This window comes from Elephas maximus, chromosome 17, assembly GCF_024166365.1.
Source record: "Elephas maximus indicus isolate mEleMax1 chromosome 17, mEleMax1 primary haplotype, whole genome shotgun sequence".
In the NCBI taxonomy this organism is placed as follows: domain Eukaryota; kingdom Metazoa; phylum Chordata; class Mammalia; order Proboscidea; family Elephantidae; genus Elephas; species Elephas maximus.
In genome coordinates, this window is record NC_064835.1 from 88,247,122 (window position 1) to 88,355,729 (window position 108,608).

Consider the following 108,608-nt stretch of genomic DNA (forward strand, 5'->3'; position numbering starts at 1 on the left):
CTCAGAAAGATCCCCGAAGGGTGGCTGACCTAGGCTTTCTCACTTGCCCAGCTGGGTTGACAGTAGCTCCTTGGGAGTTGGCCAGGCCCCAGTGTTGGCTAGAGAGCCCCAATATGTACCCCAGGCCTCCTCCTGCCAGAAAGCCACCTTGGGAGAGGTGGGAAACCAGCAGTTCCAATGAGGGGCGCCATGGTGTACAGCCAGTGTCCAGGAGAGAGAGGAGACTTGCTTTTCAGCTTAGACTCCTGGGCCCACCTCTAGGGGTTGCCCTGAGCCACCAGTAGACCCTTGGGGGAAACTCAGAAGGCATTTAGCAGACCTTCTCTGTCCGTCCTTGACTTGGCCACAAGCAGTTGGGCAAATGGTGCAAGAAGGAGGGTCTGTTAAGATCTAAGGCCTGAAAGATGGACACTTTGCATAGAATATGCCAGACAGGTACAAGAGTCTTACCTTTTTCTTTTTTAGTTTAAGACCCAGAAATCCTCATTTTCTACCAGTTGCACTTGTATTCAATCGTATGAATCAGAAGCAAGTAATCAGTCAGGAAACTGTATCCCCTGACCATCTTCCACCCGTGAAAACGGCCAGTGCTGGGAATGAACAGACTACAGCAGGAAATGAATGGAGGTAGAAAAGAAGAGGAAGGGGGGACCTGGGGCCTTATCTTTGAGGGCCGCTTGGGAGGGAAGGGCTTGTGAAGTCTGTTAGCGGGAGGTTTCTCCTTTCCGCCTCCATCCCCAGCTTTGGGGAATTAAAACACCACAGAGGTACAGAAGAAAATTGTCCCTGCCCGCGTGAAACCAAACCACCTTTTGAAACTTCCCACTGAGTCCACCCCGTAGATGGAGCCAGGGAGCTCAAGTCCTTGCCTAGAAAACCTCACACCTTAGAGGCTGGGAGGGGAGGGTGAGGAGGACGGTGGTGTGGACCCTCAAAGGTGAGGAAAAACAGGAAATGGATTGTCTGGGGCCTAGAAGTCATCAGAAAGTACTGTAACTTAGAGGGAAGGCCAGAGTTAGGAGTCCAAAGACCTGACTTAACAATCTGACCTTGTTTATAACCTGTGCAACTTTGGGCAAGTTACTTAACCTTTCTAAGACTCATTTTACCTATAACGGGGAAGAAACAATTCTAGTTATTAAAGGGCTGACACGAGGGTGGAGTAAGGAAATGCTGGTGGAGGCAGGCTGCAAAGTCTAAACCAAACACCAAACCCAAACTCACTGCTGTTGAGTCGATTCCGACTCATAGTGACCCTACAGGATGGAGTAGAACTGCCCCACAGAGTTTCCAAGGAGCACCTGACGGATTCAAACTGCCCAACTCTTGGTTAGCAGCTTAACACTTAACCACTATGCCACCAGGGTTTCCAGCAAGCGCAGGACAAGTGAGGAGTATTTGCATATCAGTTTACCTCTCCATGTAAACAGACACAAGGTCTTATCAGGACCCCTCACATCTACTCCCTCCCGGCAAGCTAAAGCTAAGAGCCTCCTCTGTCCATCCCATCCTAAATGTTAACTAGCTTTCCCTCCATCTCCAGCGTGTCCAAGGCCACAGCTTTTTTGTGTGTGTGGAAAGGGGCTGGGCAATGTGGCTTCGGCCAGCTCAGGAGAAGGGGCCTTTATATGCACCAGCAAAGGCCAGATTGTTGCTGAAACCAAACTGGGCTTCTTTTCCCAGTCATCTCCACTACTCTTCTGGTCTCGGGTTTTCTGATGCCAAGTTTTAACCCAGAACAAAAGCTGCTGTCGAAGCTGATTAATAATCCACATCTGCTGACGGAGCCCAAAATGTTCCTCCCCTCGAGGACTGCACTCTTAAAGTCACCACCGAAGCCTTCCAGGCTTCAGGCCCCTTCCTCTCCCTTTTGCCCCTAGCCAGGAGGTGGCATCTGTCTCCAGGTGCCTATGGGGTGGCCTCCCTGGGGCTTCTCCTTCCACCTGTCCAGCTCGGAGGACCAGTTGGCAGGGAAGACACCCCAGCACCACCCAGGGGGCCGGAGCTACTCGTTACTTCTAGGAGCGCTGTGGGAGGAGGCTGGCCGTTCCGCAGACAGGGCTCTTCTCCAGCGTGGCTCCCCTCAGCCCCTTTCATCTGAACGTTAGGGCTTATGCCACTTGTTAATCAGCTTTTCCAGTGGCACCAGGAGTCATTTCCTGGGGGTAGGCTTTGGACAACAGGGGAGACAAGGTTTGCCTTCACCGGGAGCTCAGTGGTTTGCCTGGAGCGTGAGAATCAAGGGGCAGACCGCCTCCGGAGATTGGGGTCTTCCTGGCTGGTGCAGCCAGTTCCCTTCTGAGGGGAGGGACCAGTAGGGGCTGGGGCAAAGAAAACGAGGAAGAATTTTGGGCCCAAAGACAGACCGCTCAGGTCTGCCCAGAGGGGCTTCGGTTTCCGCTGCACTACCCCCCCACCCCGGATACTCGCCCCGCGGTCGTTCGCCTGCGTTCGTCCCTCTAATCGGAGACTGGGGAGTCCTTCAGTCCCATCCCGACCCCAGCCGCCCGGCCCGCGGAAGGCCTAGGGGGGTCACTTCGGCTACAGCGGGTGAGTCCGATTCCCCGCCCGCCCCCCGGCGCTGTGGCGCAGACCGCGGCTCGGAGGTGCCGGGCTGCTGGGCACCGGGCGGGCGGCTGTGCGAGCCCCCGGGCGGGGAAGGCGGCGGCCCCGCGGGTCGCGGCGGGTCGCAGCCCCTCCTGGGCGGGCCCTCTGCTGGACCCCCCCCCCCGCCTGACGTCAGGGCCGGGGGCGGAGAGCCGCGGCCGCGCTGGAGAAAGCGCCGGCGCCCGCCGCGGTGGCGCGGGGAGCCCGAGCCCGGGGCGCAGACCGAGCCGGGGCCGAGGCGGGGGCGGCGGACGGGAGCGCGGCGGAGGCGGAGGGCGGCGCAAAGGTAGGGCGGACCGCGGCCGCCGACGCGAGGGCGGCGCCCGGAGAGTCGAGCCGCACCGAGGTGAGTGGGGCCGGGGCTGCGCGGGGCCGGGGGCGAGGGGCGCCGCTTTGTCCCCAGCTGGGCAGGGGCCGCCGCCCGCGTGAGTGGCAGGGCCGGGGGCGCCGGGAGGGGCGGCGGCGGGGGCGGCTGGCGGCCTGCGAGCCTTGGTGCGCTCCCCGCCGGCTGTCCCGGGGGTCGGGAGGGGCGGGGAGCTGGTGGGGAGGGGTGGGGGTCCCTCGTGCTGCCCGGCCCGTGGCCAGGTCCTCGCCAGCCCCCGAACTGCCCCCGGCTCCTCCACCCCCGACGGAAAGTTTGGGGCGGGCTTGGCTTGGGGCCGATGTTGTGGATCAGATTTCCCTACGCGGCCCCCTGTCCGCCTCCCGTTGCGCCGGCAGGCGGGTTGTCCCGGAAAGCCGGGCCCCCGACCCGAGCCGGGCGCCCTGTCCCTGGCCGGAGCGCTCGCCTGCGGCCGCGGCTCGCTGTCGGCGGCTCTGGGTGGGCAGGGCCGGGGGACACAGAGCCTGGGCCCCGCGCCCCGTCCTGCACCCCCCAGCGGCCGCCCCTTTTCCCCGCCCCGGGAAGAGCGAGGGTGGGGGCCCTGCTGCGCCCGCGGACCCTCGGAGCGCGCCTCGGGGTCTGGCCCGGCCTGGGGGGAGGGACAGGGGGGAGCGGGGGTGTGGGGACGGTGGGGGTGAATGCGGCCGGCCCCTCGCCCTTCCCGCGCTGGGGTTCCGGGCCGGCAGGGGGCGTCCGCAGCCCGGGCCCCGCCACGCTCCGGCGCCGCCGCTTTGTTTGCATTCAAATCCCCGGAGCTGGGGGAGGGGAGACCCGGCGGGACAAGGGGGCCGGGTCTTGGCGGGGACCCTTTGTTTTGGGGTGCACAGGTCGCCAGCGCCTTTATCTCTGGGCCCGGCACGGGCGGGCTGCAGCAGCGGCAATCCATTCAGACCCCCTGGCGGCGTCAGGGTCCCCGGGGCGCAGTCCCCGAGTTGGGAAGGGTCGTCAGATTCGGGGGCGCGCAGGCGCTGGCCCTGCGCGGCGCGCCCCCCGTGGTCCCAGAGGAGCCCCCTCCGGCCCCACCCCCACCCCGCCCCACCCCCACCCCGGCCTGGAAGCACAGCCGGGAGGAAGATCCCTGATTAGAGCAGAGCCGGCTGTGTTCCCCAGCCGCCCCCTGCCCGGGGGCTGAGTGTCTCCTAGGAGGCTGTTCGAGGAACAGGATGAGGCCCTGGTCATTTCCACGCCCATCCTACCCGCTTCCTGCCTCCCTCCTTGGGCAACAAAGGGGCCTGGGGAAGCTGGGCCCCTCAGCTCCCGGCCCCATCCAGCCCTGCTGATGTGGAACGGGGTTTTGGGCTCTGCCCCAGCCGGCTATTGTCTGTCCTGGGGGAGGGGAGAGACTGGGGCCGGTACTTCCACAACCTGCTACACCAAGTCCCCCGACGGGGTCCTTCCCAACCAGCCGCCCCCGCCACATGCCCCTCACGCACTAAGGGTTTGCATCCCGGAATTAGGTCTTGGCGCAGGCTGGAGCCCCGATGGAGGCAGGTCCCGCTTCCTGGGGTTATTTTAAGAAACCTTCAAACCGTTTAGGTGTGGGGGAAGAGGTCCCCCTTTTCATTTTTTTAAACAACTTCCTGTCGAGTGGAGGCGGGGAGAGGGCTTCGTGTAGTCTGGGAGATGGAAGTGCCTACTCCGAGGGCACTCGGATCCTCCCCCTCCCCTCAGGGAGAGCCCAGTCTTTTCGGGCAAGGGGTTTTAGCGCCCCCTCCTCCAAGGAGAGGGGTGAGGGGGACCCCCAGGGGCCTCTTGAGAAAGCTGATCAGGTGTTCTGTCAATGCCTGCTGGCGTGGGCTTGTGTGGGACCCCTTCCAGACTGTTTTCTCTGGCTGTGGTTCTGACCCTTTCTTTTCCCCAGCAGGGCAGCTGACCTGGAGCTTAGAGCTGGGGCATGTGCCATGGCCCCACTCTGGGCCTTCTGGCTGCTGGCAGCGGGGCTGTGGGGCCTTGGCATTGGGGCTGAGGTGTGGTGGAACCTTGTGCCCCGGAAGACGGTATCCACTGGGGGTGAGTGCCTGACTTCGTGAAGGGGAAGACTGTGGGGAATGGGAAGGCAGGAAGGATGGCTGGGGGAACAGGGGTGTTGCCGGGAAGCACAGGGGCTGCTGAGGAATTGCCCCAGAATGGGCAGGCTTTATTCTGCAGGAAAACTCAAGGCCCACCGCTCTGGTGGGGCAGCTTTCTAAGAAACGTGACTGTGGCCCCAGAGACTCAGAACTGGTAGTACAGGTCACGACCTGCAGCTTGTCTCCTTCCAACACTTGGGATAGCTCTGGGAAGCCTCTTTTCAACTCCCCATCCCCAGTTCTGACTGCTCCTTTCATGCAAGATATGCACCATTCTGTATCGTTCTCCTATGTCTTTTTGAACTGTCGGTAGTACTGGGAGCCCAGAGAGAGAAACCAGAACCAGGCCAGGAGTAAAGGATGAGGTGTTACCCCCCCAAAATTGTTCTAGCTCCAACCCTGTGCCCCCAGGAGCCACCTTGTGAACCCTAACAGTTGCCTATTCTGCTCTTGTACCCTCTGGTGGTGCTGGGTGTGTGTGTGTCTGTCTCTGTGCTTGCGTGGGAGGAGCAGAGCAGGCCTGCAGCCTTCTTTGTGCACACACCTGTGCAAAGAGGTGATGTCAGGTGTTTATATCATCTCTGCACCCTGGGGACCCTGGGTGAGCTCACCTCCCACAGGCTCAGTCAGGTGCTAATGAAGCCCTCCCTCACTGACCTGGGTCTGGGCTCATCATTGGCTCCAAAGACTAAGGCTGGTTTGGGGGGACCCTGAGGACAGGTCGGAACTGTTTCAGGGGCTGACGTAGAAATCATGTGACTCTGTAGTACGCTGCATGCTGGATGGCAGCATGGCTTCCCGCCTCTGTGGCTTCCATACCATCCCTGGTCCCTGAGCCTCTGGCTCCCCTGCCCTTCGTGGCCTGGCTTCCCAGCCCCAGCTGTGCCTGCGTCTCTGGGCTGCCTGGACAGCCTGATTTGGGTCCTGTAGTGAAGGGTGTCTAGAGTCAAGGAGGGCTGACAACTGTTCTTTACTTCCTGCCCTGTGTGACCTGGGCCCAGGGCCTAGCTGGACCCTGCCATGTGGGCAGCGGTGTGCGGAAGGAAACAGCCACTGAGGAAGTTGGGAGGGGAAGTGTCCCACTCTGGGGCGGGAGGTGCGGCTGACCCTGAGAGTGAGAGCCATCGGTCTTATGGCTTCCTCTGGCCGGAAGCTGCGGCTGAGATATCCTTCCTTCCTTCCTCCTTGGGAGCCCAGATTTGCCCCTTCCCAGGCTGGGAAAGGCCAAGGAGGCTCGGGTGGAGCTGTCAGCCCAAAGGCAACTCAGAAAATGTCTTTATTGCCAGTCAGTAAAGAAAATGCCTTTATTGCCAGTCAGTAAAGCAGGGACTTGGCTGGCATCTGTTACTGGGGTGCTGGCTGAGATACGGGAGGCTGAGGTCATTGTACCTAGGAGGCCATTCATTGTAAAAGGGAAGGCTGGCCCCTTTGGCCCTGCTCAACCCTGCCTCGTTCCTGCAGAGCTGGCAACAGTGGCACGACGGTTCTCCCAAACGGGCATCCAGGACTTCCTGACGCTGACCCTGACCGAGCGGACGGGGCTCCTGTACGTGGGGGCCCGGGAGGCCCTGTTTGCCTTCAATGTGGAGGCTCTGGAGCTGCAAGGAGTGGTGAGAGGTGGGAGAGTGGGAGGAACACAGTGGGATGAGAGAAGGCAGGGCCCAGAGGGGCTTTGCCTGGTCAGGTTGTCCCTCAGCCCAGCCATCCATTTCCTACCCCACCTTCTCCCACACTGAAATCTTGCTCACCCTCCAAGGCCAGCTCTCTGCTCCAAGGCCAGCGTGTTGCTTCCCCCTACCCCGCCTCCTTTTGTAGCAGTTACTGGATTCTACTGTCATCGAGTGGTGGGGCTTCTGTCCTCTGCTAAAGTCAACCCCCAGAGAATGGGGCTGTGTCTTCTCACTTGGTATCCCCCAGATTGCTGCCTCAGGCCGTGCGGTGGCACACGCTCAGTAGGCGCCTGTGATGTTGCTGACATGTCCTCTTTCTGTCCCCAGATCTCGTGGGAGGCCCCAGCTGAGAAGAAGGCTGAGTGTACCCAGAAAGGGAAGAGTAACCAGGTGGGTGCTGCGGGGGCAGGGCCCCTAGTGCTTCCCACTGGCGTGTCTTATGTCCCACACACTCTCCCCAGCGCTTCGGGGGCCCCTGTCTCCCCTTGTTCCAAGACTGGTCTTGGTCCAATTCTTGGCTGTTTTGTCCCATGTCTCGGGCCCCTCCTACTCTCGCCAACTGGACGCCTTTCTCCACCCAGACGGAGTGTTTCAACTTCATCCGCTTCCTGCAGCCCTACAATGCCTCCCACCTGTATGTCTGTGGTACCTACGCCTTCCAGCCCAAGTGCACCTACATCGTGAGTGCAGCTCCTCCTCTTGGCCCCTCTCAGTTCATCTCTGGGCCCCAGGCCATGATCTCCTGGGCCCCTTGAGGTCTTCCCCTTCTGTGTCTCAATCTCACTGTCTCTCTCTCTCTCTGCCTCTAGGACACACTTACCTTCTCTCTGGAGCGCAGAGAGTTGGAGGATGGAAAGGGAAAGTGTCCCTATGACCCAACTAAGGGCCACACTGGCCTCCTTGTCGGTGAGTGGCTGTCCCCGCTATAGGCTGGGGGCATCCCCCAGGGACGTGGTTGCACTCTAGGGCTGTGTGGGCCTGAACATGTCCTGAGTTCACTTCCAGTCTGGCTGATCTCTGTCTCCTGTAGATGGCGAGCTGTATTCGGCCACGTTCAACAACTTCTTGGGCACGGAGCCTGTTATCCTGCGTAACATGGGGCCCCACTACTCCATGAAGACAGAATATCTGGCTTTTTGGCTCAACGGTGAGCCCTGATTAGCTGGCGTGGGGACTGGGAAAGCCTTCGTATGTAGGAGAGACTGAGAGAGTCCCCAATACGCCGTCACTGACCCTCCTCCTCCTCCCACAGAGCCTCACTTTGTAGGTTCTGCCTACGTACCCGAGAGTGTGGGGAGCTTCACAGGTGATGATGACAAGATCTACTTCTTCTTCAGTGAGCGGGCGGTGGAGTACGACTGCTATGCTGAGCAGGTGGTGGCTCGGGTAGCCCGGGTCTGCAAGGTACAGAACCCTCCCCGTCGATGGGCCTTGGGAGCCCCACTGGCTTGGCCAGGCTGACTGCTAACGTCTCCTTGCCATCTGCCAGGGAGACCTGGGGGGCGCACGGACCCTGCAGAGGAAGTGGACCACGTTCCTGAAGGCGCGGCTTGTGTGCTCTGCTCCCGACTGGCAGCTGCACTTCAACCAGCTGCAGGCGCTGCACACCCTGCAGGGCACCTCTTGGCACAACACCACCTTCTTTGGGGTGTTTCGGGCACGATGGTGAGTTGGCCGGGAATCTTTGGGGATGGGTAGGAGAAGGTTAGCCTGTGTGAGGACCTGGGCCCAGCCTCTTAGTCAGTTATCCAGAGACCAAGAAGGATGCTGGACACCTGACCCCTTTTCATGGTTCACTGGGAGGTGGATGGTGCCCTGCCCTGGGTGGCACTTTATAGCCTAAAAGGCCTGGCAATCTACTTCTAAAAAATCAGCCATTGAAAACCCTATTTAGCACAATTCTGCTCAGATGCACATGGGGTCGCCATGAGCAGGAGTCGACTAGGCAGTAACTGGAAACGTGCTCACGCCCGCCGTTGTCCCACCTGGCTCCTGCCTCACTGCCCCTTCCCTGTGCTGTGGGGCGTGGGACAAGGTGGGCATTAGGCCTGAGCCTTGGGGTATCTCTCCCTGCCACAGGGGCGATGTGGACCTGTCGGCCATCTGCGAGTACCAACTGGAAGAGATCCAGCGGGTATTTGAGGGCCCCTACAAGGAATACCGCGAGCAAGCCCAGAAGTGGGGCCGCTACACCGATCCAGTCCCCAGTCCTCGACCTGGCTCGGTGAGTCCTCAAGGGCAGGGGTGTGGCTGCCCACTCTCAGCCCCAGTGCCAGCCCCGCCCAGGCTGACTGGCCTTCCTGCCCACGCCCCATACCCTCCAGTGTATCAACAACTGGCACCGCCATCATGGCTATACCAGCTCTCTCGAGCTGCCCGACAACACACTCAATTTCATCAAGAAGCACCCGCTGATGGAGGAGCAGGTGGGCCCTCGGTGGCGTCACCCCCTGCTCGTGAAGAAGGACACCAACTTCACCCACTTGGTGGCTGACCGGGTTGCAGGGCTTGACGGAATCACCTATATAGTGCTGTTCATTGGTACAGGTATGGCACGTGGATGCAGGCATGGCCAGCAGAGGCTGCATGAAGGCTGTGGCTGGGGCAGGGAGAGCTGGAGGTACTCAGGCCCTTGTGCCCTCTCCCTTACATCTTTTGCCCTCACCCTCAGGAGACGGTTGGCTGCTCAAGGCCGTGAGCCGGGGGCCCTGGATCTACCTGATTGAGGAGCTGCAGGTGTTTGATCAGGAGCCGGTGGACAGCCTGGTCCTGTCCCAGAGCAAGGTAGGAAGTCAGGCTCCCACCCACCATCTTCCCAGGGTTCCTTCCTGTCTCACCCTGTCTGCCCTGTCTGCCTTTCCCCAACCTGGTTTGTGTGATTGGCCAGGACGAGGCTCGGGAAGCATTGTGCACACACATCCATGAGTGTGGGGTAAGTTCCTGGAAATAAGAACGCTAAGGACTCTGCCCTCTACTGGCTTATTATGTATAGCCTTGTTCCTAGGGGGATGTATGTGTTCCTCGACCTGAGTGCCAGCAGCTCCTCTGACGTTCCTGTCAAAGCCCCCATCGAAGCCTCAATTTTGCACTGGTGGCTCTGGCTGCAGCCTCTTCCCCCAGCTGGTCGTTCATTGCAGCCGATCCCCGGCCTCAAGCTGCCGTGATGTCTATGGGACCCTCCTGCACTCGCTCAGAGTTCTGCCAGTCCCGAGTACCTGCTGGTCCTGCCCTTCTCTTTCCGTGACCATTTCCCTGAAGTGCTTGTGATAGATAGTCTTTGCTGGCAGGTTTGCAGCACCCGTTCAACTATCACTTGCTCGCCATTGATCAACTAACTGTTGTGACTCAGAATTGTCCCCCAGAACATGAAATAATGGCAGAAAGACGGATTGAATAAACACACAGATAGGCAAGCACCATTCAAACAGGAAAACCACTTATGCTGTGCTGGTGCTGTTGTGTGGGGTGAGGGCATTGAGAAAAACAGATTTCCTGCATTGTGATGCTGTAATGGGTTGTGTGTGTGTGAGTGCGATTAGACTGCTCAGCCTCATAGGTGTGTTACGCGTTTCTAATAAGGTCATGTTGATAAGGTGCTTAGGATTGTGCCTGGCTTGTGGTAAGCCCTGGGTCTTAGAATCCTGGCCTGTCATCGGGACCTTGGCACTGCCTGTCTTCCTCTTCCTTTGCCACCTTTTTGCCTTGTGCTCCCTGTGAGCGTCTGAGCCCCCGTGCTGTCCTGTTCCGGCTGCCTCTTGGGGTAGACAGGCTGCCCCATCCTCCCACACCCGATTCTCCTGCAGAAGCTGCTCTTTGCGGGTTCCCGCTCACAGCTTGTCCAGCTGCCCCTGGCCGACTGTATCAAGTACCGCTCCTGTGCAGACTGCGTCCTGGCTCGGGACCCCTACTGCGCCTGGAACGTCAACACCAGCCGCTGCGTAGCCCCAGGGGGCCACTCTGGGTGAGTCGGGCTGTACGGTGCCGATGTGAGGGAGGAGGGCAAGGTGGTTGGAGCCGGGATCCTGACCGATCCCGCTCCTCCTGCCAGATCCCTGCTGATCCAGCATGTGACAATCTCAGACACCTCAGCCATCTGTAACCTGCGTGGCACCAAGAAAGGTGAGCTGACTGTTTGTCCCCTTCCGAGGGAGTGGCCCTGGGGTCAGAGCTGGAGTCCCCACAGCTCCGCTTGGCCCTGGGCTTCCTGTGCTGACTGTGCCACCTCTCTGTCTCTGCCCTGCAGTGAGGCTCACTCCCAAAAATATCACGGTGGTGGCGGGCACGGACCTGGTACTGCCTTGCCGCCTTTCCTCCAACCTGGCCCATGCCCGCTGGACCTTTGGTGGCCGGGACCTGCCCGCGGAACAGCCTGGCTCCTTCCTCTATGATGCCCGACTCCAGGCCCTGGTGGTGATGGCCGCCCAGCCCCGCCACGCTGGGGCCTACCACTGCTTTTCCGAGGAGCAGGGGGCACGGCTGGCTGCCGAAGGCTACCTTGTGGCTGTGGTGGCCGGCCCATCAGTGACCCTGGAGGCCCGGGCTCCCCTGGAAAACCTGGGGCTGGTGTGGCTGGCCGTGGTGGCTCTGGGGGCTGTGTGCCTGGTGCTGCTGCTGCTCGTCTTGTCACTGCGCCGGCGGCTGCGTGAGGAGCTGGAGAAAGGTGCCAAGGCGGCCGAGAGGACCCTGGTGTACCCTCTGGAGCTGCCCAAGGAGCCCACCAGTCCCCCGTTCCGGCCCGGCCCTGAGACAGACGAGAAACTTTGGGATCCTGTTGGCTACTACTACTCAGATGGCTCCCTGAAGATTGTGCCTGGTCATGCCCGGTGCCAGCCCGGTGGCGGGCCCCCTTCTCCACCACCTGGCATCCCGGGCCAACCCCTGCCGTCTCCAACACGGCTTCACCTGGGGGGCGGGCGGAACTCAAATGCCAACGGTTATGTGCGCCTACAGCTAGGAGGGGAGGCCCGGGGTGGGCTCGGGCACCCGCTGCCGGAGCTCGCTGATGAACTGAGGCGGAAGCTGCAGCAGCGCCAGCCGCTGCCCGACTCCAACCCCGAGGAGTCGTCGGTATGAGGCGAACCCCCCCACCGTGTTGGGGGCTTGTGGGAGGGGCAGCTCCTACTTTTGCACAGGCACCAGCTACCTCAGGGACACGGCAGGGCACCCACGCTGCCTGGGACATGGGACAGACCCTGCCCAGCACCCGCCCAGCCATGAGGTCCTGCTCTGCTCAGCATGGGCACTGCCACTTGGCGTGGCTCACCAGGTCACCAGACTCAGAGGGGGCATCTCCCTCCTCTCTGTGAATCGTGGACACATGGGACCCCAGCAGCCAAAACTTTTCAAGGCAGAAGTTGGAGATGTGGGTGTGTTTGTACGTATGTATGTGCGTGTATGTGGGTGTTTGCACGTGTGTGTGACACGGCCTTGCCGTTTCTGTCGAGTCTTCCCTTGGCCTGGGGGCCTCCTGGTGAGTCTTTTGGAGCTATGAAGGGGAAGGGGCTGGACCACTTTGCCTCTTCTACCCCCACCTGTCCTGAGCGGGGCAGGGATGTACATAAGGGGGTGGGGTGGGCAGGGTGTCGTGCCCCTTTGGGGGAGTTCAGGGCTCAGGGGTGGGCCTAGTCCTTCTCTGAGGGATGTGAATGTTTGTGGGGGGGAGGGAGGTGGAGCCTCCTGTGTGTTTGGGGGGAAGGGTGGGAGGGGCCCCCTGGGGTTCAGTGGTATTTTATACTTGTCCTCCCTTAAGGGGCTGGGAGAGGTTGTGGGGGGAGGGAGGGGAGGGCCAGTGTGCTGTGGGTCTGAGGTATCGGCTCCCAGTCCTAGCAGGAGGGCTCCTGACAGTGTAACTTATTGTGTCCCCGCGTATTTATTTGTTGTAAATATTGAGTATTTTTATATTGACAAATAAAATGGAGAAAACGTTACTGTGATGGGGCTGAGTGAAGCACTTCATCTAAACCCTCCTGGGCGCCAAGAGGGAAGTCTCCCTGTGGGGGAAGCGAGGCTGGACTGCCTGCCCTAATGGACCCAGGGCAGCAGCTGGACTGTGGTCCCTGCCTGCTTGTGCTACTCTCGAGGGGGGAACAGCCAAGGCCCAGTTTTTTCCCACAGTGGTGGCTATGGGGCTGGGATCCAGACCTCCCCCACAGCCTCTTGGGAGCCAGCCTTGGCTTCTGGCCAGGGGGAGAAGTCAGGGCATTGGGAGTCAAGGCGGGGAGGAGGAGGAGCTGCCTTCCCAGAAGTCTGAGGGGGCCAGAGGAGGGGAACTTCCTAGAAGCAGTTTAAGGATGGTGGATTGAGGCGCCCTACTACCTTCAAGCAAAGCAAACCCACAACTGTGGGGTCAATTCCAATAGCAGAACTGCCCCACAGGGTTTCCAATGCTGTAAATCTTTTTTTAAATAACATTTTATTGTGTTTTAGGGAAAAGTTTACGCAGCAAATTAGGTTCCCAGTTAGCAATTTTTATAAAAATTTTTTCATGACTTTAGTTACGTTTTTCACAATGTGTCAGCATTCTCATTTCCATTCTGTTTGTTCTGTTTCCATTAATCTAGCTTCCCTGCCCCTCATTACATTTTCATCTTTGCTTTAGGGTAAATACCGAGAGCTTGGTCTCCTGTAGTTCATAAATTTAAGGCAGCACAGTACTCACGGCGATACTATCAGCCAATCTATTTGGATGAAAGGTGACCTCCAGGTGTGGCTTCAGTTCCAAGTTCAAAGGGTATCTTAGTGTGATAGTCTCTGTTGGTTGAAGGCTGTAGCCTTTACAGACACAGTGCCACGTTGTTCTGCAGAGCGGGTGGTGGGGTCAAACTGCCGACCTTTCATTTAGCAGCTGGGCGCTTTAACCATACCAGGGCTCCTAGCTCAGGCTCCTGGCTCCTAGCTGCCTCCTCCAGGAATGCTAAAGTCTTTAATGCCCCAGCTTCATGGGAATGTGGAATCTACCCTTATTGCCAACCGGTGAGAGCCCTGGTGGCTTAGTGGTTAAGAGCTGCAGCTGATAACCACAACTTCAGCAGTTCAAATTCAGCAGCCACTTTTTGGAAACCCGAGGGGGCAGTTCTACCCTGTCCTATAGGTAGGGTCAGTCTAATTCCAAATTCACTGGACGGAAATGGTTTTTTGTTTTGTTTTTTGGCCACCCAGTGTGCATCAAGCCGCTTTCCTAGTGAGGGGAAGTGGTATGGGGCCAGATGTTTGAAAGAAAAACAACCCAGTCTGGATTCTGTAACCTCTCCACCATTTCTGATGAGCAGGACACTTCAGATGGAGCACAGAGGTCTGGGGATCCTGCGGGGGAGGGTCTTGAAAGCTGCCCTGTCTCCTCAAGCAGAAGGATAAGGCTGGGGTAGTGCTGACTTGTCGACTCGATGGCACTGGGCTGGGGGTAGTGCTGACTTGGTCGACTCGATGGCACTGGGCTGGGGGTAGTGCTGACTTGGTCGACTCGATGGCACTGGGCTGGGGTAGTGCTGACTTGTTGACTCAATGGCACTGGCCTGGGATAGTGATGACTTGGTCGACTCGATGGCACTGGGCTGGGGTAGTGCTGACTTGTCGACTCAATGGCCCTGGGCTGGGGTAGTGCTGACTTGGTCGACTCGATGGCACTGGCCTGGGGGTAGCGCTGACTCGGTCGACTCGATGGCACTGGGCTGGGGGTAGCGCTGACTCGGTCGACTCGATGGCACTGGGCTGGGGGTAGCGCTGACTCGGTCGACTCGATGGCACTGGGCTGGGGGTAGCGCTGACTTGCTCGACTCGATGGCACTGGGCTGAGGGTAGCGCTGACTCGGTCGACTCGATGGCACTGGGCTGGGGTAGTGCTGACTTGAGTCGGCCGCGCGGGGTGCGTGGTCAGTAGCCGGCAGCCCAGAGGGTGTTTTGATAAATGGAGATGTTTATTCCATAAGCTCTGCGCCTCCTGTGGCAGGGGGCCTGGCCCTGTGCCTGGCCTCTGCTTACGTGCGGCTCTAGTGACAGGACAAGGTGTGGCCGGCTGAGGCCGAGACGTGGGCGGTCACGCAGCTCCAGCCGCGACCCCCGGGGCAGGGGAGCCCGGTGGGATGGGGGCGTAACACGGTAACGGGAGAGGGCGGGGAGCCTCCGGGGATTCAGTCCCGGCGAACGTGGAATAAACGTTTCCGGCCGCTCCCCACACCCCACTGGGCCGGCGGCCGGCCCCGAACCTCCCACCCCCCCAGAGTGTCCGGACGAGGGCGAGCCCCGGACTAGCGCCCCGCCGCCTCTCTCGCTGGTCCTCTGCTGTCCCCCGGTGGCGGCTCAGGGCGCGGCCCAGGCGAGGCAAGTCCCGCCCCGCCGCCTCCATTGGTCCTGGCGCTAAGGTCTAGACCCCTGATTGGTTGGTTCCAGTGGTTGCCTGGGGCGCGGGTTCCGCTCGGCAAATCCCGCCTCGCCACCTCCATTGGTTCTCGCACTAAGGCCTGGATCTCTGATTGGTTGGCCCATGTGGCTGCCTCAGGGGCTCGAACCCAGCGCGACAAGTCCCGCCCTACTGCCTCGATTGGTTCTCGCGCTAAGGCTTAGACTAGTGACTGGTTGGCTTCAGTGGCGGCTGGGGTGTCGGCCCCACGCCGCAACGTCTGCCCAGCCGCCTCGATTGGGTCTTGTGCTAAGGCCTAGACCTCTGATTGGTTGGCTTCAGTAGGTGGTGGGACTAAAAGCGCAGCTGCCCTCGCCGAGTGGTCAGATGCAGGTCTGCGGAGCAGGTAACGGCCGGCCGGGTCCCTGAGGCTGAGCTCCCTGCTGACCGTCGGCCCCGGTCCCTGAGGCTGAGCTCCCTGCTGACCGTCGGCCCCGGTCCCTGAGGCTGAGCTCCCTGCTGACCGTCGGCCCCGGTCCCTGAGGCTGAGCTCCCTACTGACCGTCGGCCCCGGGGATGGCGGCTCCTGGGCCCTGCGCCGATGGCCCTTGCTGCTCCCACCACAGCGCGGTGCCCACCGTGCAGCAGACGCTGGAGGAGATGGACTTCGAGAGAGGTGAGCGGGAGGGCCGCCGGCCGCCGGCCTTTGGGGGCCACATTGGCGCCGCTCAGTGGAGGTGGGAGTCGGCCGTGAACGGGGGTCAGCGGGGAGCAGGGCGAGGGGCTAGCTCGTTGAAACCAGTGGCGATGGAGTCCGTTCAGACCCATGCGACCCCATGGGTGTCAGAGCAGAACTGCGCGCCACAGGGTTCTCAATGGCTGGTTTGTTGGACGTAGATCGCCAGGCCTTTCTTCCGAGGTGCCTCTGGATGGGCTGGAGCCATAAACCACTTGGTTAGCAGTGAGTGCGTTAACGGTTTGCACCACCCGGGGACTCTGGTGGGCTGGTAGGTCCCTGGTTATTGAGAGCCTGCACTGCAAGGGCTTAGCTGTCAGAGACATCATCTAGAATGCAGGTGGGAAGATGGAAGCGTTGGTTTGAGTAACTTTCCCAAGTAATGGCACTGGGCCTGACTCCGAATCCGGTGTGCATCAGGCACACTCAAGCCTGCTCAGGTGTTTGAGGAGCGATGGAGCAAGACCTGCGACTGGGAGGTTGCAGCCGCCTTGAGGGAATGGAGCTTCTGACCTTGAGGGCTGTGAGTGGAGGGAACTAGCACGTGCTGAGCCTCAGTGTCCATACCTTTTAGACGTGGCACAGGGCTCCTACAGAGAGCCCTTGAGACAGGTGATGTTATCCCGACCTACCGGGCCCAGAGAGGGAGGTATTTTGCCCCAGATTATGAGTGCTGAGATTATGCTGCCCATAAGGAACAGAGAGGAGCCCTGGAGGCACAGTGGTTAAGAGCACGGCTGCTAACCACAAGGTTGGTGGTTCGAATCCACCAGCCACTCCTTGGAAACCTTATGGGGCACTTCTCTGTCCTATAGGGTCGCTATGAGTTGGAATCAACTGGACCGCAAGTTTGGCTTGTTTGTGTTTTTTAAGAGAAATTTTTGCTTGTCTCAACTGGAAGGGTGCTGCTAACATCTAAACTAAAACCCACTGCCGTCCAGTCGACTCTGACTCATAGTGACCCAGTAAGACAGAGTAGAACGGCCCTGTAGGGTTTCCAAGGCTGTAATCTTTCTGGAAGCAGACTGCCACATCTTTCTCTCACAGAGTAGCTGGTGGGTTCCAACTGCTGACCTTTCAGTTACAGCAACTGAGCACTTAACCATTGCGCCACCAGGGCTCTTTAGGTAGAAACTAGGGATGCTGCAAATATTCTACAATGAACAGGACAGCCTCCCCAGTCCCCCCAACAAAGGACTATACAGCCCAAAATGTCAGTAGTGCTACCATAGAGGAAAAAAACCCTGCCCTATCCAAAGTAGGACCCCTTCCCCTCCAGGTTACTCAGATTTATCACCTTGCTTTCATCAAAGCAGTTTTTACAATCGGACATTATTTTGTTTAATGGTACTCATTATTGTGTATTTTCCAGACATGAGAAAGATTCTTGTCTATTTTGTTGTGGATTTCTTTTTTTTTTTTTGGTTTGTTTCAAGTCATAGTTTCTTGTATCCTGTCATTTCTCTCTGGGTTCATTTTCCTTCTTCCTGAAGTACATCCTTTAATACTTTTTTCAGTGAGGAAGGCTTTTTCCCCCCTCACCCTGAGTGATACAATACTACACTGGTATAAATTACCAGGTTGACAATTATTCTTCCATCTCAGTCCTTTAAAAATATTCCTTAACCTTCTGGTATCTGCAACTGCTGCCAAGAAGTTTGCTGGTAGTGTTATTTTTGGTCTTAACCAAAAAAGAAAGCCAAACCCGTTGCAGTGGAGTCGATTCTGCCTCATGATGGACAGCAGCCCTGTGAGCTGTTGGTCTTAGATGGGTGATAATCTTCCAGGTAACCTTTAAACTTCGTTCTTGATATTCAGCTGGAGTTGCTTTTATTAACCTCACCTGGGATTTAATGTGGTTTCTCATGAGCACTCGTGGTCATCATTAATTCTGGATAATTGTCAGATGTTATCTCTTCAGATGTTCCCTTTCCTCCGGTTTCTCCAATTTCTGTTCTTTCTTTCTTCAGAACTCCTGTTAGATGTAGACATCTGCCTTCCAGGTTTCCTTACCTCTTGAATGTCTCTCTCTTCACCATTTTGTGCTGCCTTCTGGGTGATTCCAAATTGTTATTCTCTCATCAACTGTGTCTGCAGTACTGTTCAACATATCTATTATTTCTGTTGTTTTATTTCAATGATAGCCAAAAAAAATACTACTTCTTAATCTACTGCCTTTATTTCTGGTCTGCCTGTTGTTTTTTTCTAGTCTTCTAATGTTCTGTTGATTTGTGGATTCTATTCCTTCATCTTTTTGAACATACTAAGCATTGTTGTGTTAAAGTCTTTTCCAGAATGTGCTATTATGGCTAATTTTTGAGACATGTATTTTCCATTTGTCATATTTACTGTCTCTTATGCCAGTAGATGACTTTTTTTTTTTTTACAAAAATGCTGCATTTTTTTTTAATCTGATTTATAAATGTATTCAAGTGAAAAGAAAACAGGACTAAATTTTTATGTGAGGAATGTCCCTGAAAATCAGTGACAGGTGAGTCCTGAGGACGTTGTGTTTAACCACCAAAGCTGGCCTTCCCTAAAAAACTCTCCCCACCCACCGTGCAAACTTCCTACATTCCTTCTGCAACATTAATTGAGCATCTACCCTCTGAGCAAGCATTGTGCTAGGAGTTTCGTTCCCACACTGAAGGAGCTCATTACTCAGTGAGAGAGAACTACATTTGAACAAATATCTATAACTCATTGTGATAAATGATTGCGACACAAACAATGTGCTGTAGGAGCACTGAGAAGGATCACTCCCTGGTACGGTCAGGAGAGGCTTGATGGAGAAGGGACAACTCAACCTGGTCTTGAGAGTTGAAAAAATGCTGCATTTTTATTTTACAAAATTTTAAAAACCAGTGTCTTAGTTATCTAGTGCTGCTGTAACAGAAATACCATAAATGCGTGGCTTTAACACAGAGAAATTTATTTTCTCACAGTTTAGGAGGCTGGAAGTCGGAATTCAGGGTCCCAGCTCTAGGGGAAGGCTTTCTCTCTCTGCCAGCTCTGGGGGAAGGTCCTTGTCTCTTTGAGCTTCCGCTCCTGGGCGATTTTCATGTGGCTTGGCATCTCTCTTCCCCCATCTCTGCTTCTCACTTGCTTGTTTAATCTCTTTTATATCTGAAAAAAGATTGACTGAAGACACACCGTATACTTACCCTGTCGCATTAACATAGCAAAGACAGCCCATTCCCAAATGGGATTATAACCACAGGCGTAGAGGTTAGGATTTACAACACATATTTTGGGGGGACACAATTCAATCCATAACAACTGGCTTAAAGAAAATAATTAAAAATTATCCTTAACTACATTGAGGTAATCATTGCTAATATTTTGGGGCACATTCTTCCAATTTTTTTTTATCTTTTAAAAATTTTTTTAGACTTTCTGTTAGCCCAAAACAGGAACCATTCCCAAAGCCAACTCTTCGGACAGAGATTGGACTGGACTATGAGATAGAAAATGATATTGTTGAGGAGTGAACTTCTTGGATCAAGCAGACACATGAGACTATGTGGGCAGCTCCTGTCTGGAGGAGAGATGAGGGGTCAGAGGGGGTCAGAAGCTGGCAGAATGGACACGAAAATAGAGAGTGGAGAGAAGGAGTGTGCTGTCACATTACGGGGAAAGCAACTAGGAGTATATAGCAAGGTGTATATAAATTTTTGTATGAGAGACTGACTTGATTTGTGAACTTTCACTTAAAGCACAATAAAAACTAAAAATGTTTTAAAAGGATTTTATTGTGTTTTAGGTGAAAGCTTACATAGCAAATTAGGTTTCCCTTTAACAATTTTTGGGCCCTGTTGGCGCAGTGGTTAAGAGCTCAGCTGCTAACCAAAAGGCTGGCAGTTCAAATCCACCATCCGCTTCTTGGAAACCCTGTGGTGCAGTTCTGCCCCGTCCTGTGGGTTTCTGTGAGTTGGAATCGACTCAACAGCAGCCAGTTTTGGGATTTTGTATTCTGGCACGGCCTTATTAACATAATATAAGGAAACCTTTATTTCCAAACAGGGTCACGTTCACAGGTACAGGGGTTAGGCTTTCAGTACATGTTTTGGGGAAACCCAATTCAGTCCATAATATTACCCATGATTGTGTTCTATCTGAGGCTGTCCTCGCTCGCCTATCTCATGTTGTCCTGCTTGGTCAGGACGGAGCTGAGTTTAAAGAGCTGGGAAAGACAGATGACTTTGGTACTTTAAACGCCACCGTGGAGTTTCAGAGCACTCTGTGTAAAGAGCCCTGGTGGCTCCATGGTTGAAGTGCTCAGTTGCTAACTGAAAGGTTCATGCTTCAAACCCACTAGCTACTCCTTGGAAACCCTGTGGGGCAGTTTTACTCAGTCACTATGAGTCAGAATCTGCTCAGTGGCAACGGGTTTGGTTTTGGTTTGGTTTAACAGTTTTTGTAGAGATTGTTCAGTGGCGCTGGTCACAGTTTTTGCAATGTTTCACCATTCTCATTTCCAGTCTCTTTGTTCTGTTTCCATTTACCTAGCTCCCCTTCCCCTCCTTGCCCTCGCAACTCTGCTCTTGGGTAGCTGTTGACCGTTTTGTCTCAGAGTTAATTGTTTAAGGGAACACATTACTCACGGTTGATATTGTTTATTTTTTGAGTCAGTCTATTATTTGGCTGAAAGGTGACCTGCAGAAATAGTAGCTTCAATTTCAAGTTCAAAGGTTATCTGAGGGCGATAGTCTCGGGGGTTCCTCAGTAGCCTCTATCGGTCCCGTATGTCTGGCTTTTTTTAGGAGTTTGAATTTTGCTCTACATTTTTTTTTCTCCATTTTATCCAGGACCTTGGATTGTGTCCCTGGTCAGAGCGGTCGATAGAGTAGATTACGTCCTGTTTTGCAGTTGTGGGTCTTTGAGTTCACCAGAGGGGTGCTCTTAGTCGTGCATTCTCACACGTGCCTTGGTTGTGTGGCTTGAGGAGAGGTGGCATCCCTATAGAACATTTTTTAAGGTTGCCTCTGCTTTCAGGGCTCATTCTTCTGAATCAGTTTTCATGACAGATTCTCAGCTTGGCATTTTTGTTCCCCAAAGCTAGCACAAATGTGGGCCCCACACCTGGAAGTTGTGTAGGTCAGGTATCTAATACCTTAGGTTTCTTCTGCTACTGTTTTCCCACAGCTATTGAATGGTGTTTTTTCTCTTTTCCTTTCGGTTTCTGTTCCAACGTCACCTTATCAGATGCTATCCCTGACCACTCTTTATGTTCCTTCCCTACTACTTTTCCTCATAACACTTGATGTTGTTGTTAGGTGCCTTCGAGCCGGTTCCTACTCATAGCAACCCTATGGACAACAGGATGAAACACTGCCCGGTCCTGCGCCATCCTCACAATCGTTGTCATGCTTGAGCTCATTGTTGCAGCCACTGTGTCCATCCATCTTGTTGAGGGTCTTCCTCTTTTTCGTTGACGCTCTACTTTACCAAGCATCGTGTCCTTCCCCAGGGACTGATCCCTCCTGATAACATGTCCACAGTACCTGAGAGGAAGTCTCACCATCCTTGCTTCTAAGGAGCGTTCTGGCTGTACTTCTTTCAAGACAGATTTGTTCATTCTTTTGGCAGTCCATGGTGTATTCAGTGTTCTTCACCAAGGCCATAATTCAAAGGTGTCAATTCTTCTGTCTTCCTTATTCATTGCCCAGCTTTCGCATGCTTATGAGGCAATTGAAAATGCCATGGCTTAGGTCAGGCGCTCCTTAGTCCTGAAAGTGACATCTTTGCTTTTAACATATTAAAGAGGTCTTTGGCAGCAGAGCTGCCCAATGCAATGAGCCGTTTGATTTGACTGCTGTTTCCATGGGTGTTGATTGTGGATCCAAGTAAAATGAAATCCTTGACAACTTCAGTATGTTCTCTGTTTATTATGATGTTGCTTATTGGTCGTAACACTTAGATATTTATTTGTTTATTGTCTGTCTCCATCTCCCTTGATTAGAATGGAAGCTCCATGAGGATAGGGATTCTTTTTTTTTTTTTTTTGATAATATTGTGTTTTTGGTGAAGGTTTACACAGCAGCTTGGGTTCCCATCCAACAACTTCTAGACAAGTTATTTCAGTGGCATTGGTCACATTCCTCACAGTGTGTGAATGTCCTCATTATTTCCATTCTGGTTGTTCTATTTCCATTAGTCTAGTTTCCCTGCCCCCTTACATTCTTATCATTGTTTTAAATGTTGACTGTTTGGTCTCATATAGGTGATATTTTGAAGGCAGGGATATATTTATTCTGTCCTGATTCCAAATGCCTAGACCAGTGCCAGATACAAAGCAAGTATTTAGTAAATATTGACAGAATGAGTGACTTCTCCCTGGGAATGGCAGCTTGCTTCCTGAAGCTATGAAGGGCAGGTAAGTGAAGATCGTCCAGTCCCCAGTCACCCATGATGTAACACTTCCTGCCCCCTAGTTTTGTGTAAAGAGCCTTGCTCTAGTTCCCCGCCATGCTCATGGCCTGCAGCCTGCACTCCAGATCGTGCTGGGGCATTTGAACCAAAGCCCCCGAGATATGAGTCAAGTTCCAAGTATCCCCTGGATTCTGCAGCTTTGGTGCCTGCTTACCGCTTTAGCTCTGGTTTCCACTTGTTTCCTGCCACCTGGCAATGTCCTGTTCTTGTTTTCAAATTTGACTGTACAATGAAATATTTTTTCTTATGGTGGTAAAAATATATGAAATAAAGCATTTGCCATTTCAGCATTCTTCACACCAACGTTCAGTGAGAGTGAATACGTGCCTCCTGTTGTGCAGCCAACACCACTGTCCACGTCCAAGTTTTCCATCACCCTAAACAAGAGCTCAGCCCCCTCTAAGCCATGGCTCCCCCCGACCCACCATCACCCTGAACAAGAGCTCAGCCCCCTTTAAGCCATGGCTCCCCCCGACCCACCATCACCCTGAACAAGAGCTCAGCCCCCTCTAAGCCATGGCTCCCTTCTATCACCCTAAACAAGAGCTCAGCATCCTCTAAGCCATGGCTCCCCTTCCCTCCATCACCCTAAACAGAGCTCAGCCCCCTCTAAGCCATGGCTCCCTTCTATCACCCTAAACAAGAGCTCAGCATCCTCTAAGCCATGGCTCCCCTCCATCACCCTAAACAGAGCTCAGCTCCCTCTAAGCCATGGCTCCCCTCCATCACCCTAAACAGAGCTCAGACCCCTCTAAGCCATGGCTCCCTTCCATCACCCTAAACAAGAGCTCAGCACCCTCTAAGCCATGGCTCCCCTCCATCACCCTGAATAGAGCTCAGCCCCCTCTAAGCCATGGCTCCCCTCCCCACCATCACCCTTACCTGAAGCTCAGTGCCCTCTAACTGGTGGCGCCCCTTTCTCCCACCACCTCTAGTAACCACTAATAGACTTTGGTCTCTGTAAGCTTAAGACATTTTATCTGAGTTTAAAACGACTTTATCTAGCCTTCCGTTTGATGTGGGAAGGAGGGACTTCTCTATCCAGTCTACTGTCTGGGGCGCTCAGGATAGCCCTAGGCACAGAGGAGGTGCTCAGTTAACATTTGAGTGAACAAATTACTTATTTTCCATGAGAACACTGAGGGGAAAGCCCCCAGTCATTCAGCATGTTCTGTTCTCTGGTTGTCTTCCGCAGGAATCTGGTCAGCGGCGCTGAACGGAGACCTTGGACAGGTGAAGTCCTTCATCCAGAAGGCGGTGGACCCTAGTCAGCCGGACGCGGCCGGCTACACTGCCCTGGTGAGCTGGGGGGACACAGGTCAGGGAAGAAGCTTCCGCTCGGGTGAGCTGGGGGGACACAGGTCAGGGGAGAAGCTTCGGCTCGGGTGAGCTGGGGGGACACAGGTCAGGGGAGAAGCTTCCGCTCGGGTGAGCTGGGGGGACACAGGTCAGGGGAGAAGCTTCCGCTCGGGGGATGGTTGTTCTCCCCCTGTCGCTCCGCTCCCAGCAGGGGTCAGTTTAACTGTCATGTCAACCTGGGTATTTCAATTAGCGCAGGTGCCTTACATCAGTTACTTCATTTCATTTTCCTAACATCCTGTGAAGTGGAATTAAGTATTAGGCACGCTCTCCAGCTGAGGACGTGGGTGCCGGAAATTAAGAAGCTTCCCCGGTCACTCAGCTGATGGGTGGCAAGGAGGTGGTTTCGGCGTCCCACCCCAGAGTCCGCACCCTCACCTTGCCCCACCCTGCCCCTGCCTGAGCTCTGCTCCTGACCTCGGTTTCTTCTCTGCAGCACTACGCCAGCCGCAATGGGCACTACGCTGTGTGCCAGTTCCTGCTGGAAAGTGGAGCCAAGTGTGACGCCCAAACCCATGGAGGCGCCACCGCTCTGCACCGGGCCAGCTACTGCGGACACACAGAAATCGCGCGACTTCTGCTTTCGTATGGGTCCGACCCCCAGCTGACAGATGACGATGGCATGACCAGTCTACATAAGGTCTGTCCTTTCCCCCCTTAAAAGCTTGTTGTTTCTAATTATAAAAGCTATAACATGTTTATTAGAGAAAACAGGAAAAAAAATCCTTTGTGATTTCAGTGCCCCCCTTTCCCAGGTTAAGGGTTAATGTATCACTCCCCAGTCTTTTCCTCGGCAGGTGATTAAAGAGTGAAGAGTTACTTTATCTCACTTTCACCGAATGATACGTTAGTAACGCCTTTCCGCATCTCTAGTTTTCTTAAACTTGGCCTGCACACCCTGTCCCCGGTGCATTTCCCGTACGGTAGTCAGAGTGGTTATTCAATTCAGCTTCTATTTGTTTAATAGAAATGCCTAACATGGTCAAGAGTCGAGGATTACAGGGAGGCACATCGTGGACATGCGTTTGCCTTCCACCCCGACCCCCAGTCCTCCAGGCCGTCCACTCCAGGCGGTCACCGTTGCCGATTTCTTAAGCGTCTTTGAGGGTGTTCTGTGCGTGTAGTTGATGTACCTGCGTCGGTCTACTCCTCTCCTGCTCCCACCTTGTTTTTCCCTAGAGTGCTGGCTCTGACAAGCAGTTCTCCTCATTCCATACCCTTCCTTAGAATCGTTCAGTGGCTTTCTTTTACCAAGCCCTGAGGCTGGTTTACAAGGCAGTCTGGGGTTAGCGCCTGCCTACCTACCTCTGCAGTTTTATCCTGAACACCTGTCCTTGTCCCTCACGCTGCGGCCCTGTGAGTTTTTTCAGTTCCTTGAACCTACTACTCTGTCACCCCAAAACCCCAAAAAGCCAAACTCAATAGTTGATCCCGACTCACAGTGACCCTATAGGACAGAGTAGAACTGCCCCATAGGGTCCAAGGCTGTAAATCTTTATGAAAGCAGATTGCCACATCTTTTCTCCTTCAGAATGGCTGGTGGGTTCGAACCACCGACCTTTCAGTTAGCAGCCAAGGGCTTTAACCACTGCATCACCAGGGCTCCTTCCACAGTTATCCCAGGGCTGTATATAACAAGCTCTTCCCTCTGTCTGAATGCCTCTTGCCTCCCGTTTTCCACTTGACTCGTGTCTGCCCTTCCTTCTGGATCTCAGCTTACACATCATACCCTGAGAGACCCTTCCCTGGCCCCCACTCGTGGTTAGCTCACACAGTCCTAGCCCAAAGCACCCTGTCCTTGACTTTTCCTAACTCTTATCCCCCTTGAAATTCTCTGTTCAGTGTCTGTCTTTCTCACTAGAGACAGCTGGGTTTTTTTTTTTTGTTTGTTTACTGTTGTATTCTCAGCACTTAATACAGGGGCTTGCTGGAAATTTACAGAACTGGATGTTGTTATTTTTTCAAGATCCTTGTCAGTTGGATTATGGTCTAAACTGGTGTTGCTCAGACTCTTTACTGTCACAGCTCACATGAGGGCTGTTTATAGACGGGATGCTGCCACGGGTGGACCTGGTTCACAGACGGGACGCTGCCCTGGGCGGACCTGGCTGGGGTTCCCCACAGTTCGCAGCATCCTAGTTGAACCTCTGTCCCTTTTTCTCTCACGCAGCGGTGCCTTAGAATGCAGATGTGTGAGCGATATGAATTGTTCTTCTTTTTTTAATCATCTGTTTGCAAATGTTGGTACTTTTTTTTTTAATAGTTTTGTTATTCTTGAGAATATGCACAGCAGAACCTATACCAGTTCAACAGTTCCTACACGTACAATTCAGTGACATTGATTACAGTCTTCAAGTTGTGCGACCATTCCCACCCTTCTTTTCTGAGTTGTTCCACCCCCATCGACATAAACTCACTGCCCCGTAAAGTTCCTGTCTACACTTTTGAGCTACTGTGGTCAGTTTCACCCCACATAGATAGATCTTAAAAGAGCATAACGCTCAAGGCAGACACTCTTTACTAGTAAAGCTAAACTATTGTTTGGTTTTAAGAAGAATTTGGGGGATATTTTTAGTTTAAGGTTTAAAGATTATCTCAGGGCAATAGTTTCAGGGGTTCGTCCAGTCTGCATGGCTCCAGAAAATCTGGATTACGTGAAAATTTGAAATTCTGTTCTGCATTTCCTCCCTTTTGATCAGGATTCTTCTATATGCTCTTGATCAAAACGTTCAGTAGCGGTACCCAGTCTGTATTTGTCTCTAGCGTGCAAGCCTGGCTGAGGCAAGGATAGCCACTGGGCAAAGGACACAAGAAGGAAGACTCAAGCTAACTGCCTGAATGGCACTGGGGTACCCCTCCAATCTGTATGCAAAATGTTGGAATTTGGTAGGAATTGGGTTTGGGGAGGGGAAATACACAACCAGTGTCTCCGTTTCCACCAGGCCTCTTCTTTAGGAGTGAGAAGGAGGTCCCTCTGGTGGTATGGCTTTTGATTCAGGCCTCTCTCTCCATAGGCTGCTGAAAAGGGTCACATGGACATTTGCTCCCTCCTACTGCAACACAGCCCAGCCCTGAAGGCTGTCCGAGACCAGAAGGCACGGCTAGCATGTGACCTGCTTCCCTGCAACAGTGACCCTCAGGACCTGCTTGCCAGCTAAATGCCATCTCATGCCTCAGGCTGCCCTTCAGGAGTACAGACTGAGTCTCCGAGTCTCCGAGCTCTTACCTTGGTCAGCATCTACGCTGCAGGCGGGGAACTGCAGGAAGACCCAGGAAAAGCCCCACGTCTGGCCACTGTGGAAGCAAGGGAGTACGTTTGGTGGGGGCTGCAATTGACTAAGCCTGGACAGATGGTCATATTCTAAGTTAGTTCACGTGGAAACGTCTATCCTTTTGGAAAAAAATATAGTTATATTCTTACCTCATCTCATGAAAGTAAATCTCTAGTAGGTTAAAGACCTAAGTATTTAAAAAAAAAAAAAGTATGTTAGTATTAGAAGAAAATAGGGAATATGAGAGAAAGTGAAGCCACTTTCTAGGTGTTTGACCTTGGTAGTGTTTGACCTTGGTAGAATCACTTTATCCCTCTCACCCTCAGGTCCTCATCTCTAAAAGGAAAATGATAACCGTGGGGCCTGCGTCAAAGTGATTGTAGGGATTACGTGAGTGAATATATGGAAAGCACTGAAGAGAGTGCCTGGCATGTTGCAGGCAGGGTCTAAGAGCACTTGAGTCCCCAAAACTTGATCAACAATTGCTTTTATGTCATAATTTCATTAATTTTAACAATCTGATGGGTAAAAAGCTACTATTGTTTTATTTTTCATTTTCTAATTACTAGCCAGGTCAAATACCTGTGTCTTCTGTGAACATCCTGTCCATGTCCTTTTATTGATGCATAGGAGTTGTTTATATGTTATGGATATTGGTTGTTTTATATGTGTATATGTATATATATAATTTTTTCTTCTCTCAGGCTGTCACTTGTCTTAACTTTGTGGAAGTTGACATAGCCACCGTAGAAGGCAGTCTCGCAATATCTATTAAAATTTAAGTGAGCATAACCAATAATTTGATGTGTTTGTAGCTAACCCAGGGAAATATTCCCGCATGCATAAAAAGATGTGCATTGCAGAATGGGGTATAACGTGAAAAAATTGGAGCTAACCTAACTGCTCACCGAGAGGGGGAATCATTCAGTTGTGTCACATACATCATTTGGAGAGGTGTGCAACAAATGAAAAGAACCAGGTAAAGTTGTGTGGGCTAATATGGAAAGAGCGCCAAGTTGTGTTTGCAGTATGATGCCTGTTTTAGTTACCTAGTACTGCTATCACAGAAATACCACAAGTGGATGACTTTAACAAACAGAAATGTATTTTCTCGCAGTTTAGGGGGCTGGAAGTCTGAATTCAGAGCACCATCTGTAGGGGAAGGTATTCTCTCTCTGTTGGCTCTGGAGGAAGGTTCTTGTCTCTTCACCTTCTTCGTTCCTTGGGGATCTCCCTGTGTCTTGGCATCTGTCTTACTCATCTTTGCTTCTTAGCTTGCGTTTAATCTCTTTTATTTCTAGAAGAGATTGACTCAAGATACACTCTACACTGATCCTGTCTCACTAACACAACAAAGACAACCCATTCTCCAATGGGATTTTAACCACGGGCACAGAGGTTAGGATTTATAACATGTATTTTGGGGGGACACAGTTTAATCCATAACATTACACCTTTTGGCCCCCAGTAATTTATATCCTTGCCACATGCAGAACACATTCACCCCATCCCATCATCCCGAAAATCTTAAATCAACTCCAAGTCCAAAGCCTCATCTTCTGAATCATCGGAATCAAATATGGGTGAGACTTTAGGTGTGTTACATCCTGGGGCAGAATCCCTCTTCATCTGTGAACCTGTGAAATCTAGACTACAAGTTACCTGTTTCCAAGATACAATGGTGGAACAGGCACAAGGTAGATATTTCCATCACAAATGGGAGAAATTGGAGGGAAAGAAGGGATAACGGGCATCAAGCAAGTCCAAAACCCAGCTGAACAAATTACATTAGCTCTCAAAGCCTGAAAATCCTCTTTTCTCTGAGATCACCTGGGCAATGGCCCCACCCTCCAGACTCCCTTGGCTTTGGGCAGCCCCATTCTCCTAGTCCATCTGAGTGCCAACCCCACCCCCTCAGCCCCAGCAGGCCTTGTTCTGCCCTTTGGGCATAGCAGCCCCAGCTTTGAGTAGCGACCCCATCCGCTTGGTGTACCTTAATGGTAGCCCCATACTCTGGAACAATTGGTGAAGATCTGACTCTTTGAAACCTAGGAGGCTGTGGCCCCACCCTTTGAGATCCAGGCCCCACCCTTTGAAACTGAGAAGGCCCTGCTTCCCATGCTCCTTTCAACAGTTCTGCTGATTTCCAAACTGCTCCAGGGATGGTCCTTTTCTTTTCTTGGAGGATAACAGATGTAGTTTCTTTGGCTTGTTTCCTGCCTGTAGAATTCCAAGAGGCAGACAGTTCCCTTTTGTCTTGTCTCTGACCCCTTCAGACTAAGCTGGTGGATTTTCTGCTGTGGTAGTTGGTAAGATCCATCAATCATAGACTTAATCTCTTTAATAAAAGATTGTGTAGCCATGCATTTTGATGTCTATAATTTTACCAACAAGCTCTTGAAGGCAACCCAGGATTTTACTATTAGGCACCTTAAAACCCTTCCAGCTTCTACCCATTATCCAGTTCCAAAACTGCTTCCACGTTTTAAGTGTCTGTTAGAGCAGCACCCCACTCTTCCCCGTACTAAATTCTGTCTTAGTTATATAGTGCTGCTATAACAGAAATACCATAAGTGGATGGCTTTAACAAACAAGCTTATTCTCTCACAGTCTAGTAGGCTGAAAGTCCAAATTCAGGGCATCAGCTCCAGGGGAAGGCTTTCTCTGTCGGCTCTGGAGGAAGGTCTTTGTCATCAATCTTCACCTGGACTAGGAGCTTCTCCATGCAGGAACCCCAGGTCCGAAGGACACCTTCTGTTCCCTGCTCCTTGTGCTGCTTTCTTGGTAGTATGAGGTCCCCATGTCTCTCTGCTCCCTTCTCTTTTTTATATCTGAAGAGAGATACGGCCCAAGACACAATCCAGTCTTGTAGATTGAGTCCTGCCTCATTAACATAACTGCCACCCATCCCACCTCATTAACATCATAGAGGTAGGATTTACAACATATAGGAAAATCACATCAGATAACAAAATGGTGGACAGTCACACAACACTGGGAATCATAGCCTAGCCAAACTGATACACATATTTGAGGGGAGCACCAGCCCTAGGCAAAGGCTTTCTTTCTCTGTCGGCTCTGGAGGAAGGTCCTTGTCTCTTCAGCTTCTGTTTCCTGGTTCCTTGGAGATCTCCATGTGTCTTGGCATCTGTCTTGGCATCTGTCTTACCCATTTCTGCTTCTTAGCTTGCATTTAATCTCTTTTATATTTCAAAAGAGATGGACTCAAGATATACCCACACTAATCCCATCTCACTAGCATAACAGACAACCCATTCCCAAATGGGATTATGACCACAGGCATAGAGGTTAGGGTTTACAAATGTTTTGGGGACATGCAGTTCAGTCTGTAACAATGCCTCTTCAAACATGTCCATAGAGACATGTACGTAAATACACAAAATATAGAGGAAAAAAGCCTGGATGATACTCGTCAAACTGGTGCCAAGGTTTCTTCTGGGCCACTGTGATGAGGGTGGTTAGTCAAAGGGGTTGGTCACTGTGATGAGGGTGGTTAGTCAAAGGGGTCGGTCCCTGTGGTGAGGGTGGTTAGTCAAAGGGGTCGGTCACTGTGATGAGGGTGGTTAGTCAAAGGGGTCTTGTGGCTTATCCGCAATGTTTGGATTTTTCACAAGGAGTACTTTTTTTTTTTTTTCACTGAGAGTTAATACCAAGTAGTTTCATGTAGGAGAAACTAGTTTTCTGCTGAGAATTTCAGATGAAGCTTGTTGATGCAAAATGCCTTTTCCTCAAATGCCGAAGGAGAGGAATTTATAGTCGGGTGGACAGTGGCATCCAGAGCCGAAGCCTTCGTTTTTCTTGTCTGTTTGCCCTTACTTTAGTCTAGACAGCACTGCCCCTCCTCAAAACCAGTGAAGCATAAGAGCTGAGTTTTTGTTTTGTTTTTTTAAAGCTATGGGTTTCCCCAAGTTCCCTCAAAGCTTGGAAGTACTGATGGAGGAGTCGGGGCCTGTCAGTGGGCCCTCAGCAGCCCTTTGGAGCCTCTGGCTTCGTGATCTTAGTTCTTCTTCCCCTTGCTTCGGCCATCTAGGCTCATGTTGCTCTGATTCTGGAATCTTATTTACAGGGTATCCGATTTCCTTTCAAAGGTCAAGACAGAATTCAAGGCACAACTGGGTGTTGGTTGCTGAGACAGATTGAATTGCAGGTTAGGTACTGGGACCTGGAGCAGATCCTCCCTCACTTTGTCTGTGGAAGGCCACGCTCCATGCCAGGGAGAGTGTCTTAGGGGACTTGGGTGTCGGGGCATGGGAGATTTCTCAAGAAGTGCCAATAACAGGCTAGATTTGGCTTCTCATGGCAGCATAGCTTGACCCTCAGAGTGTCTGGAAAGAGAAACAGGAACTGTGAAGGAGAAGTAGGAGACCCCTAGGGAAGAAAATCGCCAAGCAGTAGAGAAGGACCTTGAAACTGGCTACTCAGGCAATCATGTGAAGCCTGATTTCCTCATGCAGTTGCTACGAGGGCTCCTGAGGCAGGAGGCAACCTCTTTGGCTTGTCCCCTGAGATCCTCCTTTGGATTCTGGCTCCTTTTGCCAGGCCAGTCAGGTAGGTCTGTCAGGTTTCTCAGGCCGCCAGGCCTGAAATGACATGGCAGCTCAGGCCTGAGTTTCTTCAGTAGGGAGCCCTGGTTCAAATCCACCAGCCACTCCTAGGAAACCCTGTGGGGGAGTTCTACCCTGTCCTAAAAACCTGTTGCCATCGAGTCAATTCTGACCCATAGCGACCCTATAGGACAGAGTAGAACTGCCCCATAGAGTTTCCAGGGAACACCTGGTGGATTCCAACTGCCAGCCTTTTGGTTAGCAGCCGTAACTCTTTACCACTCTGCTACCAGGGTTTCCTGCTCTGTCCTAGAGGGGTTGCTATGAGTTGAAATCGACCTGATGGCAACGAGTTTGGTTTAAGGTCTAAGCTTAGGAAGGCAGGAAATATTTTTCCCTGAATCTGAGCTAGTGGCCCAGACACCTGAGAACATGTGTTTTTGTTGTTGTTGTTGAATTACTCCTCAGGAGATGTGGGGGTGTGGTAGAGGTTCGGGACAGTGGGTGTCTGAGCATGCAGCTGACTCAGCTCAAAACAGCTCCTTCCCTGCTCTCGGCGGCTGCGTTCCCACACTGGTATTTTGGTTCCTGTTACAGAACCACAGAGTCATCTGGCCCAGGTGCAAGCTCCCGTCCTTCCTTGCCCCCTGCCCCCAGGAGGCAGCTCTCCTATAAAGGGGCCGAGCAGCTCAGCTACTCTCACTGGGTGTGGAGAGCAGGGGGGGACCATGGACTTCATCAGTATTCAGCAACTGGTAAGGAAGTGGGGCAGAGGGCGGGAGGCTGGGGAAACAGTCTCGGCACAGTGGTAAGGTCTGGCTAGCCAGAGGAGGGCAGCCAGTTCTTCCTGAGGTCTGAGGATCCAGTTCTCATCTGTCTGCCCAAGTCTCGGGTGAGGGGGTGGTTAGGGGCAAGAGATCAACGTTGAATGGGAAAGCAGTTGGGTGATGGTAGGTAAGAAAGCCCTTGCGTTTAGTGAGTTCTGTCCTTGACTGTGAGGTTGAAAGAGGAACCGGGAAGAGCAGGCTACCTTGGAAGACACCAGCGTAGCTGAGGTGTTCGTTCATTTAGTTCAACCGCTGTATAGTCGTTGCTCTGGAAATGGCCCAGAAGGTCTGGCCTCTCGGCAGGGGACAGGGACCAGGGTGCCTTGTGAGCCTGCTTTGGGACATCCATGTTTTGGCGAGATGGGACATGGCGGGTAGTGAGGCCCAGGGTGTCACATCACCGAGCAGCCCCACCAGGGCCTGTTGCACCAGTGGCAGCATTAGGCGGCCAGTGCTTGGTTTAGAAGGGACAACATTCTAGCTGGCTGGAAAGCCATAGGCTCTGTTATCCTAGCGGTCACACATTTTCTCTTCCCCCAACCTGCTTAGTCCTCAGTGCTCCCTGCTCCTGAGGTCCTGGGGGTAGGAACTGAGGGAAGAAAAGAATGAATGTTTGCTATGGTAGGCTCTAAAAAAAAAAAAAAAATTTTTTTTTTTTTTGTAAGTCCCAGTAACCCATTTGATCTTTCCAGCCCCAGGAGGTAAGTGCTATTTTTACCCCATTCTATTGATGGAGAAACATAGCTTCACGAATAGCCAAGATTTGAACCCAGGAGTTCAGCTTTTCACCCGAGGGTGTTGCCTCTGTCCCTGGGAGCTTGGTGTCAGGTGGCAGTATGACGTGACCTGGTAGGGATCTAAGGACAACCACCCAGGAGGGAAGCTAAGAGTCCATCTGCCCTTGGGTAACCTGAGCATCGCTGTATAAATAGCTGTGGTGTCTCTGCCCTCCAGCCTGCATTCCTCCTGGCAGGAGCAGGGTGGGTGGCTGTCATTCCCCTCCTGCGCCGCAGGCAACAAACACCACAGTTGGTGAGAGGGGAGGTCCCTGAGGGAGCCAGCAATAAGCACGGGTATCAGGGAGCCTGCCAACACACTGGGCTCCACAAAGCTTTGAGAAGGGTGAGTCCAGCTCTCAAATCCAGAACAGTGACCTCTGAGCATCAGCTGGTCAGCAAGCTCCCTGGCAGGTACAGCTGTGTGTCCCAGGGGCCCCTCAGTTCTGACCCTCTGTCCTTGTTGTGCCTACAGGTAAGTGGGGAAAGAGTGGAAAGGAAAGTGCTGGGATTTGGACACGGAGTTCCTGACCCTGGAGGCTGGCCTGGTGCCTGGAGGCTGGGATCCCAAGAGGCCCGGGAGAGGCAGAAATTGGAAGAAGAAGAAAAGAAGAAAGTGAGATGCTGGGGGCGGGGGGCTAGTCCCTGTGTGGACCCTGGAGTGTGTGGGCCAGGCTCTGATCACCTGAGCCGCTGGAGCCTCCTGTGGGCAGGGCAGATGAGGATAAGACTGACGGGCAAGGCTCCCATGACCATCCTGGTCTCCAGTCAAGCAGGCCCACCCCAACCATAACTTTTTCTGCCCCTCTTCCTGTTCCAGCTTGAAAGATTTAACAGCTCCAGACTTAATCTGGAGAACCTGACCAACTTAGAAAACTTGGTTCAAAGACGAAGAAAACGACTAAAACGCAGAGTCCCCCCCAGGAAACCTGAGCCCCTGGTTAAGGTGAGAACTCAGGATGGCAGGGGTGTGTGCGTGCCCAGGACTGAGGAGCAAGGGAGAGCTGTGCTTCCCAAGGGGTAACTTGCAGGGCAGCATGGGGCGTGGCACGGGCACACTGCGGACTCCAAGCTGCTCCCAAAGCTGGCTGTTCCCCCTTGGGCCCAAGTGTCTTGAGAAAGTGCATTCCAGAGCCCTCCTACTCAGTCAGAACCTCCTGGGGGTTAGTTAAGAAAAAACACGGGTATTTTAACAAGCCAGCAGTGAAGCACGGAGCTGGAATGGTGAATCGGTGACATCACAGGTGCCTACAGTTTGGGGGAGTGATTTGTTCTTGTCCTTCAACTTACTCAGCCGCAGCCCCAGCCCCAGCTGGAGCCTGTGGACCTGGAGACGTTCCTGAAGGCAGCTGCTGAGAACCAGGAGGCCCTGATTGACAAGTACCTGCTAGATGGAGGAGACCCCAGCGCCCACGACAAGGTGAGGAACATGTGGGGTGAGTCGGGCTCCTGTGCGGCTGCAGGAGTGCTGTCCTGGTGCGCTGTAGTCCTGGTCCTGGCAACTGCAGGCCTTTCCCGTTTTACAGGGCAGCCTCCTGAGCTGGGCAGGAAAGGCCTGGAGCAGGATCTGGGGGAAGATGCACTCCCTCTGCCTGATCAGCCCTTTCTCCACCCCCAGCTTCACCGCACGGCCTTGCACTGGGCCTGCCTGAAGGGTCACAGCCAGCTTGTGAACAAGCTGCTGGAGGCAGGTGCCAGCGTGGACGCTCGGGACTTGGTGAGAACTTGGGAAGGCCCGTTTCCATAGCCAACCCACTGCTCAGCACCCCAGCAAATCTGAGTGCTTTGTTGCTCTTGTTCTGCAGCTGGACAGGACACCTGTGTTCTGGGCCTGCCGGGGAGGACACCTGGACATCCTCAAACAGCTGCTTAACCAGGGAGCCCAGGTCAATGCCCAGGACAAGGTGAGGGGCATGCTGCTTTGGGTGGTCTGTTAGGAGAGGCGGGGCAGGGGACATCACACAGGAGCTGATGCTGTTCCTGGAGGAGAAAGCCCAGCCTTTTTTAGGGTTGGGATGAGACCTCACGCTGACCCCCTCACTCGTCCTCAGGTTTGGAGCACCCCTGTACACGTGGCCGTCCGGACAGGGCACAGTGACTGTCTGGAGCACCTCATCGCATGTGGCGCCCACATTGACGCCCAGGATAAGGTAGGCACTTGGTCTTTCAGGGCAAGGCCGCTCCACTAGGGGACTGTGACGGAGGGAGCAAGCCAGGGCATTTTTCCTCTCTGTGTGATGCTACCTGTTGATCTGGCCTTCCCCTCTGTGATCCTCACGAGTGATGGCTGACAGGTATGGGGAGGATGAAGTGGGCTGGAGGATGACTTCCTTGGTGCTGAAGGGGCCTTCTCTACAGGAAGGAGACACAGCTCTTCATGAGGCCGTGCGGCACGGCCGCTACAAAGCCATGAAGATACTGCTGCTGTACGGAGCCAAGCTGGGCATGCAGAACGCAGTGAGTACGAGTGGGGCAGAGGCCCTTGCGTTCTGCATAAAGGAGGTCGGGGGGCGCTCCCACCAGCCAGGAAAGGACTGACCCAGCACCCTTGTTCCCAGGCATCAGTGACCCCAGTGCAGCTGGCACGAGACTGGCAGCGGGGCATTCAGGAGGCACTGCAGGCCCATGTGGGGCACCCTCGAACACGGTGCTGATGAATTCAGCAGACCACGGGGTCGCCCACCGCCACCATTCCATCCCCACGCCACTCAGGCATCTGCACACTTGTGGTTCTTGCCCATCCGTCCTGGTTCCCCTCAGGTCGATGAGGTGGCCATCAGACCTAAGGAACAGCCCAACCTGCAGGGTGATAAAGCAGGTCTCTCTGGCTTCACGTGTAAGGGATGACTGCTCCCTGCTAGGGCTGGAGCTAGGAATGGGTGGCGTGGAGGACCACGGGTGAGCAGGAGACAAAGCGGGTCCAGATGAACAGTGGAACAGAGTATGAGCTAGAGATGGAGCAAAAGACGTGGAGTCCTAAGCCTGGAGTTACTCAGAGCTGGGTGTCAGACTTCCCCAGTGTCGGTTAATCCTCAGTCCGGGAGGCTCATGAGGCCCCCGCCCTCCCCAAAGGGCCCATCTCCTGCCGACGAGGACGTACAAGAGGAACTGAAGGCAGCCTGGGCATTTCTGCAGCTGGCCAGTGCCCTTAGGCAAGGGGCTTTTCCGGAAAACTCCATTGCTGTCAGCAGCAACCCTGATAGCAAGAGAGCAGCTCTAGACAGCTCTGGTCTGAGGACTCTGGGGTTGGGTTCTGGCGGTCTGGAAGGGGTCATTGAACAGGTTTGAGGCCCCACAGCAACAAAAGTCCAACCTGGTTGCTCCGATGCCCTAAGACCAGTGATCTGAAGCAAATTTTTAGGGAAACCTTGTGCTAAACTGGAGCCTACTATACCTAAAGGCTGGGTCGGGCCTGCCTCACTGGCTGGTGGCTGTTCTCCTACGGGTGAAGAGGCTGTGTGTTGGGGGTTGCTTGTGGCCCACTCAGTTCTTGGGGCGGTGGCCCGTAATCCTAGTCAGCCTGAGGCTCTTCTACCTGGTACAGGAGTTCTAGCTTTTGCCTGGACCTTGCGGCTGCATCCCACTCTGCTTTATCCCCCTCAGGCCAGGACACTGAGGAACTCTGACCTTGGCCCCACAAGGTAGAGGAGGAGGCAGGGAGCACGCCTACTCCTCTCTCATCTGGTAGCTGGTGTAGATTTAGGACCCACCTCACACCTCTAAAGCTCCTTCCTCTCACTGTTCGGTTTCCAGTTTCACTGTGTAGACCTGGTGCTGATCTCAGCACTACTGGCTGGGCTGGGTCCTTCGATGCCAGAAATCGAACCTTAAAGAGCTCCACCCCAGACAGAGGACCACAGGCTACGGGGAGAGCTGAAAGACGGAAGGTTTAGCCTCCCTTGCATAGTACTGGGTTATACAGTACCTGGGTTCGTTCATTTTGCAGCAGTTTTTAGTCCACTGGTGGCCTTCCAGGGCCAAGAACAAGGCTGTTCTCTATATGCGAGAAAAATGACAGTGTTCCATGTCATGGGCCACAAACTTCTCACACCAACACAATTATGCCCGTACCAATGGGCCCAGTGCTCCCCCAGGATGCTGGTGCCATGGGAGAAACAGGTATTCAAGACCACGGAGAAGGTAACTCCCCATCCAGAAAATGGGGACGTATAAGTAACAGACACACCAAAAAAACAAAAAAAACCCCTTTTTTGTATGTATCAATACTTTTTGTTCATTAAAATGGGTTGACTATCCCTCACTGCCTAGTTGTCTGCGGTGGCTGAGAGGAGCCAGCGACTTAAGCACCGGGGCAGGCTGGGAGGGCCCAGGGCCCCGTCTTCTCCACGGCAATGCCCAAGCTTGTTCACCACGCGAGCCTGACCGCAAGGTAGGCTACAAAGTCAGAGCTGGAACGCTGCGGGTGCCTAGAGCTTGGCTCTTTCACATCTGTTAGCAGCTTTGTTCACTGGTGGACAGTGGTTCTCAGCCATAGCTGTCTGTCAGAATTACCAAGGATTCCTTACCATAAAGTTTCAAAAATCCTGATGTCCAGACTGACTAAATCAGAATGCCTGGTGGATGGATCCGGGAATCAGTATTATCATGAAAGTGACATGCTTGTCTATGCAGAAAAACCCAACAAATCTACCAAAGGAAAAAAAAAACCTAGAATAAATGAGTTCAGTAAAGGTTCAAGATATAAGATAAACAAAAAAATCTACTGTAATTCTATATAGTAGCAATGAACACGTGGAGTCGAAATTAAAAATACTATTTACAATTGCTCCCAAAAAAGTGAAACACTTAGGTGTAAATCTAACAAAGTACGTAAGGACTTGTATGCTTAAAGCTGCAAAACACTGATAAATCAAAGATCTGAATAAATGGAGAGAGATACCGTGTTCTCAGTCAGCTCTCCCCAGACTGATACACAGGTTGACCAAAGTTCCTATCAAAATCCCAGCAAGATTTTTTTTGTAGATATAGACAAGTTGGAGCTAGGATTAAGTGGGAGGAATCAGTTTACCTTACTTCGAGACTTCTTCCGTAGCCATGGTAATCAAGCCTGTGGTACTGCCAGGCAGGTACATGGATCAGTGGCACAGAACAGACAACCTGGAAACAGGCCCCACAAACATGCCCAACTGACTGTGACAATGGTGCAGGAGCAACTCAGTGGAGGAAGGACAGCCGTTTCAACAAATGGTGCTGGAGCAAGTGGACAGGCATGGGCAAGCATGTCTCACACCCAATACAAAAATTCTCAAAATGGATCATGGACTAAAATATAAAAGTATGAATCTTTTAGGAAAAAACATAGGAGTAAATCTTTGGGGATCCTGGACTAGGCCAAGAGTACTTAGACATGACACCAAAAAAAAAAAATAAATAAATAAAAATACTGCATAAAAAGACAAACTTGATAAATTGAGCTTCATCAAAATTAACAGTTTTGCTCTGTGGGAGACTCTGTGAAGAGGCAAAGAGAAGCTACACATTGGGAGACAATATTTGCAAGCCAGAAATCTGACAAAAGACTACTACCCAGAATATATAAAGAACTCTTAAGACTCAACAGTAAAAAAAAAAAAAAAAAACGAATTTAATTGAAAATGGGCAAAAGACATGAGCAGACATTTCAGCGGAGGATATAGACATGGCAGATAAGCACATGAAAAGATACTATCACGGGCCATTATGGAAAGGGAAATTAAACCACAATGATGTGAGCCCCGCTACCTCACATCAAAAACAAAAATTAGCTCAAAATGGATTAATGACCTAAATATAAGAGCTAAAACCCTAAGAATAGTAGAAGGAAACATAGGGGTAAATCTTCAGGACCTTGCACTTGGCAGTGGATTCTTATAAAAGCAAAATGACCAACAAAAGAAGATAAATGGGATTTCATCAAAATTTAAAAACTTTTGTGCCATCAAAGGACAGTATTAAGAAAGTGAAAAGACAACCTACAGAACGGGGGAAACTGTTTCAAGATCAGATATCAGACAAGGGCAAAATAGCCAGAACATATGAAGAACTCCTATAATTCAACAGCAGAGACAACTCGATAGAAACACGGGTAAAGAACCTGAATAGACATTTTCTCCAAAGAATACAAATGGCCAATGAGCACATGAAAAGATGCTCAACATCATTAGTTTCAAAACCACACTGAGATACTATTCTCACTCACTAGCATGACTATTATTTAAAAACAAAAACTGGAAAATAACAAGTGTTGGTGAAAAACCGGAACCCTCATCCATTGCTGGTGGGAATATAAAATGGTACAGCACCTTGGAAAAATTATATACTCCTAGGTATATACCCTAAATATTTGAAAGCAGGGACTCAGATACTTACACACCTGTGGTCACTGCAGCATTATTCACAAGAGCCAAAAGGTGGAAACAACCCAAGTGCTCATCAGCAGATAAAAAGATCAAACGTGGTCTATACATACAGTGCAGTATTATTCCACACAAAACAATTAAGTCCTAACATCTCCTATGACACAGGTGACCCCTGAAAACATGCCAAGTGAAATAAGCCAGACACAAAGGGACACTGTATGAGCCCATCACACATCAGCTGGACAGATATCCATTCACAGGAAATATCTAGAACAGACAAACGGAAGGAGACAGATAGCTGATGAGTGGTTACCGTGGGCCAGGGGAGGGCGGAATGGAGTTACCGCTCAACGGTACAGCTTCTGTTTAAGGTGATTTAAAGGTTCCGGAAACTGTGGTGATGGTGGCACAACGTTGTGAGTGTGAGACTAGATGAAACAGCAAATTTTGTGTCTGCTTTAACACAAAAAATTAAAGTACAAAGCGGTCACCACTAAATGAGAAAAAAAAACTGGTACATATCACTACACACCCATCAAAATGGCTAAATAAAAGGCAGTGACACCACCAAACACGGGGACGAACGTGGAGAAACTGCGTCAGCCTTCCGTGCTGGTGGAGACGTAAAAGGGTACTGCCACTCTGGAAACGTTTGGCAGTTTCCTCAAAATGATCTAAACATGTTTAACTACCACGTGACCGAGCAGCTGCACTCCTGGGCACCTATCCCGGGGAAATGAAAACTAACGTTCACATGAAAACCTGTACATGAATGTTCACAGCAGGTTTATTTGGATAGCCTACAACAACCCAGCTGTCCTTCAGCAGGTGAACGGTTAAACTATGGTACATCCACACCATGGACAACTACTCAGCGATAAAAAGGAACAAGCTGTTGACACACAGAACCCAGATGAAATCTCCAGAAAATTATGTGAGTGAAAAATGCCAATCCCAGTTACATATTGTATGACACCCTTGAGATGACAGAATTGTAGACGGAAAACAGACCAGTGGTTGCTAGGGGTTAGGGATGGTGGGGGAGCGAGGGGTGTGGCTACAAAGAGCAGCCTGAGTCAGAGTCTGTGGGGTGGAATAGTTCTCCATCTTGATGGCTAACCCACCACAAGTAGACAGGTGGTCACCACAGACCAGGGGAGGGCAGAGTGGAGTTACTGTGGTGGCCACACAAACCTACAAGGCGACAAACTGGCTCAGAACTACACACCCAAGGGGCCGGCATCGCCCTGATTATGTAAGATGTACCCACTGAGGGTAACTGAGAGACACGTGGGGCCTCTGTAACTCCCTGTGAATGTAGTTATTTTAAAACAATAACTTTAAATGCAACTTGGTATCCTGGATCGGATCCTGCAACAGAAAAAGGGCATTATTGGGAAAAACTGGTGAAATCCAAACAAAGTCTATAGTTTAATAGTATCGTATCAGCATTACTTTTTAGTCTTGATAAATTCACTGTGGTTATGGAAGATGTTAACATGAGGGAAAGCTGAGTGAAGGGTCTATGGGAACTCTTCTGTAAATCTAAAATTATTCCCCCCAAAAATCCTGATGTCCAGACAGATGAAATCAAGAGTCCCCAGTGGCAGGACCCAGCATCAGTATTTTAACTGGCCAAGTGACTCCAACATGCAGACGAGCTGAGAACACTACTGAGAAGTGAGTTTGAAGGACCTGTTCCCCCAGGGTTCGCTCTTATAGAGTACTCCGTAACAACAAGGAGTAAGCAAACACCACCACCGTTCTCTTTGGACCCAGATTCCTTTGAGAGAGGTTCCAGAAATCCTCTTCCCTCCCTTCCCGACCTATGACCGTACGCCCCTGTGATGCTCCAGTTTACACAGCTGAAGGACTGTGGAAGGTAATAATAGGTAAACGAGAAAAAGACAAATGCCTTCTTGTTCCCACTTCTCTAAAACCCCACAGCTAGGAACAGGGCCAAAAAAAAAAAAAAAAAGCAAAGAACTTGAAATGTTTCAGAGATGTTACGAACACTTTGATTGCTTTTTTTGAGAAAGGTCATGGGGGTCTGCCTGGTTCACAAACACCCTTCCCTCCCTTGCTGCTCTCTGGCGTCTCAGCCGCCCAGCACCTCCTCACATGGAGGCCGGCCTCTGAGGAAGGTGTAGGACACAGCAGCCAACCCTGGTGATGACCATCACCTGGGACCAGACAACGAAGGAAGGATTAGACACAACGTAAGATCCCTTCCTCCCGTGTGCGACCTCTTCTTGAAACACATTAACTGCCAACACAGCCGAGACGCAGGCCCGCAGCAGGCCGCGCCGGGCAGGCCCCTCAGTTCCCAGTGTGAGGAGCCTGCTCTTCAGCGGCTCCAGGAAGGGTCAGAAAAGGCAACCCCCAGAGGAGGGAGCCAGGGCTGCGGGGCAGACTTGTGGGCAGTCGTGCTTCCAGGTTTGGCACATGGACAGGCTGGGGAACGTGCTTTGAAACACGGCATTGTGGACAAGGCCGTGGATTTGAACCCCCAGCCAAAACTGGTGCTCTCGGTTTGCTCCAAAAGCGCTGCCAGCAGCAGAAGGTTGGCAAATTAAAAGCAAAGCGAGGACAGGTCCCGACCACGTAAGGCAGCAGTCACGCACTCGCATGTGGCTTGGCCCCAAGAGGTATAAAAACACTGCACTGTCACAGCCTGGGGCGGCGGGGGCGGAGGGAGAAGACTGGGCCTCGGGGGCTGGAGATGAATTCCTTTAATTCCTTCCAGAAGTGGCCTGGAGGGAGCTGTGCCCTTGTGGTCCCCACCTCCTTGGCGGAGAGCAGGGCCTGCTGAAGGCCCCTGGGACAGATGCTCGATTCTGAGGGCGCCCAGGACTGTCTACAAGGGCCATCTAAAACGTGGCCTGAGGGGACGGGGACAGTATGGCAGGGACTATTCCTTGGCTCCCGCCAGTTCCCCACTTGCTCGTCCATCCCCAGATCGGGGGCTGCTTGGCAAGAAATTAAACTCCTGGGTTCCGCCCAGGGCTTTCCTCTGCTGGGAGGCCTGGTCTGCTGTGGTGGGACCCTAGAGGAGAAAGGGAAGAAAGTTAACATCAAAGCTAGTAAAGACAGACTATCTCGTCAAAGACAAAAGCTAAAACGCCCTTTAGGACAGGAAGGGGCAACAGGTATGCAGAAGAGCCTCAGGACACCTCAGGAGACAGCAAGGCAGAGCTGGGATTAGCTAGGAAAATGGTCGGCCTCACAAGGCCGTCACTGAAGCAGAGGGAGCAGGGGCTGTGGGTTTCAGTGCCGGGTAGGAGGACCTGCCCTGGACAATACAATGCCCTTTGTTGAAGGCCGAGCAAGTATTTTCATAGTCCTCCAATCTTCAGAAAAACAGTGAAGAATGGTAAGGGACAGGGAGCTCCCGTCACCCCTCACGGAGAAACGTCTCCCAGGCTGGGTAGGGGGAGCCATTTCCTGTCCTCCTCCCAGCATCTAAAGCAAACCAGGGAGACAGGAAAAGGGAAGATAATTACCTTGGGTGTTTTCTTAAAACAAAAAATGCTCAATAGTCCACAGTCATTTATCAACTGCAGTTTCCAAATGTGCCAAAGAGAGAAAGGTCTACTGGGAAGGCTAAAGAGAGCAGAGAGAAAAAGAGAGAAAGGAGACCAGCTGTCGGGCTCGATGCAGACTGAGCTCCAGGCAGCACCAGGAACAAGCTCACGGGCAGGAGAGCCAGCTGCAGGCCCTCAGCTCCTTGCTACCCAGAGCAGAGGGAAACCCAGGACAGAGTTGTCCTGGGCCCACTTTCCCCTGGAGATACACAGCAACGTGGAAGAGTCGTTCAGAACGTGCAGTGGCTTTCCACAAGGCTCCATGCTGAAGCCGGGATCAGAAAACTCTTTCTGTAAAGGGCTAATATTTTTAGGCTTTGCAGGCCATGGTCTCTGTCACAATGCCTCAACTCCACTGTTGTAGCTCAACAGCACCCACATACAATACACGAACAATAAAACTTTATTTACAAAAATGGCAGCTGGCCGGATTTGGCCTTTGGGCCATAGTTTGCTGACCCCTGCTGTAGGTAATTAAAAACCTGTTTTCCAGGCATCTTATAGACAGATACTTGGATTAGAAACAGGAGCCAACGGGGGAATAAAGGCACTTCTCTGATGAGGGACCTTGTGCAAAGGCGCCCAGGACTGGCTCTGACCTGTGCTGTGTAAGCAGTGCCTCCAGGGGACCTCCAAGTGTGCAATGACACCAGCTCTTCTGGACAGAGGAATGCCAAGCCCACAGGGGTGACCCCACAGAGCTGAGGTGAGGGGCAGAAAGTCAGCAGTGAGGCTCACTGGGGGCAAATGTCAGGTAAACACGTAAGGGAAGTAACCAACACTACAAAAGAGTGGATAATCTGTTACACAGAGCCGCCATCAATCCTTCTCTAGTAGGACGGCCCTGGGAGCCCTAGTGGTGCAGTAGTTAAGAGCTCAGGTGTTAACCAAAAGGTTGGCAGTTCTAATCCACCAACTGCTCCTTGGAAACCCTATGGGAAGGGCTGTGATCCACGCCCAGATTCAGGAGGGAACAGCACAAAGCACCTGGAGCTGGAGCACCCGGGGGCCCAGGGTGGGGCTCTCTGTCCCTCTACCTGCATGTCAAACCACAAACCAGGAAGTACTTTTCTTTATAAAAGCAACCAGAGCTGTTCTGGTGAAGTGCCGCAGCCCAGGGGTCAAGGGCATGCACAGGCTCCGAGTCAGAACACCTGGATCCCAATCTGGCACATTCCAGCCGTGACCTCGCTCTGCCTCAGAGTCGTCGTCGGTAAAGTGGGGACAACTACCACCTCTTGGAACTCTGGGGAGGTTAAACACATCAGCACGTGTAAAGCTTCAAGCACAGCGCCTGGCTGAGCTGAGTAAGGCCTCGGCCTCCTCGCCGGGGATGGGCAGTACTGAGTCACGCCAGGCTCTGCGCCTTCCACGTCTCTCCAGGAGCCCACAGCTCTTTCAGGGGGCCCTGAGGATCTCTGACCCACACCTTGGAGCTCAATCAGAATTTTAAAAAGCGGATTACAAGAAAAAGAGGATTTCCAGGCTTCTTACTGCTTCTTTCCAAGGTCTGTCTCACAGAGCTCCTCTGCATTTTCCCTGCCTCACGCTGTAGAGGGGAGGTCTGCCGTATCGCCCCCCTACCCCACTTCCATCTCACACTGCAGGCCTGCTTCGTCCACCACCGTCCTGCTCACAGTGTAAATGTTCCCGGGACCTGACCAAACCACTCAGCAGGTGCCTCTCTAGTTTCTGGAGTGGTTTCCACCAAGCCACCACCTTCTGAGCCAGGCCCATCTGTGACCAAACCCTAATCCTAAATGCCCAATCTGAACTTGATCTTATTCCCATTTAGCAATTAATCCCTAAGTCAAACCATTCTAACAGGCCCTTGAACGCAAGTGTCGACTTAATATAGCCCACCTGACAGCGCCATCTTGGCCTACAGCTTGGTGTCACCATGAGCAATTCAAGCAGCAAAGAGGGAGGAGGAGAAAAGAGCGCAGGGCAGGCAAGGACAGAGCTCATGTGCGTGCGAGCAGGAAGGACTGGCTGAGAGTGCAGGCCCCACAGATGGGGCACCCAGCGTTACCTGCTGCCGGGGCCGTCCTGTCACTAAGGAGCCTGGTCTGGCTGCCTGGGACAACCTGGAGGTCCTCATTCTCAGGGGACTGAGGCATATTCTGGGCTCGGGTAGCCAGGAGTGCATTGAGGTACTGCAGTCGCGTCACCTGGAGGGGAGAGGGCATCACCTGGGCAGGTGCAGTGTACAGCGAGAGGGAGAAGGCAAGAGGTCACACTGTTCCCTCCTGCCCATTGAACCAGATTAGAGAGTCACAATGTGGTAAAGAGAAAAAAGAAAGAGCTTTACGTAGTTAAGGACAGAGAAGAGCAAGTGGGCCAAGTGATTTTAAGACCTCCAATGGCAACCTGGTGGAGAGGCCTGGAACCAGGACCAGATCACCAGCGGTCACATGGGCCTCAGGGGAACCATAGCCATCCTTCAGAACAAGTGAAGGGCCTTGCTCCGGGGAAGTCACGGAAGAATCAATGTGGTTTACTCTGAATCCAGCTGGTCTAGCCCCTCGGGGACGTGAAGCTGGTAAAAAGCCACGAGCTGCCCAGGCGGTCACCTTAATGAACTGCAGGTCAGAGAGGGCCCTCACGGTGTAGTCCGGACAATATGTGGATGAGCGGGTGCCGTCTGCTGGCTCGGGCTGCGGGTCACGGCGGGACAGCTGGAGCGAGGACACTGGGGACTGGTGAACTATTAAGAGGAACAGTCAGGGGTGGCAGGAGCCAGTGCTGAAGCTGAGCAGCCTCCACACTGTGGGGAGTACTGCAGAGCCTCTAAGATCCACCCCACAAACCACCTGAGAGGGGTATGGCTAAGAACACTGAAGGACAGTGAGCACACCTCCTCCAGGGAACGGCTGTGCAGGGATGGCATAAGCAATGGGGTGAGCCCCGAGGAAACGCCGCCCCCTCCCTCCACACGGCCCGCAGATGACGCGCAGCACAGGGCTACTGGCCGCAGACTGGGAGGAAAGGAGTGGGCTCCAGTGAAAGGGGAGGCTAGAATCCTGGCATAGAGGCCCACAGCAACATCTGGAGTGGGGTGCCCTCAAGCGCAGCCCAGTGCCCCTGACCCAGCTGTCAGCTCCAAGGGGCACTGCTCACCTGAGGATGGGGCTGTCAAGGCAGACACTCCGTAATAGGTGAAGGCCCCGTTCTCGAACTTCAGGCCCTCCTTCCCGATCTCTACCTCAACCCTGCCCTGGGAGGAAGGGAAGAAGGGACAGGGGGCAGGAGAGATGGAAGGAGGGAGAGAGAAACAGGTGTGGCTAGGTTATCTTTCCTGTCAGAAGAGAGCACAAGGAGAAACCATCAACCCAATTACTGAGTGGGGAGAGGACCTGGCTGTCCCTGTTCCCTGTCTCTTCTCACAGACCCTTCCTGTTTTATGGGGAAGGGGGGAGTCCAGTCTAGCATCCCAGTTACCTGAAGGATGAGAATGAAGTAGTCAACCGGCTGGCTGCGCTGGTACAGGTAGTGGTCTGCAGCCAGGCGGTCGCTGGCATCAAACCGCACTTCCTGGTTGACACTGGGGTGCTTCAGCAGGTGCAGCAGGACCTTCTCAGAGATCCGCAGGGGGCTGAATACATCCACCTCTGCCCCGCAGCGGGAAGAGGGAACGGTGTCCACAAGGACCAGCACAGCTTGTGTAACCACACCCGACTCCCGCTCCCCAGCTGCACTCTCCCCGGCTGGGCCGCCAGGTGACACGCCTCCACAGCACCAGGCAGGGCACTCAGACATGCCCGGCTGAAGGCTCGCTGGCATCTGCTCGCCAGCCTAGCTAGCCCTCAGCCCGTGGGTGGACTCGAGCTCAGGCGTTCTCCTGGGGATGCTATGCTCATTAAGAATGGGGGCAGGTCTCCTGACCCACCTGACAGTGAGCAGAGAACGGGGGCGAAGACCACCTTTCACCCTCACCTCGGGAAAGGAAGCGCTGGGTGGCCAAGAGCAGCTGAGGTGAGATTTTCACTTTATATTCATCGTCAGACACCTTGAACAGGGAGAATTCCTCTTTTCGCCTGATGGGGGCACTCAGGGAGGCAGGCTTCCTCCTCACCTTGGTGTCCCCTGAGGTGGTAAGAAAAAGGTGTGCTCAGGCACCAGCAACCTGTCCAGTCAGCATGATCAAACCTAGGAGCCATGTAGCCTGGCTCCTTCCTCCCAAGGCCTGAGGTGCTCGGGGGGGCAGGGAGGAGACAGCATCCGTGTCCCGGGGGACAGCCTGGCTGCCATCCCCACCACGTGGCAATCCTGGCACCCGGGATGGAGGGAGCAGCAGGAATGCTCCTTGTCTTGGAGGTGGCTGAAAATGCTGTTGGTGGAACAGCAAAGCTGTTTATGTAAAACGTTCTCAGCAATTAAGAGACCTTCTTCTGGAAAGCGTGCATTTGAAAATTAACAATAACTCAGTGACCTTGTACCTAGGACAGTCCGAGGGGCCAGCTGAAGTTGCTCTGTCTGGGGAAAGATGCTGGGGTCAAAGCAACACACTCGAAGGCACGTAAGGGTGAGCGGTCAGGTCCCCAGTGCTGCCCGAGGACCAGCCGTCAAGCACGGGTTCTATGTCTGCCCTGTGGATCTCCGCCATCACCTGAGGCAGAAGTCCCAGGATCACCTACTTTGGGGATACCCCATTGGTAGTGAAGAATGGGGCTTCTTTGAGGAGACACATCCATAAAGCACAAGGCACGACAGAAAAGAGAAAGGGCTCTCCTCGGTGACAGAGGAAACAGTACAGCTGCTGACAGAGCCCCAAGCAAGAACTGGGGCGGCCGAGCCACCGATGGGACAGGTGACCACAGCTCTGCATCCTGATGCAAGCAGCAGCCTTCTGGAGAGGGGCAGTACTGGGCTGTGCAGACAGGAAGAATGAGCCTGGCTGGGCACAGTTTGGGCGGGAGATCTAGGAGGGCACCCGGCCCATTCTCCAGCAAACGTGACCCACGCCAAGAGACGTGGAGGCTCCGTCCTCTCCCAACAGGCCTGAGAGACCATCTGGAACAGAAGACTGCCGGGAGTCCCAACTTACGGTAGTCTTCAGACTCGTCCAGGATCTCAGACTTGATGATCTCCTCTATGACGTCCTCCAGGGTGACCAGGCCCAGGACCTCGTAGAAGGGGTCGCCCTCACCCTCGTTGTTCACCTTCTGCACGATGGCCAGGTGGGATTTCCCTGTGGCAAGGGGACATCCATGTGAATGACTGTGGTCACAAGGGTCTCTGCACGGACCTGTTCTGGACACATAAGAACAGAGCCGGCAGGAAGGCACATGGCAGATGCCTTTGGGAGGGAAAACCACAAGCTCCACCTTCTCCCTTGACTCCCCAGCTCTCCCCTAGCACCCGCCCACCCAGAGGGCAGAAGCTAACATCTGTGTTCCTTCCATGTGACGAACAAAGGCACCGACTCCAGGAACGGATTCCCCTGGAGGGTCTAGCTCGGAGAACCTAAGGAGAGATGTCAAATAGGGCCAACCAGCTGACTGTGTGGGAGGTTCTCCTAAAGCTGCCCTTTCTTTCCAGAAGCAGAAGCCAACGAGAGTCACACTGAGGAATGAATTGCTGTTGCTGCCAGCTACCAGCAAGTCGGTGCCTGACTAATGGTAACCCCACGCACAATCCCACTGTGATCCACAAGGTTTCCTTGGCTGATTTGCAAAAGTAGACTGCCAGACAGTTCTTCCTACACTCAGTCTGGAAGCTCCACTGAAACCTGCTCAGCATCACAGCAACTCACGAGCCTCCACCGACGGGCAGGTGGTAGCTGTGCATGAGACGCACGGGCCAGGGATCGAACCCAGTCTCCGCCGGAAGGCTCTGAGAATTCACCGCTGAAGGGTGAAGGTAACTGGTAACCCCACTCAGAGCCCAGACTGCGTGGGGAGCAAGAGCGGACCGAACTTTTCACCTTCCTCTTCTGCCTTTTTCTTATGTTAGCTTCCTATTTGTTCTACTTTGTTCACCTGTTTGTTTAATGAAGAAACGTAAGTTTGAAAAAGCCCAAGACTCAGAGCACCAGTAAACGCTGGGGAAATGTCAGAAATTTACCATTTCAGTAAGTGCTTTTCATAATAAAACCTTGTAACTGTCCAAAAGAAACAGAATACAAGCCACATACAGAATTCAAAATTTTTCAGTAGCTCCATTAAAAAAAATTTTTTTAAGATTCAAAATATATTTCAACTAATTCAATACACCCAAAATATTATCATTTCAATATGTAATGAATATAAAAATATGAGTAGATACATTACTTTTTTAAAAATACTAAGTCTTTACAATCCGATACAATCTCAACTAGGACTAGTAACATTTCAAGAACTTAATGCCACACAGGAAACCCTGGTGGCGTAGTGGTTAAGCGCTATGGCTGCTAACCAAGAGGTCAGCAGTTTGAATCCGCCAGGCGCTCCTTGGAAACTCTATGGGGCAGTTCTACCCTGTCCTATAGGGTCTCTATGAGTCGGAATCAACTCGACGGCAGTGGGTTTGGTTTTTGGTTTAATGCCACACACAGCTAGCTGCTACAGCTGTCACATTGAGTACCAGGTTCTGGGATAAGGGAACTGAGAGCAGACTCATCTCAACTATCCCCTGCTTTTCTTACTACTGGATAAAGCCTGGGGTAAAAGCTGGCATGTGTCTGTACTGTGGGATCCAAGACTGGTTCCATTCTGCTCTGAAGCATCCCATAGTAAAGGGTACCTGCTACAAGGATCCTTTGGTAAAGCAAAAACTCAAGTTCGCTTCTTGCTTGGTGTGAATGAGACTTCATACACTGTTATGGATTCAACTGCGTTCCCCAAAAACATGTCCTATAAACCCTGTCCCTGTATCAGTGCGGAGCCGTGGTGGTGCAGCGGTTGGCAGTTCAAATCCACCAGCTGCTCCCTGGAAACCTTGTGGGGCAGTTCTACTCTGTCCTACAGGGTCGCTATGAGTAGGAATCAACTCCACCAGGTTTGGGTTTTTTGGTTGTATCAGTGGCTATAATCCCATTCGGGTATGGGTTTCCTTTGTTATGTTAACAAGGCAGTTTTAGAGTAGGATCTTAAGGTGATCTCTTTTGATTGAGCAAGCAACAAGCACAAACGGGGAAGAGCGATGCCATGCCAAGGAACAAAAGCTTCCCCCAGTGGACACAAAGAGGCCGACACAAAGAGGAAGCCTTCCCCTAGAGCCAGCGTCCTGAATTCAGACTTCTAGCCCCCTAAACTGTGAGAAAATAAGTTTCTGTTTGTGCAGGTCCCCCACCTGTGGTATTTCTGTGACAGGAGCACTAGAGAACTAAAACGTACTTTGGGTTTAATTACAACACAGGAGTCAAGTACAGAAACAGACTGTTGGGCAGGGGTCTCTCCAGCAAGCTCCACCTCACCCTTTCAACCCCGAGCCTTTCTTGAGGTAGAGCTGGGCATTGTGCCAAGTCAACCCTTGTGCCAGAGATGAGATGCACAGAACAAAAATGTGGGTTAGTCAAGGAATACCTGTTACTGTTATTATCTGACCAGTGACCTGATGGCCAGGAAAGGAGTGAGGCTGTAAAAAAGAAAAAAGGAGATAACATTTACTGCACTTCAACAAATCTGTGATGCCATCAAGGAGCTCTGCTGGTGCAGCGGCTAAAGCACTTGGCTGCTAACTGAAAGGTCAGTGGTTCAAACCCACCAGCCCCTCCTTGGGAGAAAGATGTGGTGGTCTGCTTCCATAGAGATTTACAGCCTTGGAAACCCTATGGGGCAATTCTTCGGTCCCACAGTGTTACTATTAAGTCAGAATCACTCGATGGCAACGCTTAGACGCCATGAATTGTGGGAGGAGCCTGACATCAGAGGTGTTAAAATGCGCATCTCCGAAGGGACTGAACGTGGAGTGCGAAGGGACGGAATGCAGGAGGCAGTGCTCGCTGGCAGGCACCCAGTGCTTTACTCATTCATTCACCCTGTGAATCCTCACAACTCTCTGAGGCACCTAACAGCACTTCCTGTTTCACAGGTGATGCCCAGAGAGGTTAAGTAACCTGCCCCAGTGCAGAGGAACCCAAGCAGTTGGCTCCTGAGCGCCTCATCCTAACCGCCACGCTCAACCGACTCTCTCTGAAAACAACAACGGATGGAGTCCTGGAAGATCCTTCCCCTCTGGGGACCTCTCTGAAGTACAGGGCCCCGTCCAAGGAAAATAAAGCTCCGTTCTTCAGGATGCCTGAGATCCCCGGACAACAAGGACAAGTGGAAACGGCCACTTTCCCACTTCCCAGGAGGAAAAGGCCTGGGTCCCTGGAGGACTGTACGCCCGCTCCTGCTGAGCCAGAGACCCTGGCTGAGGAGCACAGCACCCTCAGGCACATTCCACCCCAGTGTCTGTTGGTTTGTTTCACGCCGGCCAGCAGGTGCCATCTCCACAAGGGCCACAGCGACCAGCAGGTGCCATCTCCACAAGGGCCACGGCGGCCAGCAGGTGCCATCTCCACAAGGGCCACGGCGGCCAGCAGGTGCCATCTCCACAAGGGCCACGGCGGCCAGCAGGTGCCATCTCCACAAGGGCCACGGCGGCCAGCAGGTGCCATCTCCACAAGGGCCACGGCGGCCAGCAGGTGCCATCTCCACAAGGGCCACGGCGGCCAGCAGGTGCCATCTCCACAAGGGCCACGGCGGCCCTGCCACATGACACAAACCTCTCAGGCCAGATTAGCAAAGCCAAGGGCTCGAACCATAGCCATACTCAACAGCCTCTGAGGATCGGTAAAGCCAAGCCCGGTTCTCCATGGCCGTCTCAGGGCAAAGAGCACCCACCTCAGTCCCTTTCTCTTAGGAAACCAGTCCCTGTGGCCTGTAACCAACAGGAAGGAATGGACTTCTCTCCCACGATCTCAGACTTTATACAACAGGCAGAATGTTACTGCGATCTACCGTGCTGGGATGATCTGATAACGGACGGAAGCCGCCTCCTAAACCGGTTCTTGTGTGCCACCGAGTCGATTCCAACTCATAGTGACCCCTACAGGACAGAACAGGACTGTCCCGTAGGGTTTCCCAAGCTGTAATCCTTAGAGAGGAACACTGGTAGCGCAGTGGTTAAGAGCTCAGCTGCTAACCAAAAGGTAAGCAGTTTGAATCCACCAGCTGCTCCTTGGAAACCCTACGGGGCAGTTCTACTCTTGTCTTATAGGGTCACTATGAGTTGGAATCGATTCGATGGCAACGGGCTTAATTTTTAGGGAAGCAGATCACCCGCCAGGTCTTTTCTCCCTCAGAGCTGCCGGTAGGTTTGAGCCGCTGACTGGTTGGTTAGCAGCCGGGTGCTTAACCATTGCGCCATCAGGGCTCCTTCCTAAACCAGTGGTCATGTGATACATTCTCAAGACAGGATGTGTGAGTGGCCAGAAGGCAATCCTGAGAAAGCAGGCGGGGTAAACAGAAAAGGCAGCTGGAGGAAGTGACCTTTACCCCTCATCTGACAGGGTGAAACGCCCTGAAACACGGAGGCCCCTGACTATAGCCAACACTGAACGCGCTTCATGGAGCCACAGGCGAGATGCGGGCGGCATGGCTTGCCAACATCACCCCAAAAGCTTCGGAAAGGCTCTACAGCGTGCTCAGTCGGCACGCCCATGCGTCCTCATGAATTCTCTGGATGCTGGCAGACCTTCTGTAATGCCTAATTTCTAGGACAGTCTTCACAATGCGCCTGGAATTTAACCTCCTTCCCCTTCCCGTTTTTGTTTAACGCAAACGTCTGAATATATCCTACGAGAAAAAACCCAAAACCAAACCAAACCCACTCCCGTCGAGTCGATTCCGACTCATAGCGACCCTACAGGACAGAGTAGAACTGCCCCATAGAGTTTCCAAGGAGTGCCTGGCAGATTCGAACTGCCGACCTCTTGGTTAGCAGCCGTAGCACTTAACCACTACACCACCAGGGTTTCCCCTACGAGAACGCTCCACACAACAGTCCCAACAGGGCTCTCTGCAGCATCCTGGCAATCCTCTGGCTTCTTACAGTGACCCAGATCTTGGCTGGTTAAAAGCAAGGGCTCTGAAAAGGCCACCCGCTCTAATCTCCCCTTTGGCTGAATGTCCTTGAATAGTCCCATCTGGGGTTGACAAAGAAAGCAAGGACTAATGGTTTAAAAAAAAAACAAAAAAACCAAACCCATTACCATCAGGTCGATTCCCACTCACAGCAACCCTATAGGACAGAGTATAACTGCCCCACAGGATTTCCAAGGCTGTAATCCTTACGGACAGGGTAGAACTGCCCCCACAGAGTTTCCAAGGAGCCTACAGGGTCGCTATGAGTCGGAATCGACTCGACGGCACTGGGTTTTTAATCTTTACAGAAGCAGACGGCCACATCTTTCTCCGGCAGAGTGGCTGGTGGGTTCAAACCTCCGACCTTCCGATTAGCAGCTGAGCACCTTAACCCCTGTGCCACCAGAGCTTTCTAAGGTATCTTCAAAAAACATCAAACTTGTTGCCGTCGATTCCAACTCATAGCGACCCTATAGGACAGAGTAGAACTGCCCCGTAGTGTTTCCGGGTGGTGGATTTCAACTGCTGACTTTTTGGTAAGGAACAGAGCTCTTGGCCTCTGCATCACCAGGGCTCCTTAAAGAAAATACATGCTATTTAAGACAGCTCCAAAGTTCTCGCTCTTCCTGGCGAGACATGCACAATAATCGCTGTCATCTGAAGTCCACACACTGACTGAGGGGTGCCTCCTGGGGCACCGCAGACTACAAAGTCCCGGAACAGACCGTGCTCCCAAGGAATAAAAGGAACAGGACCAGGAACGGCAGCTGCCAAGGCTGCCAGGAACACCAGCTCCAGGAGCTGCAGCGGGCCACCACCCCCTCACACACTTGGCAGAGCAATGCAAAGGGGACTGATTTTTAACACCTCACACACCCTGAGGGCTACAATATGCCCTCTGTCCGTAAGCAGAGGAATGAAGAAGGAAGTTAAGAAGAACCTTAACAAGGAAAAGTAAAGACATCTGCCACACACTACAGTGAACACAGGAAGCAGAGAAAGTTCCAGGAGGTCACAGAAAGGCATGGGCCACTTTCCCCTGCCCTCACTCACCACAGGAGGAAATGGAGGGTGGATAAAGAGCTCCCCCTCAATCTCCAGGTTCCTTAACCTCACCTGCGGGCTTCCAGCAGGAGGCTTTTAGCGTGGTGTTAGCAGGCAGCTTCTGGAACAGTCTGATTAAAGCAGAAGGGCACTATGCCCCAAATCCTCTAGCATTAGGTTGCAGGAAGCCTGCGTGGCCGAATAGGTTCTCCAGAGCCGCTCCTGGACCACCCAGCCCAGCAAAGGATCTACCGTGGCCTTCTCTCTCCATTGCCTTCTTCATGCCAACATTAAAACCCGCTCCACTCGACCATCTTACAACCAAACACATACCACCTCCTTCCCTGACTACCTGTCCTCTCAGTCATGCTCTCCAGGCTACTCCCCTAAAATGGAGGCAGTCTGGTGACCTGTCTGGAAGAAACGGCCTTTTAACTTCCAGGTCCTTCTCCTTGTTCATGAGTTAACACAAAACCCACTGCGTCGAGTTGATTCCGACCCTATAGGGCAGAGTACAGCTGCCCCAAAGGGTTTTCAAGGCTGTAATCTTTACTGAAGCAGACTGCCACATTTTTCTCCCGCAGAGAGGCTGGTAGGTTTGAACCACCAACCTTTCGGTTAGCAGCTGGGTGCTTTAACCACTGTGCCACCAGGGCTCCCGTTCATGAGTTAGCAAACACCAAATACACCACTAACAGGTGCTCAGAGCATGCGTGCCAGCCACTGGGCTAAGAATTTTACTTTTTTTTTTTTTCTTCCAGTTGCATTCTTTTCCCAGCTCTTATCATTAGCAAAAGAGCCCTGGTGTCACACTGGTTGAGTGCTCAGCCGCTAACCAAAAGGCTGGCAGTTCGAACCCACCAGCCGCTCTGTGGGAGAAAGATGTGATAGTATGTTTCCGTTAGGACCACAGCCTTGGAAATCCTATGGGGCAGTTCTACTCTGTCCTCCCGGGTCGCTATGAGTCAGAATCGACTCGACAGCAGTGGGTTTGGTTTTGGTTTGGGTACCGTTAACAGATGAGGCCCTGGACCATGAGCAGCCTTCCCAGGGTCTCAAGCTGGGAGGCAGCAGGGGCAGGACGGAGCCCACCCAACTCTGACTCCAGGCCCAGCTCTGGTGGCCACCACGCCACAGGAACCACCGGTGCCTGGGGGACCATGGTGGCCCAGACAGGTTACTCACCACCAAGAGGCCCTTACTCCGGGCTCCCCTGCCCCACAGAAGTGCTGCATGGCCACTTCCTGGGGAAACAGCCAGGAGCATCTGAGGGGTTCTCTTCAGCAGACCAATCAGAGCTGCCCACCTGTCTCCACGGCAGTAATAACAGTAACTGCCCAACTACTCGACACCCAGCTCTTCCAAGGATTAAAAGCGACGACGGAGCCTCCATTAGTGCCGCGTACAGCGGCGTTCAATGCAGCGGCAACGTCATCACTGCAAAGACTTGCTTTCCTGACCTGGCCGTCAAGGTGCTCAGAGAACAGCTCCCCTGCCAGCCTGGGGCAAGACTTCACAGCTGCCAGAAACATCACAGGGCTCAGCGGGCTCCTCCGCCTGACATTAAGTAGCCTTCAGGGCCAAGCCCAACTAGAGTCTTGGGGTGCCCCCACCACCATCCTGCGGGAGCTGAGGCGTGAGAAGCACGTCTGGTGGCCAAGGAGAGTGCCAAGCTCTGGGGAGCACCCCAAGCCCAACACTGGGAGGACAACAGAGGAGCCCACACACTCACACCAGAGGGGCTTACAGCTTTGACCTTCAACCTTAAGAGGTGCTCAGATAAATCAGAGTGAAAAGAAAGAGACGAGGATGTGGAATTAAAGGAGAACTTGAGAGACTTTACTCCAAGTCAGAAAAAACCGTTGCCATGAGTTGATTCTGACTCATAGCAACCCTATTGGACAGAGTAGAACTGTCCCATAGGGCTTCCAAGGGGTGCCTGGTGGATTTGAACTGCCAACCTTTTGGTTAACAGCTGAGTTTTTAACCACTGGGCAACCAGGGCTCCCAGAATTACAAAAGGGGAGGTTAGAAAACGGGGGGGGGGGGGTGTAGATGGGGAGAGAAAATTAAATCATCACCCGTTTAGTTGCTTTTGGTGAAATCAAAAGAAAAACTTCTTTCACACTTGTAAGAAAGTATTTATAGGTTATTCCCTTTTCTGGAATCTGGGAGGCAGGAGCCAATCAACGACCTAACAATGTCCTGGAAACACCACAGGTCACGCTAACTTGATATTACCTGAGTGCAGATAACGGCATCTAGGTCTCTGGAAACTATGTTCTTTAAGTTTCTATTCAAGGGTTTGGACCTGCCACAAAGTCCAAAGCTCAGAGAAAAGGCCTGGGACGGGGAAGGAGCTGGAGACTTACACCAAGGGGACATACCCCCGCCCCAAAGGTCGTTCATCACCTTCTTTAAAAGGGCCCTCGGAGGTCTCACTGCCCTCCGCAGGAGTGGGACCCTTTCCTGGAGGGTTCCATAAAGCTCCTGCACCTCTTCCAGGGGAAGGCACTCGCGTCCCCTCGCGATTCTCCAGCAGTTACCTCGCTTGAACTCCTCCAGGACGGCGTCCAGCTTGGTGTCGTTGAACACGAAGTGGAGTGGGTGGTTGTAGAACCGGGTGATGGTGCTGAGCGGCGTGCAGTCTTCGGGGTCCACGAAGGCCAAGTCCTTGAGGTAGAGCATGTCCACGATGTTGGAGCGCTCCTCCTCGTACACCGGGATGCGCGTGTGGCCGCTCTGCATGATGCTGGCCAGGACTCCGAAGTCCAGCACGGCGCTGGCGTCCAGCATGAAGCAGTCCTCGAGCGGCGTGAGCACGTCCTCCACCGTCCGGCAGCGCAGCACGCCCTTGCTGAGGTCGCTGTAGGGGTCGCCGCCGCCGCGCGCCAGCTCCAGGACGCGCTCGCGCAGCCGCCCGGGCCGCGCCGCCAGCTCCAGCAGCTGGCCCACCGGCAGCGCCACCGGCAGCGTGAGCAGCACCGCCAGGCGGCTGAGGCCCAGCGCGCGCGGCGCCAGCGCCAGCGCCCAGCGCCCGCTCACGGCGGCCGGCACCACCTCGCCCACCAGGAACACGAGCCCCGCGCTCCCCAGCACGGCGGGCACCGCGCGCTGGCCGGCCGCGCGGTACAGCAGCACCGCCAGCGCCGCCTGCGCCAGGCTGGCCAGCAGCAGCAGCGCGCCCAGGACGCAGCCGGCCCAGCGCCGCGCGGGCTCCAGCCGCCGCGCCGCCGCGCGCTCCGCCTCCGAGCCGCTCTCGCGCAGCACCTGCACCTCGGCCGGCGCCAGCGCCAGCGCGCTCAGCTGCAGGCCCCGCGCCAGCGCCGCCAGCGCCAGCAGCGCGGCCGCCCCCAGCCCCAGCGCCCAGGGCGGCACCGCCTCCTCGGCCGCCGCGCCGCCCGGCTCCACGCGCACGGCCAGCAGCGACGAGTGCGGGCGCACGGACTCGGCGCGCAGGCGCAGCAGCGCGCGCCACTCGCCCGCCCGGACGCCGCGCTCGGACGCCGCGCCCGGCCGGCCGCAGCCGGCCGCCTCGGGGGCCACCCAGGACCAGGAGCCGTTGGCGAAGCCCGGGCCGAAGAGGCGCAGGCGGAAGGTGGCCTCGGGCGCGGCCCCCGCCGCCCCCGCTCGCGTCCGCCCCGCGCCCTCGGCCGCGTCCTCCTCCAGGCAGAAGCGCAGCACCTGCGGGCCCGGCGTGGCCTCCCCGGCGGCGCTGCCCAGGCAGAGCGCGGCCAAGAGCCAGCCGAGCCCACCCGCCGCCGCCGCCGCCGCCGCCATCGCCCGCCGCCCGCTCTCGCGCAGCCTATCCCGCTCGCCCCGCGCCGCCGCCGCCCGGGCCAATCGCCGCCTGCCGCCGCGCCGCCTCCACCAATGGGCGGCGAGCGGGGGCGGGCCCCGGTCGGACTAGGCTGCGCCGGCGAGTAAACAAGGTGCGGGCGCCGGGCCTGGGCGGCGGGGTTGCGGGCAGGGCCGCGCGGGACGTGGGCAGCGGGCAGGGCCGCGCGAGGCGGGGGCAGCGGGCAGGGCCGCGCGGGGCTCGGAACGTGGGCAGCGGGCAGGGCCGCGCGAGGCGGGGACAGCGGGCAGGGCCGCGCGGGACGTGGGGAGCGGGCAGGGCCGCGCGAGGCGGGGGCAGCGGGCAGGGCCGCGCGGGGCGTCGAACGTCCGCGTCCTCGGGGCCGCCTGGTGGGGGCGCTGCGTCCCCGCCGGCCGTCGCCGTGGCCGTCTCCCGGAGGCTCGCGCTCTGGGCAGCCCCGGCTCGGGCCTCGCGGGGCGGCGCGGGCGGCCTCTGGGTCGGACCCCACATGAAGCTGCGGGCAGAGACTTAAACACCGGGGACGTGCAGGTCTCCTGGGAAGCAGCCACCAACCCGGAGTTACTCAACCCACTGAGCGACTCGGGGATCCTGTAGGGCAGAGTGGGACCGCCCCACGGGGTTCCCAAGGAGCGGCTGGTGGATTCCAACTACCGACTTGGGGTTAGCAGCCGAGCTCTTCACCACAGCGCCCCCGGTAGTGACTGGGCAAGGGGACGTTCAGGTTCTGGGCGTGTTTGTCCGCTGCCGCGACTCTGCTGTAGGTCTGGGGAGGTCAGACCTAGTCCCTGCCTTCAGGGAGCTTGTGTTAGTTTGCAGACACAAGTCACTGGATCCTCACAGCTGCTTCATACTGCTAACATTTTACAGGAGAAAAGCGAAGCTCACAAAGACTCGGCGTGGATGTGGGGTCTGCTAACTCCACTTCTAGCAACTCGTCCTTGGGAAATGATTCCTCGCGACCAAGATCTATTCAAGAGGGCCCTCACTGTGGTCACTTCGTGACAGTATGGTCCACTGACAGTGTAGAGCGTTCCTTACTCGTTATAAATGGTCTGTACACGACTGGGAGGAAATAGAACTGCCAACAAGGCTTCTCTCCAAGGGTCCACAATAAAGGACTTTTGTGTTTTTCTTGATACTTTTATGCACTTTTGTGTTTCCTAGTGTAAGTAGCCTTTGAGAAGATTACATGTCATTTACCAGGACATACATGTTGTTTAAAATGATCTTTCAAAAGCATCCTATAGAAACGCATTTGCAGTATCATAAAAATAACAGGATATTTTAAAAGCACTGTGGCCACAATCATGTAAAAGGTGTTTTTGTAGAAGGTAATGTGCCAAAACAAAAAAGTCCTCGGGTGGTACAAACGGTAAAGTGCTTGACTACTAGCCAGAGACTGGAGAATTGAAGCCTTTGAATTGTGGCGTTGGTGAAGAATATTGAATATACCATGGACTGCCAGAAGAACGAACAGATCTGTCTTGGAAGAAGTACGGCCAGAAGGCTCCTTAGAAGCAAGGATGGTCACACTTTGTCTCCCTGGTAAAGGACATCACGCTTGGTAAAGTTGAGGATCAGCAAAAAAGAGGAAGGCCCTCAATGAGACGGATTGACACAGTGGCTGCAACAACAGGCCGAAGCATAACAATGATCGTGAGGGCAACAGTGGGCTCGGATATAGCGGCAATTATGAGGATGAGGATGGCGCAGGACCAGGCAGTGTTTCAGTCTGTGGTACACAGGGTCGCTATGAGTCAGGATCGACTTGATGGCACCTAACAACAACGAGCCAAAAGGTTAGTGGTTTGAACCTACCCAGAGATGCCTCAGAAGACAGGTCTGGCAGTCTCCTTCTGAGAGGCCACGGCCTTGAAAACCCTCTGGCGCAGTCCTACTCCGCTGCGCGGAGTTGCCATGAGTAAGGACCAACTCCATGGCAACCAACGATAACGTGCAAAAATAGGCCTGTGGTGTAACTTTGACTGACCACAGGAAAAAAATATTTTGTGAAAAGCTTTTTAAAAGCTGGTAGTAATGTCTCTTCTGCATCGTGGGCTCAGAGCCAGGACCAGGCCAGCCGCATCTCCGCATTCTTCAGCTAGTCTTCTCCAGAGGGCGATAAGCCGCGCTGAGCAGTTTGCTTCACTCCTGCAGGTGACAGGAGAAGCCCCTGCCGGCAGAAGTAATGATGACACTGCTGACGTTTCCCACTGGATTGTCACCGTTCCTTTTAAGGGGGGGGGAGTCCATTATAATGGATTCAACCCCTTCAGCTCATACTTTCCAATCTCCAAGTCAAGATAAAATGACACAAAAGTGGAACCTCAAATGAGTCACATGATTGAAAAGTCATTAATGAAGGAACAGTTCTAGAGGGCAGACAGAGAAAACTCTCTGAATTTGGAGAGGGGGCTCTGACCTTTGACAAGTTACTGTTTCCTTGGCCTCAGGGTCCCTTGAAAAACAGCCTGTTTTGGGGGAAAACCTTTGACCAGAACAACGGGATCAAACTTGGAAAACACAAACAGCCATTTACGCTGTCACTATGCAAAGACAAAGAATCTAGTACAGTGCAAGCAATGCTGTTCGCAGGGTGGTTTTCTGTTTATAATAGAGGCCTCAGTACTTCACCAGCCTCTCCCTTGGCTCTGTGCCATTCGCCCCACGCCTGGTTAGTCACAGTGGAGACATTTGCGACTTGACCTCCAGTGCCCTCATTGGCCCTTCCTGGGCCATTTTTCTTACTGGCCGTTTGGATCAGGACATTTCCAAGTTTTACCTAAATATTTATTCTTGAGTTTTAAACCCATACCTATTATGTGCGACTTCACTGGCTAACTCTTGCTCTTCTCAAGTCTTAGCTCAAATCCACTTCCTTCAGATGGTCTTTCTTCATCTTGACTAGGTTGGGTCGAAGTTATGGGTGCTATGTGCTCCCCATCCCTAGTACTTACCTTAAGACCTATTGATTGATTCATTCCTAAGTGACTGCACTGTATCAGGTACTGTTCTAAAGGTGGGAATATAAAGTCCCTGCCCTTGTGGAACTCAGATTCTAGTGTGCGGGCAGCAGAAAATACACAAATCTGTCCTTTAATATCTAGTAATAAGTGCTATGGAAAAAAGCAAGGCAAGCTACGGAGACAGATTGGGGCGATGCTGGTTTAGGCAGGGTAATCTGGGAGGCCCTCTAAAAGGAGGTGATATCTGAACAAAGGTTTAAGGGAAGTAAGGAGATGAGCCTCACAAAGACCTGGGGGAAAGTGTTCCAGGTGGAAGAAACAGCAAGCTGAAAGGCCCTTGTGTGACTGTCTTCCTCACTATGTGGTAAACTCACCAAGGAGTTGGTGGCACCTGGTATACAGTAGGGGTTTACCCGAACAAAACCAAATCTGCTGCTGTCGATTCCAACTCAGAGGGAACCTATAGGACAAGAGTACAGCTGCTCCGCTGGGTTTCCGAGGAGCAGCGATTTGAACTGCCAACCTTTTGGTTAGTAGCCAAGCTCTTTACCACTACACCACCAGGGCTCCATATATATATATATATATATATATACACCCTCCACGTTGTTTGCTTAGTAGCATAATACTTTCAGGATGGCTTTATAGTGTAGAATCCAAGCACATCGAAACATGGAGCCCTGCCCAGCTGGGGATCACTTTCTGAGAGATGACCGTGTCTCACAGCAAAAGCACCCAGCGTGCATACCAGGTGCTGGGGTAAAGCCACAGCCTGGACACAGAACAAGTGTGCCCTTCAGTTTAGGTCAGAGAGGGGTAAGCCCTCATTCTGTGGATTACACCTATTTTTTTATAAATTCCATTTTTGCTTGCCAACGTTTTACTGTGAGATGGTCCCAGGATACTTGTTCCTTGTCCTGCTACATGTACCTATGTTAAGAAGCCACCTCTCAACCACGGCCACTTCTGTCTCTATTACAGATACTGAACACAGACAGAGCTCAAACAGGCAAACTGTAGACTTGCCAAGATTTATACATATTTTGTTTTTTATTACCAATCAAAAATAAATTCCATATATTGTTTACCAAATATTATCATTGTTTTGTGACAAAAGACACAAGACTCAACAACAAAACTCCCCGAGAGTCAAACTCATAACTGCCAAAAAAAAAAATCACAAAAATATACAAATTAAAATCTTACGCAAAATAAATATGAGTTATTTGCTACGGTGGCTGTGACCTGCCTACCCACGTGGATGCCATTTGCAAAGGTCCCCCTTCCCTGGGAAGACATGGGGGGGGTGGGCCAGTTCCAGGGTACGGCTCAGCCCAGGAACTGGAGGTGGAATAAAAAGTGAAAAACCACTGGGAGGAGGAAGTCACCAGACTAGTAATATTTGGAAATAATTATGACCCTCTGTAAGAACTGATTCTACACGGGCAGGAGGGGGAGGGAAGGACCATCCGTTGGTAGGAACTGTGTGTGCAAAGAGGTAGCTGTAGACGTGTGTGTACTACTCCTTTTGCTTCACACACACACAGAGTTCAGGCCATGTGTTTGCTCACCTGTGCGAACGCCCAGTTTTGCATTGCTCACCTGTGCTGAGCGCGCTCAGAAACACAGCTCTGCGTTGCTCACCTGCACTCACCTGTGCTGAGCGCGCTCAGAAACACAGCTCTGCGTTGCTCACCTGCACTGAGCACACTCAGGAACACAGCTCTGCATTGCTCACCTGCACTGAGCACGCTCAGGAACACAGGTCTGCGTTGCTCACCTGCGCTAAGCGCGCTCAGAAACACAGCTCTGCGTTGCTCACCTGCACTGAGCACGCTCAGGAACACAGCTCTGCATTGCTCACCTGCGCTAAGCGCGCTCAAGAACACAGCTCTGCAGGCTACTGCATGGTCTCAGGAAGCAAGCTGTTCCTCTACAATCTAAGGGCTTTCCCCAGCTGAAACAAAGGCCTGCTATCTTTCCCTTACGGCTGAAAATCCATGAGCGTCACCACCTTCTCTCCAGGCTTTTAAGAGTCAATTCGGTGACGGGAAGCCCTCTGACCAGGGGCAGATATACTTGGTGCAAGACATTTCCTGGTCCCAAGTTAGGATTCCCTAGGCACCCAGATGGCACAGCACTTGCGGTGACAGGACTCCCCTGGTTAATACTCAGGCAGGTCTGCAGTTCCCCTCACCTGGATCTTGGGCTCAGGCTCCGGTTCCACCGGATAAAGGGCCATTGTGGACCCTGGTCCCACAGCCTCTCTACCAGTCGGAAGCCTGGAGCTCTGCAGCCCCAGGGAGGCAGTGCCGGGGAAGGATTTTGGGGGGGGCAGGGCTCTTGGGGTACAGTACCAATAGCTTCGGCAACGGCCAGGATCGCCTCTCCCATCAGGAATACAGGACTGCCAGCTTACACCTTTCAGGTGGAAGCCGCCTTTCCTGGGGTTCCCTATGTGTGTGAACAAGGACAGGTACGCCCCGGCCACCGAGTAAAGAGCACGAAGAACTTCTTACACTGATTTTCAGCAGGTTCTCTTGTCCCCAGACCCTAGGATGGACTGGGGTTTTGGGATCAGGGAGTTTGGAAAGAAGGGCTTCATAGGTCAGTGAAGGAGCCTTAACTTTCCTTCGGGGGCAAGAAGGGGGTGGTGGTATCAACTGCTAACAACGCAGGTGCCTGTGGCCAGATTCACTCCTAGAATCAAAAGGAGCAAAGCAGACAAGTCACCTGGAACACAGACGCTCTCCCAGAGGGAAGACCTTTGGGGAAATGTGAGGCAAGGGCCTGCGGAGCAGGCGTTGCGATCTTAAAGTTCTGAGACGCTGCCTAACGCTTTCAGTCAGCTCATCAAAAGTGGCGAGCTGTCCAAAGGGGCAGACGCGTGGCAGACCAGTGGGGGCAGGTGTGAGATGGCTCGCCTGAGCCTAGACTCCCTGGGAGAGCCGTCCACAGAGTGCTGGATCCAGTGACAGGCAGGAGCAGGTGTGCCCGCTCTGAGGCTGTGGTTTTCACATTCCTGACCTGTTACCCAGAATCCCTTGACCCCAGCGACGTCACCGAGCCTCAGTGCACGTGCCCAGGTGTTTGTTCTCAATGCTATTTGGTTCTTCGCTTCCTGGGAAGAAGTGTTCTCTGCTCCAGAGAGGTCCCTCCTCTGGCCGAGCTCTGGGATGCCATCTCTGGAGGAGGAAAAGTGGGCTCCCCGAGTCAGGGATGTAAGCCAGAGGTGGTGGCTGGGAGCAGATTATGGCTATTGCTTCCTGTAGCAAGAAACTCTTCCCTTGTTAAAGTTTTTGGAAAAAAAAAAAAATTCCTTTTTCCTTTAAGAAAGTTCCTTAACCCTGTCTCCCTTACCCATTCCCTTCCCAAAATTATATTTTAAAAGAGGAGCAGCAAGCCTTGTTTAGAAATTCTCTCAGTAAAAAACAGCCTTGCTCACAGGAGCTGGCCCGTGGCTCCAGCCAGTCCCAGGGCTGGGCAGCCTCTACCTCAGAGCTGCTCAGGGGTCCCTGTCAGAGGACCAAATTGCCACGGGCTGGGGGCCATCTGGATGCTCAGATGGCCATCTGCACCCCCGTTCTGGCCAACTAGGCTCCCTATCTTCATGTGGGCCCACTGGGGAGGCCCCCGCAGGGCTGGCGGGGGGCCCCGGGCCCTCCTGTCAGATGGCGCTCTCATGAGAGGTTCTGTGCAGTAAGGAGTTTCGTTCGTTGAGTAGAGTTGTGGTCTCGTCCACTACAGGCAGCTCAGACTTCTCGGAGGTCTCCGAGTAGGTGGTACACCCGTCCACAGGAAACTGGGGGCAGTTCTCCATGCGTGAGGCCAGCAGCCCGTTCTGGTACTGCTGCCGGCTGATCTGCAGGAAGAAGGGAAGAGGTTCACAGACAGCAGGGGCTGGGAGGCAGAACCTCATCGGAAAGGGGAAACGGGGCCGGAGCCGCGACCATGGGCCTGTAACAGCGGCATGACCAAGCGGAGCCTCCAGAAAAGCTTAGGAAGAGTAAGGGCGAGACTAAAGAGGAAACACAGCTCAGGTCTGGGCCCCTGTGCTGGGTCTGGTGGATGGAAGAAGTTGCTGGCTCCCGAGACAGAGTGGTCCAAACACCCAGGAGGACAGCAGCACTGCCTGGGCGGAGCGGGCGCTGTGCCCACCTTAATGTACTGGAGGTCCGTGAGTGCGCGGACGCTGAAGTCAGAGATGTACTGGCCCAGGATGGAGCTGCCGAACTGGACGCTGCTGCCAGCCGTGGGAGAGGAGCTCGTGACATCTGTGCGGTCCGGGTAACTGAGGGAGGCCGAGCGGCTGAGGGGATACGACGGGGAGCGGTCTGTGGGGAGAGCAGAGGACGTCGGGTCAGAAGCCACGCAGGTGCCCACTCATGGCCTCTTGGTGACCTCGTCCCACCCCCCAGGACAGGAAGTAGCTCTTAGGAGCAGACAGAAGTGTCGTGTGGAAGCTTTAACTGCAGAAGGCCTGAACTCGTCAAAGCAAATGAGTTAGCTCGTTTGGAGGATGTGTCACGCAACACGTACTAAAATGTCTACCAAAACAACGGCAAATGCAAACAAGAAGAAAAGTCAAAGACACAAAGTTTAGGGCAACAAAACCCCTCATTTCCCAACAATGAGTCAGTCAAAGGCAACACACTGATTCACCCTAGGGTTACAGACGAGCCGCTGCCCCTGTCCCAACGACAGCTTGTGACATAAACTGCATACACGTTACACTGACGGTAGGAGCAGTCTGCGCTCTTCCCTCACGCACACACACACCCTCACACACTGACGGTAGGAGCAGTCTGCGCTCTTCCCTCACACATACACTCTCACGCGCTGACGGTAGGAGCAGTCTGCACTCTTCCCTCACACATACACACACACAACCTCACACAATGACGGTAGGAACAGTGTGCACTCTTCCCTCACGCATACACACACACACCCTCACACACTGATGGTAGGAACAGTCTGTGCTCTTCCCTCACACATACACACACACACACACACACTCACGCACTGACGGTAGGAGCAGTCTGCGCTCTTCCCTTGCATATACACACACAACCTCACACACTGATGGTAGGAATAGTCTGCGCTCTTCCCTCACGCATACACACACACAACCTCACACACTGACGGTAGGAGCAGTCTGCGCTCTTCCCTCACACATACACACACACAACCTCACACACTGACGGTAGGAGCAGTCTGCGCTCTTCCCTCACGCATACACACACACACCCTCACACACTGACGGTAGGAGCAGTCTGCGCTCTTCCCTCACACATACACACACACAACCTCACACACTGACGGTAGGAGCAGTCTGCGCTCTTCCCTCACGCATACACACACACACCCTCACACACTGACGGTAGGAGCAGTCTGCGCTCTTCCCTCACACATACACTCTCACGCACTGACGGGAGGAGCAGTCTGCACTCTTCCCTCACACATACACACACACAACCTCACACAATGACGGTAGGAACAGTGTGCACTCTTCCCTCACGCATACACACACACACCCTCACACACTGATGGTAGGAACAGTCTGTGCTCTTCCCTCACACATACACACACACACACTCACGCACTGACGGTAGGAGCAGTCTGCGCTCTTCCCTTGCATATACACACACAACCTCACACACTGATGGTAGGAATAGTCTGCGCTCTTCCCTCACGCATACACACATACATCTTCACACATGGCTCCCTGTCACATCTTAAAATGCTCTTTTTTAAGAGTTCTCTTTGTTTCTTTGGAAACCCTGGTGGCGTAGTGGTTAAGTGCTACGGCTGCTAACCAAAGGGTCGGCAGTTCAAATCCGCCAGGCGCTCCCTGAAACTCTATGGGGCAGTTCTACTCTATCCTATAGGGTCGCTATGAGTCGGAATCGACTCGACAGCACTGGGTTGGGCTGGGTTTTTCTTTGTTTCTTGTTTTTAAATTGTACTTTAGATGAAGGTTTACAGAGCAAACTACTTTCTCATTAAACAATTAATACACATTGTTTTGTGACAGTGGTTGTCAACGCTCTCCTTCTCTACCTTGGGCTCCCCATTACCAGCTTTCCTGTCCCCTCCTGCCTTCTTGCTCTTGCCCCTGGGCTGGTGTGCCCATTTAGTCTCGTTTTGTTTTATGGGTCTGTCTGATCTTTGGATGAAGGGTAAACCCTTTTAACTCAGTACTGAGTTAAAAGGGTGTCCGAGGCCATACTCTCGGGGTTTCTCTAGTCTGTTAGACCAGTAAGTCTTGTCTTTATTCCTTTAAATGCTCTTAAAGGGTCAAAAGTGTGTCCTGTACACGGCCTGCTCTGTGCAAAACACAGTCCTACCCCTACACCTGTGTCTGCTGAGCCCCGTCAGCCTGGCAGAGAGGGTGGCCGTGGGTGCCCCAGCTTCCTACAGCTTCCCCAGGCTCTCCTGAGACAAAGCGCAAGGCAGTAGAGGTGTGCGCCTGCCTCTTCCCACCACTAGAGGGAGCACAGGCCTCCTATCAATTCCCAGCCGGAAAGGGCAGCAAACCGTCCGCCTCCAATGGGGATGGAACCGCCGGTTAGTCTGAAAAGGGAACTGCGCCCTGTACTGCACACTGCTAGCTCTTATTTCTGGGAACGCTTAGAAAGCGGTGAAATCCACAAAGAAGTGGAATGCGAAGGCACGCTGACTGTGAACAAGCCCATCTGCTCCTTAGCTGACTACTAGTCGGCTAGTCTAACAGCCAGCAAATGGAGCAAACGAATTGAAATCCAGGAGACTGAGGGGCCAGAGCAGTGAGGGTGAATTCAGTGACGCTCCCACCTCTGAGCTGCAGTAAAGCTTGGGTGTTCATTCAGAAACCCACCAAAACAGCCTGGAATAGTTCATGATCTGGCAGGGTACAGCCACTGGTGGGTCACTCATTCCAACTTAAGAAACACCTCTGGGACACTAGGGGTACTGGCTAATATTTCATATTAATTATTTAGAAGATGGAATCCTGTCAGTTAATGCTCATTACACCTCAGAAACAGGAAGTGAATTTCACACCAACACAAATTAGTGACGTGACCTATGAAAAATAGGAATCCTAGAAAGAAATAGAACAAAATATTAAGTGTCTGTTTCTGAGAAAGGAAATTATGGTGCTTTTAAAATTTCTTAATACTTTTTTTCTACTTGCCAAATTTCTAAATAAGCCTATGTTACTTTTATGGTTAAAACGCAACAATAAACGTAACAAAAAATAAGGGGTTTTGACCCAGTAATTCCATTTCTGAAAGAATAGTCTAAGGACAAAATCCGGAACACAGAAAAGGTTTTTTGCATAAAGAGGCTCACATCACCATGTGAGTTATACTGTGAACATCCCTAAAGGGAAGAATTAAGAAACGAGGGCACGTGTGCCCAGTCGAACACCGTGGGGCTTAACTTGGAAGTTCGGGGAAAAACATCTCTGTTACCACATTAGGTAAACGCATCAGGATGCAACCACCTTCTGGACATTCATGAGACGAGACTTTGTGCAGAAAGGGAGGACAGGAAGCAAGAGGTGACGCTGGGCAGCTCAAAAGAGAGTAAGGCTGCTTCTAGTCACCTTTTACCTTCTTTTGGTTTGTTTGTTCTTAGGTTCAAAATAGACAGGCATGTCCTGGTGCAGTTAAGAAGGAAAAAGTCCAACTATATGAATATACAAGGAGTCCTGGCGAGTGCCATCTGCTCTCGTAAAGACTGCAGCCTAGGAAAACCTGAGGGGCAGTTCCACTCTGTCACATGGGGTCGCTCTGAGTCGGAATCCACTCAGGGGAAACAGGAACAGATATGAATATAAATTGACTGAGGAAATTGGCCTTTTCCTAAATACTTTCTGAATGGAACGTCACATTTTAATCATAATACAGAAAATACAGAAATAATAATTGCGCCAACTCAATTATTATAAATATGACTAATATAAAATGCTCACTTACTCCTCTCCTCACAACTCTCTGGGGTGGGAATATACATTGCTCCCACCTCACCTACAAGGAAATCCTGCCTTGGAGAGGAAGTTAACATCCCAGCATCATCTGGCTAGTAAGTGGGGAGACGGGGTACAAACGGGGCGGCCTGACTCTGGCTGCTGCGCTGGCGGCTCCCCGGGCAGACACATGCAAGTAACAAAATGGAAAGCAAAGCCTATGAAGAAAGGTGGAAGGTTTTTCAGAGGCAGCTGACGAGCTGATGTGTAATCCCGAGGGCAGTGAGTGGCCTCCATCGGGAGGATGCGGGCCAGCTGTGCTCTGTTCCCACCAGCACTCAGAGGGCAGCAGCCTGGCGAGTGGCTCAGAAACCCACTCACACCCTCCAGGATGCACACGTGGCCTGGCCAGAAGGGAACCTTGCTTCCAGCCTGTCATCGTGTGCTTGTGAGTGAGTCTGTGTGTCTGTGGGCGTAAGCACATGTGTGTGTCTTCTCAAGGACCTCTGAGGAGACCCTTCCAGGCCGGAGCAAAGCCACTCAGGAGCTGGGCACTAGGTCAAGCAGCCAGTGCAAGTCGGGCTGCCCGCAAGTCTGAACAGGTGGGACAGCCCAGGTGCCTTTGGGGCGAGGTTCATGCAGCCGCGGTGCGTGGGGCCAGACCACAGGTGGCGGCATGACCTTCTCCAGCACACCACATTACCTGAGAGCCAGGAGAGCAGGGAGTTGCGCTTGCCAGGTGGACACCCGGCTTGGGCTGATGGCACTGGATCAAAAGAGGACAAAGTCAAGTGATGGGCGGGGCCAGGACGCAGGACATGGGGCCACAGGAACAAAACGGAGAGGCAGACCTGACGGGACTAGGCTGCCTCGGTGGAGAGAAGAGCCCAAGTAGAGAAGGTCGACTGGGCTCTGCCGGGGACGCGCAAACCAATGAGCCCCGTGTGGAGAAGGGCCGAGATTGGTGGGGCATGCCTGGGGCTCCTACAGTTAATCTAGAGCTCCCTAGAAGTCACCTCCTGTTCTATCCTCTTCAAGCAGGTACTGAGGGCCTACAGTCAGGGCACAGAGCCAGGACCCTGGTCCAGGCCTGGGAGGCATTGCTGCAGAGAGAATGCCTAAGAAGGCACCTCCCCCCGTGCCTACATGCCCTTCTGAACATCTCCCCAGCTGGCCGGAGGAGAGGTGCTCTTGGGAGGGGCACTGGAGCTCCCCACGCCCACCCCAGTCCTCCCGAAGTGGTCTGGGCAGGTCCACCTGCTCCAGGACCCAGCTCCGGAGCCTTGTTCCTCTAAGCCCCCTCTAGAGCGCCTAAGCCACCCTGGCTCACCCAGGTGAGGGGGCACCAGCAGGTGAGCCAAGTGCTGTATTTCTGGGTACCCCGGCCACATGCACGGGGGCCACTTTGTCCAAGGTCAGCCACAGGCTTAGCTCCAGAGGCTTTCCAGGGCCCACAACACCACGGACAAGAAGGCCTGCTCCATGGCGGGCTCCTCCCTCTCCTCCTGCAGTGCCCCCCAGGCTCCTCCTTCTCCTGCAGTGCCCCCCAGACTCCTCCCTCTCCTCCTGCAGTGGCCTGCCCAGGCTCCTCCCTCTCTTGCAGTGCCCCCCCCAGGCTCCTCCCTCTCTTGCTGTGGCCCCCTGAGGCTCCCGGGGTCACACCCTAGTGGAGCAGCTGAGCCAGGGTGGGCTGGGCCTGGCCGGCAGGGCACCACTCAACCACACTGTCTCTGGCAGGGGAACTCAAGCAGCTCAGGACCAGAAAAGCAGAGGGCACCAGGGGGCCAGAGCAGGGTGCTCATGCTAAGGCCCTTCTGTAGACCTTGGATAGCCCCTCTTGGAAGGTGTCTAGTCCCCGCTTTGCTCCCAAGACCCTTTATTCCATCAGAAACAGCCCTTAACCAAAAGGCCTCATCTGAGCCTAGAATACCAAACCCATTTGCAAGCCGCCCCAGCACAGAGATCCTGGCCAGGCTCCCAACCTTGGGACCGTTCTGACCCCTCTGTCCCCAACCCCCTGTGCCGGTCCTCAGGAGCAAAGCCCTGCCAGCCTCCCGCCATCTGCCTCCTACACTCAGCCTCTTCCCACCATTATGGCCACCAGGAGCCCTGCTGGTCCACTCTGCCCTAGCATCCTACTTCCTACCACAGCCACTTTCCACCGATGTTTTAGGGGTCCCCAACGTGTCCCTCACTCCCCAGACCTCTTCCCCCTCAGGCAAGGTGGTCTCTTCATTGTCACGGGAACATGTACCCAGCTCCCTTCAGGCCTCTGCTCAAAATCCTTCCTCATCCCTTCCCCTCCACCTTTTGAGCCCCATCCAAAGACACCAGCTACCCTGCCTTCCAGGCCACTTCCCCTGGAGTGCTGGCAGTCGAGCCTTCCCCATCTCCCTCTGCCCTGAGGCACCAGTGAAGGCTTATGTTCTTGGTTATGAGCCACGGCGGCTGCCTTGGTTCCCAGGAGTTACTCTCCCCACTCCAAGGGCCACTGGAGGAAGGCCAAGGCCGAGATCCAGCCCACTAACTCACCAGAGGGGGCTGAGGCCAGGGCCATGATCCCGTAGTAGGAGAAGGCACCCGTCTCAAACTTCATGTTCTCCTTGCCGGCCTCCACTTCTACCTTCCCCTGGAGAACACGTGGTCAGGGTTACAACAGTGAGGGAGAGAAGACAGACGGTGAAACAGAAAGGACGAGGCAAGAGGGGACGTGGTGGAGGCATAGGACCACAGGGTGGACGTCGCAGAGGGTGGGCAACGTGGGCAGGCAGAGGTTCAGGGGACAGGCCTCAAGCTCCCAGAGCAGGCAGCTGGCAGGTGAAGTCTCAGGGGTGCGAGGGCGGCTGTGGTGCAGGGGGAGGCGGGGGGCACTCACCTGCAGGATGAGGATGAAGTAGTCAGCCGGCTTGTTGCGGGTGTACAGGTAGTGGTGGCTGTGGTACTTGTTGTGCTCGTCAAACCTGAGCTCCTGGATGACGTCCGGGTATTTGAGCAGCCGCAGCAGGATTTTCTCCGATATCAATGAGGGGTTAAACAGGGGCACCTCTGCCGGGGGAGAAAGGGGGCTGCACGTTGGTGATGACGACCCACTTAACTTCTCAGGGCATAACCCCGCCTCTGCTGCAGCCCTCTCTCCTGTTTCCCAGCAACACCTGAAGGTTTTCCTTGGGCTTTTACCTGTGGCCAGGAAGCGATGAGCAGCCAGAAGTAGCTGAGGTGAGATTTTCACTTTGAGTTCATTGTCAGCGTCCTTGAAGGCTGAGAAATCCCGCTTGTTCTTCTCAGATACCCGTTTCCGGCTTCGGTTGTCAGCTACAAGAGGAAGAACCGGGACTTAGTCTGGCTGAGGACACTTCCCCTGAGAACTTGGGATGGACTAGGACCTGCCTCCCAGTCCCCAGCTCTGCTGGTCTCTTCAACCCAGACCTGCAGGCTCTGGGCCAGGGCAGGTACTCAGCACTGACCCCCAGGCCCAGAGGCTGGGAGGCACAGAGGTAGCCTCTCTCCCCCGGACTGCTTTCAACAACATGCTCCCTGCTCACTGTAGCCAGTGCAGGGCACCAGGTTACAGGCTGTCAGGGTGCTGGGAGGCACCTCCCACATGCTCCGCACTGTGCACTTTCCCAGCAGGGACACTGTGTTTTGGATCCGAGCAAGGAAGGGGCTCTGGGGCCTGTGGAGAGGGACAGACTCACTGTACATATCCGACTCATCCAGGATCTCGGACTTGATGATCTCCTCGATGACATCCTCCAAGGTGACCAGGCCCAGGACCTCATAGAAGGGGTCACCCTCACCCTCGTTGTTCACCTTCTGCACGATGGCCAGGTGGGACTTCCCTGTAGACAAGGCAGGGAGTCAAACCAAAGGGGCCCACACCTTAACACACTTGGGGTCACGGGGTCGCTGGGCTGGAGTCATGGGTGATTTTCCCCCTTTAGTTTCTAAAGTTTCTACTGTGAACACATACTGCTTTTGTAAGAAGAAAAACATACAAAAGTGTTATTATTTTTACAAGCATCTAGTTAAGGGCCATTTGTTAAATGGGATGAAACGACAAGGTTCTGCCCCACCCAGTATCAGGGGCTCCTGGGACTCCTGGGGGCAGGGAAGGCCCCACGCTGACAACCCGGGGGGCACAGAGAGCCCGCGGTCAGGTGACAAGTGTGCTCCCTGAGGACACTGCCCACCCCGAAGCCACGCGGGCGCCCCTGACATTCCCCCCCAACACAGCTCTCCTCAGCACAGACCCAGGGGCTGTGACCCTGCCCCAGGCAAAGCCTCTCAGTTCCTAAAGCCATTAACAAATTAAGCCCAGGCTGTAATTAGGCACAGCAAGGACTGCAATTAGAGAGGGGCCACCTCTCAGCCTAAAGCAAGAGAAAGTTGTGAGGCAGAGGGCAAGGAAGAAGGCCAGAAGCCGGATGGGGTGGTCAGGCTTCTCAGCTCCTCCTTCTGGGTTCCCACCCTGCTCCTCAACGCTCCCAGCCCCAGTGACGGCTGGGAGACAGCCAAGAAGGGACTGGCCTGGGCTCCACGTGGACGGAGGTGCTGTGCACGCATGCTGGGACAAAGCCCCAGGAGATCTGTGACAGTCAAGCCGGGGACTCCTGCCCAGCTGTCCTTGTCCCTTCAGAATCCATTACTCAGTGCAGCACCTCACTCTAAGGACTGAAAACTCGTTCTAAATGGTCTCTGTAGAGGAGGCCTTCCAGTCTCCCAGGAAACACGAGGCAGCAGTAGGATTCCTGCATTCCATGAGGGAGAGCCGAGTTCGATTCCCAGCCAACGCACCTCACGTGTGGCCACCACCTGTCTGTCAGTGGAGGTCTGTGTGTTGCTGTGAAGATGAACAGGTCTCAGCGGAGCTTCCAGACTAAGACAGGCTAGAAAGAAATACCTGGCAATCTACTTCTAAAAATCAGCCAATGCGAACCCTATGGGGTACAATGCTCCAAGCCTCAACTGAACACTGGGCAACGCTTCGTTCCACGCATGGGCCAACCATCAACTAACAGCCACCAGTAAATCAGCTGCCGTCAAGTCAGTTCTCACAGCAAGCCCACGTGTGTCAGAGTAGAACTGTGCTCCATAGGGTTTTCGGTGGCTGATTTTTAAGTAAGTAGATCACCAGGTCTTTCGTCCAAGGCTTCTGGGTGGATTCGACCCTCCAACCTTTTGAGCATGATTTTCACCTCCCTGGGACTCCTTCGGGAGCCCTGGTGGCTCAGTGGTTAACAGCGCAGCTGCTATCGGCAGTTCGAATCCACCAGCCACTCCTTGGAAACCCTATGGGGCAGTTCTACTCTGTGCTATAGGGTTGCTATAAGTTGGAATCAACTTGATGGCAATGGGTTGGTTTGTTTGTTTGGCGTGGGGCGGTGGGGGGGCGGGGGGGGACTCCTTCCAGGTCTCTAAGGCCACAGGAAATTCCCCAATCCCAGGATGGAGTCTTCAGAGCTCCTGGGCCTGCCTAGCATTTTAAAAAATAAAATAATCCAAGTAATGTATCATGAAACTTTTCACACACATATTGCTGTGATACATGTTATTTCTGCTACCAAAAGCTTTAGCACCACTGCTGGATAGAGCTGTGGCTGAACACGATTAACAATCCCCTAACGTCTTTCTAGAGATGAGCCAACAACAGCAAGACAGCTGCCAAGGTCCTCCAGCAGGGCAGCAGCCTGGTCGGGGCCAGGAAGGATCCTGGGGTTTGGCCCCCAGGCCTCTGTGCTGTTTGAGACGGTCAGTACGGAGCGCTCTCCAGAAAGAAAGATGCAGCGCCTTGAGGGTTCCGGGCAGCCAGATAAATGATGCCATCCAGGGCGGATACGAACTCAAGCAAGGCAGCTCCTGGCACCCTTCTCCCTGGCACTCTAAGAAGACTGGTGGTGCTCCATGTTGGTGGGCGGAAAGCAGACAGGCCCCCACATGCACTCCTTCATGGGTGGGTGGGTATGCGGGCACATTTCAGGAAGCCTATCAGGCAGGACGCCTTACACTATTTTTTAAGTGTGCCTAACCTTGGACCTAGGAGCCCTGACGGCGTACTGGCTAAGTACTTGGCTGGTAACCAAAGGTCGGAGGTTTGAACCCACCAGCCACTCCATGGGAGAAAGATGTGGCAGTCGGCTTCTGTAAAGATGACAGCCTTGGAAACCCGATGGGGCAGTTCTACTCTGTCCTCTAGGGTCTCTAGGAGTTCAAATCAACTCAGTGGCAACAGGTTTTCCCTCTGCCACAGAACCTTCCCTTCTCCCGACCAGAGAACTTTTCTTGTCAAGGTCATCACCTATGACCACTAATGGCGGGATTTCATCCTCAGATGACTTGCCCAGGCAACAGCCTCTGACCAGGGAACAGACCCTCCGTCCTCCTGGAAACTCTTCCTCCCCTTGGCTTCCAGGCCTCCAGCCTCCTGGTGCTCCTCTCACCTCAGGGGCTGCTCCTCCTCACCTCCCTTCTCCCTGATCTGCGAATGCTGGAGGGTCCAGGGCTCAGTCCTTAGACCTGGTTCCTTGTGCCTCGTGCCTTTAAATACTGACTATAAACCAAACCCATTGCCATTGAGTCGATTCCAACTCACTGCATCCCTACAGGACAGAGTAAAACTGCCCCATAGGGTTTCCAAGGAGAGGCTGGTGGATTCAAACTGCCAACTTTCTGGTTAGCAGCCATGCTCTTAACCACTGTGCCACCAGGGCTCCAAATACTGACTATACAGTATATCAAAGAATCCCAAATAATTGCTTCCAGCCCAGCCCTCTCCTGTGTGCTCCAGACTCCTATATCCAACTACCTACTGACAGCTCCACGTGAACGTCTAACTCTTAAACTTAACCTGTCTGTTATGGATTGTATTGTGTCCCCCTAAAATGTGTGTCAGCTTGGCTAGGCCATAATTCCCAGTGTTGTGTGACTGTGCACCATTTTGTCATCTGATATGATTTTCCTATGTGTTGTAAATCCTACCTCTATGATGTTAATGAGGCAGGATTAGAGGCAGTTATGTTAATAAGGCAGGACTCAAGCTACACAATTAGGTTGCATCTTGAGCCAATCTCTTTCGAGATATATAAGAGAAAATCGAGCAGACAAGAGAGGGACCTCACTACCGCCAAGTTAAGAAGAGCCAGGAGTGGAATGCATCCTTTCACCTGGGCTCCCTGTGCTGAGAAGCTCCTAGACCAGGGCAAGATTGATGATAAGGACCTTCCCCCAGAGCCAACAGAGAACGCCTTCCCATGGAGCTGGCACCCTGAATTTGGACTTGTAGCCTTCTGAACTGTGAGAGAATAAATTTCTGCTTGTTAAGGCCCTCCATGTGTGGCATTCCTGTTACAGCAGCAGTAGGTGACCAAGACAGGAGTTTCTTCTTGAGAAGAGTCCCATCTTCCCCAGTTCATCCTTCTGGTTCATCAGGCCAGTGGAGAAGTAAACCTTGCTTCTTCTCTCTTTCTCTCCCCCTCTACAGCCAACCCATTCAGTAAATCCTGTCAGGGTTACCTGCAACAGGTATGCAGACTCTTACCTCTTCTCCCGCCCTCCACTCCCACCTGCCCATAATGGGCCACCAGCATCTCCCACCCTGTGGGCTGCTTCACCTGGGACCCTAGCCGACAACACAGCAGCAAGGGTGGTCCTCTTACAATGGGAGTCAGACCATACCATACCTCCATCAAACCCCCCAGCGGCTCCCATCTCACCCTGACCCTGAAGCTCTTTGTGTGACCCACCTTCCCACATCTCCTCCCTAGACATCTGCATGGCTCACCCCCTTTAGGTCTTTGTTCAAATGCCATCCTCTAATGAGGGCTGCCCCGATGGTCCCGTGTAAAATTGCAACACCCCCTCCAGCACTCAGGACCCCTCACATCAGTTCGTCCCCTAAAACAAGCTGCGTGATACACGTATATGTTGTGCTTATTCCCCGTCTCCTCCATTAGATATCCAGCTCCACCCGGGCAGGGGCTTCTGTCCGAGCTCCCAAAATTCAGGCCAGCGCACGGCACAGAACAAATACTCAACAAGTATCTGTGGGATAAGAGGACATTTCTCTGGAGGAGACAGGCAGCCAATGGGGAGAAGGAGAAAGGAAGACTAGAGAAGGAATTATTCTGGACTTCAGTAATTTAGAACTTTCCGTAGTTCAGAAGTGACAGCTAACTGATCTACTATTTAAAAATAAGCAGATCAACTTGACACTTTTATTTATGATTCTCAGTGAATGGAATCTAATGTAAATTTTTATTTTAATGAGTTACCTCATCTTATTATTGATGTCCATTCAATTGGAAAATTAGATTTTTGGGGTGGGCGTGAGTGAGAAGCGAAACATGAAAATTTAAGTAATACATCTACTCTAAAAGCTGAAAATCCTAGATTTTCCAAAGTAGTCCTCATTCGGAAAAAAAGACAACATGTAAGAAATACACATTTGGTTACTGTTTGATCGAGCCATATGAAATTGCTGATATCTATTTCTGACCAATGAAAATGGCAATTTCATATGATTTAACCAAAGAGCGTAGGGGATTCAGGATTTTTCTTCTTTTTTATACTTCTCTGTATAGTGGTTCAAAAGTTTCCATAGTCAGTAAGTATTAATTTTACAATTAGGAAGAAACACACTAAAGTAACTTTGGAAAATGTATAGTACTGCTTCCCTCTGGACTTCCAAGTTCCTGAGCCTTCTCAATCCAAGCAAGGCTAGGAAGGAGCAACTTGGCTGTGGGGGACCCTGAAGAGGCAACTCAGACCCTGGCCATCCCCGCCGCCTCCACTGGGCCACACCTGGCCCCCACTGGTCTCCTCTGGGCTCTGGGCCACACCCGGCCCCCACTGGTCTCCTCTGGTCCACACCTGGCCCCCACCTGTCTCCTCTGGGCCACACCTGGCCCTCACTGGTCTCCTCTGGGCCACACCTGGATTCATGCTTACCCACTCCACCCTTCACCCTTCCCCTCCCAGGTCAGAGATCTGTGAGGCCTCTGGGGGTCTTGAGGGCAGACCCTCAGGCAGCGAGCAAGCCTCTGCCCACTCCCACCTGGAGGTGAGCTTCCTGAGTCCCTCGACAGCCCTTCCTCCCAGCCCTGGCCTCCTGGTGGTCACCTCTTCATCCTTCAGGCCTCAGCTCAAACATCACTTCCTCAGGGAGCCTTCCTGGCCCTGGGTGCCTTTAAGTTCTCACTGTCCCGCCCCCCACCCTTCTTTCACAACACTGGCCCCACTGTTGCCCACTTGTGCCATCAGCTGACCAGCGTCCACCTCCCCACTGACCAGACTGCAGGCTCCGGGGAACTGGGCTGTGGCGACTTTGCTCTTCACCAGGCCATCCCTCTTACACTCTGCCTGTATATAGCAGGTGCTCAGAACTCTTTGCTGAATACATAAAAGACAGTCTCAGGGGACTCGGCATCTTGGATCAAGTTTTCTTTGCCTTAGAAAGCCCAATGTTCTGACCTCCATGACTCCCGTTTTAACAAACAATCTGCTACATCCTTATCCCCCATATAAAGCTTCAGACTACCTCAAAGATCACAGGAAGGAGCCATCACTAGCTGCTGGGTTTTGAAGTCCACGAGGCCTGAGAGGGACACACTCACCAGCTGCAGATGCCTCTTCTCATGCGGAAGAACCAGGGATCCCAAATCAGACCTCAGATCCCCACCACCCAAGATGGTGTCCTCAGGGTATCCTGGCTGAGCCCCCTGGCTAGTTCTACCTCCCGACACCCCAGGTTCCCAGGACTGGCCCTGCGGAGAGGAGGTGGCCAGGGCTGACTAGAAGACACTTGGGCAGAGGGTCTACACTTGAGATGGCTGGGCACCCTGATTTCCTGCGGCGCCCTGATTTTCTCCTCACCAAGGCCACCAGCAGGATTAAGCTTGCTATTAATAGCGCTGACCTCAGCCAGTGGGAGGAGCAGGCGGCCCATCCCAGCCAGAAGCCAGAGGCCTGGAAGGAGAGGAAGCCAAGGGGACAGAGACAGCAGCAGAGGATGAGCCCCCCTGCCTGCACCTGACTCCCCTTCCACTGTGGGGGGGTTCAGCCGGGTTCATCCACAGGCCTAAAGCAGGACTCGTCCACTGCTCCTTTCTTTCCAGAAGCAGCTGTTGGTCAGGGACAGCCAGGCTGGGAGAAGACCTAGAGGCCAGAGGGCTGTAGCGGCCCAGGCCACACACACATGCTGGACACCCTGCATTTCTAATGATGAAGAAAGCAAATGTGGAGCTTGGGCACCTGGAAAGAAGGCCTCAAAGGTACACGCTGGCAGCCCGGACCACTGTCCCTGTGGCTATACCCTGAAGGCAGCGCCAGGGAGGGGAGTGGCTACCCCTGAGACACCTCAGAAAGAAGCCAGAGAGCCTGGCTCCCCAAATGCCCACGGGCCATCTGCAGGACCCAAGGAGGGCAGGCTGTGCCTTAACTCCCAGAGCCTGGAGGAGCTTACAGCCACTGGGGCTAAGCGAGAGGGTCAATGCTTCTACAGAGGGGTCTTCTCTTAACAGAGTGTCTACCCTTGCACCCCTGTACCCCTCAGCTTCAAGGTGGGAGAGAGTCACACACCGGAGCACAGCTGGCTATCTGTGAAGCACACACCCAGTACCCACAGCAGAGGCAGATGGGCAAGGAGCGGACCGGGAGGGGGGTGTTCAACCAATAAGGAACTTAAAAGAACGCCGAGGAGGTCCTTAATTTTAATACAGGTTAAAATACAGGCCTATACAGCAACCAACACTGAACGGCGCCGGGGCGGGAACAGAGCAACGGGAGTTAGAAGTAAAGTCCAGCAAACTGGGGATTTCGCACATAATAAAACTGACATTTGCAATCAGTGGAGAAAAGAGAGATTGTTCAATGGAAGCCATTGGGCTAACTGGCCAGTATCACTGTTTTATACGAGATTTTATAAATCACTAAGACAAAAAAGCAGCAACCTAATTTTAAACGAACAAATAACATGAAAAAATATAAAATGACAAATAAACAGGAGAACAACGTTCATCCTTATTAATAAACAAGAGAATAAAATTCTTTAAACCGAACATTTTTCACCCAGCGGCCACCACCGCCCACCCTGTCAGCCAAGACTTGGGGGATGTGTGGTCACGGTGTTGGCACGGCAGCCGCCACCACTGCCAGGAGTTTGGAGTTTTTCAGGAATTTGGCAACACGTGTCAAAACGTAAAATGGCCAAGACCTTGGACGCGGCCATTTCTCGGCTTCTAGGAGGTTCCACGGCACTGAGCGGACACGGAGGAGGGCGGGAGGGTCCGCCCAGGGGCTGCTTCGGACAGGGTCCTGCAGCCACCAAACAGGCTGACGCAGGCAGAGGTTTGTCCAGAGAGACGGCGGCTCACTGTTTGTAGCAGAAAGTCACAAAACAGAGCTGTGAGAAAGATGCACGGCTGCTCTTCTTCACTTTCTTTTTGATGCATTTTACAGTTAACTTGCATTATTTTAAATATTCACTTTTATAATCGGAAAAAATAAGAACACGACTTTCACGGGCAGGGGGAAGAAAGCCGACATAGTTTATTGATGACTAGAAGAAAACGCACCAAAAATACTCCCATTCTGGGTGGTGTGATGATGGCCACTTTAATTTCTTAATCATTTTCCATTTTTCTAAGACTTTCTACAATAAATACATTACTTTTTTTTTTCTTTTTTAAAATTGTGCTTTAGGTATACGTTACAGCTCAAGTTAACGTCTCATTCAAAAATTGATACACGTTGTCTTGTGACATTGGTTGCAGTCCCCATGATGTGAGAGCACGCTCCCCTTTCCATCCTGGGTTCTGTGTGTCCGTTCATCCAGTCCCTGTCCCTTCCTGCTTTCTTCTGATTTTGGACATGAGCTGCCTGTTACGTTTACTTTTTAATGCACCCCTTCGTGCACTGTGCTTTTTGCGCTCAGCAATGTCATGGGGGAGCACTGTGCTCTGAGTGTCAAGCTCTCCGTTTCCTTCCCCCCATGGGGTGCTCCACCGTGTGGATGTGCCGATGGACTTCACCCTCTCTGTGCCCCTGGGGGACACTCAGATGCTCTCCAATCTTTCTCTACTGCAAACAATGAAGCAGTGAAAACCCTGGCACGTCCATCGTTTGATCCCTGTGAGATTATTATAAAGATGTGGAGTTACCGGGTCAAAGGCTACGTGCATTGGCAAATTTGAGAGAAACCTCCAAAGTGCTTTCCCCAGCAGGTGTCCCAGTTTACACTCAACAGAAACCATGTGCGCAGTGCTTAAGTTACTCCTCAGTGCTTAAAACCCACTGCCCTCGAGTCAATTCTGACTCATAGTGAGTGACCCTATAAGACAAAGCAGAAATGCCCCGTAGGATTTCCAAGGAGCAGCTGGTGGATTGGAGCTGCTGGGCGTCTGGTTAGGAGCCTGAGCTCTTAACCACTGTGCCACAAGGGCTCCAAATATACAGCAAGTGCTCAATAAGTAAAAAAATAAAAAAAACACCACTAATGAAAATACTACGCTACACTTGGTTACATTTTTAAAATGCTAGCAATGAACACGGAAAGACAAAGATGACAGAGGAAGGCAGCCACACAGAAACGACACAGGGAAACACAAACACTGTGGCCCATGTGCCAAAAATTCAGAAAGGGGTCTGCACATGAAAGGATTCCCGGAGGCTTACCCAGACCACTGCCCAGCCATCCTGAGCCAAGACAAGGAAACACATGCAGACGCCGCTCAGACTTTGAGGGTGCCACAGCCCATCCTGCGTCTTTTAGAACAGTCTCCAAAGGGGGCTCATCACAGACAGCTATTTTTTAATCCAAAACAAGTAAGTAAGCTTAGCTTTTGTCTCACACACAGACCAACGGTGGCCCTAGGCAGGAAACCACGAGGGGAAGGGGGCTCTGGAAGGCAGAGGCCTTGGCAATGACTTACACCCTTGCTCATTCAAGCTGGCACGAACTGCAGGTGAGGCCTGCTCCATTACACAGGTTACAGGCTGGGCTCAACACTTCTAACCCAACTGACCCTCAGGAAATGGACAAGATTCCTGCAAAGACTCTGGAGACCGGAGAGAAGGCTCAGAAAGCAAGCACAGCTAGAAAGACAGGCAGAGCTGCCACTCCCGAGAGCCCCGGTAGGATACCGCACCAGGTGAAAACTGTACCAACCGAATCAAGGCTGACAAGGGGTGGACCAAGATAACTTAAAATTGTTAAGAAAACGAGACAGACTTATATCAACTGCCATTAATGATGAAGCCACCCTAAGTGCACTTTGTGCTTTGTGATAGTAATGAAGCATGTTCTGGAGACACCATGAAGCCATCACTATTAGCCATAAAAAAAAACAAACCCAATGCTGCTGAGTCTATTCCGACTCATAGTGACTCTACAGGGTGGAGTAGAACTGCCCCACAGGGTTCCCAAGGCTGTAAATCTTCACAGATGCAGACTGCCCCATCTTTCTCCCGTGAACGCCCACCTTTCAGTCAGCAGCTGAGTGTTTTAAGCAGCGCACCAGGGCTCAGCTATTAGCAAGATATATAAAAACAGTGCTTATTTCATCTTCACTTCTTAAAAAAAAATTGTGGGTTTTTTTAGAATACATGTATTAGTAAAACAGTACCTGTACAGTTGGCCCTTGGTATCGGAGGCAGATCGGTTCCGGGGCCCCCCCAGAACACCAAAATGCTCAGGTCCCTTTATAAAATGGCGTAGTATTTGCATATAACCTGCACACATCTCGGTATACTTTAAACCGTCTCTAGATTACTTACAGTTCCCAACACAAAGTAACTCCCTAGATTACTTATAATACCCAACACAAAGTAACTCTCTAGATTACTTACAGTTCCCAACACAAAGTAACTCTCTAGATTACTTATAATACCCAACACAAAGTAACTCTCTAGATTACTTACAGTACCCAACACAAAGTAACTCTCTAGATGACTTACAGTACCCAATACAAAGTAACTCTCTAGATGACTTACAGTACCCAACACAAAGTAACTCTCTAGATGACTTATAATACCCAACACAAAGTAACTCTCTAGATTACTTACAGTTCCCAACACAAAGTAACTCTCTAGATTACTTTACAGTTCCCAACACAAAGTAACTCTCTAGATTACCTACAGTACCCAACACAAAGTAACTCTCTAGATTACTTACAGTACCCAACACAAAGTAACTCTCTAGATGACTTACAGTTCCCAACACAAAGTAACTCTCTAGATGACTGACAATACCTCATACAAAGTAGATGCGATGCAAGCAGCTGTTAGTACCGTGTCGTTTGGGGATTGCGAACTAGACTCAGGAATGATGCTCAAACGCTGCACGGGAGGGAGACTGAGGACTGTGAATGAGAGGTTACAGCCGGGGACAACTGCACACCCCACGCTTGCCTGGACTCAGCAGAGCGCGCGGTGCACGAGGCAAATTCAAGTTTTGCTTTTTGGAACTTTTATTTTTTTAACCCCCCTCATCCCCGAATATTTTCAAACTTCGTTGGTTGCATCTGCTGATGCAGGACCTGTGCAAATGGAGGGACTGGATGGCGAAAACAGTTAACACACTTGGCTGCTAACTGAAGGGTTCGAGGTTTGAGTCTGCCCAGGGGTGTCTCGAGAGAAAACTCTGGTAAGCTGCTTCCAAAAAAAAAAACAGCCAATGAAACGCAGTTCTACTCTGACACACATGGAGTCGCCAGGTGTCAGGACCCACTCGATAGCAGCTGGTAAAATTTTCACATAATTTTTTTCCAATACTGTTAACAAAAGAAGAAAATTAAAATCACTTATAGTCTTGCCTTCCAAAGATAACTACTGTTACCAGTATTTCCTTTGGTCTTTTAAAATGTCTATTTAGATAAAATATTACAATATATATTTCCACCACAAGTGAGATCATCCTGTAGTTTTCTATCCTGTTTTTTAAATATTCCACATTCTTTGTATCTTCCTGCGTCATTAAAAAGTATTCAAACAAGTTGAACAGCCTCAAAATGTTTCACTGCACACACACGTATATAATGTCAATCCCGCCGGGCTCTTAAATCACCCCCTCCTTTCTGACACAAGGAGCCCCGGTGCAGCAGTGGTTAAGGGCTCGGCTGCTAACCAAAAGGTCGGCAGTTTGAATCCACCAGCTGCTCCCTGGAAACCGCACGGGGCAGCTCTCTTCTGTCCTGTAGGGCTGCTATGAGTTGGAATCAACTTGATGGCAGTAAGTTTGAGTTTTTTTGACTTGAAAATCCTTGCATGTAAGTAAGTGTATTTAACTATATTTCCATGCCCTTACGATAGATTTCTAGAAGGGGCCTTCTAGGGTGTCGGTAATGCTCTACTTCTTAAGCTCAGTCGTAGTTACGCTGGCGTGTTCGTTTTGTGACAACCTACCAAGCTGTACAGCGCTATGATTGATGCCTTTGAATCACGGTGTTGGCGAAGAATACCGTATATACCACTGACTGCCAGAAGGACAAATAAATCTGTCTCGGAAGAAGACAGCCAGAGTGCTCCTTGGAAGCAAGGAAGGCAAGAAAGACTTCGTCTCATGTACTTCGGACATGTTATAAGGAGGGACCCGTCCCTGGAGAAGGACATCATGCTTGGTTAGGGAGAAGGTCAGCAAAAAAGAGGAAGCCCCCTCTACAAGATAGGCTGACATAGTGGCTGCAAAAATAGGTTCGAACTCAGCAACGACTGGGAGGACGGCACGGGACCAGGCAGTGTTTCGTTCTGCAGTACACAGGGTCGCTGTGAGTTGGAACGCACTGGGTAGCACCTAACAACAACTCTATTTATACAGTAGTCCCTCTGTATCCAAGAAGAATTGGTTCCAGGGTCCCCTGCGGATACCAAAATCCAAGGATGCTCAATTTCCTTATATAAAACGGCTTGTATTTTATATATAACCTACACACATCCTCCCATACACTTTAAATCATATCTAGATACTTATAATATCTGATACAATGTAAATGCCAAGTAAATAGTCATTATCTTGCATCGTTTAGGGAATAATCACGGGACGCAAGGGCAAGGATGCACCAAGTGCTGGAGAGTGCGGACTGCGAAACAGGGAGAGGCTGCAGCAGGTGCCTGCACACCCCTTCCTTCTGGTGCCCTCAGTGGAGTGCTCACTGCACGGCAAATGCAAGTTTTGCTTTTTGGAACTTTTTCTTTTTTTTAACCCAATATTTTCAACCCGTGGTTGGTTGAATCTGCAGATGCAGAACCTGCAGATAGATACAAAGGGCCTACTGTATCATGCTTCAACTAAAAACTTAAAAAGAAATTCTAGAACTGAGAAAGATGTAGCAGTCTGCTTCTGTAGATTCACAGCCTTGGAAACCCTATGGGGTCACTAGGAGTTGGAATTGACTTGAGGGCAGTGAGTTTGGTTTTTGGGTTTGCTGAACCCGCTACCACTGCTAACCAAAAGGTCAGCAGTATGAATCCACCAGCTCCTCCCTGGAAACCCTACGGGGCAGTTCTCCTCTGTTCAACAGGGTCACTCTGAGTCAGAACTAACTTGATGGCAACAGGTGTTGGTTTAGAACTGACAGTAAATTTTCTAGCCCGGAGTTACCGGCATCTCCCAATCTTCTGGTCTCCTTCTTCTTTTTTTTTTAGTAATTTTTATTGAGCCTGGTCTCCTTCTTAACATCTACACTCTCAATGACCAGTGACACAGCATGGTCACAGCTCAGCGTGGGCTCTGGAGCCAAACAGCCTGGGGTAGGCACTGTGTTGTTCCTGTGACTTTGGGAAAGATTCTTAGAGCCTCTCTGAGCCTCAGTTTCCCCATCTCCAGCATTTGGAGGGTTAATTGAGTCAAGTATTCGATAAATGTTAACCGTTAATGAACGAAGGGACTTCCTTCTTTACACTCTGCTTTTCCCTCTTGGAGAATAACAAGCACCTTCTCCTCAGGGGAGCGGACTGGAAGCAGCCATCTGCTAGTATCAGCCCCAAGCAGCAGGACCTCCATTCCTTCTTATCCTCCTGGTCCTGGACACCTTTCAGAAAAGCATTCTTTGCTGTAGGTCATGGGCATTTCCAGGAGAAGGCCTCTGGGAGAGTCTTTGTCCCCTTGGATCCTCCTTGTCGCTATCCCAATTTCCTATCATAGCTTCCTCCCTCCCTAACTGGGGCACCCAGGAGGGGCCAGGAGACTGGTGACTCCTGAAGCAAAAGAGCCCAGGCTGGGGTGTAACTAGTCCAAGCGCCCTGCCCCTTCCTCTGCCCATCGCCTCAAAGCAGCTGTCCTCAAATTATGCCCCCGTAGTTACAAGAGCTGGCCAGCGGGCTTTACTTCTCCCAACATGAAGGGGAAAAAAATTATGTAGATAAGGAGAATTTCCTCAGTTTTAAGTTTCTCTCTCATATGTTTTTCTTAAGCTCTGGCTTCTGTTACCCTTAACATACACATCAGGGCACAGATACGGCGGTACATGAACAGTACAGAATTATACAGTAGCTATTTTCAGTTCAGGGTATTCCTAATCCCAGGAAAGGCACCACGCCCCGACGGTATATGAGAACCACTGCGGCCTCGAGCTGGTGTCAGTGCCAACTCGAGGCACCTTTTGGATAATGACAACAATAATTTTTAAAATAGCTGACATTCATTGCATGATTACATGGTGCCAGACACTGAGCTAAGCGCTTTACATGCCTTACCTCATTTAGTCCTCACCACAACGCTCTGAGGTAGATACTGTTATTAACCTGGGTGACCAAATCGCCAGCAACTGAGGAAAAATTTTTATTTTTCTGAGTCCGAGTCAGTCACTCTTTTGAGGCTTTCACGAAATAAACCACACTGCACAAGCATTCACTCATTTTTTTTTAAGTGACTTTTAACACTTAGGAAAGTTTGACAAAAGATGGGCTTCAATTAAAGAAGCAGGATTCTACAACCAGGGCCTCCACCAGGCTGGAGTCCAGCACAGCTAGATGGTGCCCAGCTAACACCACTGACTGCTCGGACAGGGATCTCAGTAGAGGGTCCCAGACAGAGCTGGAGAAAAATGCAGAACAAAATTCTAACTCACACAACACACACACAAAAAGACCAGGCTTACTGGCCTGACAGAGACTAGAGACACCCAGAAAGAATATGACCCCCGGACACCCTTTTAGTTCTGTAATTAAGTCACTCCTCAAGTTCACCCTTCAGCCAAAGATTAGACAGGCCTATAAAATGAGACTAAATGGGCACACCAGCCCAGGGGCAGGAGCAAGAAGGCAGGAGGGGACAGGAAAACTGGTAAAAGGGAACCCAAGGTCGAGAAGGGAGTGTTGACATGTCATGGGGCTGGTAACCAATGTCATAAAATAATGTGTACTAACTGTTTAATGAGAATTGAGTTTGTTCTGTAAATCTTCATCTAAAGTACAATAAAAAGTAAATAACAAAGAAGCAAGATTCCTGGTGACTCCGTGTGTGTGTGTGTATGTGTGTGTGTGTGTGTGTGTGTGTGTGTGTGTACGTGTGTTATCTGTCCGTCTGCCTTGAACGGTGAGAGAGCGTGTGTAAAGCTGCCTAGGGGTAAGTGTGTGTCTGTCTGTCTACCTGGGAGTGTGAAAGAGAGTGTGTGTATGTAAAGTTGCCTGGGGGTGAGTGTGTCTGTCTGCCTGAGGGGTGATGGTTAGGGGGCATGTGGGAGTGAGCCTGACTGGGAGATGGGGTAGGAGGGATCCCTACTTCTGGCAGAGGCTCCCGGCTGCCTGCTGGCCAGAGACCAGGTGTTCTGAAGAGCCTGGGAAACCAGTCCTGCGAGAACCCTGCTGGGTCCTGGTAAACTGGCCCCGCAGCAGGGAAGTGACTGTAACTCCAGTACCAGGTTTAACCCCCAGCAACATAGGCTGGCAGTGCACACCCCAGCCCTCCGGGCTCAGATCCTGCAGGCAGACGGAGCACACACTGCCTAGCCCTCTTCTGGCAGAAATCCTCAGAGAGGCTCCTTCCAGGAATCCTTGGGACAAGAAAAAGAATTTTATTTCTTATCAGAGGGGAAATCTGAAGAACCAATCTAAACTGCACTCCAAAAGGAGGACAGAAAACCGTCTGCAGACAATCATTTCAACGTGAAATACATTTCCATAGCTGGTGGGAGCCAGCATGGCTGTAAAACGAAGATGGTTTTGACCTTGATACTTGTCAAAAGATTTTTTTAAACTAAAAAAACTGAAATAAAATCTTAGGAAGCCATCACAAGAAATACATCAAAATATTAAAAGTGGCTCTTTCCAGGTCACAGGCTTGTGATCGTTTTGTTTTGCTTAGGTTGTTGTGTGTTTTCTAAAGTTCTGAGGATGAGATGTGCCTCTTCCATGGTTAGGAAAAATTAAACACTAGTAAAAAGATGATCACATAATAAATGGAACAGGAACAGAACCAAGGAGTCTGGACTCTGGCCTACAAAATAAGCCAGGAATCCATTACGGAGCCACAAAACCTTTTATAACAGGAAGTCTTGGCGTGCACAGGTATGACAAGTGGGTTGTACAGGCAGGCGGGAAGGAGTGGCACACTAGGGAGGCATACCTGAGACCAGGTCCCACTGCAAGGGCAGGGGCTCAGAAAAGCAGAGGAGAGGGGCTGGACAAAATGGTGGCCTACAGCAACAGAAAGCCACTCTGCATTCTCTTAGCTGAGGGTCCATCTTGGGCACCCCCGGGGAACTTACAATCCTTATATCCTCACAGCAAGCTCTGCTGAGAGGTTCATGAAATCCCTAAGACCACAAGAAAGCTTGGAGAGAGTCAGCCCTTGGACAAGCAAGGCAGCCAGACCCCACTCAGTGGGTTGGGTTGAAGGACTAAAATCAGTCACCCACACCAAGTGGCAGCCCTGGCCCTTCCCTCCCCTTCTGCACACACTCTCCCCTGGCTGTGTGCACTCTCATGTGATAAATATGCTCGCTGCCCTGCCCATAAGGACACTGATGGACAGATAAGTGGACACAATACAAGGAGCAGCTCCTTTCCCTTCAAAGATGGCCTTGCTGTTCGTTTAACCAGAGCTCATCTGTACGAAAGCACTGATGAGGGGCTGGGGGTTTCAGTGAGGGGGGCGTTTAGTATCTGTACCACGAAGCCCCCTCCAAAGAGGGCTAGGAAGCAGTCACAGCACGTAGAAGCAGTTTTACCCAGAGCTGGTGCTAAGGACTGGCAAGCCCGTTTCTCATGCTACAGTTCCCACCCAAGCTGTCCCAGAACAAGCGGAAAAGGAGCGGACAATGTCACGTGTTGTGGGTGGAATTGTGTCCCCCCAAAAGATGGCTTGGAACCCTAACCTCTGTGCCCACAGAGGTAATCCCATTCGCGAACATGGTTTTCTTCATTATGTTAACGAGGCCATCAGTGTGTATAAAAACCAAACTCACTGCCATCCAGTCGACTCGTAGTGACCTTCAAGGACGGTAGAACGGCACCACATAGTTTCCAAGGAGCACCCAGCGGTTTCGATTTGCTGCCTTTTGGTTAGCCACCCTAGTTCTTAACCACTAGGCCACCAGGGTTTCCATCGGTGAGTGCGGTGTGCCTTCAACCTAACCACTTTTGAGGTGTAAGAAGAGCAGACTGGACACAGAGGGAGGTGAGCACAAATGGCGGGAAGCTAGATGCCACTCAAAAATCTCCAAGGAACTAAAGAGCGCCAGGGCTGGAGAAGGATTTTCCCCAGAGTGGACAGAGCCTTCACCTAGAGCCAGCACCCCCTGAACTTCAACTTCTGACCTCCTGAACGGTGAGAAAATAAACTCCTGTTCTTTCAAACCACCCACTTAGGGGATTTCCATCACAGCAGCAGTGAGAAACTAAGGCTCCTTGTTCACTCCGCATTGAAGACTCAGCAGAGATGTCACCTCTTCTGCAGTGTCTTCCCGACTTTACCAACAAAACAAGCCTCCCATCTCAGGGTCCCCTTCCCTTGGCCACTTCTCCTGCAGGGCACGGTTCTGTGTTCTTGTGCACTCATCTATTTTCAAGGTTAAATAGCTGTTCAATTCTGCCCATCCTGACAGAGCTGTCGGAAAACGGGAGTTAGGCTTTCTAATTAAAAATGTAAAATGTTCGAAAAATAAACACCTGTATGATCTAAAGAGCCCTGGTGGCGCAGTGGTTAAGAGCTCGGCTGCTAACCAAAAAGATCGGCAGTTTGAATCCACCAGCCGTTCCTTGGAAACCCTGTAGGGTCACTATGAGTCAGAATCGACTCGACAGCGACGGGTTTGGTTCTTTGGTTTGATCAGGGTCTAGAAGCAAGCAGTATCTTCTGTGTCACGGCTCTAGGAAGACAACTGTAAACAGAAGATCTGGGAATCTGCTACCAACCCTATCTCCCCAGTAGGGGTTGGCCTCCGGGTTATAGAACGTCAACGACAGAAGAGGCGCGCTGCCCACTGGCTGGCTCCCGTGCTGGCCTACTGCGCGGGGCCTTGCTCCATGGCCACAAGCACCGGACAAAAGAGAGTGAGGAGAAATCTGGCCAGTTATCAGCTGCCTTCACTGAGACTTCTGCCCTGCGCCCTGGGTACCCTAGCCACAGTAGGCGGTTCCTGTCACCCTGTCACCCTCTCAGCTACACCTGCCTCTGGCCGTTTCTCCAGATCAAATCACCAACTTGGGACTGTTTCCAAGTAAAGCTGACAGACGCCAGGTGTCCAGCTGCCTTCCCTCTCCACTCTTCTAGGCTGCTCTCTCTAGGCACCTTGGGACCTAACTGTCCAACCCACCCCCGGTCTGGGACGTGCCCCCACCACATGCGACCAACCCACACATGCTTGGCTCCTTCTCGTCTCCTTCACGGAGGCGCTCCTGCGAGGCTTCTGTGTGCTGGCATGCCCTAGTGCTGACCTTGACTCTTCCCGGGCTCTGTGTGCTCTTGGCACACTCCCAAACCTTCAATCTGCGCCTGGCTTCACTCCGGAGTCCCTGGGTGTCACAAATGGTTAAGTGCTCGGCTGCTGACTGAAAGGGTGGAGGTTCGAGTACACCCAGAGGTGCCTTGGAAGAAAGGCCTGGCAATCTACTTCCAAAAATGCAGACATTGAAAACCCTACGGAGCACAGTTCTATTCTGACACTCATGGGGTCACCATGAATTGGAATCACTGGATGGCAACTAGTGTGGTTTGGTTTTTGGTTGGCCTCACTCCTGAGCCCCACACAGGCATTTTCACCTGCATACCTGCCGAGGTGTACTGACACTTTGCTGTTTGGTGCAGTCCAGGACCAGCATCATAGGCATCATCCAGGAGCCTGTGAGAAGTACTGAGTTCAAATCTGCATTTGAACAAAACCCCCAGGTGACGTGAGTGCACATCCAAGTGTGTGGCTCTGGTGTAGGCAACGCTGGGCAGAGAAGGTGCCCAACGAAAGGTAACCATGATTATCATTGCCACCCCCTTCCCTCCACCCTCACCAAGCTGCTTTTTCCTCCTCCCTATTAGTTCGAACCTGCCAGGCGCTCCTTGGCTACTCTGTGGGGCGGTTCTACTCTGTCCTATAGGGTCGCTATGAGTCAGAATCGACTCGACGGCACTGGATTTGGGATTTCAGCTGAATGACACCACCATCGACCCAAATCTCAAGCTAAAATCCTCAGACTTCCACAACTACTTCCTGCCCGAGTCCCACATCTACCAACCATCACTGAGTCCTGTTATTCTGACTTCGGAAGCACCTCAAAGGCTCAGCCCTTCCTCGCCCCCCTCCCCCACCCTATCTGTGAGCTAAGCGTCGTCTACATGTCTGTCTCCCTGGCAGGCTGTGAGCTCTGTGAATAGAGTTTTCTTCATCTCTGATTCCTAACAACTAGCACAGTGTCTCTAACACACGGCCTTCCATAAATCAAATGTTTGCTGCACAAACGAATGAACAAGCAGACGGGAAACAGACATTCAAGGCGTGTCAGGTGAGAGGAACCAAAAGTGAGTGCAAAAATCATGCCATGTTTTTTTCTTGACTTTATAAAGTCACTTCAGGAATAATACTAAGTAGGTTGGAAACTGGATACAGCATAGCTGGATATATTGGAAGGGGTTTTTAATGAAAATATTTCTAGCCCTTTTCTTCTTCCAATTTATACCCACTAAGTCAGAATTGGAAACCATGGTGGCATAGTGGATAAGTGCTACGGCTGCTAACCAAAAGGTCGGCAGTTCAAATCCACCAGGCGTTCCTTGGAAACTCTATGGGTCAGTACTACTCTGTCCTATAGGGTTGCTGAGTTGGAATCGACTTGATGGGAACGGGCTTGGTTTTTTTGGTTTTTGAGTCAGAATTGATGACTTAACGGCAACGGGTTTGGTTTGGTTTTTGTTAACTTTAAAAACCAAACCCACCACCATCGAGTCAATTCTAACTAGGAGTTATAGCGACCCTATATATATACGCGTCCCTGGGTCGTGCAGTGGCTAATGTGCTCAGCTGCTGATCAAAAGGCTGAAGGGTCGAATTCATCCAGAGACACCTTGGAAGAAAGGCCTGGCAATCTACTTCCGAAGAAATCAGCCACTGAAAACCTTGGAGTCGATATGAGTCAGAATCGACTCAAGGGCAACTGGAAATAGGGAAAAAACTTTATATGTACAAGAAAAACAGTGACAGGTCCAAAGTCACCTAGGGGGTCATTAACCCTAGCTGGGTGGAGTTTAAACCCAGCCCTGAATAGCTGGCTAGATGGTTATAAGGTGGGTGGGGAAAGATAAGACTGCTAAAGATGAGCTGAGTGCAGGCAGGGCCAGGAGTGCAGAGGGAGAGAGCAGGTAAAGGAAGGTGGGTTTGAATTTGAAAGGAGGCAGAGCTTCTGACCTCCACAGGAGAGCTCATTCCAGTACTTTCCTTGTGGGGGGAGGGGGGTGAGGTGGGGGGGGTAGTCTCGGAGAGCATCTGTGGTGAAGGAAAATCCAAACTGGGCCAGGACTAGGCTAGGGAGCCCTCCTTGTAAGATAGCAAGCTGTGGAGGAACCCACCACACGACACCCAGTTCTGCAAACAGTTCTAGGTCAGGTTTAAGTGGAAGGGCCAGAGTCCAATCGCACGAGCCTCTCAGCAGCCTTACAGTTTGTCCGCCAGGTAGATGGTCTTGCTCCTGAGGCTGGGAGTGGCGCCTCACGGATTTTTTTTCCCTTGCTTTACTGATTTTTGTATCCTGCCGTACCTAGCCTGGAAACCCTGCTGGCACAGTGGTTAAGTGCTATGGCTGCTCACCAAAAGGTTGGCGGTTCAAATCCACCAGCCGCTCCTTGGAAACTCTGTGCGGCAGTTTCACTCTGTCCTGTAGGGTCGCTGTGAGTCGGAATCGATGGAATGGGAACGGGTTTGGTTTTGATTACACAACCAGCATAAAGATCTTGAAAATAATATCAAAACAAAACAGAACAAAACGAACCCACTGCTGTCGAGTCGACGCCGACTCTCGGCGACCTCCTGTGTCCCACACGGAGTGGGACCGCTCCACAGGGTCGCTCCACAGAAAAAGATTACCAGGCGTTTCTTCCACGGCGCCAATGGGTGGGTTTGAACCACCAACCTTTCTGTTAATAGTTGAGTGCAAACCATTTACGAACCCAGGGACCTGCACATAGTAGACCAAACCTGTTGCCGTCAAGTCAATTGCAACTCATAGTGACCCTATAGGACAGAGCAGAACTGCCCCGTAGGGTTTCCAAGGAGCAGCTGGGGGACTCGAACCACCGACCTTTTGGTTAGCAGCCAAGCTCTTAACCACTGCACCACCAGGGCTCCTTATCCCTCATCTGCCCCTCAAAATTCTAACACTTCTGGACTGAGGATAATTCTCTTCCAAACCTGACAGGTCAGTCATTCATTCAGTGACTTTTATTGAGGCCTATTCTATGCAGCAAGAACATTCTAGGGGCTGGAGGTACGTGAGTGAACAAAATAAAGAGCTCTGCCTTTCAGAGCTTACGCTCTAGTGGAAGGCCATAAACAACACAGTAAATCACAGATTTGTTAAACACCGATACACGCCATGAGAAAAAGAAGAGGGGAGCTCAGAAAAGTCAAGGCGGGTGTGGGGCTGCAGTTTACTTAAAAAGAGTAACAGAAAGGCCTCCCAGAGCAAGTGAGGGCCCAGCAGAGAGAGGGGCAAGGCATGCAGGTACTTGGAAAGCAGCACTCCAGGCCGAGGGGAAAGGGCAAAGGCTCTAGGCCGGGAGCATCCTGCTGTGTTTGGGGGTGGGGGGAGGGGCTTGCCAGACAACAGTCATCCTTTTCATTTGTTCATTCACTGTTCAACATTTACTGAAGACCTTAAAAAGGCATGGCCCCCACCCTCAAACCCAAACCCACTGCCATCTGGTTGATTCAATTGCAACTCACAGTGACCCAACAGGACAGAGTATTACTATACCATAGGGTTTCCAAGGCTGTAATCTTTACAGAAGCAGCCTGCCACGTCTTTCTCCCAAGGAGCAGCTGCTGGGTTCGAACTGCTGACCTTTTGGTTAGCAGCCAAGTGCTTTACCCACTTTGCCAGCAGGGCTTCTCTCTCTACCCTCAAGGAACCTCTAATTCTAAGGCTGGGGGCTGCAGGGGGTAAAGGGAGCAAAGGCAGCTCTGGCAGAGCTAGGCTCAGGGCCTGTACCCAACCTGGGGTGGTGAAGGTCCCCTGTGGCCCGGGAAAGAGCCTCAGAGACACTCAGCTAGACTAGCCACCAAGCCCGGACTCTCACGCTACAGACAATGCTGGCTGTTGACCTTGCTGACTTTTTTTTTCCCTAGCTAAGTCTTCCAAAGACCAGATTTGTAAAAAAAAAAATTTAATTGTGGATGTACACCAACTGTTTGCCACGTCCTACAGGGCCTCAGACTGAAAAAGTAGATGCCAGGTGGAAAGATCTGGGAGAGGCCACACTAGAGGGAAGCCAGTGAGGCAATGGGGTGAGCCTGGTCTCCCTTGACTTCTGGGAGCTAGGAAGGGATGGAGTAACCCCCAGTTCATGAGGGGTGATCACCTTGTTACACTCACATCTCCACGGCCTCTGGGTGCACTAGGTGCGCAATACTACCAGCACCCTCTCCAGGGCTCAGCCTCAAGCTCCCAGCCTTTGCTAAGAAGAATCCTATGGATTACAAGAGTGAATCCAGAAAGCTCAGTTTCATGGAGGAATTACGGCTGCTCATCAAAAGGTCGGCAGTTCAAATCCACCAGCTGCTCCTTGAAAACCCTATGGGACAATTCTACTTTGTTGGAATTGAGGGCAATAGGTTTGGTTTCATTTTGGGGCGGGGGAGGGGAGAGCTAAGAGATGGTAGCTGTTTTCCCAGCTTAATGGAAGAGCACTCCTTGAGATGGAGTTCAAGGACAGCCCTGTGGAGATCCAGGAAGCATCCCACCCTAGGAGAGCTCAGCCCTGCAGATCATGGGCTGGGAAGCCTGATCAGGCCAGTTCATACTGGTTGGATCCAGATTTAGGCTGAATAGAGAGAATGTGATGGTGGGTGTGTCACCAACCACACTCCCAAAGACCAGAGAGGCGGTTAAGAAGAAGCTGCCCTGGAGAGTCCAAACCAGATTCCTGACCAGAGGACATGGCGGGGGAGGTGCAGGGGACACAAATCCTCCCTGGGCATTGCTTCTCTGTCCCAGGCTCAGGTCCCTGGGTTTGCATCCCCAAAGTTCCCCCCAGGCTCTGTGGCCATTCACCAGACGAGGGCATCCATGTCCCTCCAGTTTCTCTGTACTGAGGCAGTCTTCATCCAGATGTCTCCCTCTCAGACTTCTATTACTCAAGTCAACCTCTCAGGAGGGAGGGATGTGGACAGCTAGGTCAGCTCTGATGCTGAGACTCACTCCATAAACTTAAAAAGAGGGTAACAACTCCCCACAAACACGTCTGTTCAGAAAGAGCCTGGAAAAGCCAGCACCTCTCTATTCCACCCCCTGGCCCAACAATTCAAGCAGTTAATTGGGCTGTCCCCGACTCTGTTCCAGGAAGGACTGCGGGGATCTTAAGGCTTGCTCCTAGCTAGGGTTCGGAAGTTTCTCGGAGCCCTGTGCCCGAGCAGCTTCAGTCAGTAGGGGCTCCACCTATAGAAATGAAGGCAGGAGATCAAACTTAAAAAGCTGCCTCCAGGATTAGGGTGGGTTCCCCATCAGTCCTTTATAAACAGCTTTCCTTTCTGCTTGTTCACTCCCTTCTACCTACGAGGTTTCACTCTGTAATTGGCTGGTTTACTGCCACTCTGAGGGCTCCTGGGTGGTAGAGGTGGGAGGAAAGCCCTGTCAGAAAGAAAGGGGTGTGTGTGCCCTGAGCTTTGAGGCTGGTGAGTAAACCCTCCAAGTTCCTTCCATTACCACCTGAGAGCTGGCCCAGCACCCATGGGAGAAAAAAAAGCTAGGCCAGGGGAAGATTCCTGCCAGACCACAGGAGGGAAGCTCAGGTTTGGCGCCTGGGAGAGACAGAATAACCAAAACTTTATCTGCTGAATAGTCCAAAGTGTTATTTAGCATTGTTCTGGGCAGGTAACCAATAAAAAAAAACCAAACCCGTTGCCGTCGAGTCGATTCTGACTCACAGTGGCCCTATAGGACAGGGTAGAACTGCCCCATAGAGTTTCCAAGGAGCACCTGGTGGATTCAAACTGCCACCCTTTTTTTTTTTTTTTTTTTGGCTAGCAGCCAGAGCACTTGGCCACTACACCAGGGTTTTCAGGTAACCAATAAAAAAAAAACAAAACCAATAAGGACCTCCTAATTCTCCTGCTTCTGCAGACTGGGGGTTCTAAAGATGTTGCTCCCCTGCTCAAAAATCTTCGATAGCTCCAAGCTAACTTACTGTCCCAACTTTGAGGGCTCTTTATCACAGAGCCCCAAACTACTCAGCGGCCCCCACCCGAACCCACCCCACCCCCATCAACCTGACCCAAGACCCATATACTGCTGAACAGGACCGCGTACTTCCCTTCCGCACTAGGTTCTCCGCTCAGGGGGTTCCCTCTAACTCAAGTTCCATGTTGCTCCTCAAAGCCTCCCCATCTTTTTACGTCCCTCCTCAAATGCTCCCTCCCGTGTGAAGGCATCCCGGGTTCTCCAGGCCCTTCTCCACTCCGCCTCAACCAGATGTACAGGCTCTCGGCTCTCAACCTCAATCGTTCGGGTCTCGGCCTCTTTTAAGGCGTTTGCTTTGCTCTATCCTGCTTCCCCAAGGGAAACCCTGGTGGCATAATGGTTAAGTGCTACTGCTGCTAACCAAGAGGTCAGCAGTTCGAACCCACCAGGCACTCCTCGGAAACTCTATGGGGCAGTTCTACTACGTCTTATAGGGTCGCTATGAGTTGGAATCGACTCGAAGGCACTGGGTTTGGGTTTTTGTTTGTCTGTTTGTGCATCCTGCTTCCCCAGCTCCCTGAGGCCTCGCTCTGGCCCTCCAGCTAGAGCACAGGCTCTCCAGGAGCAGGGGCTAACTGTGTCTTACTCAGTCTGACTCACGTGAAGCACACAGCACAGCTCCTGGCAGGCAGCAACGCTAAAGAACTGCTTTTTGCTGCCCTGAATACCGTTCGCCCCGGCGCCACAGGAAGAGATGGGCAGAGGGGCACAGTCACGCTAACCGAATGCTAAGCTCCGCAGACAAAACACGCAAGAGTACAGGAGTGCCGTAAAGCAAGGGGAAGGACGCAGGAGCTCCATCAGACCTTACCCTTCTTGAACTCCTCCAGCATAGCGTCCAACTTGGTGTCGTGGAAGACAAAGTGGACGGGGTGGTTGTAGAAGCGGGTGATGGTCTTGAGGGGGGTGCAGTCATCGGGGTCCACGAAGGCCAAGTCCTTGACATAGAGAATATCTACAATATTGGACTGCTCGTCTTCAAACACCGGGATGCGGGTATAGCCGCTTTCCATAATCTCCGACATAGTGTTGAAGTCCAGGACGGCATCACTCGGGATCATGAAGCAGTCTTGGAGCTGGGTCATGACATCCTCCACGGTTTTGGTCCTTAACTCCAGGGCACCCTGGATCATATTTAGCTCCTCTTTCACGAGGTCGTTATAGGGCTCCGTCACCTTCAGCATCTCCATCAGCTTCTCCCGGTTGTAAACGGTGCCAATCTCCTGGCCCAGAATAAAGTCCAGGAGCTTGCTGATGGGGAAACTGAGAGGGAAAGTGAGCAGCATAAAGAGTTTGGTGAGACTGATGGTGTTGGCGCCCACAGCCAACCCATGCCGGGAGCACAGGGCCTGTGGCACAATCTCCCCAAAGATGACAATGCCAATGGTGGAGGAGGCCACGGCCATGAGGCCAGACCCGATGAGGTTGTCTAAAAGGATGGTGAGGGAGGTGTTGACCAGCACGTTTCCCAGGAGCAGCGAGCACAGCAAGTAGTTGCCCTTGCGCCGGATGGGCTCGATCTTGCGGGCATAGCGCTTCTCGCGGTCGGTGCCGCAGTTCTGCACGATGCGCAGCTCCATGGGGTCCAGGGCCATGAGCCCCAGGTTGAGGCCAGAGAAGATGCCCGACAGCCCCAGCAGCACCACGATGAGGACGATGTGCAGCCAGAGCGGCAGCAGGCTGCCGGCCTCCTGCACCATGTAGAGCAGCGAGTCTTTGTCGGTCCACCTCTGCCAGGGCTGGTCCGGCCCGGCCCGGGTGCACAGCGCGTACAGCTTGACGTTCTCGCTCCTCCGCAGGAACCGGGTCAGCAGCACCAGCACCGCCGACGTGCCCCCGCGGCTGACGTTGACCAGCTGCTGCACCACCAGGTCCTTGGTCAGCTCCGGGCAGCCGCTGGAGTGGCGCGCCGCCTCGTAGTCGTCCAGCTCGGTGAAGGAGATCAGGCCGCTGGCGACGGCGCCCAGGCGCTGGCCGTACAGCCGCAGGCTCACCGAGCTGCCCTCGGACACGAAGATGATGCCGTCCGCGTTCACCCCGCACGACTTGTTGCAGCTCGCCAGCCGCATGCCCAGGACCGTGCCCCGCGGAGGGTCGCCCTGGCCCCGGGCCCCCCGCGCCCACAGCAGCGCCGGCAGCACCAGCGCCGCCAGGAGGAGGCGCCCTCGGCCCGGCCCGCCGCCCGGGCGCCCGCCCCCGCCCTCCGGCGCCATGTTGCTCCAGCTGCGCCGCCGCCGCCGCTCCTCGCGCCCCTCCGCGCAGCCGGCTCGCGGCCCCGCTCCTGCCGCCTCGCCGCCGCCGAGCCAACTGCCCGGGCAGCGGGCCTGACGTCAGGGCAGCGCCCCGCCTGGCCCGCCCGCCGGCGGCCACGCCCCTCGTTTGCATGGGAGGCTCCGCCCCGGAGCGCGCGGCTCGTGCGCCGACCTTAAGGTGGAACGGCGCTGGAGCAGGGCAGGTGCGGCGGGCTCCCGGGTTTAAGGTGGAGCGGAGCAGGAGCAGAGAGCGGCGGCGGGCGCCCGACCTTAAGGTGGAGCGGCGCAGGAGCGGGGAGCCGCGGCGGGCGCCCGGGTTTAAGGTGGAACGGCGCTGGAGCAGGGCAGGCGTGGAGGGCTCCCGGGTTTAAGGTGGAGCGGCGCAGGAGCAGGGAGCCGTGGCGGGTGCCCGACCTTAAGGTGGAACGGCGCTGGAGAAAGGCAGGCGTGGAGGACTCCCGGGTTTAAGGTGGAGCGGCGCAGAAGCGGGGAGCAGCGGCGGGCGCCCGACCTTAAGGTGGAACGGCGCTGGAGAAAGGCTGGCGTGGAGGGCTCCCGGGTTTAAGGTGGAACAGCGCCAGCAACGGGGAGCCGCGGCGGGCCCCCGACCTTAAGGTGGAGCGGCGCAGGAGCGGGGAGCAGCGGCGGGCGCCCGCCCCGCCTCTCTTGTCTCGCCCGGGTTTCTAGAAGCGTCCGCGTGGGTCCTGCTACCCTAGGCCGGACCTGGTCTTCTGGCGGCGGTCTTCCTGTTCCGCATCCTCTCCCCGTCCTTAGTGTTTGTCTTTTGCCCCTTCTGCAGAAGTCCGGAGCTGGAGCGGGGACCCTTCTCCGCAGGAAACTCAGAAGCAACAAACCGTAGTGCTTGTGCAAGAACAGTGCTCCCTGATGAAAAATAGGGAACCCGAGGACTCGAACCAAGGGAGGCCTTAAAGGCACGGGATCGCAGTCCCCCTCTTGGGTACCTTTTCTGCACCCCCCCACCCCGTCTTTTTTTTTTTTTGGCTGACCTTGCCCCAAGGCCAGAAGTAGGTTCCCCACCCAGCCCTGAGGCTTTCCGCCTGGTTGCCAGGTGTGTAGGGGGAATGTGGGGAACTCAGGTTATAAGGGGCGGTGGTGGCGCAGCGGTAGAATGCAGACCCTAATGCCATTCCCGGCACCTCGTGCGCAGCCACCCCTCTGCCGGTGGTGGAGGCTCGCATAAGATGACGAAGAGGTTTGAGCAGAGCTTTCTGAACCAAGACTAGGAAGAAAGGCCTGGTAACCTGCCAGTGAAAACCCTGTGGATCACAAAGGTCCAAGGCAGTTGTGCATGGGGTCCCCATGACCGGGGCCAACTAGATGGCAGCGAGCAACAGCAAAGGACATTACAGAATGTGCCCTCTACCAGGAGTGCCAGGGTCTGCCTAGCTTATCCCCTGTCGTTTGTTTATCCATTAAGGACACAGGTATTTATTGAGCGCCTACTGTGTGCCAGACTCACCTATGATGTCATCGTCAAGTCAGTTCCGTAGCGACTCCATGAGTGTTAGAACAGAGCTGTGCTCCACAGCGTTCCAGTGGCTGCTGTTTTGAAAATAGATCACCAGCTCTTTCTTCTGAGGCACCTCTTGGTAGACTCGAAGTTTCAACTTGTCTGTAAGCAGCTGAGCTGTTAACCATTTGCATCACACAGGGGTTTCAACATGTATGTTATATTTATAAGAGGCGGGTATTACTGTCTCCATTTTACAGATAAGAAAACTGAGCCTAGGCACAAATCCCAATCCTCCTAGATTGTCGTTTGAAGAGCAGCCTTGTGTGACTTTGATTAGGCAAGTTGGAGCCTCTCTCAGCCTCAGTTTCTTCATGGGAGTAAGAATGGTAATACAGCACCACCTCACTAGCTTGTGGAATCCTGGTGAAGCAGTGGTTAAGAACTCAGGCTGCTAACCAAAAGGTTGGCAGTTCAAATGCACCAGCTGCTCCTCGGAAACTCTACGGGGCAATTCTAGTCTGTCCTTTAGGGTCGCTATGAGCCATGTTTTGGTCACTAGCTTGTGGGAACAGTTGGTCTGGATGGTGAACACTGACAAATCTTTGTGAACGTTCTCTGGCTATGCAGGAGTTGCTGTTGTTGCCTGCCCTTCCAGGACCAGGGTCCCTAACCCCAAATCGTGGTGGTGACTGGCCAGCTGGGGCAGCGGCATGTGGAAATGAGCTGAGAGGCGTGGCAGCAGGCCTAGTCCTGAACTGACTGCTTCCTGGGCAGCCCTGCCAGGGTGTCAGTCCTCAACTATGAGATGAGCGCCAAGCAGTCAGGGTGTGTGGGGAAGACTGCAGCTGCCCCCCACCCCCGCCACACCAGCCCGCCTGCTGGGGGAAGGAGACCACAAACAGCCTTATAACCATTGAGGAGCAGTGCTGAGGGGTGTGTCGGGCACTAGTCTGACCACCGGGTCTTGAAGCAAGTTTCTTCCTAGCCCTGAAGACACTGACACACTTGACTCTCTCCCTGCACAACACTGGTGTTTATTTTTATCTTGGTATACTGTTTGCTAATAAAAGCAACAATCCATACCAGCCAAGAAGAGTCGAAACAAAGAAAAACAATTACACAGCATCCTGGAGAGGAGGCGTGTGGCAGAGAGGCCACCCTGAAGAAGTTCCCTGCAGGCGCCTCACTATTCCACAGTCAGTGTCCAGGAGCCCTGGAGGTACAGTGGTTAAGAGCTGACTGCTAACCAAAACGTGGGCAGTTCGAAACCACCAGCCGCTTGGAAACCCTAGGGGGCAGTTGCACTCTGTTGCTATGAGTTGGAATCCATTCAACAGTAATGGTAAAGCAGAGGGTCAGCGAAGCAGAGGAAGACCCTCAACAGGATAGAGCTGCATAGTGGCTGCAACAGTGGGCTCAAGCATAACAATGATTGTGAGGGTGGGGCAGGACCGGCGGTGGCCAGGTTTTTTAGAGAACACCTGCACATTTTGGGTTTGGTTTTGGGTTTTTTTTTTGCACATTTTAGCACTAGTGTGTGTCTCCATCCTACTTGGGTCACAGTCTTGTTCTTTCCCTCCCCTTCCCTCTGGAGGGAGAAAATTCAGGGAAGGATGATGGGGGAAGAAGTGAGGTTGAGGGGGAGGTCACCTAGAACTAAGCAAGACCATATCTGGACCCTCTGGGCCAGTGGTGAGAAAAGAAAGGAGGGTGGATGGAGGTGAGCACTGAGAGGCTCAGGCTGAAAAGACTTGAGCGAGTCCGGCAGAGCAGGAAGTGTTGTGGATTGAATTGTGACCCCCCAAAGTGTGCACTGGAATCCTAACCCCTACAAGTGTGGGTGTAATCCCATTTGGAATTAGGGTTCTCTTTGTTGTGTTAATGAGGCCATCCAGTGTAGGGTGCGTGTCTTAAACCTAATCACTTTTGAGATAGAAGAGCAGATAAGGCTGCTGATAGGGGAAGATAAAAGCCAGGGAACCGAGGAATGCCTGGGGAGAGAGAAGCTGAGACAAGGCTTTTCCCCCAGAGGGGACAGAAATAGGGCTGGTGCCCTGAATTCAGACTTCTACCCTCCTAACCTTGAGGAAGAAACCCTGGTGGTGTAGTTGTTAAGTGCTACAGCTGCTAACCAAAGGGTCGGCAGGTCGAATCCGCCAGGCTTTCCTTGGAAACTCTGTGGGGCAGTTCTACTCTGCCCTATGGGATCATTATGAGTCAGAATTGACTTCGACGGCACTGGGTTTTAACCTTGAGAAAATACATTTCTGTTCCTCAAAGCCACCCACTTGCAGTATTTCAGTTATAGCAGCACTAAGAAACTGAGACGGGAAGCCTCTTATTTAGGGTTTTAGAGATCTGACAATCTGTCAAGGCAAGCCTGCCAAGGAAAGCCCCTATAGCGCCAGGAGCCCTCAGGAGTCCCGGGCAGCACCTGGTCTAAGCGGGGCGGGGGCAGGGGCAGAGCCTAGGACTGAGCCTACCCCCTATGCTGCCTGCTCTGCTGGCGTTAGTGTACCCTGTGCCTCAGTTTGGCTGCACCAAGAGGTCTTCCTTCTGCCGCCCAAAACGCATACACCCGTTCTTATTTTAAGAGATTAACTATTAATCAGTAGAAGAAAAAAAAAAAAAAGAACAAGATAACAAACACTGAATAGTTACAAAGGCTCAAGAACAAAGTTTTTACAGTCATTGTCCCTCCCTGAACTCTTTTCTTTGTTGATAGAAGGAAAAAGTTCATAGCAAAATGTCATGAGCTCCATGTTCTACTTCCCACTCATGGCAACCCCACGTGTTGCAGAGTACATTACAGGCCACGGGACCTTCAAGGCTCTGACGTTTCTGAAGCAGATCTCCAGGACTTTCTTCCAAGGCACTTCTAGGTCAGTTGGAACCATCAACCTTTCGGTTAGTAGTTGAGTGCTTAACTATTGGCACCATCAAAGGGACCCCTTCCTTTACTACCTGAGTAAATGTGGGCATCTCTATTTTTAGGGAGGAGATCAAGAGACTCCTTGCACTTGTGTCAAAAGAACTAAATGGGTTGGTACTCGAAGTTACTGTAACGGCAGTTCCAGGCCTGCTTGGCGTGGCCATAGAGACAGGAAATGGGTGAAAGCGAAAGAAGAAGCTTTATATGGTTGCCAAGGAAAGGAGCACACTGGGACTTGTGTCGCCAAGATGGCTCCCAGAATAGCTCAAGGGGGTTATATGGGTGACGTAAATTGGGTCTGGGGTCTTCAGGAATGCCTCGACTTGGAGCCAGCTTGCTGATCAGTCTCGCCCGAACAGTGTCCCAGGGCAGTCTGGCCTTTCTGCACTTGTTCAGCCTACAAAGGGGGGTGGGGAACCTCCCAAACCGGATCTTAGGCTCGGACCCTTGGCCCTCCCCCAATCTTGGGCTGCTAAACTTTGGTTCCGTCGGGTGCGAGAAGAGTTCCGGGGTCACCCAGGAGACGAAGTTGCTGGTTGTGCACACGTTTTTCCTCAGGTTGGCCAGAAACAGGAAGCATACCTAAGTAAGGAGATAGCTTAAAGATGGGGAGCTCCTTCCTGTGTCACAGAAGATGGCGGGCACAGCTCTTGGCCGATTCAAGACGGTGGGCGGGCTGCTATCTCAGCACTGTTCCCTAAATGGTAGTTTCTTTTCTTTCCCTCAGGCCAGGACTTTCACGTTATATTTCATTCATGTATTTTTGCATATTTACTGGGTTTATCAAATGTCAAAAGTCATATGCATTTATTGCGACCAATTCAAATAACGCGGAAGGCATAAAGTAGAAAACAGAAGTCTCCCCTCCTGCTTCCAGAGCCTAGAGATTGTTTTCGTAAAATGTTCTGCAACCATCTGCCCTCTTCATTTTCCTCCCTTCCCGACTCTGGACTGGAGGCCGTTTCCAACTAGGTTGAGAGTCCCTCACGAGGGCAAATACTGTGTCGTTATCATCTTTGCATCCAGAGTGCTTAGCAGTCCATATATATTTGTGTGACAGAATTCTACCTTAAAAAGGAGGTGGGGAATATACTGCTGGGGACCAGGGCTGGGAAATAAGGAGAGTATTTAGCCAGTGACTTTTTGTATTTTTTATATATAAAATTACAACTGAGAAAACTTTCACGAGACTATATTTACCCCACTCGTGATATAATTTCTGTTCTATTTCTTAATAATAATAAAGCTGGTCTTGACCCAGCTAAATTCATTTCTTGCCTGATCCATAGTTTGAGAAGTACTGGTCTTCTGTGGTGCTCACGTGCATTCAACTGGGATTCCCTTTGGAGGAGCCCCACAAGGACTGGTGGGAATTAGAATGCTTTTTAGAATGCTTTCTATGTAAATGACACCCACATCCCAGTACCTGGCACAATCCACACGTGGCAATAAATCAGGTGAATCAGGAAGTAAGTTCCTGGTGGATGAACTTTACTGAGGTAAGTTCCTAATCCCAGCCCTACCCTGAAAGGGAGACAGCCTTGAGATCTTCATACCCAAGTGTCCAGGACCCTGCACTTACATCCTGAACCATTGCCAAGGCACCAAATCGCCTGTAGAGCTTTCAGCAACCAGCTCACTGGGCCTCAGGGCCTTCATCGTTAACATCCGGGACCGGATTAGATAATGAAGTTCTATTCCAGGTTAAGTTCTCAGCTGTGTGATGCCTCTTGGGCAACGGAGGAAGGAATCACAGCTGGTGTCTGTAAGGTAAACGCAATATCGGATGGAGCGGGCATCTGTTGTTTTGATCTGTCCAGATTCCTGTCCCCTTCTTCCAGTAATGGCACTTCCCCTTCCTCTGGGACCTCCTCTACTTCCATGGGTTCAGCCAGGGGTGCACAAGTGGCCAGGCCTGGATGAAACACCCCGGGGGTGCACGACTGACCAGGCCTGGATGAAACACCCCAGGTCACAACAATGGACCCAGGGAGGGCAGAGAACCAAGCAGGGTCACTCAGGGATTTTACGTGGGGTTTTTTGAGGAGTGGGGGATCAGTGGTATCACTAGGGGGGTTTGGGGGTGCAGACCACACCAGGTGACGCTATCAGAGGGGGTGACATTTTGTGCAGCGTTTCAGCATAAATTTATTATTTTAAATAGAAATATCCCTGTAGTTAGTTACAACAACAAAAACATTTTTTCTAAGCCCAGCTTAGGTGTATCAATATACCTACAAGGCTAAAACTACTTTTTGAGCCTTCCTGGTAGTGCAGTGGTTAAGCATTTGGCTGCTAACCAAGAGGTCAGCAATTCTCATCCACCATCCGCTCCTTGGAAGCCCTGTGGGGCAGTTCTGCTCTATCCTGTGGGGTCACTATGAGTCGAATTGACTCGATAGCACCGGGATTGGCTTGGTTTTAATGCACTCTGGTCAGAGCGGTCATTGTCACCCAGTTACAATCATGCTTCCAATCACGTGGCTTTGTCTGCGCTCCAAGCACCTGCCGTTTTCATTGCGGCGAGTGTTTTTATAGTCACTTACTTTGTCAAACTTTCTGGTGTTTGAACTACAACATTGTGGTAATTATTATTTGTGAACCTGTATCAATAACTTTTTTGAGAATGAAGTAGTAATTAAAGAAAAGGAGAAAAATCAAAAAAGGTTTCTGGTCAGTTACTGATAATGTAAGTAATGGTATAATTCAATGTAGAAAAATTTTATAAAACGGTTTTGTTGTTAGTATTCATATAATCTAAGAAATATTACATTTAAGCAATTTACAACTCTATCACATATTAGTCTATGATTAAAATTAGTAGCATTAGTACAAAAAACATTACTAAGGATTTTATGAGGTCTGGTATGGGAGGAGGCCCATGGGAGGTGACACCCACCCTAGGGACGCCGCTGCGGGGCATGTCCCTGAATGGAGATTATAGAAGCCTCAAGCTCCGGCTGCTGTGACCCCTCTCTCTGCTTTTGGCATCACCACATCATATGGGGGCCACCGTTATTAACCTCCTTTCACAGATAAGACAGTGGAGACCTGGGAAGGTTAAGAAACCTGCTCAGGATCACAGAAAAATGGATTCCTGTACTCTTCAAATCTGTCTTGACTTCAAACCATCTCAACCCCTGCTGCCTGCTAAGTGCTGTGCTTAAAGGAGCGTATTTTATTTGTAGCCAGTTTACTGAGGACGTCTCAATCTCTACCTGACGTGATTTTATTTATTTTCAAGGCTTTTAACCAATTTCTGTCAAGCGCCTTTTTCCCAGCCCTTCTTCAGGTGTTGGACACATAGCTTTAGTGTAGCTTTTAGTATTAAAAGTCCAGTCCAGTCTGTTTAAAAACTGCCATGTCATCTCTGATTTATGTCACCCGCATCCCCTCCCTATCAGCCTTCCCCAGGCTTGGGGTCCAGTTTCTGCTCCAGGAAGTTGGAGAGGGGAGGGGCCTTGGTCAGCCTTTCATTTCTCCAGCCACCTCAGCTGGTGGCCATGGGGGCATATGCTGGTGTGTATGTGCATGTATGTGGCTGAGGGGTCATTGTTGGTTCTGGATACTCACTCCTTCCTTTTCGGGACCTGACTCCTCTAGTGTTGGTGCCTGGTGGTCGGGAGAGAGCAAGAAGGGTAAATTCTCTTTGCTTAACCCCTCACAGTTTAACCCCCACCTTTTCATGGCTTCTGTTTGACTGAGTGTACCTTAGTTTCTTGTACTGGGCGGTTTAGCTCAGCCCCTGTCAGGATGCCCTTGCCCCCAGGCCCTTGCTGTTGGGGTACCCTTTGCCTGGTAGGCAGCCCTCTTAGGTGAGATCACCCAGGGTTGCAGAAACCACCCCAAGGCTGGCCCCTGTCTGTGGCCCAGGTTTCTCTCCAATTCCTTCCTCCTTTTGCTGTAGGAGTCATGTGGGCAGAACAGCAAGTCTGCTGGCTGAGTAAAGTCCTGATCATGGTGTAAGGTGCTAATCTTCCTTCCCAGAGGAACCCCAAAACATTTCTTGGAGTACCCCTTCACTTGACTTTGGGAAGTGTGTCAGTTAACTATTGCTGCATAACAAATTACCCCCAAAACTCACTGGCTTAAACCATCAAACATTCATTATGTCATTGTGTTTGTAGGTCAGGAGCAGTTGAGCTGCGATTAAGGAGATAATATTGGAGCCATGATTCCCTGTGCTGAAATGTGACCCAGCTGGAGCTGGACTCACAAGGACACATCAGCTGGGTCCTGAAGTATAAAGACAATAGCCAGGACAATCTTGGAAAACATCTTTTAGGGAAACTTTCACGTAAACAAATCGTAAAACAGCACAAATGACCCACATACTTTCGACTCTTATCTTTTTCTGTTAGCATTTAGTGACTAGTAAGATTCTTTGGGCCCCTGAAGACCCTCCTGGCTGTCCTTACTGAAACCTGTACCAAGGATTGTTAAGAAACACAGTTCGAAAGGTAGGATGACAGTTTCTAGCCAATCTGTAAAAAGGCCAGGCTTTCAATGGTCTTGGCCATTTGTAATGTTAATATGTACTGATGACTGTAACATTCCTTAGACTGGCGGACATGGCTGTGGCAGCCTGCTTGTCCGTTTTCCCTCTCTTGCTTATTCTGGAATATTCCTTGGACTGGGGCAGACATGGCCTTGGCAGCATGTTTGTCCATTTCCTACTTTTGCCTCTTTGAACATGTGCCAAATAAAATCTTTCTTTTTTCTTTTCTAAACTTTGTGATGTTTTTACCCTAGAACAGCCGTGTGGTTCTGACTCAAGGTCTCCCATGAGTTGCAGTCAAGATGTTGGCTGAGACTGCAGCCATCTGAAGGCTTGATGGTGCTGGAGATCCCCTTCCAAGCTCACTCACATGGCTGTTGGCAGTAGGTCTCAGTTATTGGCTGTGTGGACCTGTCCATTGGACTGCTCACAACGGGGTAGCTGGCCATCCCCAGGGTGAGTGATTCAAGAGAGAGAAAGACCACAGTGTCTTCTGTGACCTAGCCTCAGAAGTGGCATACTACCACGTCTTCCTAATACACTGTGGGAGGGGGCTACACAGGGTATAAACAGCAAGAGGCAGGGATCACTGTGGGATGGGGCTGCGCAGGGCATAAACAGCAGGGGGCAGGGATCACTGTGGGAGGGGGCTACACAGGGTATAAGCAGCAGGGGGCAGGGATCACTATGGGAGGGGGCTACACAGGGTATAAACAGCAGGGGGCAGGGATCGCTGGGAGCCATTTTGGAGGCTGGCTATCACAGGAACTGAGGGAAAA

The 108,608-nt window shown here is 52.4% G+C and overlaps 5 protein-coding genes across 10 annotated transcripts; 3 read left to right on the forward strand and 2 right to left on the reverse strand.

Annotated features, from left to right (window-relative positions):
- The first annotated feature begins 2,048 nt into the window (after nt 1-2,048).
- On the forward strand, nt 2,049-12,286 carry SEMA4C (semaphorin 4C). 4 transcript variants are annotated; one of them, XM_049857293.1, is made up of 15 exons: nt 2,049-2,550; nt 4,854-4,999; nt 6,520-6,668; nt 7,056-7,118; nt 7,310-7,408; nt 7,538-7,634; nt 7,759-7,875; nt 7,981-8,132; nt 8,218-8,393; nt 8,808-8,952; nt 9,053-9,275; nt 9,400-9,512; nt 10,532-10,689; nt 10,777-10,847; nt 10,972-12,286. In XM_049857293.1, the coding sequence occupies exons 2-15, from the start codon at nt 4,891-4,893 to the stop codon at nt 11,799-11,801; spliced, it is 2,502 nt and encodes an 833-aa protein (XP_049713250.1). In that variant the 5' UTR covers nt 2,049-2,550; nt 4,854-4,890; the 3' UTR covers nt 11,802-12,286. The 4 variants fall into 4 exon arrangements, with proteins under 4 accessions (XP_049713250.1, XP_049713249.1, XP_049713247.1 ...); XM_049857292.1 differs by lacking the exon at nt 2,049-2,550 and adding an exon at nt 2,813-2,953 and having other exon boundaries at nt 4,851-4,999; XM_049857290.1 differs by lacking the exon at nt 2,049-2,550 and adding an exon at nt 2,813-2,953.
- A 3,146-nt stretch (nt 12,287-15,432) lies between these two features.
- On the forward strand, nt 15,433-32,016 carry ANKRD39 (ankyrin repeat domain 39). The gene is made up of 4 exons (XM_049856668.1): nt 15,433-15,739; nt 23,427-23,530; nt 24,027-24,230; nt 26,605-32,016. The coding sequence occupies exons 1-4, from the start codon at nt 15,640-15,642 to the stop codon at nt 26,746-26,748; spliced, it is 552 nt and encodes a 183-aa protein (XP_049712625.1). The 5' UTR covers nt 15,433-15,639; the 3' UTR covers nt 26,749-32,016.
- ANKRD23 (ankyrin repeat domain 23) lies at nt 26,759-37,822 on the forward strand. The gene is made up of 10 exons (XM_049856667.1): nt 26,759-26,900; nt 32,025-32,182; nt 33,506-33,646; nt 33,851-33,976; nt 34,325-34,450; nt 34,649-34,747; nt 34,836-34,934; nt 35,082-35,180; nt 35,389-35,487; nt 35,589-37,822. Exons 1-10 carry the CDS (start codon nt 26,759-26,761, stop codon nt 35,682-35,684), a joined length of 1,185 nt encoding a protein of 394 aa, XP_049712624.1. The 3' UTR covers nt 35,685-37,822.
- A 2,344-nt stretch (nt 37,823-40,166) lies between these two features.
- On the reverse strand, nt 40,167-57,856 carry CNNM3 (cyclin and CBS domain divalent metal cation transport mediator 3). Of its 2 annotated transcripts, XM_049856666.1 has the most exons (8): nt 56,616-57,856; nt 48,021-48,164; nt 46,910-47,059; nt 46,415-46,584; nt 46,094-46,190; nt 45,547-45,680; nt 45,006-45,144; nt 40,167-42,435 (listed from the first exon to the last, which is right to left on the reverse strand). In XM_049856666.1, exons 1-8 carry the CDS (start codon nt 57,847-57,849, stop codon nt 42,371-42,373), a joined length of 2,133 nt encoding a protein of 710 aa, XP_049712623.1. In that variant the 5' UTR covers nt 57,850-57,856; the 3' UTR covers nt 40,167-42,370. The 2 variants fall into 2 exon arrangements, with proteins under 2 accessions (XP_049712623.1, XP_049712622.1); XM_049856665.1 differs by lacking the exons at nt 40,167-42,435; nt 45,006-45,144 and having other exon boundaries at nt 45,170-45,680.
- Nucleotides 57,857-61,948: 4,092 nt separating this feature from the next.
- CNNM4 (cyclin and CBS domain divalent metal cation transport mediator 4) lies at nt 61,949-98,937 on the reverse strand. 2 transcript variants are annotated; one of them, XR_007513657.1, is made up of 8 exons: nt 97,485-98,937; nt 72,502-72,645; nt 71,984-72,118; nt 71,682-71,851; nt 71,339-71,435; nt 65,014-65,189; nt 62,510-64,717; nt 61,949-62,457 (listed from the first exon to the last, which is right to left on the reverse strand). XR_007513657.1 is itself a non-coding variant. In XM_049857073.1 (7 exons), exons 1-7 carry the CDS (start codon nt 98,884-98,886, stop codon nt 64,523-64,525), a joined length of 2,319 nt encoding a protein of 772 aa, XP_049713030.1. In that variant the 5' UTR covers nt 98,887-98,937; the 3' UTR covers nt 61,949-64,522. The 2 variants fall into 2 exon arrangements, 1 of the variants encoding a protein (XP_049713030.1); XM_049857073.1 differs by having other exon boundaries at nt 61,949-64,717.
- Nucleotides 98,938-108,608: the final 9,671 nt, after the last annotated feature.

What these genes read in the sequence shown, in the direction of transcription:
- SEMA4C (XM_049857293.1), top strand. Translation starts at nt 4,891, where the DNA reads ATGGCCCCACTCTGGGCCTTCTGGCTGCTGGCAGCGGGGCTGTGGGGC. An exon ending in AGCCCAAGTGCACCTACATC is followed by an intron (nt 7,409 to 7,537) that starts GTGAGTGCAGCT and finishes CTCTGCCTCTAG; the next exon opens with GACACACTTACCTTCTCTCT. An exon ending in TGGTCCTGTCCCAGAGCAAG is followed by an intron (nt 9,513 to 10,531) that starts GTAGGAAGTCAG and finishes ATTCTCCTGCAG; the next exon opens with AAGCTGCTCTTTGCGGGTTC.
- CNNM4 (XM_049857073.1), bottom strand. Translation starts at nt 98,886, where the DNA reads ATGGCGCCGGAGGGCGGGGGCGGGCGCCCGGGCGGCGGGCCGGGCCGA. An exon ending in ACTTCATCCTCATCCTGCAG is followed by an intron (nt 71,436 to 71,681) that starts GTGAGTGCCCCC and finishes CGTGTTCTCCAG; the next exon opens with GGGAAGGTAGAAGTGGAGGC. An exon ending in CCTGGCCTCAGCCCCCTCTG is followed by an intron (nt 65,190 to 71,338) that starts GTGAGTTAGTGG and finishes CTCTCCCCACAG; the next exon opens with ACCGCTCCCCGTCGTATCCC.
- CNNM3 (XM_049856665.1), bottom strand. Translation starts at nt 57,849, where the DNA reads ATGGCGGCGGCGGCGGCGGCGGCGGGTGGGCTCGGCTGGCTCTTGGCC. An exon ending in GGACGAGTCTGAAGACTACC is followed by an intron (nt 47,060 to 48,020) that starts GTAAGTTGGGAC and finishes TTACCACCTCAG; the next exon opens with GGGACACCAAGGTGAGGAGG. An exon ending in CCAGCGCTTCCTTTCCCGAG is followed by an intron (nt 46,585 to 46,909) that starts GTGAGGGTGAAA and finishes GCTGCGGGGCAG; the next exon opens with AGGTGGATGTATTCAGCCCC.
- ANKRD39 (XM_049856668.1), top strand. Translation starts at nt 15,640, where the DNA reads ATGGCGGCTCCTGGGCCCTGCGCCGATGGCCCTTGCTGCTCCCACCAC. An exon ending in GGAGATGGACTTCGAGAGAG is followed by an intron (nt 15,740 to 23,426) that starts GTGAGCGGGAGG and finishes TGTCTTCCGCAG; the next exon opens with GAATCTGGTCAGCGGCGCTG. An exon ending in GCATGACCAGTCTACATAAG is followed by an intron (nt 24,231 to 26,604) that starts GTCTGTCCTTTC and finishes CTCTCTCCATAG; the next exon opens with GCTGCTGAAAAGGGTCACAT.
- ANKRD23 (XM_049856667.1), top strand. Translation starts at nt 26,759, where the DNA reads ATGCCTCAGGCTGCCCTTCAGGAGTACAGACTGAGTCTCCGAGTCTCC. An exon ending in AAGAAGAAGAAAAGAAGAAA is followed by an intron (nt 33,647 to 33,850) that starts GTGAGATGCTGG and finishes TTCCTGTTCCAG; the next exon opens with CTTGAAAGATTTAACAGCTC. An exon ending in ACATTGACGCCCAGGATAAG is followed by an intron (nt 35,181 to 35,388) that starts GTAGGCACTTGG and finishes CCTTCTCTACAG; the next exon opens with GAAGGAGACACAGCTCTTCA.